Source organism: Sarcophilus harrisii, chromosome 3, assembly GCF_902635505.1.
Source record: "Sarcophilus harrisii chromosome 3, mSarHar1.11, whole genome shotgun sequence".
NCBI lineage: Eukaryota > Metazoa > Chordata > Mammalia > Dasyuromorphia > Dasyuridae > Sarcophilus > Sarcophilus harrisii.
Window position 1 is genome coordinate 522231890 of NC_045428.1, and position 144179 is coordinate 522376068.

At 34.5% G+C, this 144179-nt stretch overlaps 3 protein-coding genes and 1 long non-coding RNA gene across 9 annotated transcripts; 2 read left to right on the top strand and 2 right to left on the bottom strand.

Annotated features, from left to right (window-relative positions):
* Positions 1 to 2836: 2836 nt before the first annotated feature.
* Positions 2837 to 32840, bottom strand: SPRYD7 (SPRY domain containing 7). 2 transcript variants are annotated; one of them, XM_031961957.1, is made up of 5 exons: positions 32568 to 32840; positions 28946 to 29062; positions 23008 to 23174; positions 18504 to 18606; positions 2837 to 4282 (listed from the first exon to the last, which is right to left on the bottom strand). In XM_031961957.1, exons 1-5 carry the CDS (start codon positions 32671 to 32673, stop codon positions 4191 to 4193), a joined length of 585 nt encoding a protein of 194 aa, XP_031817817.1. In that variant the 5' UTR covers positions 32674 to 32840; the 3' UTR covers positions 2837 to 4190. The 2 variants fall into 2 exon arrangements, with proteins under 2 accessions (XP_031817817.1, XP_031817815.1); XM_031961955.1 differs by lacking the exon at positions 2837 to 4282 and adding an exon at positions 9009 to 9485 and having other exon boundaries at positions 32568 to 32836.
* Positions 32841 to 32971: 131 nt separating this feature from the next.
* On the top strand, positions 32972 to 90678 carry TRIM13 (tripartite motif containing 13). 5 transcript variants are annotated; one of them, XM_031961954.1, is made up of 2 exons: positions 32972 to 33044; positions 88299 to 90678. In XM_031961954.1, exon 2 carries the CDS (start codon positions 88302 to 88304, stop codon positions 89529 to 89531), a length of 1230 nt encoding a protein of 409 aa, XP_031817814.1. In that variant the 5' UTR covers positions 32972 to 33044; positions 88299 to 88301; the 3' UTR covers positions 89532 to 90678. The 5 variants fall into 5 exon arrangements, with proteins under 5 accessions (XP_031817814.1, XP_031817813.1, XP_031817812.1 ...); XM_031961953.1 differs by lacking the exon at positions 32972 to 33044 and adding an exon at positions 33123 to 33420; XM_031961952.1 differs by lacking the exon at positions 32972 to 33044 and adding an exon at positions 72557 to 73059.
* A 586-nt stretch (positions 90679 to 91264) lies between these two features.
* Positions 91265 to 96578, top strand: KCNRG (potassium channel regulator). The gene is made up of 2 exons (XM_031961958.1): positions 91265 to 91890; positions 94934 to 96578. The coding sequence occupies exons 1-2, from the start codon at positions 91313 to 91315 to the stop codon at positions 95184 to 95186; spliced, it is 831 nt and encodes a 276-aa protein (XP_031817818.1). The 5' UTR covers positions 91265 to 91312; the 3' UTR covers positions 95187 to 96578.
* Positions 96579 to 121188: 24610 nt separating this feature from the next.
* Positions 121189 to 129868, bottom strand: LOC100921869. The gene is made up of 2 exons (XR_004233285.1): positions 129404 to 129868; positions 121189 to 123838 (listed from the first exon to the last, which is right to left on the bottom strand). It is a non-coding gene; the product is annotated as an uncharacterized LOC100921869 (long non-coding RNA).
* Positions 129869 to 144179: the final 14311 nt, after the last annotated feature.

A 144179-nucleotide genomic window follows, 5' to 3' on the forward strand; every position in this document is an offset into this window, starting at 1 on the left:
CAAGGTTTTTGGGGCCTTTCGCTCCCATTGGTTGACCTGCACTGACATTTAGTAAAAGTGAAATCTCTGCAGTCATAGATTAATGCACCCCCTTCCCTGGTGCTCCTGAAACCTCAGGGCTATCAGTGTGCAGTGTTGCTTTTCCTCCTTCCTCCCCTCTACCTCTATTTTTTACCTTGAAGAAAATGAATCAAAAAGATTTATTGTTTTAATAACAGTTAAAGGGCTTGAAACTCAATAAAGTAAAAATCATGTTAACAGTGATGATCCTCAGTGTTGTCCATCTGCTTTATTACCTGCACAATGACACTGTACATTGACCATAATTGACAAAACTGTGATGATTCCATAGCCTCTATTCAGATTCCTTTCTCAGAGAAACATCACAAATAATGCAGCAAAAGCACCATTATCTACAAAACTAAATACTCTTCTCCAGTTGCTTTTTCCCTTGCTTTGACCTTTCCTATTTCCCTGGATGGATTAGACCATCTCACACCGGAAATACAGGCAAAGGAGATCAACTTATCAATCAATAAACAAGCATTTATTAAGTAACATGTATAATGTGTTGGGGACAGCAAGGTGACACAGTGGATAGAGTGCTGGGCCTGGAGCCAGGAAGATTCATCTTCCTGAATGCAAATCTGGCCTTGGACACTAACTGTGTGACACTGGGAAAGTCATCCCCCCCCACCCGTTTCTTCATCTGTAAAATGAGCTGGAGAAGGAAATGGCAAACCACTTCAGTATCTTTGCCAAGAAAACCCAAAGCAGGTAAAGAAAAGTAAGTCCATGATTAAAATAAACTGAACAACATGTGCAAGGTACTGTGTGAGGTGCTAGGATATAAATATAAAGAATGAAACAATCACACAATCCCTACCTGCAAGGAGTTCACATTCTATCAGGTAACAGGCTGTTTGTTTATGTGTATGTGTATGTATGCATATACATGTTTCTATGAGTATATGGACATATACATACATATACTCAGGCCTCTACAAATAGGAGCTGCCCTTCAGGTGGCTCCAAGCAATTTTCAAAGAGCCTTCTTTACACAATTTATACAACCTTATGAAGGGGGAAATGTAGGAATTATTATTCCCATTTATAGATAAAGAGACAGGGGCCTGGAGAAGGTTAGGGATTAGTAAATTGGTAAAGGCTCAAATCAAAGTCAGTTCTTTCTATAACACAACAGTGCCTCCCTATATCATCCTGTTTCTGTTTTCAAACAATGATTTCCTCCCTAGCCCAAATCTTGGCAAGTGAACTAAGTGGCCTAAAGCACCATCATAGTGTTTACGTTCTCCATATCTATCTTTTCAGTTCTTTACTTACACTATCTTTTTTTTGAGTACCCATAAAAAAGTTAGGAAATAAATTGTGTTATGTAGCACGTATCTGAAATGAAATTTGTGTTTGCTTGCTAGGAAAAATTCTCTAGATCCATAATTCACCTCATTAATATCCCCTTTTCTTTTACTGTTCACAACCCTTATAACGATCATAGCAAATCTCTGACTTGCTATGTTTGCTTAAGTCCTGTAGGGATGGAGAGGTGCTTATATTGTTCTCACTAGTTAGTGATATACTTTCACAAGATCTCAGTCAGATAAAGGGTTTGAAAGTCTAGTCTGACACTTTCTAATTATGTAACCCTATCATATTATTTTGGTTCTGTTTATTTGTAAAATGAGAGAGTTTCACCTTTTAATCTGTGATTCCAAATCACTCTACCTATCCTCATATTATACATATGAAGTCATATAAAACATTTCTACATTAGCCACATTTTTAAAAAAGCAGGAACAGTAAAAGAAAAAAATATGCTTCAATCTGTACTCTGAAACTATCCACTCTATCTGGATAGCATTTTTTATGAGTCCTTTGAAGTTTTGCTCTCCTTACTAATGATGTGGTAACCTAGAGGAGAATTTATCCCATTTATGCACAGGGATATGCTGTTATCTTATTTGCCTTGATAACTGATTAAATATATATTTAAAAAAATATTGGATCCTCTGGTTAACTTGACAAAAATAAACAGTACAAGCTTTCAAATTATGGTTGTGAGTGAATGTTTCTCCACAAAGTACATGGGGTGCCGTTGTGAAATGAGACTCTGGTGGTTACATTAAGATGGAAAGAAAACGAGGGTGAATACAAGATAATCTAGGTGGTCATAAGCAACTCTAGTCAAATGTTTAGGAAAGAAGTTATGCGAAATAAATTTTATGTTTTCTTTGAATTTCAAATACTACAGTCTCACTATCCCCATTTCCCATTATCATGGATAAACAAGAAATGACCACAGGGATATTCTTGATGCTGAAACACTTAAAAATATACCTAAGGACAGAGTTGCTGTTCTCATGGAGACAAGGAAATATAACATTCCTTGCCAAAAAAGTAGTAATATGCATCAATCATGTGGTCTTGATTGGTCTTAGTTCTCATTGGGCTTCATTCTCCCATTCAGCACATTCAGATCCATTTTAGTTTGGAGTTTATCACAGAGTGTGAACACTTTCAAACTTGGTTGAATTTAAGCTTATGCTTAGCAATATGATGGGAAGTATTGCCAATCCTTTTAAAAGGTGCATTGTATAGATACCATGTTGATAGGCTGAAAGCTGAAAGCAAATGCTTCCTCAAAGAAGGGATCAACCTGGCACTCACGGTCAAGACTTTTATTTGGATTATTTTGTCTGGCAAACAGCTCTTCTTTCATGTGGCAAGAAAATTTAGAATTCTCACTTTGTAAATTTATTGGCTCAGGAATCTGTACATATTGGAGCACACATATACACATAGGAAAAAAAAAACTCAACAAAGGACCAACTTTGTGGTAAATTTGGTTTTAATAATCATTCCAGACATTGAAATGGAGAAGGGTCTTTACATGATGGATTTGAATATATAAAGGTAAAAGACAAAAATAAATTTCCAGGCAAGAGAAGGCCATAATTTTTGCTGTCTACCAGTGGCAATGTCTCATGTAAGAGTTATGAAGCAATTTGGACATTTCTTCAAATTAGAAGCTGTCTTCTTTGCTGGATATACCTGCTTGCTGCTTATATTATGTATTTGTTCTACGGTCAAAGACTCGTTCAAATTTTTTGTTCTAGAAACTTCAAAAAATAGGCTTTCATTTTCCTGACATCATCATTTTAAAAAATTCAGAAATAGTTTTGGAATTATTTTATTTCTTCAAAAGTTTCAGGTAGGACTGCACCAGTTAGTTGATCCTTAAGACTATTTACTACATCTATCAGGCAGCTAGATGGTGAAGTGGGTGGAGCACTGGGCATGGAATCAGGACTCTTCCTCACGAGTTCAAATCTGCCTTAAGATATTTAATAGGTGTGTGATTCTGGGCACATCACTTAACCCTGTTTGCCTTCGTTTTCTCAATTGTAAAGTGAGCTGAAGAAGGAACTGGCAAACTATTGCAACCACAAAACACTTCATAGATCAACTGTTCAGGCTTTCGGATTGTGGAGGGAGTGAGGCTTTCTAAAGCCTGCCCTTCCTAGAGAAAGCCGAGGAGAGACCCTGACTCATATACTCCTAGTGGGGGTGACACTGATTCAACATGGATAGCCTTCAGGCTCAGCTGGTATCCATGCAAAGTCAAGGACCACTAGGAATCTCCCGTCTTGATGTAGAAAGTCCATAGGAGGACATGAACAAGAATCACACAGGACAGCTGAATGTGAATGAACTGTGATCTGCCTTCTCAAAGAGAATATTCACATTGATGAGAGATGTCTGGAGTATGACAAAGACCATCTGCGAGACCCATAATGGAAATAGCCAAACTTGTTTGTGATGTTGCTATTTTCAAATGATTAGCAGTTCTGCTATAAATGCCATGTCACTCCCCCGTTACGTAACTCTCCATTAGAGAAGTGCCCAATCTAGGGAAGTTTTCCCCAATATGTCCATGGTAAAGCCCATGCTCAGCAGGTGTATTAAAGTCACATTGGGTCATAATGTCCCACGAAGCCCCTGGAATGAGGACAGGCAAAACAATGGCAGACTTGGATACTAGAAACACTTCCTCATCAAAAGGTACAGAGCAGTGAAGTCACCATGGTAACCCGTTTTACTGTTTTACCACAATATGAGTGAGCAATCCTTGCAATTCCTTAGCTGTTCATCCAGCCTTTATACTCCTCCTTTCAGGTCTTTCTAGAAATCAGGGATGGGAAGAGAGTTAGAGACCAAAGTGGAGGTATTACAGTCAGGATCCCATGACCTCTGACGAAAGTATCTGAAAGAGAACAAAGGAGGGCTGAGAAGGGCCGTCATGAATGCAGCTGTGGATAGCTTTATGACACAGTGATCTCATTGCATTGCTCTTTAGAGTGCCTAAGATTACAAACGCCTCTATAACACACTCTGGCACACAGAACTATTCCTACAGAGGCACCCACCACAGCAGAACAAAACCCAGAGGGAAAGTCACTTCAATGACTAGGCCCCCTGAGGCTACAATGTCTATCCACAGAGGTCCCACTCTCTTGTCCCAAACACCAGCATGATGGGCCAGTCTAGAAAATAGCCCAGAAATTCTGGTTAGGGTTCTCCTTCCTTTATTCCTTTTCTATAGGTATCTATAGCATTGAGATACACTGGTGTCTTTGTTAGAACTGCTGCCTTTCTCACCTTACAAACCAACTGTCCTGCTTCCAAACTGTGGAAAAAACCAATATTCTATTGTTTTCTTTATTCAAAAATTTTAAGTTTAATTTTTGAGTCTTTGTTTATTAATTAATTATAAATGTAAAGCACTGGAGAAGAAACTCTTCCTTTTGGGAGTTCCTTGTAATATAGGAGCTTCTTGGGAAATATTCATAGTTTTAACATAGTTTTTGTTCAAATTTTAGAGCACATATGAAATAATATTTATATATATATATATAGCACCTGATAACATGAGGTAATCAATGTTAATAACTTAATAATCATTTATAAAGATTAAGTTACTATATTTATTTGAAATAACATTAATCCTATTTTTACCCCAGGACACTATTTTTGTTTGAATTCCATAGTTAGATTTAAACAGTAGGAAAATAGTAATTATTCAGGTAATTACCTAGTATAGAAGCTGAATTTTTATATGAAATCTCCAGCCAATTGTGCTTCAATAGAATTCTATCTTGCTGGGTTTAAATTTTGTTATATTCCAAATAATTCAGTGGCATAAAGATTTCTGGGCCATTAATTTTAAAAATATAATTCTGTAGTTGGAAAAAAATAGCCCTTCAAATTGAACCCCAACTTACCTAAAGAAGATATTGGTTATGGGGAGGCCACTGAAACCCAGATTCAAAGCTTAAAGCCTCAGAACATACCAACATCCATCTTATGTCCACATACCATCCACAATGTCATAATACAAAGCTCACTCTAAGCTTAATTCTTCAGGAATCTGACTCCACAGCCACTTAACTACTGGGCATCCATATCTGGATGTGCCCCCAAATCATTCCCATCGTCTCAGAATCATGCTATATCATCTCATCACTTATAACTCATCTTAATACACTTACCTCATAATGTTCAATCACTGACCACACCATTCACTCTCTAAATTGAGGAAACCTGTTCTCCATATACTCCAGACTCTTTTCTAATTATGTTTAATCACAAATAGAAGGGGTCAGATAGATTTCCCACTGCTATTCCACCAGTTCCAGACTTTCCTCAATGTACATATGGCCATGCTTGAGATGCAACCAGATAAAATACCATTCAACAAGCTCTGTGTACCAGAGGTGTGATTTATGCCTAAGGAGGGAAGTATTTGCTTAACAAAGGGTTTTGCCAGTGTTTTTTTTTTTTTTTTTTTTTTTTGGGGGGGGGGGGGGTGTTTTTTTTTTTTTTTTTTTTTTTTTTGGGGGGGGGGGGAGTGATTCCACCCAAAGTTTAAATGGAAGACATTCTCTATTATATCACTCCACTGAAACTATCTCCAAAATTACTGATGATCTCTTAATTGCCTGAATCACAAAGATCTGAGGCAAATTCAGATAATCACCATTTTGGGTTGTGACTGAACCCATAGATGTATGTGGCATTGAATCACACAGAGAAAAGATTTATATTACATGACTATGAATCAGGTGAGTCGGGGAGGGTGTGCTTTGGTGTGGAGCCCCAGAAATGACTGGATTTGAGGGAAAAAATGAATAACCGGGAGCTGGAAGACAGAAGGATATCTTTAGAGTAGGGGACTTGAAACTTGATTTATGAGAGCATGGAATAAGAGAGTGCTGGTTAATAAGTGCCTCAAGCCTTGAGCCTGGGTGTAGGACCCAGTATTATCCCATACATATCTTTTTCTCCAGGGAACAAAGAAGAAAAAAACCTGTCAGATATTCCACAACAAAATTGTTTTGTCCCATTGTTGTATCTGAATGGCAAGTAGCATTTGGAAAAAGATTGATAGTGGGCTGTGTGGATGCAGACTCAGTGAGTAGCTAGTGAGCATTCACAGGACTTGGAGCAAAACCGGAGTTAAAATCCAGCCTCAGATACTTATCAGCGGCATCATCCTGGAACAGTCATTTAACCACTATCTGCTTCAATTTGCCCATGAATAAAGTGGGGATAATAATAATACCTCCTTCCTTATTGTTGGGAGTCTCAATGTGAAAGCTACTTTGCAAACGTTAAACACTATAATAAATGGTATTATTAAAGAGCACAGACTTCAAGCAACTGATTCCAAGTAATGTCCTTCCCATCCCCCTTCCTAAGGTCCTTTTTTGCTCTAACATGCTATATGACTGTTTCATTTCAGATAGTACAGACAGCCACATTAGCTTGGTAAATGGATTTTTATGAAATATTCTTTATACAATATATGAGGACAGAATAATAGACAACAAAAATATATTGAACTCAACACCCATATAATTGTAACAAGCTTTTGACTTTAATTTCCTAAAATAAATGTGCACTTACATCTCCTATTACCACTAAATATTTTAGTTATGTGATTACGCCAAACTAATTTCTCTGTTCATCTAAGGGAGTGCTTCATTTTTAATCTCAAAAATGTTCCCAGATAAAGAATGAAAGTTGAGAAAGACATTGAGAAGTGTCATTTCCAGAATGGCATGGTGGAAGATAGTTTTGAGGGAGTGCATTTGTTCAAAAGGCTGCAATTTTAAAAAAAATGCTTTTTTTGTAATTGAGAGTAACATTATAACATAATAAACATTTTTAAATTGTAATATTATACAGATAGGAAGATGTAGATAAACACAAAATGGTCCAGGACAAGCCTATCTGGGGTGTCATAGTGTCTCTTTAAGAAGTGACTACTTGTGTGACCTACATCAAAAGGGCTGTGGTAGGCTCAAGTGACATGACTGCAAATGGGCTTTCTAGAGATAAAATACTATATGAGTGAAAGCTAAGACTATTTTGAAATATGATTTTACCTTGAGGTGCTTTCATTGCAGTGGCAGGGGATTATGGATTGCAAAAACTGTCAGACACAGTTGACATGTTTAGTTTTGCTGAACTGCTTTTAAAATCTTTGTTACAAGGCACAGCTTCACTGGATAAAAAAGAGGGGAGGGATGTATTGAAGAATAAACTGATATAAAAAGTATAGATTAAAAATACTTTTTTAAGAAACTGAATATTAATACAAAGTCACAAACTAATATCATGGGAACTAAAGTTCAGTTCAACTCCTTCATAAATCTTCTTAGGGCATATTTAAGATTTCAAAATCTCAAATTACTAATAGGACCATAGTATTAACTACTCGATAAACAACTTAACAAGAATAAACGTTTTGTCAGATTTTCCCATCAAATGGATGAAACCGTCTATCATAAACTTTCAGGAATGCTTCATTAGATTATATTAAATGGTGTGTGCAATTGTTTGCAGAATTCTCCCCTCTGCTTTGTTAGAGCAAAAGCACCTGCTCTTTTGGGTTCCCCAACCCTTGCTCTATCACCTGGACACTCTGCTGTAGGGTTCAAGTCTTGGGTCTACTTGGGCTATTACATGCCAGCACAAACAAACCACTTCCACCATTCTCAGTCACAATATCTTCATTTGTGAAAAAAGACAAAGGAGGTGACATATATATATATATTTTTTAACCTACTCTGCATTTAGTTTGCTAAACTACAGTGATTTTGCCTTAAAAAACAATAAGTAAAATCTAAGTGGCAGAATGAAGGGCTCACTTCCCTCTTCTATAAATGGATAAGATTAGAATTCAAGCGACAGATGAGGAAACTGTAAGCCAAAGAAATTAAATGACTTCATCAAAACCATCCAGCTCATAACTAACAGAGGCAGGATGCGAATGTAGCTCCTTTGACTTCATTCAATGCTCTTGTACCAAACTATACCAAATTCTGAGATAAATGTCTCCTAGTATACAAGGGAAAAACTGGGCTCAGCATATGTAACTTTAAATTAAATTAAAAAGAATGTTTTCAGTAGTTAGTTGTGATACTGAATTTCATCTTAACCATTATTCATTTTATTGTTCATTGCAGAAAAACAAGACATTTAAATAAAATATTCCAGAAAAGGATACTATGATTTACAGTTCAAGTGCAACGCTTCATCATAATTTTCCATTGTGTTTTGCCAGTGTATACTACGTCACTGATCAATCCATAATTACTCTGAGAGTACAATAACACAGCATGGTGGTCTTCATAAATATTTCTTGTGTTCAGTTCTGCTTTTTCACATTCAACATAATGTTTGACAATCATTAAAAATATATAATTCTATTATTCCTTACATAAAGCAAATACAAAGCAGTGAAACATACAAATTAAACATAAATTTAACATTTATGAAAAAGAGCCAACTTTTACACTGAAGACATGCTGGAAAAAACCTAGCAGTTAATTTTAAATATTTGTCACTCTTCATTCTATACACAAAAAGAATATACTATAAAAGAAGATAACAGGACTGCAGACAAGATTGTTTTGTTTTTTTTAAACATGGTACAAATTTCAGAATGAATAAAATCACAACTGACTTTATCCCTATGACATAAATCAAGTGTCTCACATAAGAAATAAACTTCCTTCCTAAACATCATAAGCATACAAATTTTCATTTAATACTGTCTGTGAGTTTCCATTTATACATATAAATTGTCCAAAAATGCAGATATTCACATCACGAAACACAACTTCGTCCTTTAAATCACAATTCTGCTGTTGTGTTTAATCGATTGATTCCTTAGATAACTTCACAAACATTTATTAAAAACAGAGAATATACTTCCTATAGATCAAGTGAAGCTTTATTAAGATGGTAGTTAACGGTTTTGGGGGGATAGCGAAGGGGAAGAACTTTTCAATGCAAGTATATTCAGAAGATTTGCTGTTCAAATAATATTTTTTCAAAACCAGTTGGAGGAATATGATAAAAGTCACTGAATTGACAATCCAAAATTGCACTGTCATCAACTAAAAGAAAGAAACAGATATTAAATTAGAACAGATTATCTTTATAGTTTATGGATAATGTAATACAAATGACTATGAAATAATCATTTCCTAAAAATGTTAACTTTAACAGAAAACAAAAGATACAAAAGCTGTTTTGATTTCTCAATTATATTTTTAGGAATAAATCTTTAGGAATACATAGGAGAACCACAAAACTTTTGCACATATCAATCTTTGAATCTATAATATCCAATAAACTTACTTTCTTAAAAGATTTTAGGCCTTTAAATTTTTTTTTTATATCACCATCATTTCCCAAAATATAATCTTACTTTCAAAAAGCAGATTTCAACTGTATTAGGGTTGTAGACAATGATGACTAAAAATTTATATATACATATAAAACTTTATGAATTGTAGCTGAATGAGTCTAATGTCTGTGGTAATGAATAGATAAGATTTGAATAAAGGTGAATCAGGAAAAGTGACATAAAAGGTGGGCAGGAAGAGTAGGCAGTACATTCAACCACATAAAAAAGCATGTGATTTGCTAACAAGAAAACTTGCCTTCAAAATAAATTAGAATTAAATGTACTGCAGAGTCATTTGCACACCAGTGGAGTTCTAAGACTCCATTACATTTCCTACTCATTTACTTGTGATATCTTCCTACACTTCTATCAATTCTACATACAATAATAAAAATGAAGAAAGCAAATTTCAGGAGCATATACATGGTTTATACCACATCTACTCAGAATGAGATACCAATGGTAATAACTGAGGTGAAATACATATACACACACACACACACGTGTGTATTCACACACATATTCAAAAGAACTTCTAAACATTCACTTGCAAACCATAAATGTTTACAAAATTTAGAGGGTATTTCTCTTTAAAAACTGAAATAATTCATAAGTATTTTTAAAGTTTCTACTATTATGAAAATTAGTCACAAGTAATAGCTGTATCATGTCTACTGAGTTGGAATGGTCTTAGAACACAAAAAGGACTTCATATATTGTCTACTTGTCATTGTCACACATTCAAGTCTAATTGGAGAAACTGAGAAAATTTAATTTCAAAAGTAAAATTCTAAGTTCTACTATAGAAAGTAGCTAGGATGAAGCAATTAAAATATTTTTTCTTTGAACAGAAAGGCACATTTCAATTTAGGTGAATGCCACATAAAGAACAGTAGCATGGTGAAGTTGCCAGAGAGATGGCCTTAGAGTCAGGCAGACCTGACTGATATATACTGACTGGATGGCTGAGTGAAAAGAGCTCTAGGCCTGGAGTTGGAAAAACCTGAATTCAAATCTTGCCTTAAGATACTCATTATCTGTATGATCCTAGGCAAGTCACTTAATCCCCGTTTTCCCTTAATCCACTGAAGAAAGAAACCGAGGACATTCCAGGATTTTTGCCAAGAAAATCCCATGGATAGCATGATATAGGGGTCATGAAGGATTGGTCATGACTGAACACAGAAATATACAGGGAATTTGTCCCTGCCCTCAAAGAATTTATATTCTAACAAAAAGAAGTGTCCTTAAAAAGACACATATGTTACATACAGAACCAATAGAGGGGAAGGCAATAATACAGGGGACCAGGAAAAGCCTCCTGAGGAAAATGACAAAGTTTGAGGGAGAGCAGATATTCTAAGGAATAGAAATGAGAAGGGAGAGGTGGGCAAACATGGAGGGCAGGCAATGCAAAAGCACAGAGGAGAGAAGGAGTACTGTGTGAGGAACAGAAAGTTCAGTAACCCAGATAGAATAAAAGAATGAACGGCTTTCTACTTTTAAGATCAAATATAAAACTCTGCAAGCAGGCCCCTCTTCCCCCTTCAGCCATCCAATGACCTTAACTTCCTTGTTTTCTTCACACAAGACATTCTGTCTCCTAACGGGGAGCACTTCTCTGATTGTTCCCCATGCCTGGAAATCTTCCCTCATCATTTCCTGACTTCTCTGACTTCCTCAAGTCCTGGCTAAAATCCTACTTTCTTACAGGAAGCTGTTCATGATCCCTGTCAAACTTAGACCACTCCCTCTGAGATGATTTCCATTTATTCTTTCTAGAGCTTGCTTACCCATCCATATGCATTTTCTCATTAAGTTCTCCTAAGACCAATGAAATTATCAGTTTAGACTCTCCTCCATTCCCCCCCCCCAAGAAAAAAGAAGAAAAAAAAAAAAAGAATATCACAAAATTTCACCTCAAAAACTCTAATTTCATTGTCACTATACCTTTAAAACCTTTGTATCTTAGTAAATGTAAATGCCTTCATGGATTTCTGTGGTCAAAAAAATCCATCACTTGGTAGCAGTGACTAACCATTTGGTGAAGAGTCCTTTGGAACAGCAATTCACACCCCATCTAATCTGTCCTGGACCCTTATTATTAAGAGTTTTTCCAAATTGGTAAAACTCTTTAGGGCTTATGCTCTTCTCACATAACTGCTAATGACATAGGGTCATCCTCCCTATGATGAAGCCTTTTGTCAGGGATAAAGGAGAATCAAATAATTATCTTTATTCCAACATAGTCAATCTAAGAGGCAAGATTCAGAACAAGAAACATACATACAGAACAAGAAAAACTGTATTCATTGTGATTTCTTATAAAATTAATTCTAAACAATATTAGATCTGATTTACCAGGTTAAAAATTCTGAGTATTAAATCACTTTCCTATTATACAAGCCTATAGAACTCTGGGATTACTTTTATGTTTCTCCAAAACACAAGAAATGTATTTCACTGAAAATCTTTATTGGTGAAAAAAAGACCAATGATAAGCTTAGCTACTGAGTAAAGTACAAATATTCATTGCTCTGACCATATTATCAAACATTTATAGGTCACTATATTTACTTCTAGTGACCTTGTCAATTAAATTCATATAACTAAAACTGATAATTTGAGAGGCACTGCTCCAAAAATCTCTGAAAATTGTTTTTAATGGCTCTAACCTAACAAACTCAAAGGAATAGAAATATATAAACTACTCTTTTTGGAATTAATAAACAATATGCCACAAAAGCCAAAAGAAAAAAGAACTCAATACAAAAACAGGGAAATCCCCATCTGAGGGAACAGGAGCTACTAAGTCCCAATGGATAAATAACTAGACAATTTATATATATATACAGTACATGGGTCATCTGTAGTTGACTGTATATGTAAAAGCTGCATGTATCCTTGGCTGGGCCACAAGTTTGTGAAATATTATAAATAAGAGGCAGAATCACCTCAATTCCAAAACATATCTATATCATTGATTTTTCCTTGATAATATTTTGTGGGCTGGCCTTAAAATTCCACAGTTCTAATCCTGTTCCTTACCACTATACATATGGACTACTTGCCTACATCCAAATCATCCCTTTAAATGTTACTAAAGATTTCTCTTAACATTACTTACACATTACTCTCCGAGTATCCTTATCTGTGCCATTTATACCAGCTATTACCTCAAATTAAAATTCTTCTTTATGAGCTTATATCATCTAACAACTGGAAACTTCTGATTTCTCCAACTTGTCAACAATTTGCCCAGCTGCAAATAAATAAATAAATAAACGAACTGTGCTCTAGACATGCTTCACTCCATTCTCCCCAGACTCTCATCTGTGCTTTTCCACCTGGGAGTGTGCATGGAGATTCTGTTATTTTTTATCAGTTATGATTCTTAGCCAGTACAAGTATACTGAATTGCCTTTCTGTAATTTCCCAGCTTGCTATACGTGGTAAACTGCAGAGAATGAATATTCAATCATTAGTTGTCATTATGGTCATTTTGGATTTAAACAACAAAACAGGATTTCAACTCTGAATTTCTAAAAGCCTATCTCTCCCTTCCCTCTCACTATTAGAGGCAAATAGGTTAACAAGGGCAAGATTGATTCAAATTTCTTTTTAACATGTTGGGAAAATGTACAAAACAGAAAAATGACAAAAGAAAAAACTTCAAGCTCATCTAAGCTTCTACACATTATGATTTATTTTCATTTCTATGTGTAAAAGTTTCTTGAAAATATCAATGATCTTTAAAAAAAACAATAAAAAACTTTGTTCTACATGTTAACAATGAAGGAAAGAATTATGACTGAAACAGGAATTTTCTTACTTTTGTAATACTGAATAAGGGCCTAAAATATTGATTGGTCTAGAATCTGGAAAAAGGATTTCAGAGGCCACTGAGTCAAACCTTTCAGATAAGGAAGTTAAGGTCCAGTGAGATTAAGTAAAATGCCATACACTAAAGACCAGCTAGAAGATGACAGCAATGGTCCAGAGGAGCACTGATAAGGTCCAAACTAAGGTTCAGGCAAATGCCAGAAAAAAGTGAGGAGGGAGCAAGAAACACCAAAGAGATGAATGCCAGGATGCAGGTTATCTGGATATAAAAATCATGATTGGGGCAGCTAGGTGGTACAGTGGATAAAGCACCAGCCCTGAAGTCAGGAGGACCTGAGTTCAAATTTGGCCTCAAAGACTTAACACTTCCTAGCTGTGTGACCCTGGGTAAATCACTTAACCCCAATTGCCTCAGCTAAAAACAAACAAAAAAATCATGATTATTAGTGAGTGAAAAACACTATGAGTTTCTGAGCCTGAGAACCAAGAAAATGTCTTGTCATTGTCACTTAAATAATATTACCCTTCATTAATCATTATTGTGATTAATAATTAATTATTATGTGGCTAAAGTAAACTATTAACCTTTCATTTTCACTGCTTCAGTTGATCCTCAAAAAAGTCCTATGAGGCAGGTTTTTTTTGGGGGGGAGGGAGATATCCCTATTTTAAAAAGAGGACAAAGTCTGGTGACTTGTCCAAGGTTATACAGCTAGTTGTGGCAGAACAGGAAGTGAATCCTGGACTCAATCTAGGCCATGCATTTTACAAACAGCACATGGAAGACATGTGATGGTACCTTTGCTGAAAAACTGTTCCACTCTTTAAAATTAAGCCAGACTCATATTAGCTTTATTCATCTTCATTGTCATGCCTTATTTTTCACAAGTAGCCATAAGAAAAGCACTTGAAATCGGGCCAACAGATTCAAAACAGCTTCCACCTTCTGAGATAACAAACAGAATGCAAAAAATGATGTGAAGCTGATGTGCTCACTGAAATTGGTTCATAGGAGAGGCCCGCATGCGGAAAGGGGAAAGAACAGTCCTGTTTTCAGAGCTGATAGAGCCCTGATGGCCCCATCTAAAGAGATAAGAAGCCATTTTATTTGAGCTAACGATGACAGACAAGTCAAATACAGAATTAGAGAAAGACAAAACTAGAAAGGATTTTAAATATCATTAAATGGAAATCCTTCATTTCACAGATCAGAAAATGAAAACCCAAAGAAATCTTGTTCAAGGTCAATAGACCAGAACCCAAGTTTCCTGGCTCTCATACATCTACCAACTACCCTGTCACCACAGGTAGTAAAACAATGACAGAAACAAAACACCCAAGTTTTACAGTTTACTCAGAGCACACTTTATTGTTTCCTCAATAGAATGGACCACTGTGAAAATTGACTTAGCTTTCACAACTAAGCAAAGAATTATGGATTCAAGATGATAGTCATCATGACTCTTTGCAACCCTAAGAAGTGGCCTTCAATGCCATAAGAAAAAACTTACTGCTAAGACCTAGTATTCTCAATCAATAGCACCAAAGGACATGTGAGAGAAGAAAAAATGAGCATGATGAATTGATGCTGTTTTATTAATGATTATAGTTCATTTAAAAAATATTACCCATTTAGAACTATTTTTTTCTAAAACAGGGCTCCATTCCAAGTGCTGAATGGAAAGGATGAGGAAGAAAGAGGCAAAGAGGCAACTTTCCTAGTTGATGTATTAAAAAAATCCTGAAGCTCATATCCAAACAGTCTACCTGTATCATCCATCAATAATACAGAAAAAGGATAGATGAGACACTGTAATATTTAAACTATAGAAGAGAAGGCATTTCAAGAGGAATGGAGACTCCTAGGAAGTTGATTTCTGAAAACTCATTAACAAATGATTTCAATAAGCTGTGGACAGCATATTTTTGAAAGGACAATTGCAAGCTAGAATGAGGAGACTGACAAGAATATATCTATCTGGTATCTTGCTAATGTAATAAAATGGCTTCAAAATGAAAAAGATAGAAGGAGAAAGCTAGGTCCAAAAGAAGAGATATGATGAAGGAAGAAGAGTAACTGGGACATCTAGAAAATTGTAAGAGATAAAGGATCCCAGTAAAAGAATTGGCCTTAAAAATCTACAAAAATGCAACCAACAGGAGAAAGCAGATCCTAAAAGGAGCCAAATTTTATTTCACAAGTTCCAGTGGAAATTCATGACTGAATTACATAGGCCTCTAAGAAAATGTACCTTATTTTAATAAAAGGGGGTGGGGCAGGAAAAAAAAAAGGCAGGGTTATTTTATATTTGAATGTATATTAAGTACATACTAAAGGTTTATTAAAGTAAACCCAGGAACCAGAAAGGAGGAAACTTGGTGGAGATCATTTAGGTGAAGCCCAATGGAGAAACAGAAGCAAATTTGTCTTCACAGTATTGTACAGACTGCCAGGACAAAAAGGAGAAATAAATTAACTGTTCAGGAAACACATCACATGCCTGACAAGAGGCATGATATGACAGTAATGGGGGGGGGGGGGGGGGAAGGAGAGGGTTTCAACTATTCACACATCTGCTGGAGTTATCTCTACTAAAAGTATTTTTATTGATATGCTTAAAGCAGAGGAAGCAATAAAAGGTAATCCCATTCTAGATCTAATTCTCACTAAAATAGAGAAACTGGATGGCTCTTTAGACTGGAAAAAGGGAAATGATACAAGGGGAAACTTAGGCAAGGTGGAAACAAAAGATATTAATTTTAGAAAGAGGAAGTGATTGCTAGTCTGTGAATAATAGGAACTTTGAGAGTAAGCATTCCATCCTAACTCAACATTTTGGGAAAATGGATTGCATAGGTTCAGAGGAAGAACAAAGACTAAATGGACTAAAATTCTATAAGAGCAATTAGTATAGGAAGGATGGGAAATTCTCAAGAATGAAACTTTGAAGACACAATGTAAAATAATTCTGAGGAGGAAAAATGGAAGCTGTCTGAAGATATGAAGTGAACCTGGTAGGGAAAGTTTTTAAGCTATAATGAGGTAAAGAGGAATACTACAGAGGGATAAGCCTGAATCTTGGTGTGCTGATACCAAGAGAGAAAAAGAGAAAAAACAAAGTTGTTCAATTCCTTCTTTCCCTGATGTTTCCAGAGGTGGCAGCCAGAATTGATGAGTTAATGGCAGATGGAAGACTAGAAAGAAATGGGCATATTTCACTTGGAGAAAAAGACTGGGATACACCCAAAATAGCTGAACTCAAATATTTAAAGTTATCTTGTAGTAGAGAAATTACAATTTACCTGTGTGGTGGTGGTCTCAGAGGGCAGTTCTAGGAAATGCATGGAAATTTCAAAGAGGCAAAGTTAGGCTTGAGGTCTACCAATTTCCTAATGATTAGAGTTGTTCAAAATTAAAATGGGCTGCCTTGGGAAGTGGCAAGTTGCCTCAAACAAAGACTGAATTTGTTTAATTATAGTGGGGATTCCTTTTACGGATAAAGGATCAATTATAGGAATTTGGGAATACTTGAAAGCCTGCCCAAAGAAAAGAAATTTAAATATTTAAAATCAATATGGGATGTCTCAGCAACAATGTGCACCTTAAAGCTGGATGACCCTTTATGAGTGGTCGGGACCATGCTTCAGGAAAAGGGTTATGATTCTAAAGCAAAATAGCTTTATAGTATCCTTAGGTGCCTTTTTTCTTACTTCTTTCTCCCTCCTCCAGTATAGATAAGAAGAAGGGGAAAAAAAAGGAGCAGGAAGGGGTGAGGAGTGAATAAGGGGGGAAAAGGGAAAGGCAAGAAAAGAAGGAGAGGCAAAGGGAAAGGAGAAAATAAAAGAATCCTTTACTCTGAGCACACTCTGAGGTTAATGGAGTGCTGATAATGTTCCTGCATACATAAAGTTTAGAAAAATAAGAAAGCCACATGCAGTACAGGGATAATCACACTTGCAGAAACAGTGAATTCTATCTCCTAAATTCATTAGTACCTGCTGGCTCATGGTCTACTGAAATGAACCAAGAATCCAACAAGCCTCAGCACAAAAACCAATCTCCCTTTACTATCAAATACAAAATAACCAATGTAACCCCCAACATTCAATTTCTTAATTTCTTCAATAAAGATTTCTATATAGAATATCCCAAGAGTCTTGGTGATGTTAAAACACCAATACTTTTGGAACTCCCTGTAATTACTCTCAGGGAGACAATTTGGCTATTATTGCTTTGTCCATGTGTTGTGAAAGTCCTACTCCAACTTCCAAAAAAAAAAAATGTTCAGAACTTGCCCCAAGTTACTATGCAAATGTTCTTTTGCTAGGTGCTGTTAAAATAGCTGTTATATTCTTTCTAATAATTTTTTAAAATGGTTTTACACTTTAAAAAGTAAAAAAATGAGGTATTAAAAATGAGGATCTGATTATAATAAATTGAAGCACAATTATTGTACTTGGCAAGCACTGAGGGGGATTATTTATTTTTAAATACAGAGAAAAACATTTAGAAAACTTAATTCTTCAAATGCTTATCAAAATGTTTTACTGAAGAATACTCTATATATTAAACTGAAACTTGTAAATATTAAATACAACTATTATTGAACCAAAGAGCACCAGGCCTGGAGTCAGGGAGACCTGCGTTCAAATTAGGTCTCAGGTATTTACTGTAATCCCAGCCAGATCACTTAATGCTCTCTGCCTCAGTTTGACCTCATCTATAAAATAAGCTAAAGAAAGAATGGCAAACCACTCCAGTATCTTTTGACAAGAAAACTCCAAATAGGCTCACAAAGAGCATGTGACATTTACATGATGAAAATGACTGAAAAATAACAACAACAAAAAGCTGAATGAAAATTTAAGACTCTTAGCTTACCATATACAACAGGATACACTGTCCCTCGTATCCCTGATGCTGGACAGTGCATATTCTTTCCATTCAAATAAACATTTAATTCTACATGGTCATATGTAATACCCTAGGGAACAAAGTAGAAAATGTTAGTCTTTTAATACACAATTAATTTAATAAGTATATTCTTTATAAATAAGCTGAAAATGATAGGATGTATACTTCCATCATCAAGAAAAATGCATCTTCCAGAAAACACACTAGATCCTTTGTTGGAAGAATACAAAAAACTAGATAAGAATCACATGATCACTAATCATTTCTACTCTAGAAAGAATGCTTTCATTAAGGATTTAAAAGTACGAGAAGAATAAATTTACTTGAATAAAACAATTTGGTTACATTACAATTGATTAAAGACATAAAACAACTATTCACAGTTTAAACTGAAGCAAAGGAGCTATGTAATATGAATTTTTAGCACTTTCTACTCTTAAAAATTACATATAAATTATAAACAAGTAGAGGGATCTTTTTAATTCAAGCTGAAAATTATTGCTTTCCATGCATAAAAACTGACTCCCAGCGGATAATGTTCATTGTGCCTGTCCCCATTGTAGCTTATCACCTTTTAATGTTTTCAAATTGTTTAAAAAATGTTTCTATACTCCTCAACTTGTTATACTAGCTTACAGAATGATTTTTTTTTTTTTTTTTTTTTGCTTAGAGGCAACATGATGTAGTGGAAAGTGAAGGGCATTAAGAGCCAGGGGGAAATAGGAGCTAAAATTTAACTACAAACAATTTCTGCCTGTGTATCCCTAAGCAAATCACTGACACAATTTCTTTATCTATAAAATTTGGTTAATAATAACTGTATAGTTTTCTTCATAAGGTTACCATGAAGAAAATACTCTGTTAAAGTTTAAAAGCTCACATAAAAATGAATTAAAATTATAAACATAGGATCACAGTTTTATAACAGGAAGGAACCTCAGAATCATCTAGCCCAAAGTTTTATGGACAAGGAAACTGAGGCCAAGAGAGCTGCCCAGAGTCACAGAGATCAGGAGTATCAGACCTGGGATATGAACATCTTTTGAAATAGTATGTTTCAAAAAGGTAAGATATATTACAAAATTACGTGGGTCCAAAATAAGCTGGGAACATTCTAAAACTATAAAGAGAAAATCAGGAATAGCCCAGAAAATGAAAGGAAAAAAATTAAACTTTATCTTAAATCTTGTTTCTAGAAAAACACAATCATGGGAATAACTAAAAAGCATTTTCTTCTAAGTAAATTCATTTCAAATGATGCACATAAAAAGGATGTTTTTGGTGAATACTTGATAAATGTAGATATATTTGTGAGAAAACATATTTTTTCAAAATTCTCATGCTTCCTTTAAATGTTTCTTTTATTAAAAGTTTTATAAGTTGTATTTTTATAGGCATGAATTACTTGTATTTGGAAAAGGGTACTGGGCCCTTTAAAAGCAAGTCATTTATCTCCTCCAGAGAAAAGAACTAACTGATAAAAGATGAACTCCCTTCAGAACACAAATACCAGATGGGACTCGGGGCAGAAATGGAAATCTGCATGGCAAACCAAGAGAATGAACATGCCTCTTTGGGACTTCCTGGCCTTTCTCTCCAAATTATACATTGACAATTGTCTTGTTGGGATGCCTAAGGGCAAGCCTATGGACAGCATCTTACAGCACCAGAAATTGATGCTATGGTCCTACACTCCTTTGGCCTAATCCAGGCCTATATAACACATCCTGGAACTACCCCTTCTCTCTTCCTCACCACCTCTCCCCCTCCTACCCCTGCCCTGGAATTTGCTTTTGAAATCTAAGTTCAAGTGCAGGAACTCAAAGTATAGTAGAAAGAATTATTATTATTCAAATCTTAAAAGTAAGCAGTGACTGCTTTGGGGAAAATATACTTATTTGTATCTCAGTACTATCTGACGTTGTACATTTTATGTACAACTATGTACATATGGTACATATGTATATAACTTCCTATGATATAACTTATTTAAATGTAAAGTTACTTAGTAGTAGTGCCTAGGGAAACCCAGTGACATAGAATTCTACTTTTATATAAAAAGCATAATTGAGTAGAAAATTATACTATTCTTTTTATATCTATAAGAAGTTTAGAATGTTTAGAATGAAGTTATAACAAAACCATCACTGCCCACATGGTGGCAGCACGGCCTAACTGTAAGCAAAGAGTCTGCCAGGCAAGTCTCACAAACCCAAATTTATAATGTGAGAACAAACATTACACCACCAAGGGAAAAAAAAGGGATAAGGATGTGAGAAACATATTTATGGGTCTAAGCCAATTCTTTCTTAAAATTATTATTTTTCAATTAACAAGCTTTTATTTACTCCCTCTCCCTTCCCCCATGTAAAAATAAAACCTCTATTTCTCTAATCATTCTCTCGGTCTATAAGCATTATATTTATGAAATCACTGACAAAAAACAGCTCCACTACATATGGTTCAGATTCATCACTAACTACACAGAAATCTTTGGTGAAATTTTCACATAAATACACGTTATAAATAAAATTTTCCCAAATTGAAATTGAATAGAGCTTAAACTCTTGAAAAACTATACATAAGTATCAGATTGCTTGCTGTCTTGGGGAAACGGAGGAAGAGAGGGAGAAAAATTTGGAATGCAAGGTTTTGCAAAGGTGAATGCTGAAAACTGTCCTTCCATGTATTTGGGAAAATAAAATATTAAAAAAAAACAACACAAGACAGAAAACAATGAGCCTAAGGAATTTTGTCTTGAATGCCTGAATGTAAAGTTCTTTAGGACTAAATACTAGAGAAATAAATTTGCAAAATGCATTTGGCCAGATTCAGAATGCTCAGTTTTCTTGTACTTCATGCATAACAAAGTATATAAGCTAAAACATTCTCCACATATGAAAATGTTTTTCTGGCCCTGCAATCCATTCTACTTTACTTATGCTACTGTTGGCAATTTGGTAAAATTTGTTCTAAACTATTACAAACGTTTAGACTATGAAGATGAAGTTACCATAACATGGAAGGATAACAAGTAACAAATGTTTTCCTCTTCTAATTCCTTGACCCTTCAGATACTTCATCTTCATTGGTTCTACTTTATCCAACTGGCACAAAAGCTCAAGGTCTGATTTGATCATGTTGACTGGCTCCCTAATGGCTGGTTAAACCTGGCAATCTGTGATGTCAGTCAGCACAACTTCAGAATTTGACTTTCATGGCAAGGGAGCAAAGACAGGAGGGCAAGACCCACGTTAAAGATGAGGTTCAATGAGTCAACAAAGAAAAACATTTGTTACTTATTATCCTTTCTTATGTTTTAACTTCATCTTTGTAGTCTAAACAGGTTGACAGTATCCATTTAACTTCAAAATTGTCTCTTTAAAAAATAACCAATTGAGAAAGGATGTTCCATGCTGCAGACATCTGGCAATGATTTAAATAAATGAAACCCAAACACAGAACCAATTACTATATAACATTTAAATGGGGAAACTGGGGAAAGTAGATGGTTAAAACCTTCCATCTCTTAAAAAAATTTTTTTTCCATAAAAAAATAATTTCAACAAGACTAGAAGGCTTAAAAACAGCTTTTAATTAACTGCAAAATGCATCTACTCTAAACTGGTTTCCATACTTTGTTCTTTTTTTGATACTTTGATTATAGATTTACTATACCCGTTTATTTACTATACTTTGTTTACTAAATGTTTCTATCAAGCTAATGTTTATGACTTTATAAAAGCACAAAATACAAAGGTGGTCTTCAATTCTTACTAAATACAGGTGTCCCTATTCTAGGAAGTCTGCTCCTAATAGTTCCAAACTATCAAACAATCTATGCCAAGTATTAGTAAGAAATAGTTGTAAAGAAAACAGTAACAATGGTAAATAGTTTGAATTTATAGTTGCAACATACCAGCTGCAAACACAGCCAAGTATTTTATGCAATTCTGAAAATTTGATAAAGGCAATTTTAATCCTATAAGACCAATTTCTCTGGCAAACTAGTATGATTCTCTAAAAGATCCTAAGCAAATTAAGTAAAAAACATAGATGCATATTAAGCAAAATCATATGTTTTTCTTAAACAAGTTCTCAGTCTCAGAAGTACTTATGGTGACACCCTAACACAAGTCACAACTTTGGTAAAATCTTATGGCAGGGTTCTGTTCCTTTGCTTCACGAATGCCAGAGAGAGAAGGAATATGTCAGAATCTGCCACTGATCCTCCCCAAGAGGGAGTAAGTCTGTGCCAATGACCCATGGTCAGGACCAGGGAGGCACCAAGGAGCTTAGCATGGTAACAGCAAACAGTACAGTTACTATTTTTGGCACAGTGCCATAGGTCGCTAAGCCCTATCACAGAGCACTGGCATTCAAATATAATCTTCTCAGACAAAAATATGAACTATTGTAAAAGTAATCCAAATATAGTTATTCTGAAAACAAATTTCATAAGGAAACTCACCACTACATCTCCCTCCTGTGGAAGATTGTTTGCTGGCAACCTATTCTTTTCCTCATTGTTATGGTAGAGGGCTCCGTCATTCCTCATCACAAGGCTGTGCACATCTCGGCCAAGTGGAATCTGATTCAAATTAACTTTTTGAGTTGCAACTCCAATGCCCCAGATCCCTAAGAACATAATATTGGGAATAACTCAATGAACTGACAAGTAAAGATAGGAAAATGGGTTAAATTTTCAGGTATGCTCATTTTGAAGAAAATAACATTTTGAAAAATTAAAGCATTATCTCACTAAATCTCAAGTATAAATAAACCTATTTGCTATATATTTAAAAAAAGGATCCTTGTTTTGTAGTTGAAGACAATAGTTTCAATCTTTCAGTTTAAAATAATTTTGTAGATTTCCATGATAATACCTGCACCTACACTATATATGTTAAAGCTGTATAAAGATCAAAATGATGATGCTTAACTTTTTATAATAGTAAAGAACTAGAAACAATGGATGTCCAAGGAATGAGAAATGGTTAAAAAGTTTTGTAGCATAGTTATGATAGAATAATAATGAACTGCAAGAAATTATGAAAAACACAGAGAAGCATGGAGATTTATATTAAGTGAAATGAAGACAGCAGAGAAACAACGTATTCAATGATTCAATGAATATAACTGCAAAGACTAACAAAATATTTAAAATAAATGTTGTGAATTTATAATGACCAAGAAGAAGCTTAACTCTAAAGCAGGGGTCCCCAAACTTTTAAAAAAGGGGGCCGGTTCACTGTCCCTCAGACTGTTAGAGGGCCCGACTATAGTTTTGTGTGCCTTTAAATAAAGAAATTTCATAGCCCTGGGTGAGGGGAATAATCATCCTCAGCTGGCGCATCTGGTCCACGGGCCATAGTTTGAAGACCCCTGCTCTAAAGAATGTATGGGTCTTCTTTTTTTGTAAAGACAGGGAACTATGAGTGTCGAATACTGCATACAATGTAGACAATTTTGCTCAACTTTTCCCCCCCTTTTCTTCTTCTTTTTAAACCAGGGACAGTTTTCTGGGATATGGGAAGAGATGCCTTGGGAAATGAAGCAAATGTAAAAACAAACTATCACTGAAAATTTAAGTTAAAACAAAAGATACAGATTTGAAAACTCTTCAATAATTAAGGCTGCAACCAAGCTCTATAGCTAGAAAATTCAGAACCAATGGTCCAGCAAATATAAAAAACCAAATACTTAGACCAGCCAAAAAAACCTCCCAACAACCTGGAATTGTTTCAACTGAGCTCTGCCCCTCTGATCCTTAGCTCCCCTGTGTCTCAGCTTTTACCGAATACAGTAACAGATGATATTTGCTATCAATTATTACCTCACCACTGAAATCTAACCCGAAAGCTTTACTACGTCAAATAGCTGAATTCTTGAACACTAAGCACAAGCTCTCTTTAGCAAGACGTACCAAATTGGCAAGGGCTAGCAAAGGATCCTCTGTTTACAATCTATAAATCAATCTCAATTTGGAGAGGCCTGACAGGCCAGAAGGTTGGAGACAATATTTTTATAGCTATAGCAATCCACAAAGAGCATCTCCTGCAATGTTGTGGGCAGTTACACTTGTGTCAGAGCAGAGCACTCAGTGAATTAAAACCAAATGCTTAGAAATTTTAAATGAAGTATTAATATACTAGAAAGAAAATGAATGATAAAGTTTATATGGTACTGAATTGCAACACTAACATGTTGAATATAACAGAGTTATCAGTTATATTATTATCTGAATACATATTGAATGTCTTCAAAATATGTTTTGGCTTCAAGTCAATAATAAAAGGCATTTTAAAACTAGATGGAGTAAAGGAAGAGACTAGCCTTAAGCTCCCCCAGATTTCCTAAACAACTTTACAATAACAGCTCAAAACAAATTATAGTGTGGCAGAACCAACAAAAGAACTACATAAAACAATTTTCCAGATGAAGACAACTTCAAAAGTCAGCAGGAAAAGTCTTCTTGATGCGGTTTGAGTGGTCTCAATTCCTGGTGGTCAAGAGGTTAGTGGCAATAAGAGTTAAGAATCCCCTTTAAATCGGCCATTGTGAAATTCACTTATTCCTGAATTATTAGTTGCAAAATGAAAGTTTATTGTTGGATAGAAATCAATTTACTAAGAGACTGCCTTCTATAGTGGGAGATCTATGGGAAAATGGAGTTTTGGCACCAAGAATGCTTTCTCAGTGGGCAGAAGGATCCTGGCAGCTGAGTGACAGAGATCCCAAGCTAACCAGGGCCATCTGCAAAGACTTTGGTTGAAGGAAGCTGTTATATTGGGTATCTCAGTGGGGACTGGGACAGCCCAAGCAGATCAGACTAGGTGGGGGGGCTGGGATAGCCCAAGTTGGTCAGAGCAGGTGGGGCTGAGACAGCCCAGATCTCCTATTGGAATTAACAACACTTCAAAGGGGTGCTTTTTGACCAGGATTTCTAATTGAATCCTGGAAAGATAACTTGTCTGGGGAGGACATGCCTTCCCCAGGAGGGTCTGAGAATCTGAAAGGGATCACAGATGAAAAGCAAATACAGTTTCTTGAAGGGACCACAACCTGCTTCAAAAACAACTACATGCAAAACCTCAAAGAAAACTGTGAATTGGTCATGGACCCAAAAAAGAATTTCTGAAAGAGCTCAAAAAAGATTTAAAATATCAAATAAAAGAGACAGAAGAAAAACTAGGAAAAGAAATAAAAGTGATGCAGCTTGGAAGAAAAAAAATTAAAGAAAACAATTCCTTAAAAGACAGAAATGGACAAATAATGAGTACAAAAATTCACTGAAGAAAAGAATTCCTTAAAAAGCAGGATTGGAGGGGCAGCTAGTTGGTGCCATGGATAGAGCACCAGGACTGAAGTCAGGAGGACCTGAATTCAAATTTGACCTCAGGCACTTAATACTTCCTGGCCGTGTGACCCTGGGCAAGTCACTTAACCTCAACTGCCTCCAAGATGGGGGGGGGGGGGGAGGGGGAGAGGAAGAGGGGAGTAGAATTGGCCAAACAGAAAAGGAGGTACTAAAGCTCAAAGCAGAAAACAATTCCTTAAAAATTAGAATTGGGTAAATGGAAACTAATGACTCCAAGAAGACAACAAAAAACAATAAAACAAAATGAAAAATAGAAGAAAATGTGAACTCTTCTATTGGAAAAACAACTGACCTGAAAAACAGACTGAGGATAAAATTTAAGAATTATCAGATTATCTGAAAGTCATGATCAAAAAAGTATCCAGATTACCTTTTAAAAAACCATCAAGGAAAATCACACTGATATCTTAGAACCAGAGAGTAAAATAGAATTTGAAAAAAACAAAACACCAATCACCTCCTGAAAGAGATCTCAAAAGGAAAATTCCCATGAACTTTTATAGCCAATTCCAAATGTGAAAGGTCAGGGAAAAAAATATTGCAAGTGGCCTGACAGAAATAATTCAAATACTGTGGAACCAGTCAGGACAACACAAGATTTAGCTGCTCCTACATTAAAGGATCAGAAAGCTTAGTATATGATATTCTGGAAGAAAAAAGAGAAAGGATTACAACCAAGAATCATCTACCCCAGTAAAAGATTAAAATGTTTACAATTCTTTTATAGGAAGATGATACTCTAAACTCCAAAGAACTTTATTGTATTAGGGCAGTTAGAAGGATTACACTGACTAGGATAGGAGAATATGCAGCAAAAAAAAAAAAAAGAAAATAAATTAAAGGGTGAAAAAAAGGGATGCACTCGGAAAAGAGAGAAGAGAGGTATAATAGGGTAAATTACTGTACATAATGGAGACATGAAAGAACTTTTACAGTAGAGAGGAAGATAGGAGAGACAACTTGATCTTTACTGTCATTAAAATTATCTGGAAAAGGAAATACACACACACACACACACACAACTCTCAAATTTGTAAATCTATCTTACCCTGAAAGAAGTAGAAGGGATGGGGAAAAAAAGAAAAGAGGCTGATAAAAGAGAAGATGAATTGGAAGAAGCGGTAATCAGAAGCAAAACACTTTTGAGGAGAGAAAGGTAAAAGAAGAAAGATGCATAAATGGAGGAAAACAAGCTGTAACTGTGAATATAGATGAGAAGAACACTCAAAATGAAAATTGATAACAGTGAGGATTAAAAACCAGAATGCTGCCAATATACTGCTAATAAAAAGCTCACAAATAGACACAGAGTTTTAAAATAAGGGGGGTTACAGCAGATTGTGTTTTGCTTCCGCTAAAGTAAAAAAATGCAGGGGTAGCAATCATGATCTCAAACAAACCAAAGGCAATAGATCTAATTAAAAGAGACAAAGAGAGTAAAAATCATTTTAGCAGAAGTAGCCAAAAAAAAGCTTAAATAAGAAATGCTTAGATTTACATTTATTTTATAAACTCTAAGAATTGCATATTTTTATTGCAACACATGCACTCTGGGTAGAATTTTAAACTGATACAATCATTCTGGAGAACAATTTAGAACTAAGCACAAAGGGCTATAAAACTTTTTTATTTTTAGTAAAACTTGATTTTTAAAAAGAAAAGGACCTATTTATATTTATATAATATTTATAGCAGCTCTTTTCATGATGGCAAAGAACTGGAAATTGAAGGGATGCCCATCAATTGGGAAATGGCTGAACAAGTTCTGACATGATTGTAAGGGAATACTATTTTGATAGTAGAACTAATGAACAGGATGCTTTTAGAAAAAGCTGGAAAGACTCAATAGTTACTACTACAACGTGAAGTGAACAGAATCAGGAAAACAGTCTACACAGTAACAGCAATATTGTACAAAGATCAACCATGAAAGACTTAGCTATTTTCAGCAACACAAAGATTCAAGATAATTCCAAGGGACTTATGATGAAAAATGACATCTACTTCTGGAGAAGGTTTGAATTCAGTTTGAATTCAGATTAAAGCAAAAATATCTTGTGTCATTTGTTTGTCTTTTCTTTCACAGCATGACTAATAGGGAAAAATGTGTTGCATGACTGCACATATATACCCTATATCAAACTTTTCAATGAGGCAAGATGAGAAAGAGGGAGGGTTTGGAACACAAAATTAAAAATAAATTTTAGGGGCAGTTGGATAGAGCACCAACCTTGGAATCAGAAGGACTTGAATTCAAATCCAGCCTCAGATAATTAACACTTCCTATCTGTATGACCCTAGGCAACTCACTTAACCACAACTGCCTCCCAACAAGAAACAAACAAAAAGAATGATAGTATCTTACTTTCCAGCACTTTACAATGTTTGCCATTTAGTTAAAAAATAAAGTTAACAATTGTTTTTTCATGTAATTGGAAAAAATAAAATATTACATATACATATATACACACACACATATATATATATATATATTCTGTGAATGGGAATAGAATTATGCAGCAGGTCATCAAAGATCTAATTTAAATGTATGAGAGGTTGAAGAGACTTAAAAATTGATAGAAAAATGTTAATCATGCTGCCCTTCTCCAAGTGCAATACTGTTATAAGTAACTGTAGCCATAATGAAAGTTATTAGTACAGTAGCTTGAAATTTAAAATAACACACCTTAGATTGAGGAATGAAGTGAAATTTTTCCAAATTTTGTCATAAGCCTAACTATTTTTAGGGATTTTAATGCAATTAAGTTCCACTTGGATCCATGAGTCATTTTATTCAATGACAAAACTATGACATTATCTTATCAGTAAAATGAAAATATGGTTGTAAAGAAAACATTATGTAAATATGATATCCCTTTCCTTTAACCATGTGCTTGATCAAAGAAAACGAATTTATATATTCATCCTACAGCCAAAAAAAAAAAAAAAAAAAAAATCCTCTACTGCCTATATTGATAATTATGCTCAATAATTAGGGCTTTTCATAGAATACAATTTAACAACCAACCTGTGGACTGAATTTTGAACTCGAAGTAGCTTTTGTTCTGATGCAAAGGTGCATTGGCTAAACAACCTCCTGTCCCACATATCCTTCTTCCATTTTTGACAATGACAACATCTGTTCCTAAATAAAAATGCAAACAAAAAATACAAAAACATTTGAAACATTTTCCATTTCAACATCCATTAGAAAAATAATTGTTTTGATAAGACAGAATATCCCTTGAATTTTATACATAAGTCACTAAAAACCAAAATATTTTAGAGATTCTCTCTAAGTTATATTTAATATATATAAAATCTTCAGGAGTAACAGTAACCTATATAAACCCAACTGTCTATATATATATATACATATATATATGACATATATAATTTAACTTAACTTAATTAACTTAAATAATTTTATTTAACTTAATAATTATAACTTAAATAATTTAATTTTAACTAATATGTGTAGCTTTTAAAAATTCAAGCCAATAGTTATATTGGATAGTTTAGAGACAAATATGCTTTAGACATCTGTGCTTGTAAAACACTAAACATTCAAAGAAAGATAATCATAGAACTTAGCAAATTTTCATTAAGCCATCTGTTAATTACAGAGTATTCCAAATGAGCAGCTGAACATCCCAGCAATTCCATTAAATGTACTCTGCTCTTTAAAATACATACTTTAGTTTAAATTATATTTTGCAGAAGTCTGATTTGGGATATATTAAATTTTGGTAATGAAACTTGCTCATTGTAAAACTATGTAAATTTGTTAAATCTTGGTTAAGAAAAAGCATTTGTATCTGGAGATAAGAATAGATGAAACTAGATAGTATACTTTTAAAAATATGATGATGTAATGTAAGAAGAAAATGGTTGCCACTTAATGTCTATGGAATGTTGTCACAATTTGGACTTGGTAATATCATTACATTATCACTAGCTTAGCAGGATTTAGACATGTCAGTTCTTGATGTGACTCCTCCAGAAAAAATACTAGGGCAAGGTAGGGAACAGTGCTAATGACAAATAGAATCTGCTCTCTGAGTCATTACAGACAGTATGGTACAGGGGAAATAGATTGGGAGACAGAGGATCTGGGTTCAAATGCTGTTTTTATAACTGTTATCTTGTTTTACTATGGATATGTCATGTAACTTGTGGTAGGCCCCAGTTTCCTTATCACTAAAATTTTAAGTGGGACAGGGTGATTAATGTACTATTAGAAAATTTTTGTCAAGGATATTGAGATTGTATCATTTTTATTAGAAACAATAGCTGCGGATTTTTGTCTAGTTAGCAACATTCTTAGTTATAAAACTAAATTATATATATAAATGACTAGATTGATAAGATCACTTCTATCTCTCACATCAACGAACCTATTTGGGAAATTTCCCCTTCAATAACACAGATCCAAACTTCTGCATGTCTTCTCACTCTGAATTTGTATCCATCTCTCCTAAAGATCCTCTGCAGATCTCAGGAGACTCATTGGGCTGGAACCCTTCCCCCAGTTCTTGATATTATATGAACATCAATGGATACACAAAGGCAAGTCATATAATATCTCAACAAAAATGTATGAGATAGTGATGATATAGGTAGTACTTTCTTTTGTTTACCAGAAATTCATTAGCATCTATTGTCTCCGATAAAAATTTCCATAATACGAATATCATTGATAAATTATTTCTCCATTAATATTATACTAAATGCTTCTTTATTTTAGATGATTATCTTGACTTTAGCCCTCCTTTTCTCCTCTTACCCCCACATAAGATGCTATACTGGTACTTTCAAGAATATTTGGAAAGAAATGGCCTAATGTGGATCCAATATGGACTCCATTTTATGGAACTTCATTCCCTGCAGTAACAAAATGACCATATTACAACATGATCTCCTCTATATATTCCAAAGAATAAGCTCTGGGAATAGTGTTAATATTGATGTCCTAGTGGTGAACATCATCAAACATTTAAGATTATCTATTGTGTGACAGGAGATAGCAGGAGTAACTGAGAAGAATATCATTAAGACTGAGGAAAAAAAGCAGAAAATTAGTAATGACTGCTAAAAGTATCAAACAAGATTTGTTGGAAATTAATAATTTTGTCTGTAAAATTGTGTAATTTTGTCACTTAATTTCAGGTAACTGGACACATCATGTATTTACTATTGTTAATGAGATATAAAAGATGGAATAAATCCAGAACACACAAATATATTGGATTAAATCCACATAAAGATTGTATTTGAATTCTTGATAGTGGAGATAAACTACTTAAGGGATTAAGTAGATTTATAAGAGAACTGAACAAGGATGGAGTCTTAAGAGATACAACCACCACAGCAGCTATGAGTTAGCTTCCACTGGCAAAGATCCAATCAATGGTGTGACATTTCAAAAAGTGGATTAAACAAAAGATGAAGTGGGGTTTCGGGGCTAGAACATGTGGACAACTTTAAGAGTGGGAAAACTACGTTCAAAAGGTATGGAAAGAAAGGTTACGTTAAGACAATACATACAGGAGCAGCTAAGTGGCGCAGTGGATAGAACGCCAGCCCTTAAGTCAGGACTCAAGTTCAAATTTGACCTCAGACACTTAACACTTCCTATCAATGTGACTCTTAGGCAAGTCACTTAACCCCAAATGCCTCAGCAAAACAACAACAACAAAAACACACACACACACACACACACACACACACAAAACACATAAAGAGGAAGCTAAAAGAATGAGCAAGATAGAAAATAAATGGAGAGCTCTGAAGAAAAGCCAATAGAAAAAAATAATAACTTTTGGCTTCTATTACGAATAAATCATTCTTCTTTTCAACTTCCTCATTAAATTCTTAAAAAGGAAGAACACCATCTTTTTGAGCGATTGCTAATTTGTGCTCTCTCTCTTATCTGTAGATAAAAAATAACTTTTGGCTTCTATTATGAATAAATCATTTTTCTTTTCAACTTCCTCATTAAATTCTTAAAAAGGAAGAACACCATCTTTTTGAGCGATTGCTAATTTGTGCTCTCTCTCTTATCTGTAGGTAGTCATTTGTAGGTCGCCTTCCCCTTGGGACAGTGAGCTCCTTTCTAGGTGTGGTTTACAAGCGCTCTCTCTCTTCGGAATCTCTCCCATTTATCCGGTATATATCCTCCTATCTGTGCGGAACTTGTCGCTCTCCTCTCTCAGCTACACCAGGACTCCAGAAAAGCAGGGACGGGCCTTGTAACTTCTTTCTCTAGCGCTTAGTCCGGTGTTCGGCACGCAGTAGGTACTTGGTAGATGCTACTGACTCGGCTGACTTTGGGGGCGCACCAGCACGCCCATCCCATAGAGGCCAGCCTCCCAGACTACCGGAGCAGAGATTATTAGTGCTTTGAATACAAGCCCCTAGGCTTCGGTTTGAGGCTCCGGGCAGCTGGTCCCCGACCTCTGACCCGCTTCACCTGGCGCGCGCCAGACCCCCCGGAAGAGGCAATCTCCCGGGCAATAGACGCCCAGCCGCGGGAGGGGGCGCGCCCCAGCCCGGAACGCCGAGTACCTGGGGCGGAGGAGGGGTACAGGGCCGGCCCCTTTTCCCCCCAAAAGGATATGGGGATAAGGGCGCAAGTTGACCTTCCTTACCCATGTGCTGCGTGTCCAGTTGCACGGCCGGCATTTCTTTTAGCTGGATGTGGCCGGTGCCGGCGTCGCCGCAGCAGCGCAGGCAGCAGAAGACCGAGGCCGCCATTGCGCAGGGGCCGCCTCAGTCGGAGACCCGGGACGGCGCTGCCCTGCCGCCGGGGCCGCCGCCGAGGCCGCGGTGCGGGCGCAGGCGCAGGCGCAGCTTCAAGCTCGGGGCTCTAGCTCAGAATCCGGCACAGGCCCCGGCGGCGATACCGCCTCCCCGCTCCCCGCCGAGGCCTCCCTTCTCGTTCCGTGGCACAGCGACCCCACGGGCTCGGAGGAAGCAGCGCAGGCGACGCTAGGGTCCGTCGCTCTCCCAGCGATCGTCCCCCGACAGGCTCGGCCGCGTCGGAATGAGTTGAAGCAAGCCAATGCGCGAAGGGGCGGGGCCGCGGAGTGATCTGTGTCCCTGCAGCCAGACACGCAAAGCGTTGGGTAGGTCAGGGCGGAATGTTTCCGCGCAGTGCCGAGTCCCTGCGCGCCCTCGTGCATTAATTGTTATGAATTCATACACCGGGGCGCGCGCTCGTTAGGGGTTGGGCGGCGCGGCCGTGAGTCACGCTCCCCTGGTCCCCTCCCCCCTGAGGCGTGCGGGTGTGTCTCTCCTCCCGGAGGGTTGTACCTCTCGGTGGAATTATTGTGATAGCGCCAAAATCTCTTTAAAAATGATTCGCCGGGAAAGGCTGAGGATAAGGACACACTGACGGGAGCGGGGTCTCTCTTAAAACCCGTCTTCCCCTTCCCACTCCTCTTTCCAGGGAGGCAGAGCTGGGGAGTCCTCCACAGCATAGGCGCGTCCCCACTCCTAAAGGTGAGAGAGCCCTACCAAGTGTCGCCCCCTCCTAAGGAAAGGTGCCCTTCCCCCCGCTTCTCCTCACTCGCCCCCGGGCAGTGAGGGATGGAGACCTGAGGAGGCAGTCTTAGAAGGAAAGGACCAAAACCAAACACTTCTCCAACTCCTCCTGGTACCCAGCACCGCCCTTCACCAACTATCTCTGATCCTCGTACAAAGCCGGCCTCTCTCCTCGCCGTATCACGCCGCAGCAAAGCACAGAGGCTCGTAGAAAAATTGCTAATTAATCGTCGGCAGAGCGTAAGCAAAATGAGCATCCGTAGATGGGCGAGCGACTGAACAAATTGTAGGATGCAGTTGTTGTAGTAGGATATTATTGCGCTTTATGAAAGAGGCCTGTGTGAACGGATGAAACGGGGCAAAGCAACAGGGAGAACAATTTCCTGTGGGGTTCTGGACTCCGCAGTTTCGAGGCGACTGGGTGATCTTGAAGCAGCCTTGCTTAGTTAGTCAGGAGAACCAAGCAGTCTTTGCTTATCTGGAAAGGCAATGTGGTGAAGCCCATAAGAAGGGGATATTTGGAGTGGAGACGGGAATTTGCATCCTCACTCCACTCTACTTTCCAGTGTCACCTTGGGCAAATTACTTAATCTTTATAAATCTCGGAGTCCTCCTCTTCTGTCAAATGGACGCCTTGGTCTAGATGATATCTTCCCTTTCACTCTGAATACCCAGAAGCGATGCCCAGATTCTTATCTCAGAGCTGTCAGAACCCCTGCTAACTGACAAGTCTGGCTCAGCCCTTAGGAGACCAGGACACAGCAGGAATACACAATAAACCAACAATTTCCACATTTAGGTTAAAGGTAAATTTTCAGTGAAGGGCAACGACTTCCCTTGGTAACCTGAGGCATTTTTTGGAGAGTTACTTTTTCCTTCGTTGCGACCCCTCCGTATGTTGCTTCTAGGTTTGTTCTTTGGGATCAAGAAGACTAGGAAGAAGTTGTCCCATTTTGGAAAAAAGTTCCCTCTTTTAGCTCGAGACCCATCGTCTATAGAAAAAATTACTGCTAGTTGATCAAAGAGTGTTTGGATATCTGTCTTGAATTTTACTCTTTTGCATTTGCTGGAAAGGATGAACCTGAAAGTTTAAGCTGGTCTCTGAGAAAGTGTGGAGACCTTGACCTGGGAAAGCAGCCAGCTGATATTACTAAAGCATCCCAAGCTAATTGTGGGGGGAGAGATACTTGAATTTGTCTTTTTTTTTTTTTTTATTGCTTTTTATTTTTCCCGAAAGAGATGTTCCCCTGTCCTTCCATCTGTCGGTTTTCCAGGATGTCTGCAAGAGTGAGATAAGTAGCAGACCTCTCCTATTAGCACACCTGGGAGCTGACAGTTTCTGACTGTTGGGTCTGTCTGGCTTGGCAACATAGTAGTAGCAGCCGCCAAATGAAAACTCAGTTTCCTATCTCCCAACCCCCATATCTAGGGTGTTGGTTCAGGCTAGGGGATGTACATGAATCTCCTGGGTTCCTGGGTTCAGAGGTCTCTTGGCTATTTGCTAGAATCAAAATGAATTTTTTTTTTTTAACTTTTTATTGACACAGCCTATGCCTGGGTAGTTTTTTTTAACAACATTATCCCTTGCACTCACTCCTGTTCCGACTTCTCTCCTCCCTCCCTTCACCTCCTCCCCCAGATGGCAAGCAGTCCTATACAAGTTAAATATGTCACAGTGTATCCTAGATACAATATATGTGTGCAGAACCAAATAGTTCACTTGTTGCACAGGAAGAATTGGATTCAGAAGGTAAAAATAACCTGGGAAGAACAAAAATGCAAGCAGTTTACATTCATTTCCCAGTGTTCTTTCTTTGGGTGTAGCTGCTTCTGTTCACTTTTGATCAGTTGAAACTAAGTTAGATCTTGTCTTTATTGAAGAAATCCATTTCCATCAGAATACATCCTCATACAGTATCGTTGTTGAGGTATATAATGATCTCCTGGTTCTGCTCATTTCACTCAGCATCAGTTCATGTGAGTCTCTTCAGGCCTCTCTGTATTTATCCTGCTGGTCATTTCTTACAGAACAATAATATTCCATACCATTCATATACCACAATTTACTCAACCATTCTCCAATTGCTGGCCATCTATTCAGTTTCCAGTTTCTGACCGCTACAAAGAGGGCTGCCACAAACATTTTGGCACATACAGCTCCCTTTCCCTTCTTCTTTAGTATCTCTTTGGGATATAAGCCCAGTAGAAACATTACTGGATCAAAGGGTATACACAGTTTGATAACTTTTTGAGCATAGTTCCAAATTGCTCTCCAAAATGGCTGGATGTGTTCACAGTTCCACCAATAATGTATCAGTGCCCCTGTTTTCCCACATCCCCCTCCAACACTCTGCATTATCTTTCCCTGTCATTCTAGCTAGTCTGACAGGTGTGTAGTAGTATCTCCAGATTAATCAGGCCTACAACCTGAACCTTGGTAAAATTGACTTAGGTTAAATAACAACCAAACTAGTCAACTAAAGGGGAGGAGGGGGCAAGGAAGCAGCTTTTCTTTCCAAGGACCTAGTTGCTCATATTTATGGTTACTGAAATAATTTTCTTGAGAGTAGGAGAATTTTTTCTTAAGAGTTAAACTTATTCTGCTTAGACCCTAGCCTATTATTCTCTTTTCATGCATATGGTGTGATCCTGAAAATGATTGAAGAAAGTTCTGGCTCTTATTGGTTTTTAGAGCTGTAATGATTTGTTTTATAAACTTAGTAATGGAGACCAGTGGTCTAAGGAAAATTGAGTCAGCCGCAAACAAAATTCATTGAGTCATCAGTGCTCTTGTGTTAGAGAGGTTGATGTTAGAGAAAACCTTAGAATTACCATTTTATTCTGATTAAAGTAATTGTTCTGAATGTTTTCACCAGATAACCTAATTGCAAGGATTTTACTTTTCCAATCATTAGTGTCTTGTCTTAAAATTCCTTCCTTCCTTCCTTCCTTCCTTCTTTCCATCCCTCCCTCCTTCCTTCCCTCTTTCCCTCTCTCTCTCTCTCTCTCTCTCTCTCTCTCCCTCCCTCTCTCCCTCCCTCCTTCCTTCCTTCCTTCCTTCTTTCCTTCAGCTTTTTATTTTTTAGAACATATGCATGGCCAATTCTTCAACATTAGACCTTGCAAAACCTTGTGTTCCAGTTTTCCCCTCCTTCCTCCATGCCCTGCCCTAGATGGCAAGTACATGTTAAACAATCTCAATTGTTTCTATCTTCATAACATCTCTAAGTCACTGTCTCTTAAAGGGTCACTCCTTTCTCTAGTCCAAGCTGCTCTTGATTCTAACTAGTCCCCCATCTACCGACCCACCCCCATCTTAAGTATCTCATCTGCACCAAGCCATTCTTTACTGGATGCCAATGTGATTTTTCTAAAATATATATTTATCCGTGTAACCCTTTAATGAGCACCAGTGTTTCCCTATGGCCTCCAAGACCAACTACAAATTTTTTTGGCATTTTAAACTCTTTATAACCTGGGACTCTTTCCAACATTTTTTCACACTTTACTCTTCCCTCATTTTCCAGCAACACTGGCTTTCACTTGCTCAAATAAGGCATACTTCATCTTGAATCTCCAAATCTTTTTAATAAGTAGCACTAATTTACCCAATTAGTAAGTAAACTAATTTACCCAGTGCATCAAAGATGACCCAATTTAAAGAGTAATAAGATAAAACAAATCATTACAGCTACCAATATTTGTTATGAACAAAACACATTCCCACATGGACTGTATCTGAAAATTTATTGCTTTGGCCCAAGAGGCAGAGTGTATGGATCCTGGAAGAAGAGATAAAGGCAAGACAGAGGGGACACACAGGAGGAGGCAAGACAAAACCATCTGATCAAGCCTCATTTTAATGAGTCCAATAGTATAGGTATATATAGCAGCAGGGTTGCAAGAACTTAGTACAGGGTGGGGGTCCTAGACAAAGGATTAGTTTCCCGCCCAAGGATGAGCTGATCAGGTGTCTTTGGTTGTAGGAGGCTTCATGATGTGATTAGGGGATGCCTAGATATCTGCCTATTCAAGGTTAAGGCAGTCCTTGGTCATGTAGGAAATTCCATGATGTGATTAGGAGATTCCTATTCAAGGTTAGGGCAGTCTTTTGGAATGTGGCCTTATCACCTGTAGATTAGTGCCGGCTCCCCACAATTCATGTCTGTTTTTGCCTTTTGAATTTATTCCTTCTCTATCCATAGCAAATCTCAGTCCTCTAAAACCAAAGTTGATCATTATTTTGATAAGTTTTCAAGTCTTTTAATTTTGTTATTATTATATAACTCATTCTCTTGGTTCTAATTACTTTATGGTGCATAATATCAAAAAAGTCTTCCTACATTTCTCTGAAAATACTTATTTTGTGATTTATTGTAACACATTTAATTAATATATCAAATTTGTTAGCCATTCTTCAATAGATGGATATCCATTAGTTTCCAGTTATCTGTTACTACAAAAAGAGCCTCTATAATCACTTTTTACATAAAGGTCCTTTTCTTGTTTCTTTGATTTCTGGAGGTAAAAACCTTATAGTGTTATTGTGGGATCAAATAAAATGTAAGTTTAGTGACTTTGGGACTGTATGGAATGGAGAAATGAAGAACTTACAATAATGTGTGAATTCTTTTTCTTTATTTTCATTATTTCTGTGTTTCCCTATGACCTGCATAAGTACAATATGTGCAGGCCTATATTTACTTAAACCTTAGTTAGTTACAGGAATATTTATTTAACCTAAGTTGGTGACATTTATCAGTGTTTGACTTTTATAGATATTTACTCTATTAGCTTCACCACTGTTGGCTCCATTATCTAAAACCTGAAGGCCTAAGTCAGAAACCTTATATTCCAATCTCTCAGGATAATAACAACCAATTAGATGCCCTCCCCCCGCCATGCTCTCTTACTTGTGATGTAATCTGTTGTAACAAAATCTATAAAAGCTGTGTATATTCACTGACTCTTTGGCCCTCCTGCTTTGAGTACTTTCATTTTCCTTATCTTGCAGCTGGATTGTCTGTCTGCCTCTCATGAGTTGCTTTAATAAACAATCTTTCTGCTTTCTACTTTGAGTGATCTCTGAGTAGTCATTTTGGGTAGAGGTCTTCCACGTCCCACACAGGATCATAGTTCCAAATAGCTTTCCAGAAATGGCTGTACCAATTCATACTTCCAGCGTATTCTTGTTTTCACACAGTCCTTCAATATTTGTCAATCTCTATGATACAGATATGGCCTGTCAGAATTTTATAAATTTAGACTGACGGAACCTCAAAAATAACTTAGTCCAATCACTTTATTTTACAGATGTGGAAAATGTGGTCAGGGAGATTAAGTGACTTTGCCTATTATCAAACAAGTAATAAATTGAAGAACTGAGATGGAACTTGCATCCTCTGATTCCTAAGCCAACTGTCGTTTCCACTGTACCATGTTATAGGGAAGTGACATAGTCTCCCTTGGTTAGGAAAAAATAACTGGCAAACTTTTTTAGTGGCAAAGTCCCATAAGCAAAATGAGTATCCAAAGACTGGGGAATGACTGAATAAACTGTAGAATCCAATTATGATACAATGTTATTACTCTATATGAAATGACAAATAAGAATTCAAAGAAAGGTGAGATTAGTTTGAAATGATGCTGAACAAAGTAAACAAAATCAGAAAAACAATATGCTACTATAATATCAATAACAACAACAAATGACAACTGAATGAGGAATAAATTAAGTAATAAAAAAATGAATCCAGGAGAAAAAAAATTAATCCAGTATCAGACTGTTAATATGCTGCATGTGGCAGATGTGAACAGACAGCTATGGAATTGGTATGTTTTATTTATTTTTCTTTATTATAAGGGAGGACAGAAATGAGAGGTATATAGGAAAATTTTTGTTGTAGTAGTTTAAAAAAAGAACATTAGCAAAATTTTTAAAAATAATCATCAAGATGTTACTTTTCTAAGCCTTGTCCTCACCATACTAACTAAAGTATACTCTAAGAGTATATAGCAAATAAAAAAGAATTAACTTTTGATAATAGTTCCCTGATTTTTAGTAGGCATATAGTCAAAGATCTCATAACTTAAATATATTCATAATGTTATTTTCTAACCCCTTTATTGTTATTGTCAGACGAACTGTCTTCTCTCATAAAAGTGTAGTTAAATTCAATCTATCATAACTATAACCTTCCATAAAAATAAAAAGTAGTCACTAAAAACTTGTTCTCTAATAGCCAAGTAAGCCACTCTTTACACTGCTCATTTTTGTTAAATGCAATAGCAGCCTGTGACTATTAAAATAAAAAATAAAATCTTGCTTGCTTTTGTGACATGTTCTAGAAATCTGAGAATGGATCAAGCAACGTAGAGCATGCATTTCAAATGTTAATATCTTAATTCAATATTTTTCTATTGCCTTTTCTATTATATTTTATATCATTTATATATTATATTATTTTCATATTCATTTTTTATTACTTTATTCTGACTTTGGATGACAAATATCTCCTGTTGATGAACTTTTAACAATAGTACACTTTGAATCATCCAAAAAAAGGATTCTTTTTTTTAGAAATTCACTGTCAGATTATTAAACCAGAATAATCAGAAGCAAAATTTTGATCCCATCAGAAGAAATCCTGAAAATATTAATGCAGTTGTGCTTTGTAGTATGGACATCAAAAATGGCACATGATAAGAAGAAAATTAATTCATAATTTTAACTGCTTTGAAATAATTATTATATTGTTAAGAGTTGCCATATCTTGTAGTTTCTACCACTTTGATATCTTTTGCTTCTAATCACTCTACTCACACAATTGTTACCCTAGTTCAGGTCTTTATCACCTGTCATCTGAACTATTGCTATGTATGGCCTCATAATTGTACTCCTTGCCTCAAGCATTTCTCCTGGCCAAACCATCCTCTACAAAGATGCCAAATTAATTTTTCTTAAATATAAAACATTTCTCCCTAGTCACTTCCATTCTTTTTCTCCTCTAATAAACTCTAATATGAATCTCATTACCTCTAGAATCAAATATGAACTCCTCTGTTTGGCATATAAAGCCTTTCACAATCTGACACCAAGGTACCATTCCAAACTTATTAATATTACTCTTTTTCAGTTACTCCATAATATAGCCAAACTGTTCTTCCTACTGTTGTTTTTATTGCTGTGAAAAATTTCATCTCTTATCTCTGTGCCTTTCCACCATCTGTCCTCTGCACTGCTTTTTTACCTTTATATCTTGGAATCTTATTTTCTCTAAGACTCTGCTCCTTTGCCACTTTTGACATGAGGACTTTCTTGATTATCCCAGCTGCTAATATCTTTTTCTCAAATTACCTTGTATTTATTTTGAGTATTTTCATATATGTATACCAACTTTGGGGCTACACCCAAAAGCCCCTCGAGCTAAGTCCCCTAAAAGGGGTTCCTCTTTGCAGAGATTTGCAGAGATGGTAGCCATGTGAGGACTCTCTGTCCACTGGACCCTCTGTCCGGTGCCCTCCTTATCTCTACCTTCACCTATCTCCTACTTCTAAACTCAGTAATAAACCTGTTTTATCAATCTAGCTCTCGGACTAATAGACCTCATTTACTCTGTATCCTTGCACTGAATCCAAGGGGATTGCAGGGGAGCTCTGTTTGACTCCCTGTACCCTAAACCTGCCACTAGACCTCAACTAAATCCTAATTTCATTTAGGTACCCCAAATCTAGACCTCAACATTTGGTCTAGACCTCAACATTATGTGTAATATATATTTTCATGCATGTGTGTCTGTGTATGTATATGCATGATCTCCCCTTATAGTATATAAGCTCTTTGAGATGGGCTTTCATTTTTGTCTTTGTATCTCACAATAAAAATGTAACATCCTTTTTAGGATTATTTTCCTTATGTACTTGAATTGGCCAATTTGGTCCCCGAAGGCAGCTGCTACTAAAATTAGTCTTTTAAGGATAACCTTGAAGATGTGGGTTTCTAGAACTGTGGCTCATGAACCTGACAACCATGCTTGCCACTAATAATCAGGCAGACTTTACCGAAAGTAGTAAGTATAAAAACATTCCTCACAAAAGCCTGAGCACATTCATCCACAAATATACATAGAGTCCAAGGGGAGGATAAGAATAACCAAACGACAGAAGTTGTAAGGAAAATGTCTAAAGAACAGATGTAACAAAGGACTGATTGATAATTTTTTGTTATAGAAGTTCTTTTCTCTTTTCACAGTTTCTTTTATATGTAGCTCTCTGTCAGCTTCTGGATATTGGTACCTTTGAACTAATCAATTTGGCAACTCAGGCCTTTCTTTGTCTCTCTTTCTACTTAGGGTATCATAACCCTTACCTACCAGTGCTCTGCCTAATAGAATGTATTTTTTTTTTTTAATTGCTGAAAGCTTCCAAGATATCTTGGGGTTTACCTGCTATATTTAGTTCTTAAGGACCAAGCTTAAATCCAAATCACTCTCACTTTCATCCATTAGCTAATAATGGCCCCAGTCCCAATTGGTCATTGTTTGTGTACTGATTGACTCAGGGGGAATGTAAATAACAATCCTTTCTGTTTTGAAGAAAAACTCTGAGGGTCTTCCTCTCTCAGATGAGATATGTTTTTGTGGTTGAGATTAGGTAAAAGAGGCCATTTTTTGCCTCAATTCTTACCTAGCCTTAATCACTGAATGGCTATTCCTCAGGCATTGACTGTTAAAGATCTCATTCTGATCTATATCTGGCCACTGGACTCAGATGGCTCTGGAGGAGAAAGTGAAGCTGGTGACCTTGAACAGTCCTTCTCTTCACTTATATCCGACTCGCTTGCATGTTATGTCATTGACTCCTTGATGTCATGGTTCTCCTCAAGAATGGAGAAACAAGGCAAAATTAATTACAGGGACTTCTATTTGCCACAATGGGTCATTCTTCTTGAAACTGCCTGTCTTGATTATCTTTCACTCCTAGATGGATTAGTAGTCTCATACTGGTCTCATCTCTCAGATGAAGTGGTCAGTAAGAGGGAGATGAAGAGGAGTTTCAGACTTCAGAAGAGGAGTTTTCTGTCTTTCTGTCTCTCTCAGCTGTCAGTTTCTTTCTGTGTAGGAGGAGTAATTGAGCTAAGAGGCAACCTGAGATTTACATTTCTAATTATTGCTTCTTAAACCTAATTACTTTTTTTGAGTATAATGAAGCCTAGATTAACTAGAGTTCAAGAGAGAAAGAGACACTTTAGTGAATTAAAATTTTGATTGAATTCTGTGTGGGATGGGTGCAAGACCCCCTTTCCCAAGTAATTAATCAGAGACATCATCAGGTACAAAGAGAAAGCCTTTATTTAGTCCATGCAGGGAGAAGCCCAGACACAGCTGGGAGCTACCCCAACTCCCACCATGTGCTCCTGGAAACTGACCAACTTCCGACTTGTTGGGGATTTAAAAAGCAAAAGACCCAAGCCTTCTCATTGGATAGACTAAAAGGATGTAACCATCCTTGCCCAATGGTCACCAATGTTGGCTGTTACTTTCTTCAATGTCACCAATTTCCTGTATCCTAGGTTCAAAGTTCATCTCTCCAGAGATCATGTGACCCCCCAGGGTCCCAGCTCTGGGAATAAGGATCATGTGACTTCCTGAAGCCCAGGCCTCAACTGGGTATAGGGATCATGTAACTTAAGCCTAGTCTCATAAACTTGTGAAAACTTCATCCGATTAGTCCCATTCAATTCCATTTAACAAGAACATCCTTTTTTTTTTGTATCAATACTTACAATTGGAAACCTTTATAAAATATATTATTGTATTTTCCTGGCCTATTAAGTAAATAATTTCATTGCTTTGGGGGTAATCATGCTATAGACAATAATTCTTATTTCCCTATGCTGAAGCATAGTGCAGGTATCCAGGAGTACTGAATATTAGCTTTGTAGATTAGTCTAACAAAAACACTGGTTTCTTATCATTTACCTCTTTCTACTTAATATGAATATAGTTAGTCGAACCTTAGATTTTGACCTGAATTTGACTTTAAAGGTGATCTATCCTAATACCCTCAGTTTATGGATGAAGAAACTAAGGCTCTGGAAAGTTAAAATACTTGCTCAGAGTCACATGGATTAGTAACTAACAGATCTAGCATTCTAATATTGCTTCTCTGATTCCAGATTCAACATTCTGTCTTCTGTTCAATATTGTACTTTTGTTGCATTTTCCAATTCAACCATCAAACAATTATTGAAAGTCTGCTGTATACAAGGCATTATATTGGGTTCAAGGGAATATATATTATATATAATATGTGTATAGTATACAATATATACTCAAGGGAGTATATATTATATATACTTTCTTATATGCCACTTTATGTCCTAAAGGGCAAGGAACACACTTTTCAATGTGCTATATATTTCATAAATTTATCTAAAAATTTGGGACTAGCAAAGCAATTGTGTCAAAAGGTATCTGAACATAAACTTTCTCCACAGCCAAGCTCTTGATCTTCTGCTCTTTCAACTAACACTTCAACTTTCAATTCTTAAGGCTCTGTATATGTGTATATATAAAATTATTATGCATAGCTTGATCTGGGTAATTTCGCTACTGAAATGGACTAACTTTATTAACTGAAAATTTTACATATTGCTAATTTACGAATACATAACTGTTGTGGGAAAGTTTTAGTGCCCTTCTGGGTGAAAACTATTGGTTAAGTAATACAAGGATTCCCAAAAGTTTTAGTACAATTTTAAATTAGCAAATCTTTCTACTTGTAATGGACTGGTAATGCCTAAAATTGCACTAAGGTTTTTGGGACATCCCATATTATTCACCAGAGATGAGATCTAAAATTTGGCTTATAGGCCACCTGGTGGCACACTGCATAGAGTACTGAACTTGGAGTCAGGAAGAATCCACATTCTGTCACAGACACTTACTGTCTTATTGTGTCTTATTGTGTGCAGTTTCCTCATCTGCAAAATCAAGATAATAATGATGATGATGAACATATCACCTATCTCAAAAAGTATTGTGAAGATCAAATGAGATAATATTATCATAAGGCACTTCTTAAAATTTTAGAGCCTTTATGAATGCTGCTGGGACTTATAATATGCAGTCTAATGGTGTTTGTGCTATACTTCAAGGAGGCAGCAACATCCAACTTACAGAGATAGGAAACTTCAGGTATCTGTGCCACACGGAGATTGATCTCCCAGTGTTCCCTGAGGTTTTCAAGCAAAGGGTGGATGATCTTTTGTCCGGATGTTATGGAGAATGAAGGAGGAACCCTCAAATGGTTTTTTTATATCCCTTCCAAATCTGAGATGCTATGATTCACATGGGAGAAGCTCCATAACAAAGTAATGCAGAAACATAGTAAAACTCAACATAAGAAAAAACTTCTTAACAACTAGAGCTGCAATAAGTGGAATGAGCTTCCTGTGTGCTTCCTTGATTGAGGTCTTTGAGCAAAGGCTAGGTAACAAGTCTGAACCAACGACATATTGTGACAGACTAGATGTTAGATGTTCAATAAAATATGTATCTCCTTGAATATCTTCTAAGTCTGAGACTGCATGAGCATGTGTGAAATTATTCTGTGAGAATACTGTCAGGACTTAGACTTGGGTAAATTTGCAATATATCAGATAGAAAATAGATGAGATATAGGCATTAAAATAGAGTTGCAAAGTCAGGGCAGATGATCAGGGAAGGTTCCAGAAATAGACACTAGGAGAAGTTATCTAAGATAGGCAGGTAGAGTACAGCATTGGAGTCTGGGAGGGGGTAATGATCAGGAAGGTAATAGGTCAATTTCAGGGAGTTCTAGCCACGAGTAACGGGAAATGTCACAGTAAACAGGTGGAACAGGGCCAGAAAAGACAGAGAAGAGGATCCAGCCATTGACACTATAATTCCAGGATAATTCCCAATGGATTATTATTCCCCAAATCACCATAATATGTCCTTTACCCCAGAAGAACAAGAAAACTAAGCTTACTATAAGTAAGCAATAAGGGAATTTGTTCATAAGGAACAAAGCAAAAACTTGGTTCCTGGAATAGGGATCAGAGGAGGACCAACAATTAGGTAGATTTGAGACTGAATTATCTCCTGCTATGGATCCCAGAATTCTTATACCTCTTTCTGCTTAAAGTTATATTGGTTCCAAAATTTATGGTAGTTTTTGATCCTGGGGAAATTAAGCACCTGAAATTATGACTAGAGGTTGAGAGAAAAAGCCAGAAACCAGACTAATCATTACATTTCTGTTAACTACCATATTACTGTAGCTTAGAAATGAGGGCCCATTTAGTCATATCTTCCAGAACATGAGAGCTTGATTCATTTTCTTCATAGAAAGAGTTTTAAAGCAGTATGGGTGGAAGACAGATTCTGTTGATCATTTAAATAGTTATATTTGTGAGAGTTTTTGACCAGCCTAACTCCTAGCCTCTTCTCAAATCTGGGATTCATATTTTGCTCAGACTTTTACCAATTTACATAAAAAAATCCTAGATGACTGGTAAAAAGAAGGAAGATCTACTAGAAGATAGTTCTTCTCTACTGCTGGCTAGCTATATTATCTCAAGGCAAGTTACTTCACAACAGCAGGCCTGTATCCGCATCTATAAAATAAAAGGATTGTTTCATAGCATCGCGTAAGTATCTCTCTAATTTGAAATTCCATGAAAATTATAGTTTGTATCTAAAAATGGCTGCTTAGTTGAGAAGATGCATTAAATCAGCGTTCTACAGCTTTTTTATATAGCGACTATATGAGAAACTCAGGCAGATGCTATGTTCTAGCATACAATACAACAGTTTGATAATGTTTTTGAAATTTGAATATAGGATTGGTTTTCTGGGACTATTTTAAAAGGCTCCTTGGAGAGAGAAATTGGATTGCTCATCTTCTGGGTCATACACAGAAAACAAAATTGATGGACAAGATTTAGGGATTTTTGGATATCTGTTGCTCAGCTACCATTTTTTTCTGATACTCATGCCGAGAAAGGTACTAAGTTTAGGAGTGATTGGCAAAGCCTAGCCAAGTATTTTATTTCCATTAAGCTGATATCCAATTTCTACTTCGTCCCTCTTCTCTTTGGGAGAGGTGGTGCTTACTTAGGAGAAAATGGATCTATTCCCATTGCAGATAGTTGTTTTCTTGTAAAGAACCTGTTCTTTAATTAATTGCTCATCATTATTGTTATTTTTTAATAAATGTTCCATTATGCCATTGTCTGGTATGATTAATAATAGCAGATGTTTCAGAAGAGGTTAGATTCCCCCTGGAAAGATCACTCTAGTTAGAATTCTTTAGTTCGTTCTACTTAGATCTTTCATGAAAGCCAGAAAATATATCCCTGTTTCAACACACATGAGACTTCAGGGTGAAGAAAGAAGAGCAAACACAGGTGCCATGGAAATGGGCATGGAAAAGGGATATCAAACCCCTAGACAAGACTCATTTTCCATAAACAGAGCAGTCTAAACCAGAGACTGAATAAAATAGATATTTATCCTTAGATTTAACAAACCCTTGAGGCAAAAGGAATTTAAGACTGGGCAAGACCAGCCCACCTAAAAGAGTGATTGTGCTACACATGGGGATAACCCACTACTTAAATCTGCTATTAGAGACACAAAATCCTACAAAAGGAAGCAACCAATATATTTATAAACATTAAAAGGAGTGATATCTGTGATTCAGCCTACAATTATTTCTTTTAGTTAAATTTGGTTCTGGCTGTATGTTCTTTTGGAAATTGCACACTTAAAGAAGGTCTTTAAAGCTATGCTAAACAGTTTATAGCAAACAGATTTTGAATAGAGAATTTGAAAACTGTTTCTTCAAAATCCTCTTTATTTCAAAAATCAGTTTTATGGGAGTTTTTCATGATTTTCAATTAACATATCATGTTATGACACATAATGTTGTGTCTGTCTCATTTTGTTAACTAAGGTGACTAATATATTCCATGTGAGGTACCACAGTGTTACACACTGATCTTAAAAACAAAACAAAAAAAAAAAAAAAACTGAATAATTTTCCAAACTCTGACTGAAACAACACTGCATAACAGTGACACAGGCATTCTAAGACAGTCTGTCTGTTACATATAGCACTAACTAAAACTGGCAGAAATGTTTCAAGCACTTCAGTTAAAACTATTCATTTTTTTTTGTTAACTGTCATAGATGCATTTAGGAGCCTGTCTGCTCAGCTATTCTTGACATCATAATTAACAGCCAACAACTTCTAGCTGTTTAAAATGGAAGAATGGGAATAGAATATTTCATTTCCCCCTTTCCCTTGGTTCAACCTATAAAATGGCTCTCCAGAAAGAGTAGTTCCTAACAGGTTATGTTGATTGGATTAAGAAAGTGGCTTTCTATTGTGAATAGGGTAAGACTCCCTTGCTAGCTTAGCTTGTTCTTTGGAAGCTGAGAGACTTCTACTGACTTTCGGATCTGGGAAGAGCTTGGAATGTCAAAAATAAGGTTTATTTCCTTACCTCAGTAGGGAGGAGCTTAGAATCTGAATTCTGACATGAGAACTGAGTTGATTGAAAGTAGTATGTGGAGATTTAAGATACTGATCTTCTGGAATTAACGCAACTCTTTCTTCTTGGATGGTCACAGGTATCTCTTGACTTAGCTCTCATTCTCTTTCTTACTGTGTAGTTAGAAGAATAGAAACTTTTGGGCTCATTTTTTTCTCTTCTGGTAGACCAGAGTTTTGTCTTGCCTGGCCTTTTCTTTTCTTCTGGTGGACCAAAAAGTACTCCTAGCTCTTTCATATTTCTCAGGTGGCTGCCTTGGCAGGCTACTCTGGCTATTGAACAAATGGATAAATTTATCAATTTACCATCTTGCAGAAATAATTGTTTTATGTTTTTTTGATTATTGTTAAGATTCTTTTCTCCTTATTCAAGAGCCATTTCTGTTTACATGTTTACATTTACATGTTTATACATCAAGCAGGAAATTTGAACATTTTGAGTTTTCCACTAATTGTTTTCAGGAATATGTATTGAAAGTAATATCATACTTCCCCTTCCCCTTCCCCTTCCCCTAAAGAGTTCCCTATTTATATATTTTAATTGAATGTAAGTTCTTTAAGTATTTGCATTGTTTTGTTTTTATATCCTTGGTACATGGTGTTCAATACAGTAAGCACTTAACTAATGCAAAATTCAAAGTAGTATTACCTATCATTGTAAACTGAATGAGAGAACAATTGAAATTTCCAATTGTGGGGAAAATAATTGAGTAAATTGTAGTTCATTAATATAATAAAATACTAATGTCATAGGGCATTGGAAAACAATGACTGTGGATAGATGTAAAGCCCCTAAATGCCCATGTCTGTATAAGTCTTTTGGAGCTATGGGAACTCTCTATACCTGAAAAGACAGAGATCTCTTCCTTTCATTTTAGAATCAATATATCAACAAACTTTTAATGATTTTATGTGCCAGATACTATGCTAGATGTTAGAGATATTGTATATATGTATATAGATATGTATTGAGATATAAATACAAAGATATGTATTAGAGATACAAATACAAAGAATGAAATAAGCTCTACTCTCAAGAAGCTTACATTCTCCTTTAGTGGAGATAAGTTCATATATACATCCATAGGTACCCCCGACACATACACACAAATAATAGTTAGTTAAACCCAAGCTAATTAGATAGGGAAGACAACACAGATGAAAACATAAGGAAAGATTTCATGTAAAAGGGGATGTATATGTTAAGTCTTGAATGAAAAGAGGGAATATATATGAAGTGGAGGTTAGAAATACATACCAAGCATGGAATGTTCCTATTACAAAGGCATGGAATGGGGAGATGGAGTGTCATGTGTGAGGAACATAAAGAATGCCAGTTTGACTGGATCACATAGTGGCAAGCCTGGGTGACTAAAATTTTAATGGTGTCCTTAATAGGGAAAACTGAAAACAAGCCATTTTGGGGTTGAAAAATGATGATTTTTTTTTTTTTAACAAAAGCTGATTCCAGAAGCTTTTGAGACACCTAACTTGAAATGTCTAATAGGCTATTGGTGATTTAGGAGCTCAGGAGAGAGACTGGAGTTGACTGTATAGACTTGAGTCTCATTTATGTTGTTATGACAAATAAACCCATGGGAACTGATGAGTCATTAACTGAAATCATATTGAAAGAGGAAAGGTCCCAGGACAGAACCCCAATTTGGGGACTTGATATGGATGATGACTGAGGAAAAGTCAGATGGATAGAAGGAGGAAACAAGAGTAGTGTCATAACAACCCAGAGAGGAAGGAGTATCCTGGAAGAGAAAGTGATTGACATTGACAGATGCAATGAAGAGGTCAAGAAGGATGAGGACTGAAAAAAATACAATCAGATCTGATAATTAAGAGATTATTGGAGATTTGGAGAGAACAGTGGACTTGGGTGATGAGGTCAGAAACCAGAATGTAAACAGTTGAGGAGGTGAGAGGAGGAAAAAAAGGCAACATGTATAGATTGCTTTTTCCTGGGAGTTTGACCAAAATGGAAAGGAAACTTAGATGATGGTGGCTTGAGGGGAAAGTAGACTCTATTGAGAGTTTTTTTTTTTTTTTTTTTTTTTTTTTAAAGTGGAGGAGTCTTGGCCTTGTTTATAGGCAGCAGAAAAGGAGTCAGTAGAAATGGAGAGAATAGCAATATGAATCTGAGCTAAAAGGGTCTTCACAGATCTTTCTTACACATCCTTTCCTTTACAGATGAAATTGAAACAGAAATTAAATGATTTGCCCACAGATAGGCAGATAGAATGGAAACCCAGGTCTTTTGATTCCAAATCCATATCTCTTTCCATGTTGCTTCTGAGATCTGGAAACCTTGAGAATACCAGGACTATATATAAAAGGAATTATTTTATTTCCAGTAGCTACAAGTGAGCCTTCCTCAACAGTTTTTGAACTAACTCTTAAGAGAGGCTCATTCTTCTTTGGTTCAATGAAGAGAATTCCCAAATGCTGAATTTCACATGTTACAAAGTATTTTCAAATTATAATAATTCCTATCAACTTTTTACCATTATCTCAAATTTTAGCTCTTTGAAATTAGGGCTGCTAAATACTGGACCTGGTGTCAGGAAGATTCATGTTCCTAGTTTCAATCCAATCACACTTACTTAAGCTGAGTGACCCCTTGGGCAAGTCACTTAATTTTGCCTCAGTTTCCTTATCTGGAAATAAGTTGGAGAAGGAAATGACAAATCATTCCAATATTCTTGCCAAGAGAACTCTGAATGGAGTCACAGAGAGTTGGACATGACTGAAACTGCCCCCCTCCCAAAAAAGACTCAACAATACAGAACTTAACCAAGAGGCCTTTTTATTTCAACTCTATGTCTAGATCACACTACAAATTTTGCTTGTTCAAAAGTCTACCTTCCCATGACTAATTCTTTCTGGCTATGTTAGAATATTCCCAGGACTGGTGAATGTGAGGTAAACCCAGAAATTGGTTGCATCTGCAGGTCTCATCTTGTTCTGTCCAAAATCAACATCTTCATCTGCTCACACACAGCAAGGGAGCATAAAATCAGAGCAGAGGACAAAGCTTTTAGAGTTGAGGTTATAAAAATGTTGACTAGCACTGGACTTCTTCAGTCTTGTACTTTCTGATGTGTGAGCCTGGAATACTTTCCCTTATCCCTATGGCTAAGTTTCCCTAACTTTCTTCAAGTCACGGAAAAAAATCACTACCAACAACAACCCTTTCCTGATCTCCCTTAATACTAGTGCCACCCTCTGTTACCACCCCCAATTTACCCAGTATATATCTTGTTTGTACATAGTTATTTGCAAATCATCTCCCCCATTAGTCTGTAAGCAATTTGGGAAGAGGGATTATCTTCTGCCCTTCCTTGTAAATCCAGTGCTTGCCAAATAATTGATAATTGATAAATGCTTGCTGACTGTTCTCCAAGCCTCTGAAATATGCTTTCTCTCCTGGACCTGTTTATTTATTTTGACCGAACACTTATAGTCCCTTGTCTTTCCACATCATTGCTATCAACTAGACACCTCTAGATCAACTAATTTTTCTACCCGAGATCCTATCTTTTTAAGTCTCAGAATACAGTGGGAAGTTGATCTTTTTACAAAAATTTTTGCACCACTTTTACTCAACTTTTGGCAGGCAAATAATCATTTGTTGACTTACTGCAACTTGCTTGTCATTTTTGTGTTATTTGTAATTTTGAATCTTCTTGTTTTGAATTCTATGATTTACAGTCATATAATATCACTTGGTGAATATTGGCATTTTAAAAAATGGGTTTTCATTAGTCATTTGGTAATTTCTTAAATGTGATCTAATCACACATCTCTTCTTACTCAATTTTGGGCTTTCTTATTATCCATGTAAAGGACTTGTCCAAGTCATATTTATTGATGTGACAGGTTATCTGTCTAGCTCTGCTCTAGATCATTTTAAAAAATTACTGTAGGTTCTAGTTGAGAAAACTGAGGCAGATAGAGTTTAGCAACTTCCTTTAGTTTCTTCAACTGTAAAATAGGGATAACAATAGTACTTACCTTTCTGGGTTGTTATGAGAATAAAATTTCCAAAAAGAATTTATAAAGCACATAGTAGAGTGCCTAGTACATAGTAGGTATTAACAAACGCTTATTTTCCTCTTTCCCTTTTTTCCATTCTCCCTTCTTCCTTTATTTTTTTCCTTTCTTCTGGTCATTACTCAGTAGATTGCTGAACAAAATTATTTCCATGATCACACATATTCTCATGAAGATTTTTATGTATTTAATATATATATCGGCAGTAGCTTATCTGAGGAAAGCCTTTAAGTCTTCATTTTCTCTATATTCAGCTTAGTAGTCAAATGTTACCTTATTTTGTTTCTAAATTTCATCTCTATCTTATTTTAGCAAGTGTAGTCCATACTTCCTCCCTCTATTTTCTACCCATCTCTCTACTGAAATAGTTTTCTTCAAAGTCAGTATTTTCTTCCTTATCAGGAAATTCAGTGTCCATTTTTCCCTTACTCACCCTCTTTGACCTGTCTCCTATTTTCTTAGATATTTTTCCCTTCTTCAGAGACTGTAAAGTTATACTCTTATGATTCTGTTTCTCTTTTCTATTTATTGACTAATTATCTTTCTCTCACCCTTTAAATTTATATGAGCCTATAATTTATATCATTTTTCTATAATGTTCCTGTTTGTTTTCTGGAGGTCTTGGAGCAGCCTTCTTTTCAGTTCAGTAATCACCATGAGAATAGCCAGGTGTTAAAGTTAAAATAATAAAGTTATTATCTCCTTCACAATCTAGTTTTTTTTCCTGGGGCTCAGCTAGCTTTCTTGAGAGTCTTCAGACAGCTTTGGTCTCAATGGGCGGAGCAGGAGGACAGGCCAGCCTCCGATGAGGCTGATGAAGATGGAATGAATGAATCTGGCTCTGAATCCAAAGGAGTAATTCTTTTCTTTTTTGTAATTTAAATTTAAATACAAAATGAGAAAAAAACCAAACAAAAATCACTGCCATGTATACAGCAGACCATAAGAGAGGATTCAATATAAAACAAGTGTCCATTTCAAGAAACCTGTATAAGAAATATTACATATTATTTTCAAAGCTGCTCAGCTTTTCTCTGCTTCTTTGTTGGTTTTCTTTTATTCTCTGCTATGCATTTTTTACTTGATTTTTTCCCCCTTCCTTCCCTATACCCTAAGAAAGGCTACAATTAAACATGGATATATATGCATATATCTATATCTATAAACATATATATATATATATATATATATATATACTTATATCTGTAAGAGACCATAGTATGCTTATATTCACTTATCATCTGTTTCTCTGAAGGTGGATAGTACTGCCTTGATAGATCCAAGTCTTTTAACGTTTTTCTAAGTCAACTAGTTCATCATTTCTTATGCCCCAGCAATACTGCAACCCAATATCCTGTCTGAGAGATTGTCTATGACAGTTTCCCTCCCTAAATTTTTGCATTTCTTCTAGTCTTGGCTCCATAGTTTTATTTGTATAAGAAAATTTTAATTTAAAATAATTGAAATTATTCTTTTTTTATTTCAACATTGCTCTCCCTTATAACATAATTTAAAGTCTGACTGCTGATTCTACTTTCTTTTTTTCTTGGTTTCTTTGAAGTCTCTGATCTTTTGTTCTTCCAAATGAACTTTGTTATTATTTGTACTCAGTAAATTTTTTTTAATAATTTAACTGGGGTAACATTGAATAGATTGGTTATGTAAATTGTCATTTTAAAAATTATATTGCCTTTACCGACCCATGAACAATAAATATTACTTCAATAATTTAGATCTGAGTTCATTTGCATAAAAATATTTTATGTCTAAGTCATATAGTTCCTGTGTTTGCTTTGGCAGGTAGATACTTAAGTATTTTATACTGTCTAGATATTTTAAATGGTTTAAAACAGTACTGAATGATATTGTTTCATACTTAGTTTGTCTATTTTTCTTTTTTAATTTTGATTGTATCTATTTTAACTTTGCCTGAAATCATGACTATTTCTGCTTTTCTTACATAATAAATTCTGTTCCTGTTCTTTATTTTATCCTTGTGTGTATTCCTCATTTTTATATTATTTCCTGAAAGCAACATATTGTTGAATTCAAATTTTTAATCTGCTGTTCATTTCCATTTTTTGAGTAAATTAGTTCTATTCATATTCTAAGTTACAATTACTTGTTATGTATTTTCCTCCTTCCTATCCCTCCTCCCAATTCTTTTCACCCTATTTACTCTCTCTCTCCTCACTCCCTTACTTTACTTCTATTAGCTACTTTGCCCTCCTCTTTCTTACTCTATTCTGTGGGGATTAAAATGATTTCATTTACAATAAGAGAGACTGAGGCAGAGCTCTAAGCCAATGGCATTTTATCAAAGGATCCATGATCCCTCTAATGAAGTGGACCTCCAGATCTTCCTCATGATCTGAGATGCCACTTCCTTCCAGGACCCTATTTTTTAAATTATTATTATAGCTTTTTATTTACAAGATATATGCATGGGTAATTTTTCAGCACTGATAATTGCAAAACCTTTTGTTCCAATTTTTCCCTCTTCCCCTCCCACCCCCCCAGATGTCAGGTTGACCAATACATGTCCAAACAGTTATTTTGCTGTACAAAAAGAATTGGACTTTGAAATAGTGTACAATTAGCCTGTAAAGGAAATCAAAAATGAAGGCGGGCAAAAATAGAGGGATTGGGAATTCTGTGTAGTGGTTCATAGTCGTCTCCCAGAATTCTTTCTCTGGGTGTAGCTGGTTCAATTCATTACTGCTCTATTGGAACTGATTTGGTTCATCTCATTGTTGAAGAGGGCCACGTCCATCAGAATTGATCATTATACAATATTATTGAAGTATATAATGATCTCCTGTCCTGCCCATTTCACTCAGCATCAGTTCATGTAAGTTTCTCCAGCCTTTCTGAAATCATCCTGCTGGTCATTTCTTAACGAACAATAATATTCCATAACATTCATATGCCACAATTTATTCAGCCATTCTCCAATTGATGGGTATCCACTCTGTTTCCAGTTTCTGGAAGTTTCTTGCCCCACAAGTTGGGGCAAGGCATATCTCCACATAAGATGGACAGGCTTCTCCTTAATGTGGGTGGGAGGGAGTGGTACAAACTGACATAGTCAATAACCTAAGTGGTCTTAAGATGGTCATCTGCTCCTATTGGACAAGTCTGGAGGCACAAAAATATTTTGGGGGACTTTCCATGTAGTTGTCACCTCTGCCACATTGGGCTTGGTCATCATCAAGGTAAAACAAGGGTGGAGAGCCTCTAGTTAACTTTCTGTAATTAAGCAAGGGAATTTAGAATCTGAAAATCACAGCTCTGAGGCCTTTGAAATGATTCTTTGATATGATTCTGTCAAATTGGTTATTACTAAGTGGAATAGGGTAAGGGTCCAAATGAATTATTTCTCTCAACTGATCCCTCTAAAGGTCTCTCCCTTATCCTTTCCCCACCCTATCTCCTTTCCCTGTTTTTCTTAAATTTAGAAGACTTTTTTTTACATGCATATAACACACACACACACACACACACACACACACACACACACTTCCCTCTTTAACCCATTTCCAATGAAAGTAGAGTTCCAGCGCTATCCACTTTCTCCTTACTAGTTCTTCTCTATCAGCTTTTCCTTTTATGCCTCACTGTATGAGATAATGACTCCTTTTTATTTTTCTCTACAGCTTTATTTTTTTTTAGAATCACCCCATCATATTCACTTGGTTCATGCTTTCTTTCAAACTACCCAAATGACCATCATAATAAGAGTACTGTTAGTATTTTCACATATATGAAATAAACAACTTGAATTTATTGAAGTCCCTTATAATTAGTTTTTAATGTTTAACTTTTTCTTGCATGTTTTATGTCAGATTTCCCTTTAAGTTCTAGTGGTTTTTATCACAAATACTTGAAAGTCTTTCATTTTGTTAAATGTCCATTTTTTAATTCAGAATTATACTTAACTTTATAGGGTAAAAAAAATTATCCTTAGTCATAACAAGGAGAGGCTCTTGAGAAGGAATCTGGCTAATTATGTTTTCTGAGATATTATTTACTTTCAAACTTAAGGACTGAGGTAGTTTCTGAAATCATCTGTATATTCCCAGCTCTCTTACTCTTGCCTATCATAACACATCTACATTCAGTTCTTATTCTGCAAGTAACTGGAATTCTTAGATTCATCTGTAAGCCCAGACATACCCACAGCAAATACTAATTTGATGCCAAAGAAAATGCTCCCAGAATTGTCTTTATATTTAAATGGCTGGTGCTATTGTCTTGTCACAGAAGCTAACAGTTACAGTGTTAGAAAGGACCTTAGAAACCTTCATCCAACCTGTAACTGATTAGTCGTCTACTCTATAATATTCAGTCATTCAGACCAATGAGGAAGAAGCTTCTTTTTCTCAAGGCAGCCCATTTCCCTTTTATTTTCAGTGAAAATAAATTTAAAAGCATTTATTAAAAACCTATTATGTATTAGGCACTAAGTATAAAAATATAAAAGTGAGAGAGTTACTTAAGAAGCTTATGTTTTAATGAAGGATAGAGGGCTGTTCAGGGAAGAAAATTTTGTTTTGGGAAATCACGTGGATTTTGAGGAGAGCTATAAAACAGATAATCATGTCTTTTTGAGTGGCAGGTGTAGTACTAATAGGGTTAGTTATTCAGAGCAGGAAGTAAAAGAGAAGAGAAGGGAAGATTGACAGAGCAGATACAAGATGACCAAGTTGATCCCAGTTTCATGGTAGGGGGATGGATGACACTTAAATCATGGCCTGAGACTGTCTAGGTTAATAGATTTGGTGAATTTTCACCCAACTATTAATCAGAACAGCTTAACCCCAAATAGGTCACAGTCCTGAAAATGAACATATTAAGGAAGTGACAAATATAATCTCTAGGCAAGGTTCCAGATGGAGAATGTTCCAATTAAAGAGATGAGAATTAGAAACATTTTGGGGAGTTGCACATTATAATAATAAAAGCTGACATTTATATTGCACTTAAGTTTTTTTTTTTAAAGCACATTACATGCATTATTACCTCACTTGACTTTATTACAGAATTACAGATTTAAAGTTGGAAAGAACCTCAGACAAAACATAATCCAACCTTTTCATTTTAAAGATGAGGAAACTAGGACTTAATGATTTGTCCAAAGTCACTTTGTTAATCAAGTTAAGTCAGCACTCTTTCAAGTGCTTGTTGCTATATGTTAGGTCCTGTGTGCTAAATGCTCAGGATCCAAATAAAAGAGCAAAACTAGCTCTTGCTCTCAAGGAACTCACAGGCTGATAGGAAAGACAACATATAAATAACTATGTACCAGTAAACTATAGAGAAAATAAATGAGAATAATCTTAGAGGGAAGCATTAAAAGGGGGTCAGGAGAAACTTCCTGAAGAAGGTGGTATTTTAACTGAGATTAATGGAATCTAGAGAGGAAAGAGGCAGAAATGAGGAGGGAGTATTCTTGATTGAGAAACAAGAGGGCCAGTGTCTCTGAATCACAGAATACATAGTGGGAAGGGTGGTGATAGAGGAGGTTTGAGAATAAGTTGTAGTATATAAATATTTAATATATGTGAATATATACACATACATAGACATATATGTATATATACATATACACATACACATATGGAAGGATCCAGGTTATGATGGGCTTTGAATGATAGAGGATTTATTTACTAGAGAATAGAGAGAGGATCATGGGAGTGATATGGAACCACTGGAATTTATGGAATTGAGGTGACATGTTCAGACCTGTGTTTTAAAGAGAGTAACTGAAGCTGACTGGAGTTGGGAGAGACTTGAGGCAAGAAGATCAATCAGAAATCTATTTTAATCTAAGAATAAGATGATGAGGACGTGGCCCGGGATGGTGACAAGACTAGAGGAGAGAAGACAACACATACAAGAGATAATACTAAGGCAGAATTAACAAGAATTGGCAATAGATTGGATATGGAGGTTGAGAGGAAGGAAACCAATTTGGTTGACTATGTGGATGTCTCTCTTTTCTCTGTTGACAGTAACAGGAATATTGCCATAAGAGGAGAGACTGAAAGGAAGGATACTGAGTTTAGTTTTGGATATGTTTAGTTTAAAATGCCTACAGGAAATCCTGCTCAAGAATTCCAACAGATAGTTGAAGATGTAAATCTGGAGATTAGGCCTAAATGACTAGATCTGGGAATCATAAGCACAAAGAGCATAATGAGCGGAAGAATTTAAACTTAAAGGGTCTGATTCCAAACCTAAACTCTTTCCACTGTATTGTGCTGCTTCCCTGAAATGAGACTATAAGAAGAAGATCCTTTAGGGCAAGGAGATTGTCCAGAGCTTCTCTGTCCTCCTTAACTGCTGGTTTTGGACCACTGACTAGTGAAACTTGGTTTTACTCCATTGTCTTTATTATAACTTCTTGCTCCTCGGACTTGCTTACTTTTGGCAAGGATCTACCTTGCCTTTCTAGTTCTTAGGCCAGACCTTATCTGAGTATGGGTTATGAATTTCCTAGTTTCAGCTTTGACTTCCTTTCAGCACTTGTAGTTTTCTTCTTGATCTTTGACTAGTAGTAAACTCTTGAGGAACAACCCCTAAATAACTGGTCTTATACTTGAATTTCTGCCCAAATTCTCCTGTCATTTTGATTCTCATCCTTTATCCAATTTCCCATCACCATGGACTAAGCTGATGACCTTCTTGGCATTTACCTCCCAGTGTGACATAGGCAGAATTCTAGTGTTGATGTAAGGATGCGACAATAGTACAGGAAAGAAGGATTTAGATTTTTAGGAAATTGGGCAACTTTGGGGTCAGTGTTGAAACTATATAAATATTGTGGGTTTCATTTGAATTAAAATATTGATTGGAATGAATAGTTTCAAAGGTGACTTCAATTTGAAAAAAAAAAAAAAGAAATTAGGGAAGAACTGATAAATCTCAAATGCCAAACTCCTTGGGGGGAAAATGGTCAGAACAGAATTTACAGATATGCTTAAGGAAAATGGGGATGATAAAGCAACATGTTCACCAAACTGCATATGTAAAAAGTTTGTGGAAAGTAGCAGAGAAACAAATCAGAATACAAGGTGTTTATAGATAGATAATAGCATATCTATATATAACTGTATTTATTTGTTGAGAGAATAACCAATCAAGAGACAGATATAGAAACAAAGAAAATCAGATAGAAATCTGGTAACTAAATGAGAGAAGGTGGGGAGAGAGAGAGAGAGAGAGAGAGAGAGAGAGTGTGAGTGTGTGAGTGAGTTTCAGGCATGGAAAATGTAGGAATTGATTTTGTCAACACATTGCATATTTATGATGAGATTCAAAAATTAGTGGTGGACAATTAAAAAAAAAACAGGTTATTAAGTGCATTAAAAATTTTTTTTAAAGGAAAGGGGCCCTTCAAACTAGGAAATCCTTGGTTAAAGTCCTGTCTCTGACATATTGTCCCTGGGCAATTTTTTTAAGTTCTTAGTGCGCTAGGGTAATTCTTTTAGATAAATTATTTATAGAAGAGGCTAACCTGCATGGTAGAGGAAGTTTCTCACCAAGGGTTCCCTGCACTAATGAAATCACAGATTCTTTCTCTCACTCCTTCCCTCTTTCCTTCCCTCCCCCTTTTTTCCTGTCTCTCTCCTCTATCTCTCTTTCTCTGTCTCTCTATATCTCTTTCTATCTCTGTCTCGCCCTCTCTCTGTCTCTATCACTGTCTCTCCATCTATCTCTCTGTCTCTCTCTCTGTCTCTGTCTCTCTCTCTCTCTCTCTCTCTCTCTTTTACTCACACACACAATGGATGAATAAGTTATGCCTGAACCTGAAATACTTTATGCATTTATAGTATACTTTGAGGAACAATTAGGTGGCACAGTGGATAGATAGTTGTCAAGACTTGCATTCAAATCTTGTTTCAGGCACTGTGTGACCCTGGACAAGTCACTTAACCTTGTTTGCCTCAGTTTTATCATCTATAAAATGAGCTGGTGAGGGAAATGGCAAACCATTCCAATATCTCTGCCAAGAATACTCCAAATGAGCTTTTGAAAAGTCTGATATGACTAGAGTGACTGAACAACCACAAACATCTGGAGGAAGAAACAGAACGAAAGAAGTTTCAGAGTTTATTTTAAAAAAAAAAAAGTTAAACCTCTTCAGTCCAGAGTATTAAAGTGTATAAAATTACAAATAGGATTATTCACTAAAAATCCTTAGAATATTCCTAGGAAGCACATTAGATAGCTCAAAGATGTAATTTGAGGATATGAAGTGAAGAAAATATTTCCATCCTTGCCTGAGATACAGTAAACAAGAAGAGACTGTTGCTCTGCTTTTCTATTTAATATAATGTAGTAGATAGTGTCAGAATAGCTGGGGTCAAATTCTAACTCTGAAAATGGCCCGGCACGTGATTATAGGAAAGTGATTTAATATATTTGAGCTTCAGGAAACTATTGAGTTGTTTGTGAAAGGGAATTTGAATACCAACAAAGTTTTTTTTTTTAGTATTACCATTAAAATATAGTTGCCACAGATTAGTCTCTTTTATATAGATTATCAGTTAATAAAACTATCATCACATTCAAAGTTAACAATAGAAAGATTTCTAGAAATCAAATTGCAGAAAAAATTATTGAAATCATAATAAAATATTTAATTTCCAGTGATTATGCCTCTAGTAGCTCAAAACATTATTATGTCATTCTAGGTTTTTGTTTATTACTCTCCCAAGAAATCTTTTTCCCCTTTCACTTTATTATATTTTAACTAATGCACTGGTGCTCTCTATTCCACACCCCATTATGCAATTACAACACTGTAAAATTAATAATAGCTAAAGCAATTTATTATTTTAACTGTATTGATTTCCAAGAAAGAAGAGTGTATGTTTTCTCTTTCTCATTGAGAAGCCAAAATAAATAAATGATGTTCTGTGAAGGAGTTGGTTTTGGTTACTGTAGCTTCCCCAGTTAGTCTTCATATCTTTTCTATTTTGCTTTGTTTACTGAATAACTCTAAAACAAAGTTTCAAAATAATTTTACTCCTCATTGATCAGTGTGCATATAGATTTTTTGTATTGAAACACCACAGAAAGCACACTGCGTGATCTACTCCCATTCCAGATCTCAAATGACAGATAAATAAATGGCTTTTCTTTGTCCAAGTGAGGATGTCTATCGGTCTCATGTCTTTGTTTTTCTCTCCTATTGGATAAATATTGTGAAAGTGTATTTCACACACATTATGATTAGAATCCTCCAATTTTCTAGTATCACATCAGAAACTGTCTGGAAAGCAATTGTTGAATCTTTAATCATTTACTAGGTAGTTACAAATGTTATTATTTCTATGGACAGTGAGACCAAACAATTGTCAAAAATCCTGTTGCCAAATCTTTTATCTAGTTATTTCAGTTCTACATAATTGTTTTTAGCAATTTTGAATTATATATGTTTAGTATGATTCAAATATGTTCCTTTAAGACTGCAGCCATGATTCTTTCACAACATGACTAATATGGAAATATACTTAATATAAATATACATGTATAAGCTATATCATATTACTCATTGTCTTAAAGAGTGGGAAGGAAGAAAAAAATTTACAACTCAAAAATCTTACAAAAAGAATGTTGAAAACAATCTTTACATGTAATTAGAAGAAATAAAGTGCTAATAAGTGTAAAATAAATAAAGGAGAATTTTAAAAATAAAGATTGTAGCCACTAACATTACAAACACACGTTTTCTATACACATATTATAACTAAAGAGCAAACTGTGGGGAATGTCCCCAGCAAGATCCATGAGCAAAGTCATACATTAGAATGCAGCTGAAAATTATATTCTGAAGCTAAGTTGCTAAAAACAAAAGTTGTTAGTTTTTTCTGTGTGCCTTGGACCCCTTTAGCAATCTGGTAAAGCCTATGGACTTTTTCTCAAAATAGCAGTGGGTTGTGTTTTGTTTTGTTTTGTTTTTGTTTTTGTTTTTCTTTGGAGATAATTAGGGTCAAGTGACTTAGCCAGGGTCACACAGCTGTGTCTGAGGCCATATTTGAACTCAGGTTCTCATGACTTCCAGCACATACTCCATCTACTGAACCACCTTGCTGCCCCAGAATAATATTTTAAGTGAATACAGCAGAAACCAAAGGTTGATAAAAATAAAGATGTAACTTTTTCATTTCCAATTTCACAGATCTCTTGAAATCCATCCATAGACCCTCAAATTGAGAACTTCCGCCTTAAATCGGGATGTAAATATACTATCTAAGCTTCTTGTAATATGAGACATTCTAGTACACATATGGAAATTCTTTAGTAATTTTTATTTGGAACCGGAAGGGTTCCATATTCTACCCTCTCTACCCCTTTTCATTTTCAGACTTTCATTGACAGGCATGGGTTTTAGCTTTTTAAAAACCAAGAATTGTCAGAAGTGTAAATTAGATGCCAATTGATAAATTGACCAAGAGGTCTTCCCTGATCCTCATTAGTGAAGCTGTGTTAAGTGACTAATGAAAGGTCAAATAAAAAAAACAATAAAGGCAGAATTTGAATCTGGATCTTCTGATTTAGTACCCTTTCCACAATACTACACTATCACACTTATGGGCCAGTCTTCCCCTTTGGGCATCATCTCATTTTGTTCTTGTCTAAATATACTTATTCTGTATAAGTGCATTTTGTGCTTTTCTAGGCTGATTTCATTCTCTTGGACTTTAAACTCCATAAGATTTGTGTCTTAGTGCTGAATGTTAACACTTAGGACAATGCTCTACATAAAAACACTAAGTGATTTATTGAATTGAATCTAATCTGGTCTCCTGATCTTTATGATCAGAAAACTGAACCACTTTGAGCTTAAAGTGACTTTCTGAGGGTTTCATGGCAAGCTGGTGGCTGAGCAGGCCTGGCTGACTCAAGCTGGTGTTCTTTCTAATTTTTGTTAATTTGGGGGGGATATCTTCTAAGATTTTCCCCCACATAAATTATTTCCTTCTCTCTTATGTTTTGCCTCATCTTATGTTTGAAATCAAGAGAATATTTTCTATGTAAAATCCAACCTCCAAGTACTTTTTTTTTTCTTTTTTTCTTGCCAGATAGCAACTAGATAACTAGTTGGAACTGGAGCTGGAAATGGAAAGGATTTTATCTCCACTGGAGCAGACAAAGGGTTAATTTAAACTGCCACTGTCTAATATAAGAGTAGAGGCAGAAAGAATCTGACTGGAACTGTGAACTGATCCAATCATTTTGGAGAGCAATCTGGAATTATGCCCAGTATGCCAATTATACTAAAACTGTGTATACTCGATGACCCAGAAATACCATTATTAGGTACATTTTCCATTGTAATTGGGGAAAAGGAAAATCACTTATATATTTTAAAACATTTATATCTGTTCTTTTTGTGGTGGCAAAGAAAACTAGGAATTGAGGGGATAGCCATCAATTGGGGGGATGGCTAAACAAGTAGTGGTATATAATTGCGATGGAATACTACTATGTTAGAAGAAATAATGAACTGGTCGATTTTAGAAAAAAATGAAAAGACTTGAATGAAATAATGAAGAGTGAAGTGAGCAGAACCAAGAGAATGTTGTATACAGTAACAGCAATATTGTTCCAAGAATAATTGTGAACCACCAAGTTATTCTGAGTTCTTTACTCAAATCAACTATAAAGAACCTATGAAGGAAGATGCTATCTACCTCTAAAGAAGAGAACTGATAAATAGAAATATACATAATATGGTTTTGCATATATTTGTAAATCTGTATCAAATAATGGCCTTCTCTAGTGTGGGGTTAAGAGGGATACAGTTCAGAATATAAAATGTAATAAAATTGATTTTAAAAAAAGAATGAATTTATGTTTCAAAATGAAGAGATCTGGCTTAATATGAAAATCATTTGATGGATAAATTCAATTAGGAAATCTTAATAAGAGCTGGTTGACAGTCAAATTGTAGTTAGTTTTATTGCTGAAAGTACCAAAGGTCATGAATATACATTCATTCATTTATCTATTTTGAATAAATAGTATCATAGAATATTTGAATTGTAAGAGATTTTGGATAACATCCAGTCTAGTACTATGATTTTATAAATTAAGAAAGTGACTAACAGAGTAGTGAAATAATTGATATAAAAGAAGAGCTATCACTATAACCCAGGTATCCTGACTCTTAGTTCATCATTTTTTTTCAGTGCGGAGAGAGGAGATTTTAACAATGTGCAAATGTAGATGTTATCTAAGCCATTTTTTCTTTGCTAATTCCCCAATTCTTGATAGCTTTTCTCAATGTTTCTGTGATTTTTTTTGTATCTATATTGGAAAATGTATTCTTCCTTGGTACATTGAGACCTCAATTACAACTTGACAGTCATATATTGATAATTTATAAACTACTATTAATACTGGTAGTTGTTTGTCTTTAGTTCTTCACAAGAACCATGACATCAGAGAGGTGATGGCCTGACATGCCAGTGAATTGGATTTAAGTGTGGGGAGGGTTGTGCAAGGTCACCTGTCTCACTTTCTCCTCTAGAATCATAAGTCCAGTGGCTGGATATAGTTCAGGATGACTGGAGATTTCCCGAGATGCAGTAGAGAGCTCTTGGTCTTTTAAAGCTAAGGCCTTTATCTGGTCTTAATTTGAGGCAATGCCCATTCAGTGATTAAGGCTAGGTAAGAATTGAGGGAAAGAATAGCCTCTTTACCTGGTCACACACAGAGAAAAATCCAATCTGATAGAAGAAGATCCTCCAGTTTTATGGCCAGAAAAGAAGCAATTTCTATTTACATTCACTCTTGAGTCAATCAGTGCCCAAATAATGATCGAGTTGGTCTTTGGCTGGGGATCTATTATTGGCCAATCAATGAGAGCCAGAGTGATTTGGGTTTAAAGCAGAGTCCTTAAGAAAGAAATGTAGCTGCTAAACCCCAAGATACCTTGGAAGATTTTAGCAATAAAAAAAAATGTACATTTGTTTAGACAGGACCCCTACAGCCAAGGATATGAGGCTCCAAGGAGAAAAAGAGAGGGAGAAGGTGAGGGAGAGAGACGGAGAGAGACAGAGAGAGAGGGAGAGAGAAAGAAAGAGGAAAAGAGAGAGGAGGAGAGGGAGAGGGAGGGGGAAGGGAAGGGAGGGAGGAAGCAAGAGAAGGAGGGAAGGGGACAGAGACAGAGTAGAGAGCTATTTCCCATCTGACCAGTTCAATTGAAAGAAAAAGTTAAGTTTTCCAACTGACCTCAGTGCCACAGTCTATTCACAGAGATTACTGCTTGTTTTTTGTTCTTGGAAAGGGCCATGACATAAGGGAGGTCATACCATGACATGTAAGTAAGTTGGATTTAAGTGAAGATGGATTATGCAAAGTTACCAGCCTCAGTTTCTCCTCAGAAACCCTGAGGTATTCCCTCCCAGATTCTCCTTCTCTTTTCTCTTTCTCCTCCTTCTCTTTCTTCTTGTTAGGCACACCATAAAATGAGATTAGTGTAGGCACCGAATATTAGAGTTGGGTCTAGTGATTAATCCACAATGACCTTTCTTTCTCTTTGAAAAAAGGTATTTTTATTGATGAGAAGAGGTTACAGACAAAATGAAGAGACACAATAAACACCAAGAATGGTAAATATGAAATATATTTGAAAGAGCATTAGCAAGGAAAGATTTGTTTTTTTTTGTTTTTTAAACAATAATGGAAAAGCCAAGTTCCCCAGCGGAACTCACAATTAACCAGGAAAAAGGGAATATGCCTTTGGAATTGACTTTGAGGTTAAATCCACAGAAGAGTTTAGTGCCCTAAAAGAATTAGTTAGCTATAAGAAGGAGAAAGATACCATGAGGCATGAGGGAGGGATAGAGTAAGAAGACAGACCTCATAAAGCACAGTGTAAGAGGGATGGGAAGGAAGATACCATGAGGGCTAACCCAAAAGGGATTCGGCAAAGATGGCACAGATCATGGACAGATTTTTAAAGGGAATTTAACTTTGGGGGTTTGACATTTGATTGGATACAATAAAATAGGGTTAGTCAATACCTCCCCATCAGTACCCTTCCCTATTTGCCTCAGGGAGTAATATCATTACTTCTGGTTTTTCTCTGCCAACCTCCCCCAGTGGCCCAGAATCTCATTACTACTACTATTACCACCACCACTACTACTACTACTACCACCACCACCACCATCACCAGCCAACCACCACCAACACCAGCACCAGTACCACTAGCACCACCATCACGACTACTAATACTTATACTACTGAATACTCAAACATCTAGAGTGAGTTAAAATTCAGTTTCTTACCAAAAATCCTTTCAGGTTAGTAAACTGCAGCTCAATTTCTGCCTCTTCTGCTGACCAAGCCCTCAGAGAAACTAGTGGAGATGACAGTGAAAGAAGGAAAAAGATAATTGCATGTGAATGAGAACCATTCAGAAGCCAACACTAAACTCAAATGACCAGCAGAGGCCACTCTTGTATCAGCAGAAATAAGTTTTTTCTCCCGTGTTTTTCTTGGTCTTTGCTCTTTGCCAGGAGATATAAGTAGGTTTAAACCCAGACTTGGATAAACCAAATGGGAACTATAAATTGTACAGGGAGGACACTGATTTAAAAGAGATTTACCAGTAATTTACTTAAGAATAATCATTGACCACTCTAATTAAATCAAAGTCTTAACTGGCCTTTTAGACAGTCAAATAGACTCTCAAGAAGGTAGAATTCATGGAAATTATTTCTTTTTGAAGAAATGGATTAATATGGTTTGATAGTTATTATGGAAATTTACCTTTGTTCAATCAGATCTTGATCTTTAAGCTTCTATGATTTTCCTTTAAAAAACAAAAAAATTAGTAATGAATGTGCATCATTCAGAATTTACTAGGAAAAAAACCTCAACCTAACACTCGGTGTAGTTTTTAAATGTATGAATTTTTGTAAAATAAATGAATAAGTCTTTTAGTTGTAAGCAACTGTAAAACTGTAAAACTGTAAAATTCTTTTAGTTGTTTACAGGGATTTTAACAAAATGAAAAGTTTTCTTAATATACAATGTACAATTGTACAATGCAATGCTAAATCATAGGAAAGCCAGGACAATCAACAAGTATTTATTAAGTGTTTATTAAATGCTAGGCATTGTATTAAGCACAGGGGTTGCAACTAAAAGAATAAAAACAGTTCTTGTCAAAGGAGCTCATATTCTAATGGGTGAGAGAAACATGAAAATAACCAGGAACATATACATCAAATTTATACCAAGTTAATCTCAGACAGCATAGGTCTTAACAATTGGGTGGAGGGTAGAACTGAAAAATGCCTCTTGCAGGAAGTGGAATTTGATTTTTGAAGGAAATCTGGGAAATTAAGAGGTATAAATGAGGAAAGAGACTCTTTGGACACAAGTGTAGAGTATAGGCTAGCTCCCTGGAGGGCTTCAGGGTCAGCCAGAGTCAGGATGAATTAAAGTCCTTGGTCTTTAGGGGGAGAAGTGAAGAAGGCAGGCAAGCTGCTCACCAATGATGTATCCTGGACTCTGGAGTCCAAAGTCACCAGCCTCTCTCCTCTGGCAAAGTGACTCTCTGGCCCCTCTCTCATCCTACCCTCTAATCCTTGTTTAGCATTATTTTAACACCAAACATTCAGCAAGCACCAACAGTGAGAAGAGTCATTTATCCAAACGAACATATGCTAATAGAGTCATTGTCTCACATCAAAAAGGTAATTAGCCTTAAGTGCTAGGTTGTCTGATTCAAGCACACCTTGTTGGAATTTCAGCCCTTTACACATCAGGGATCACTAATGTAAACGCACAGAGAAGAAAGATGGTGGGTGCAACAATGATAAATCTGTACAGTTCAGCTGGATCATACAATTCATGAAGAGTACTGGAAAGAGAAGGGGCCAAGTGGTTAAAATGCCAAAAACAGGATTTGATATTTAATAGTAGAACCAAAAGAGAAATGCTGGAGCTTACTGAAGGCTGGATGACAGTCAGACCTGCACTTCAAAAAAATGACTTTAGCAGCTAAGAGGAAGATGGAGGTGGCAACAGGGGGCCAAGTAGGAGGCTATTGCAATAATCTATTTAAGAGGCAATGAAGGCCTGCACTGGAGTGATTGGCTATGTGACTGAACTAGAAGGGATGTTAGAACTTATCCACTATGATTTTTACTTTATTTAGAAATTCTCTCTAAAAATTCCAGACAAATGCTCTCCTGAGCACTTATCGTCACAGTAAGTTTCCTAATTCACAATTCCATTTCTAGATATATTTAATTTGTAGATGTGTTTAAAACTCTCATAAGAGAAAGAGATAGATCAAAGCAATGCCCACAATTCAATGTAAAAATAGTACCTGAATATCTGGGTATTAGCAAAATCTTCGGATTTTGAGTTGAAACTTCCTGTAATTTCAGTCTGTAGTCCTATTTGATTTTATCCTCTAGTAATACAACAAATGCTTAATCTCTCTTTTAGGTGACATCTTGAAATACTCAAAAATTGCCTTTGTATCTCCCCTAAGCTTTCTCTATTACCACTTTTTCAAAGGATACTTAAGCAAAACATTCAACTTTTGATATGAATTTAATTTATAAATGTGCCTAGACTAAAGACTTTTCAACTCTGTAGAAAAAATTTTTAAATAAAGAATTTTGGCACACACATATATAAATTGCAGAATTTCCAAAATTCTCTTTGCATCTTTAACATTTGTCTCATTAAAATAGTTTAAGGAAGCTCAATTTCAAATGTTTTAAGCCCCACTGCATATTGGTAAACAACAGTTGATTAAACAGAGGCTTAAAATGATAGGGAACACAAGATGAACTGTTCTGAATCTAGGATTCTTAAAAGACAGAACTCTGAGTCCCCAGAGATTGCTTAAGTTCCAATATCACAGTAATACTAAAAAAATCTGTATGGCTGCTCTGTTCTCTGTTCTCCTCAGTGTTCCACTAATAGAACACACAACACAAAATCTCTCAGGTCAAGTTTCTGTACAGTCCATTTCCTCTAACTCTTTCCAGGGGAAGTGAAACAAAAGGAGAAAATTAGCTGGCCCTTTTTACTTTATACATTTAATAATTTTATCTGAATATTTAGATGTAATGGTAAATAATTCTAAAACCAAATTTTTTTACCTGGTTGGTACACTATAAATCTTTAACACTGTATATATCTCCTACTTCTAGGCCTATTCTCCAAAGAGATAAAAAAAAAAAAAAAAGAGAGGAAAAGGACCCATGTGCAAAAATATTTTTAGCAGCTCTTTTTGTAGTAGTAAAATATTTGGAAATTAAGGGTTTTGTTGTTGTCGTTTTTTCAGTTGTGGCTGACACTCTGCGATTCCATTTGGAACAAAGACATTAGAGTAGATTGCTCTTTTCTTTTCTAGCTCATGTTACAAATGAGGAAACTGAGGTAAACAGGATTAAGTGATTTATTTGTCCAGGATCAGAGAGCTACTAAGTATCTGACACCATATTTAAACACTGGAAAGGGAAATCATCCTTACTCTAGGCTTGACATTCTATTTACCTAGCTGTCCTGGAACTAAGGGAGTGCTTATTTTTTTGGGAAATGGCTAAACAAATTATAATACATAAATATGCTGGCTGGCAGGCCATTGGAAGTGAAAAAAATGATAGTTTTATAGGAGACTTGGAGTGATCAGAATGAAGAAAACAAATTATACAATGACAATAATATTACAAATAAAAACAACTTTGGGCAGTTAGGTGGCTCAGTAGATAGAGCACCAGCCCTGAAGTCAGAAAGATGGGAGTTCAAATCTGATCTCAGACACTTAAGACTTACTATGTGTGAGATCCTGGGCAAGTCACTTAGCCCCAATTGCCTCAGCAAAAATAATAATAATAAAAAATAAAAACAACTTTGAAAGACTTGAGAACTTTGATCATTGTAGTGATAAACTTTGATTTCAGAGGATCAGAGATAAAGCAACCTGTCCATCTCCAGCCAAAGTGGTAATGGATTCACAATTCACAATGAGATACATTTTTGGAGATAGCCAATATAGGATTTGTTTTGTTTGACTATATTATGAGAGTTTTCTTTTTCTTTTTTCTTTAATTGTTCATGGTGGAGGGAGTGAAGGGAGGAGGAAGAAATAGAAAAATATTAAATATTGGGGGAAACATCAGCATATATATCAGCTTGTGGACTGCTTTATAGGGTAAACTTCTAAAAGACTGGGACCAATGCTGTTTAAAATACTTTGTTCAGCACTTAGAAAACATAAATAAGAGCTCATGTTTGATGGCTATGGTGGTGGTGGTGGTGGTGGTGAGAGGAATAACAGTGATCAAAGCCAGCTCTTGAAGAACTACAGAATAAACAATGTTAGTTTTTAGCATTTGTTTCTACCTGTATCATATTAGTAGAACATTCTCAATTTTTTGCAGCAAGTTTGTTAGATACCCTTTATCCCATGGCTGTTGTATATAGTGTCCCGCCAGATTTGCACTTTACTGACAATCTCCCAACTTTATCTAGTCCCATTGACTCATCCCTTAAAGGCTTTTTCCTAGAAGGTGAGTGCTCCATTGGATAAACTGACAAACTATAATCAATAAACTAATATATGTAAACAAGGATGATTTTAGGGTAAAAGTTTCAGAAGTATGGGGAAGGCAAATTTTATTTGAGTTTTTGGTCTCTTAAAATTCATCTATTCACTTTAAACTATAGATTCTGGTCATGTTTTAGATGTTGATATGAAACAGGTTTTTAAAATTTTGTTAATATTTTATTTTTCTGAATGAATGCAAAGATAATTTTCAACATTTACTTTTGCAAAACCTTGTGTTCCAAATTTTTTTTCCTCTCTTCTCCCTCCCCAAAGTAGTAAGCTATCCAACATGGGTTAAACATGTGCAACTCTTCTAAACATTTCCATATTCATCATGCTGTTCACACACAAAAAAAGTGAAAGTTTTGATTTTTGTCTCAAATTAGATTTTACTAGAAGAAAAACGAGAGACCCTGATCCTTTCTGAAAGCCTCTGGGGAGTCCAGAGTTGGAGGATCAGGGAAGAATGATGAACAGGGAGACAAATTATCATCTCATAGTTTTATCCTGGGGCAAAGCAAGCCAGTTCAAAATAAAACTAATTTGTGCATATTATAAATAAATATATATTATTCTTATTCAAGGATTTATACTTGATTAAAATTTTCTTGCCTCTATGCTCTGTGCTTGACATTTGGATCTAAATCAAAAGGTCAGAGGCCTTCTTAATGCCCATTTTAATTAATCCCCTCAGATTATTACTATTTATCTGAAAAATTTTTGATGTGTTTTGACCTCATACTCATTTCCAGATATCCTTTCATTAGCCACAGTGAGTTTCCATTTTTTTTTTTTAAAGGAAACCAGTTAAGCAAAACAAACACAGCAAGCAAGTCTGACATTATTCCTCCCTCTTTCTAGTCAAAAAGCAGCGTTATATTTTCTTATTTCTTCTTCAAGGTCAGGATTGGTCATTAAAATTTTGGATCAGTCTAATCTCATTATACAAATGAGGCCCAGAGAAGTTAAATTATTCACATAAGGCCACACAAGTAACAACTAATAGAAGTGAGATTTTTAATCACATTCTCTTAATTCTTTTCACCACTCCTCCTGATAATTTTCTTTGCTTCTATTTTCTTGAGCTACGATACAGTATTTCTTCTCTATTGACACAGGTACAGTAATATATGACTTATAAGAGTTGAGCATATTTCTTCTCTAGTGAACATAGTTTATTTATGTTGGTTCAGTACAAAGCATTGGTGTGCAATTTTATGTGCAAAAGCACATAAGACAGTTGCTGAATCAATAGAACATAAATTATATTATAAAGTGTCATATGTCTTAACAGAGCCAATGAAACAAAAAAACCCCACATCTTTCTTTGTAGGATATAGATATCTATAATATCTAGTCATTCAGAATCAAATATCTATAAGAAAATGCTACTATATTTTATGTAAATTAATGCTTTTCCACTAAAAGAGAGTGTTCAACATTTCAGGGTTTCCCAGTCACTAAGAACTGTAGAAAATCTTGAAGACTCAATTAATTTAAATAAGATGCACAAAGTAGGGACAATTTAAAAAAATATTTTATTTACATAAATGAGATTCTGAACACATGCAAAAGAGCAAGATAAAAGTATTTTTTCTAAACTGTGGAATTATTTATGAGTTCATTAAAATTACTATCTTCTAAGATCAAAGAGAAGCAAACAATAATTAGTGAACTCAAAAATAGAAAGATTGGAAAAGAAATTATATAGTCTTCCCTTTTTAAACCATTTCAGCTATGTAGTGTTTATTCTTTTGTATCTGATTATTAGTCTGTCAGCCTGTCAACAAGTATTACATTTAAGTAACTACTATGTGCTAGGCATTGTACTAGGCCCTGGAGATACAAAGTAAGACAAAAGGCATTTAGTTAGTCCTTACTCTCAAGGAGCTCACAGTCTAGAGAAGACAACACATACAACTACAATCAGACAAGATGTATAGAGATCAAAAATCATCAATACATCAATATAAAGGCACTATCGTTACAGGGACTGGGGAAAAGTCCTTTTTAGAAGGTCCTTTTTCACCTTAAAACAAATTTGGTATGGTATATAAAACTAGCATTGGCTTAGGAATCAGAAGACATGAGTTTAAGTTTGGGCTATAACATTTAATAGCTGTTCTACCGGAGGTGGATCCTTTAATCCCTCTGTGCCTGATTTTCCTTATCTATAAAATCAGTCTAATAATACCTGCATTAGGAATCTTATATGTTTTTGTGAGGAAAGTGCTTTGTAAACTTTAAAGCTCTATGTAAATATAAGTAATTGTTGATGTTGCTGGGAAACCCACAAAGCTCTATCAATGGAAGTGTTCAGTAGCTGGCTGAAGGAAGTTTCATTCCCCAAAGTAAGAAGTTTAATCACTGTCAGTAACTTTATCTAGATCATTTGAAATGCAATTTCCAGAAGACTCATGTAATAGACATTGTTGAATATTCTAAAAAATGTAATTAATCACTATTAAAAGGACTAAAAAGTTGAGTTTTACAGCTCTAGAGGCATATACTTTAAGACATAGTTAATGATATTTGATGGTTGTACAGTGATATATAACTGATGAAAAGCTTTATTTAGCACAGGTCATCTAAATCTTATATTTGAATTGCAGGTAAGTAAGTCAAATGGTACTTCACAAGTAAGGGAACTAAGGTTCAAGTTGATTGAGTGGCCTATGCAGTTACACAATAAGTGGAGCCAGGACTAAAGCCCGTCTTCTGACTCCTAGTTTAGTATTTTTTTTTCCAGAACACATTAACTCACATCTAGCATAAACACTAATGTTATACAAATATTTAGGTTTTCTATAAATTAAGTTTTCCATCATAATGTAAAATCTATACACATTTTCTACCAGAGAAATTTAAGGACATACAATGTTGAATTTCTTTCATTAAAGTTTTTGTACAAATTCATAATTTTTGAACAACATCCTTAAGGTGCTAAACAATTGAATATAATTTAGCAGGTATTTTAGAAATCAAGTTAAAGTTTCTTCATTTTAGTACAATTCACTATCACCAGGCTTATTTTCCCAAAAAGTGACTTTTCATCATGCTACTACCATGTCTAATGAAGTCAGGAAGCATTTGTTAAGTTCCTGCTATGGGTCAGGAACTGTTTTAAATACTGAGTATTCAAAGCAAAGCAAAAATAGTCTCTACTCTCTAGGAACTCAAAATCAGAAACCAATGTACAAAAACCAAACAAAATATATACAGGATAAATGAAAAATAATCCATAGGGGGAAGGCACTATGTTTAAGGAAAACTGGGAAAGACTTCTTGCAAAAGGGAATATTCTAGCTAAGATTTGAAGGAAGCCAGGAAATCTAGGAGGTGAGTGACATATCACCTAAATGAACAGATTCAACTTCTTAGTCAAATCATTCAAATCATTCTATGATTTGGCTTCAATCCAATTTTCCCAATTAAGAATTTTCATCTATAACTAGAGTTAGGGCTAAATCAAACTTCCTCATTTTCCAAAACATGCTGAGCTCACTTTCACCTCTGGGCCTTTATTCCTGCTACGCTCCCAGCTGGTGAACACTCCATTCTCCCATTCTGAGGTAGCAGAACAGAAAATTCAGGTTTCCCCTGTGCAGAAATGCTGCACATTTCTTAATATGTCTTTTTAAGTCTTAATAAAAATGACCAGGAGACACCAATTTTCTAGTGGTTTCAGTGCTTTCTGGAGTCAGGAGAATTTTGTGACTTTTAGTTTCTACTTTGTAACAATATAAAAATTGATTCAAAGTCAGGACAGTATTTCCTAGCAATGTAGCCAATCAAACTCTGGGTCAAATCTTCATTCTGGTGCCCCATGTTCCAGGAAAGGGATCAGATATAACTTGTTCTATAAATTTCCATTTCTAGTGTTCTTTCATTCACATTATCCTATCTGTGTGTCTCTCTACAACCTTGTAAGCTGCAGGTTTTACAAGTATCTCCATTTAATAAGAATAATTGAGGCTCAGAGAAGTTAAGAAACTAGCCCGTGAATACACATACACACACACACACACAAAGGATCACAGGTAGGATTCAAGTCTTCCTAGTTCTAAATTCAGTTTGCTAGGTCCTACACCATATCTGCTGACAGGTTTTCTGCCTCAACTGTGGGACTGGGAAAGTAGGCTGCACATGCAAACTTTAAATGTATGTAGTCAGGCCACTTTCCTACTCATCCTTCATATGAAAATCCTCTCTGTTCAAATTCTCCTGTGCATTGGGTAGGAGTCAGAGAACAGGAAAGAGTCCTTCTTTCTACCTATTCCTAGGCTTCCTAAGAAGTCCCCAACCAATAGCATATGTATTCTCAGATTCAGTTTCTAGTAAAAGCAATCTATTTTGTTTATTGGTTTTCTAGGAATTTTTAACAGAGTTCATATTTCCATAGGGGAAAAAAATCTGAACATCTAGTCTTCAGAATACAATTTAGTTTTCCCATCTGAATCCAGTACCTAGCCATTATTGGTAATAGCTGCTGATTTGACCAAGAAAAAAAAATCACTTAGCAATTTGGAACCAGGGAGATGCATTCAAAACCATTCTCAGACTTCCTACTTGTGTGATTGTGGGGAAAATAATGGAACTAGGAGAAGGCTATGTGTAGGAGACAATAAGTAGAGGCCAACTTTGGTTGGATCAAAGTATTTAATGTATAACAAATCTGAATGGATAGGCTGGGGAGATGTGTTCAAAGCTAGTCTCAGACTTCCTACCTGTGTGATTGTGGGCAAGTCACTCTGTCTCAGTTTCCTTATCTATAAATAACATCTATATCTCAGGGTTGTTGTAAGAATCAAATTAGTATTTGCAAAGTACTTTGCAAACCTTAAAGTGCTTTATATAGTATTATATAGCTATATAAAGGTTAGTAGGAGGGACAGATATACCATTGTGGAAGAGCAACGTTAAAGATACACTCTGACTGTATGATCTTGGTCCAGTCTCTTAACTTCTCAATGCCAGAGAATTAGTTCTCTGTAACTCTTAAGTTACAGAGCTGATGTGGCTGGTAGAGGGAGATTCTAAATCTTATGGGAGAAATATCTCCTCTCTGAATTGATGTTTGCAAATATTTGTTTACCACAATGCAGAAATAATGAAGATAAAAATTTAAGTTTTAATATTATGCTCAAACATAGGGTCAGATCTCAGAGAAAACATGAACAATTGTAAGAGTTCTGATAGAGGCAAAATTACATAATAATGACAAATAATTCTCTGACATATTGTAATCTTGTACATTTCTCTTAGGCTATAAAAGTTAAAGAGAAGATAAAATTCAACTTTTATAACATTGAAAGAAGGATTATGGCTTTATAATCCTTCTTTCAATGTTATAAAAGTTGAACAAACTAAAAATAGAGTCATAATTCATTCCTAAGGAAACAAATGCCAGCAAAGAAATTCCATAAGTAAATTCAGTCAGTTTACAAATTAAATGAAATTTAGAGGATTCATAAATAGGTTAATTGAGAAGGAGGATATACATGTTATCACCTAGTCAGAGACAGTTGAAATAATTCTTTGATTTCTTATCTAAAGAATGTTTAAGGTTCTTATTTTCTACATCCCATGGGACAACTTTTGTTCAAGTGAGGTTAATATCAAAACAGACTTTTAGTTAACCAAAAATTGCCAGATTGATCTTAAGCCCCAAATAATAAAGGGAAATAAATTTCCATGACATAATTTGTTTAATTCTAGTTCATCTTTCCTAGTTCTTTATATCAATACAACCACAGATTTGATTCCCAAATTTCATTTTAAACTTAAAAGTATTTTAAAATGTTTCTTTTGGTTTTTACTTTCTATGATTGATATTTATTTTAAGGTTAATACTTAGAAATTAATTCATTTCAATGAGCCTTTATTAAGCATTACATATATAAAGTGAAAGGCTAGAAGTTAAGACTAGATAAAGAAGATAAGATACAGGATCAATTTATAATGTAATGGAGGAAAATATAAGCATCCAAATGATTTTGATTAAAGGGAAATTTCAAAAAATGCAAAAGGAGAAGTATAGGCCAAGTACAATGAGATATTTGAAGAGAAAAGATCATTTTTACCTAGGAAAGTTCTTATAGAGAGTAACAGTGAAAGTGGGGTTTGAAAGCAAAGATTGGAACCATCAGATTTAGAGTTGTGGACAGGGAAGAGGAGATGCTGTGTGGGGAAGGGGGCGTGTGAACAAAAGAAAGCTTGGAGAGAGGGGAGAGCTGGATAAGAATGAAGAATGAAGAGGCATCCATTTTGGTTGGAACATGGTGTACATGCGGGGGCTGTAGCTGGAGATAAGGCTGTTATTAGACTGGAACCAGACTGTCCTACCCTGAAAGCTTTGGAGCAGAGGAATGACTTGATTTTCTGAGTGTTAGAAATATTACTCTGGCATCAGCATGCAGGAGGAATTGGAAAGGGGACATATTGAAGATAGGAAGACTATCTGGAAAACTATTCAGGTCAATTCTTTGTTACAAGAGAGAGGGTTCTAATGGGAGAAGGAGAGGAGTCACTGGAACAGTGTCTGAAAAACAAGACAAAGAGGATCAGATTCAAGAGCTAATCCTCTGATGGGATTAGGTATGGTTATCAATCAGTAGCATTTATTAAACACTAAAATATTAAAATCATTAAATCATTAAACACTGAATTGTGCCAGGTATTACCCTAAACAAAAAAAGCCAAAAAACATTTCCTGCTTCCAAGGAGCTTACAGTCTATGTGGAGAGAAAACACACACACACACACAATTACATACAAGTAAGCTACATTCAAGATAAATTAGGGATGGTCTCAGAGGTAAGTCACTAAAATTGAGGAGGACTAGGAAAATGTATTGCAGAAATTGAAAACCCAGAGAAGCTAGAAAGCAGATGATGGAGAGAGTTTCAGGAATGTGAGACAAGACTATGAAAACATGGAAGGAGTAGCAAGGACGTTAGTCTCTTTGGATGTCAGAATATATGTAGAAAAGTAAAGTGTAATGGAATTTAGGAAGGACTATAAAAGCCAAACAGAGAATTTTATATTTGATCTTAGAGGTAATAAGGAGCCACTAGGATTAATTGAATAGAGGATGCTTGTGTTTTAGGAAGATCAATCTGATAGTTGGGTGGAAGACAGATTCGAGTGGTGGAGAGCCTTGAGAAAAGAGACTGATCAAGAGATTATTTCAATAGTCCAAATGTGATATAATGAAGGTCTGCATCAAGGTGGTGGCAGAGAAGGGGGCATATATGAGAGCTGTTATGAAAGCAGAAATGATAGGACTTAATGATTATGTATTAAGGATAAGAGAGTGGGAAGTCAAAGATAACATCTAGATCATAAGCCTGTATGTATGGGAGAGTGATGTCTAGTTAGTTAGGAAGACAAAAGAGTTGAAAGGGAAAAGATAATGGGCTCACTTTTGGAAATGTTGAATTTATATTCTCTAAGGGACTTTTAGTTTGTGATATACAATAGGCAATTTGAGAGGTGAGACTATGGGCCACTACAAAAGGAAGGGTTACACAAATCTGAGTCATCTGCATAGAGATAATAATTGAAATCATGGGAATTTATGAAACTACCAAGTAAAATACTATGGCTGGTGAAGAGGGCCCAAGGCAAAGCTCATGGTTAGTTGGTGTGATATGAAGATCCAATAAAAGAGACCAAAAAGGAGTGGTGATATAGGTAGGAGGAGAACTAGGAAGTTTCACAAAAACCTGTCACAAAGGTGGCAGAGAGGTTAAGAAGGATGAGGATTGAGAAAAAGTAATTAGATTTGACAACTAAGAGATTATTAGTAATTTTGGAGGGAACAATTTTAGTTGAATTTAGGTTAAGAAATCAAACTTCAAAGAGTTAAGAAAAGAAAAAGAGGGGGGGAAATGGAGATTTTGTAGCTGACCTCAAGGAATTTGGCCACAAAAAGGAGGAGAGATATAGAATGATAATTAGTGGAGATGGAAGAATCAAGAAAAGTTGTTTTTTTTTTTTTAATAGCCTTTTATTTACAGGATAACATGGGTAACTTTACAGCATTAACAATTGCCAAACCTCTTGTTCCAATTTTTCACCTCTTACCCCCCTACCCCCTCCCCTAGATGGCAGGATGACCAGCTTTTGGGATAAGAACTTACTGTTTGATAAAAATTGCTGGGAAAATTGGAAACTAATATGGCAGAAACTAGGCATTGATCCATACTTAACGCCGTACACCAAGATAAGGTCAAAATGGGTTCATGACCTAGGCATAAAGAATGAAATTATTAATAAATTAGAGAAACACAGGATAGTTTACCTCTCAGACCTGTGGAAGGGGAAGGTCTTTATGACCAAAGCAGAACTAGAGATCATTACTGAACACAAAATAGAAAATTTCGATTATACCAAACTGAAAAGTTTTTGTACAAACAAAACTAATGCAGACAAGATTAGAAGGGAAGCAATAAACTGGGAAAATATTTTTACAGTCAAAGGTTCTGATAAAGGCCTCATTTCCAAAATATATAGAGAATTAACTCTAATTTATAAAAAATCAAGCCATTCTCCAATTGAAAAATGGTCAAAGGATATGAACAGACAATTCTCAGATGAAGAAATTGAAACTATTTCTAGTCATATGAAAAGATGCTCCAAGTCATTATTAATCAGAGAAATGCAAATTAAGACAACTCTAAGATACCACTACACACCTGTCAGATTGGTTAAGATGACAGGAAAAAATAATAAGAAAAGGTTTTTTTGAAGATAGGGAGATATGAGCATTTTTATGGGCAATAGAGAAGCAACCAAAAGACAGAGATTGAAGATTTATGAGAGAAGGGATAATAGAGGGGCAATCTGCTGGAAAATGAGAAACAATCAAGATATATATAGTTGCTATTGGGGAGAGAAGAATCTTGAGAACACAATGTTACTGAAGTCAAGGGCAGAAAATTTCCCAAAGGAGGGAGTGGCACACAATATCAGCAGCCAAAAGAACACTGGATGTGGATTCTCATCATTTTCTATGGTAGATTCCCCCCCTCCCCTTCTTCCTGATACTCTATTCTCTCTAGGTTTTTGAAACACTACTCTCTCCTGGTTCTATGTATAAATCCTTTCTGCAATCTCCTTTGCTAGATCTTCGTCCAGATCAGACTGTTTAACTATAGGTTGGGAGGAATTCACTTCAAACTACCGGGTTCTATCCTCAATTCTCTTCTCCCTCTCTGTTGCTTCACTTGACAGTCATCAGCTCCTATTACCACCTCTATGATGATGGGGCATCTAGGTGGCCAGGAGATAAGAGAATTGATCAGAGTATTGTGGTACTCTGTCCAGGCCTGAAGTCAGGAAAATTCATCTTCCTGATTTCAAATCTGGCCTCAAACTCTTAGTAGCTGTGTGACTCTGGCCAAGTCATTTAACCCTGTTCAGAGTAGTGTTGTCACCTGGAAAATGATCTGGAGAAGGAAATGGCAAACCACTCCAATATCTTTGCCAAGAACTTCCCATGTGGGGTGATGAAGAGTTGGGCTTGATGAAACAACAATGATGGTCACTCAGACCTATCCTGATTTAACTAATTTGCTGTCCTCCAATTTTGTATTTCCAATTCAATATTTCCATACGAGATATTCAGTAGACATCTTAAATTCACCCAAACTCAAGCATAATGCTTTCCCCTAAATCTCCTTCCAATGTGTCAGATTTACAATTTAGATGTCATTCTCCACTCATCATGTCTCAAGCCTCATATCCAATCTTTTGAGATTTATCCTTTTACCTTTATAATCTCTCTAGACCACATCCCCTTCTTTTTGACATTGCCCACCACCCTGGCACATAAACTCATGACAGCCTGCAATGAGTCTTAACTAGTTTGTGAATTAATAGTTCCTGTCTTGGAGGTCAGATGTTAGAATCAAGAGGATACAAGTCGGATGTTTTACGAATAGTTAAGGCTGGGGTTTATATAGCTAATTTCTTGCTCCCTCTGTCCTTTTCCTCCCATTTCAAGAATATCAGTTCATTATCAAGAAAGAATTTTAATAGTCCTCCTACTCGGGTCAAATTCAGCGCCCGAGAGTAAGAGGTTTTAGCCCTAGTTAACGTTAGCCTCGCGTTAGCCCACGGCGGACCTCTCCTTTGGAGTTCAGCGGCTTCGGTCTCGCCCCGTGTTCCTTCTCCTCCTATGGGAGGATCCCGCAGGAGTGACGGCGGGCGCCGCCTCCCTGCTCTCCGGTCCCGGGCAGGCACTCCTTGAGAGACGCAGGTGAAGCGGTGTGAAGGGTTGGGCTTTTTTTTTTGTTCCTAAAAATAAAACGAACAAAAAAAAAAGTACAACAATCCAAACCCAACCGTCTCGAAGCCCGCCGGTTTGACTGGGATACCCTTCTTTTCCTCTCCGTTGAGCAATCTCCAAGCGCCGCCTCTTCATGCCGGGCCTCGGTGTTCTGGGTGTTTCCTCCCGCCCAGGAGGCCCCAGGAGTAGCCCCGCCCAGGAGGCCGCAGGTACCTCCCGACTCCCAGCACTGCCCGACCGACTCGGGGACGGCGTGGGGAAGGAAGGCGGGAGAGAGTTGGGGAGGGGGAGGCCCGAGAAAGCCACCTCCCCCTGCCCCCCGCGGCCCTCCCACCTTCGGGACGGGCGAGGGAGGCTTAACAAAGGCGAGCAACCTCGGCTGCGGCTGCAGCGGCTGCGGCATCGGAAGAGGGAGGTCGGAGGGCGGGCCGGCCGGCCACCAGGGCCAACCTCCCCGCGAGTCCATTTTGTGACCCAAGCAGCCTCACGCCTGGAGAGCGCAGCTGCGCCACTTGGGCAGCTCGAGCCTCGGCTGCTGCTGCTGCTTCTGCCGCCGCAGGCGCGCGCCCCTCACCAGCAGCTGCAGGTCGGTCTGTCGGTCTGGGCGTGGGCTAGCCCTCACACTGCCCCGCGTGCCTGTGGGGCCGGGGGAGAAGAAAGCAAGGGGGAATTTGACCGGAGCCCGTGAGGTTAGGGGGCGAGCAGCGTGCTCAGATCCAGAAACGTTTCTTTTTGCCCCAAATTCTAGCTTGGACTGGCTCCCGGCCGTGCTCGGAAACTGGATCTGCCGTATGCCCGAGTAGGGCCGGGCAGGGCCGAGCCCGGCCAGGGCATGGGGCAGTCGGTAGGTTACCGAAGGAAGGGCTGGACAGCCGGTAAAAGCGGCGTAAAGCCCGGCGTCCGGCGTTGCCTCTGTCCCCGCTCCAAGCCGGGCTTTCTTTATGGAGTAGACCGAAAAGCCACCGGGGACTTATGTAGGGGCCTAGGCGTCCCTTCCTCGCCGGAAACCCCTCGTGCGGATAGTTGAGTGGCAGCGGGGAAATAAAACCAGGCTGCTGAGTTGTGTGCCGGCTTTATAAGCCTTTAAGCAGAGGGGACTAAAACAAAACTATACTTTCTCCATAGCCAAGGCCCATCTTTGGCTACATACCCTTTTCAGCCTAGATTCTTACTGCTGAATTCTAGGTTTTTTCTGCTTTAATCCAGGTTTTATGATTTGAGCAGTGGAGTGATTGTATTTTTTGCAGTTTGGAAGCAGAGGAAGCCTTTGGCTAATGGTAACCGCGATTATAGATTTTTAAAAGTTTAAAGGCCATCTAACCCAACCCCTTCATTTTACAGATGAGGAAACTGAGGCACAGGTAAGTTAATTAACTGCTCAAGATTTTATAGAAAGCTGAGATGTGAATCTGGATCTCTTACTACAAATTCAGTGCTTTTTGAGATCTGTCCTGATAAGATTTTCTGGATAGCTTGTCTGGGCTTTCTTGTCCAGTAGATTTTTCAAAACCTCCTTTACTGCAGTGTCTGTGAAATAAGATTGGCTTTATGGCTGTTTTTTTTTTTACTTTCTCCACCTTCCAGATTTACCTTATTTCTTTTCGTTCTGTAGCTATCACAATAATATTAGCTTACCCTCAACCTGGAATAATTTATTACTCTCCTTTCTCGAATTTTGCAGCACTTTACCAATAGTGGCTTCTCTCCTTCCTCTATCCCCATTGTATTTCCTTCCGCCTTTGTGTATATACATATGTCTATATAAATTTATGTGTCTTTGAATAAAATTCATTTAGAAATGCTTAAGGATTTATGAAATGCTTTCCTCATAGATATGAGGCTGTTATTACCATTATATTTGAAGGATGATTTAATTGAGGCTACAGAAGATTAAGTAACTTCCAATGTCATCTGGCAATAGAGTTGAGACCTAAAAAGAAATCTGCTCATGGCAATACTATCTTGCCACTACACCATAATGCTGTCCCCATATACTGTTTGGTATTTTACAAAGATCTTAAACACATTTGCTTATCATCTCATAGTCACCTCAAATGTTAGGCATAGTTTTAGTGGTTAATACTTCTTTCATAAAATATTTATTAAGCATTTATTTACAGTAGGGTCAAGATGGTAACAAAGGAAACTATTAACTGTAAAAATAACTTTTAATTATAAGAATTTTTTGAAAACTATCTGCTCCACATTTGAATTTATAGTATTCCAACCATCTTATGTACTTGTAATTTATTTGTATTTTATTTATCTGTGTTCTTGTCTTATCTTTTCTTAGCAAATTATAATCTCACTGCAAGAGACTGTTTCTTATTTGTCTTTATATTTCTTTCCTGGCATCTATCACTCTATGTTAGTTAGTCTTTAATATGTGTTTGTGAAAAGAATAAACGAATGCTTGCTTAAAATGCAAAACAAGACTATAGTTATGTGGGTTCCTCTTTTAACCAGAAAAGTTATAGATAGTCTTGGGAAATTGCCTATTTCATCTTAATCCATTTAAACTTTAATTGGGAGGAAAAAGTACCTGGAAAACATAGAACTCTATTCATAAAACCTTAATATAAACCCATAATTTTAACCTGAGCTCTTATAGTAAACAAGCTAAAACTTTCAATAGATATTCTCTATGAGCAGGTTAGGATAAAGATCTAGTGGTTAGTGATAAATGTGTGTATATGTGGGGGAAGAGAACTGAAAATATCCTTGTTAATCTCTACCATTTTGTCTATGTGTGTTTCATAGACCTAATTATTTCTTCAGACTTTCTTGACAGAAAGGCAAAATCATTCCCTCTTTCCCCCCAATTTCATAACTATGTAAATTATTGAAATAGAGACATCTGATATATTTGATTCCCTTACTCTGACTTTACCCTGAGCCTCCTCTTCCATATTCATAGGGTAACATTCTGAATGAGTTTTATCAAGTTACACTGGAAAAGGAAAAGAAAAGAAATAAAAGATCAAGAAGCAAACTAGAAGAAGAGCAGAAATAGGAAAGTTAAAAAAAAAAAAGTGAATGAAGCTGCCCTGAGGGGGTGAGATAATAGGATTGTAAAGAGGAAAAAAAGGAGAATGGGGGGATAAAAAATGATAAAGAGAAGAAAGGGGAGGAGTAAAAGGGCAAATCCTATTGGATGAGACCTATCAGTTTAGTGTTTACATAGTCAGCATAAATTAGTTTTTGTTATTTTAGCTCCAAAATAATTTTTCCTCTCCAAGCTTACCAATTACTGACTACATTCTTAATTATTTCACTAAACTAATCCTATTTAGGGAGGTCTTTTTAGGTATCCTAGATATTAATATTCACATTGTGAATGCAGAAGTGGTAATTGGGTGTTAAACTGATTACTTTGTAAAGTAACTAATAATCTACATTATTTGGAGTAGGATCAAAGTTTTAGAATTGGAAGGCTCCCTTATTCTATGGAGTAGTTATGACTTGCTAAGATTATTGAGGGATTAAGTGCTAGAGTTAGATTTGAATCAAAGTCCTCAGTCTCTTGTAAAATACATCCAGAATCCTCCAGCCCAGCCATGTTGTATCTGTGGAATTTCAGAGCAGTTGATCCTTCCATCTTACCTTTTCTTCAGCCCTCTGTATCTAAATTATGCCAGAAATGTATTGTTAGTATTGCCTAGTATTCATTCTAGGAGAGGCAGTATCCTATCTCTGACATCCTGGCTGGTAGCTGGGTCAAACCACTTAATCTCTTAGTGCTTAGTTACCTATCAATGATTATTAAATGCAGAGAAGATGATAAAGTACAGAAGCAGAAGAATTTTTTTTCACTGGAAGTTCCCTATACCAATGGAGTCCTAAGTTTGGTTTCTATTTTTATTTTCCATCATTTCATTCTAAAACTATACCAGATTAAAAAATGAAATGAGCTTCTATCAAACATGGATACTTGAAGAATTTTTAGCAATTATTTGCCCTGGATATTTAAAAACCAGCTGAACTCTAATATCGTATTTTAAATTCCTTTTAATGAAATGAACATTGAGGCATGACCTCCTCTGACACTTGATAACTCACTTTTCAGTTTTTGTTTGTATTTGAACCTACCTTCTCAATTTCATCAAACATTCAACAAACTCTTTTCTCCAGGGACCTTTAATCAAAAGCAAGCCAAAATGCTGGTTTTGTCTGAACTAGTAATATTCTTGAAGGTAGTTGGGGAGGTAGAGGAGGCCATACCTTCCCAAAATAAAAAGGCTATGTGAAGGCATGGGGCTATAGCATAGCAACTAGATGGTGAATAGGATAGAGGACTAGTTTGGAGTCAGGAAGACTTGAATTCAAATATGACCTCAGATTTTATGAGCCGCGATGTCTGCAACTCACTTAATCTCTGCCTGCTTCACTTTTCTCATCTGTAAAATGGAGATAATAGCATCTACCTCATAGAATTGTTGTGAGGATGAAATGAGATGGTAATCATAACACACTTAGCATGGTATCTGGCATATACAAGCCCTTTATAAAAGTAAGCAAATTATTGTTAGCTGTTAACCTAAAATGTTTTAAATAATCATTATGAGTAGATCTGATCCTAAAGTAGGGTAAGATAATTGTGCTTCCAGATAAGATTGATTAGTGTGCCTAGAAATACCTTTACATAAAAAGAGATGTAGAAATTTAAAATTACACTAAAAAATGCCAGAATTCTCCTTCATGGCCCCTCTATCTCTCTCTGCTCCTCCCTCTCCCACTGTCCTCTATGAGGGTGTTACTTCTCATTTTAATTCATGATGTTTTCAAGTCCAAAAAAATATATATAAACCATTATTTCTTTTTATGGGAATTATAATGCATCTATAATCCCGTTTAGTATAAAAGGCACTTATTTATTACATAAACACTTCTTGAGTGCTAACAATTTTCTACTTGAGAATAATACTATCAAGTAACTGAGATTAAATTGTTTTTTCTTTTTTTGCCAAGGCAATGGGAGTTAAGTGACTTGCCCAGGGTCACACAGCTAGGAAGTTAAGTGTTTTGAGACCATATTTGAACTCGGGTCTTCCTGATTTCAGGGTGAGATTAAAACTTTTTAAAGGGAGGTAATAGGCACTAGCTTTCTGAAGTACTGATACAAAGAAGGTTAAGAAATTAATAAGGTTAAATATTACATATGTAAATGTTAAATGTAAATATGTAAAAGGTTAAATATTACATTTATACATATATGTACTGAATGGGATTAAATTATTTTCCCTGTAGTAATTATAAAGCTATGGGTTTATTAGGGCTTCTTAACTTGTTTCTCATTCTTAAATTTCTTTCTGGTGGCTTTCTCACTAGTAAACACCAGATTTTCTTCAGTTTTCTTTGTTTACATTGTAACTTTTAACAACAACAAAAAAAAATCCCTTTCTATCTTAGTTGTCTACTAGGAGTAACTCTCCTTCCAATTCCTTGGCAGAGTCCTTTTATTCTGCATACCTCATTTAATTTATAACCCTCAGGAAATACTGGCCTGGCCAGTGGGAATGATGAACAAAGAAAGATTCTTTTTCATCTATGACAGTTCTCATTCTGTTATTCCTCACACCAATATAGCCATCATTTTAGTGCCATGTTTGGAGGCTGTCTTATCACAGTAAAGGAACAGAAGCCAGACTGTGCCAGAACAGTGGACAAATAACACGGCCTGTAGTGGCTGGGAGAAATGTGGTGGAAGGACAAGGCTTGGGTCCTACCTAATCTTTACCCACTTGATTAGAAGAGAGCTGTATCTCAGAGTTGCTTTGCTCCATTTCTAGAGAACATATTGACCATTGTCCTAAGCTACATATTCACAATTCTATTCAGAATACTTTTCTTTTCCAGTTAAAGCCCATTTCTCTATATGGTGGCCTAATATATTTTTAAATCAGTTGATCAGAGTTTTGGGCAGTATAGGGTGGTGAAATGGAAGAAGCAATCTTTTCTTCACGTGATCTATGTTGTATTTTATAACTTATGAACTACATGAAAGTAGTTAGGTCTGCAAATCTACCTTTTACAATTATCTATTTTTTTATTTTTAAAATAATTGACACTCATTTTATTTTCAGCTTTTACTTTGTTACTTTGTATTTTGTGATACAAATTTAATTGTAGCTGTCTTCAAATGATTTCATTTAAAAATAATATTTATTTTTTCCCTTTCTTTCCTTTCTTTACTTCCATAGCTTTTTTAAAAGGTCCAATAGTTGTTGGATTTGATTGATATTTGCTTTGGTTCATATTTCTGAAGCCTACTGAATTTAGAAAAGTTATTTGTTTAAAATGATTATTAATTTAATACAGACTATCCACAAATCTTTTGAGCAAGTGGCAGAATTTGAAATGTGTTGTTCTCACGATGGGGAAAGATAAGGAAATCTTGAAAATTTACTTTGTGACTGGATGATGGAGGGGAGATAGAAATGTTTATTTGCCCACGTAAGTCTAATGAAGAAGCAGCAAATAGAAATAAACTTTAAGGTTAAGTAATTTGCCATTTATCAGGGTCAGTTTTATCTATAATTCCTAAAAATGATTATTCTTTTTTTTTTTAACCACCTAAGAAAACAAGATGTTGTGGAGGTCTGACTTGAATTTTTGTATTACTGTACTCCTTATTTCTAAAGTAGCCTTACAGTGCTTTTTTTTATAAGAGTCTACAGTTCAGTTTTGTTCTTTGGGCTCAGAGTAAAGAGCTTGTTCAATTCAAACACTGAATAGCTTTGTTCCTGACAGCTAGTGGTCAGCTCCCTGTTTTAAAACAATCAATTGGGTGCCACAAGCTTAATTTTGCAATTGTCTCCTAGTCCTTAGTCAGCCTCAGCCAACCAGCACTTCTGTTGGGGAGCCCACAGAGAGGCCTTGTGTCCTGGGCCTTTAACAAGGGGTGGTTAATAATCCCAGGGAGATGCCTATATAGGTTTGCCTACCAGTGGATTTGATAGTACATGGAAGGAAGACTAATATCGTGTTCTCTTGATTGCTCATTGCTGTTCTAGCCTTTTATTCTGGTATGCAGAATCTGGATCAGTAGTATAATCAAAGCATGGGATGGGACAGAAAAGAGAAACTTTGAGACATGGCAATACTGAATCATGATGATTTTCACCTAAGAGTTTTCAAAGACTTAGTAGCTTGTGTATAGGAATTTGTGTCATTCAGACCATTGTTTCATTATTTTAGATTAATGAGCATATAATTCTCCTATTATTATTATTCACCTCTAGTGAAGACTACTAATTAAGTAGAATCAATAAAGTGTTTTTTCCCTCTCTTTGACAGGATATGATGGAGCTGCTGGAGGAAGACCTCACATGCCCTATTTGTTGCAGCTTGTTTGATGATCCCCGGGTTTTGCCCTGCTCTCACAATTTCTGCAAAAAATGCCTGGAAGGTATCTTGGAGGGCAATGTTCGTAATATGCTGTGGAGACAATCCCCTTTCAAGTGCCCCACTTGCCGGAAGGAAACTTCAGCTACTGGAGTCAATAGCCTGCAGGTCAATTACTCCCTGAAGGGAATCGTGGAAAAATACAACAAGATCAAAGTCTCTCCCAAAATGCCTGTTTGTAAGGGTCATGTAGGACAGCCCCTCAACATCTTCTGCTTGACAGACATGCAACTAATCTGTGGGATTTGTGCCACTCGTGGCAGCCATACCAAGCATGTCTTCTGCTCTATTGAAGATGCCTATGCTCAGGAAAGGAGTGCCTTTGAGTCATTGTTCCAAGGTTTTGAGACCTGGCGTAGGGGAGATGCTCTTTCTCGCCTGGACACCTTAGAGTCAAGCAAGAGGAAATCTCTTCAACTTTTGACTAAGGATTCAGATAAGGTGAAGGAGTTCTTTGAGAAACTGCAGCACACTTTAGAGCAGAAGAAGAATGAGATCCTGTCTGACTTTGAGACCATGAAGTTAGCAGTCATGCAGACCTATGACCCAGAGATCAATAAGCTCAATACAATCTTGCAAGAGCAACGGATGGCTTTTAACATTGCAGAAGCCTTCAAGGATGTATCAGAACCCGTTGTATTCCTACAGCAGATGCAGGAATTTAGGGAAAAAATCAAAGTCATCAAAGAGACCCCTTTACCTTCCTCTAATTTGCCTGTTAACCCTATATTTAAGAACTTTGATACTAGTCAATGGGAGAGAATAAAACTAGTAGATGTGGACAAAATGTCATTGCCTCAAGAAAATATCCCATTCACCAGCAAGATTCCTTGGAGCTTTTATCAGATATTTGTGGTGCTCTGTCTTGTTGGCCTTCTTGTTTACTTCACTCCTACAATGTCCCTGGATGGGACCTTATTTGATGATTTCTCAGTTTGGAAAGCCCATCTTTCCAGCTTCAGTTCCTGTTATCTAACAGAATCAGCAGAAATTGCAGATCAAGCAATTTTGTATTGGGAACAGGTGGTGGATGGGGTTTTTGTTTTCAGTGAAAGGTTCAAGAATTACACTTTGGTGTTGCTGAATGGTATGGCAGAATTTGTTTGCAAATATAAGCTATTATAAAAATCTGTTGCAAGTACACAATCCTATTTCTGTCTTTTGTATCTAGCTGACAGAACTAACCTATAAACCTGTGAAAAACAAATTAAAAGACATACTTGCTAAGAATACATTCTTTAAACTAGTGAGTGGCTTGGTTGGATAGCTTCTGGTAGAGATATCTTTGTACAGAAGCATTCCCATGGAACCAATATTCTGTGCATGTGTATACTGTTCAATATGATGGAATCTTGAAGTATCATTTTTCCTCAGTGTTTTTTTAAGCAAGCTTCTCCCTCTCCCAACTTGGTTTTTGTTCAGGCTGTGACAAAAATGGAAAACACAATGGAAAAAAAAATGTGATCTATAACACTTTGTACAAATTGACTACATTAGTATAAATTATTTCACAATCATACAATAGAGATTGTGCTTGGAAAGTGGTATTTTTTTCTATTGATATCTCCCAGAATAAGACATTTAGAAACGCTAAACTCAGTTGATTTTCCTTTAAAAAAAAAAAAAAAAAATCTAATGATGGTCCAATATTGAATCTTTATATTAACTAAAATAATTGGGTTACATTTTTTGGATGGGATATAGTAGTATTTTCAGCTTACTTCCTTCCCTCTTCTCCCCCACCTTAATAATGTTATCCTTGAGGTATTCTGCTCTATTCTTAATGATCTCTAAATATCAGAGGCCATATGGTTTAGAAATATACTTGAAAATGTTAGATTTGTGATATATTAATTTTAGATTATTTTTTAAAAATAGCCTTTTTACCTTTGCAATGACCCACAGTACTTAAAAAAAGTTGCAAGTTTCTGTAGTTAAATATGGGAAATTGTTTTTACTTGTTTCCGTTGGATCAGAACTCTGCAGGTATAGATGAAAGTAAGAAATAACCCTAACATATGGCAGGAAGAACTCTCTCTGTCTCTCTCTCTCTCTCTTTCTGTCTGTCTCTCTCTCATTTGTGTTCTAATTGGAGCTAAAATATAAAGGCAGCTGAACTACTAAGTGAACCCTTATACTTAAGGGAATAGCTTTATTCTTGAAGGACTCTTCAAATCTAAAATTTTGTGATTCTGGACAGGAGAGTAAGAGAAGGGAAGTCAAATTAAGAAGCTGGTGGAATTGCAGACTTTTATTTAGACATAGCTTAAAGTTTGGAGAATTAAAATATGGGTAAAGTATTGGCTGCAATACACCTAAATATCATGGTCTAACACTGTGGCTTTAATGAGAAGGCATTGGGGCATTTTATACTGAATGGCTTACAAACATAGAGTTCTTACTCCCTTATCTTTATTATTCTCCATTGCATTTATGAGAATATTTCTTTATACCCAGAAATTTGAATTTATCTTTTAGAAAAGTGGTTTAGAATTTTATTTTAGGATTGTTAATTCTTTGAAACAAATCATTTCCTTAAGTCATATTTTTAATATTTCATATTGCTTTGAAGATAATCTTTGATCAACATTTTAAAATAAAGGACAAAGGGTTACTTCAGGTTGAAATTTCTTTTCTAAAGTACCTGTCTTGACAGCATTCCAAAAGTACTCAGCCGTTCCACCTTTCATTTCCTATACTGGCAGTTTCCAAGCAACCCGACCCTGCAAACAAAGCTGCTGGATACAGTATTTACTTTACTACTGTTACCTGGGAATCCAATCTTGTTTCTATTGCTTTCTCCCCTCTCTCACTTAGATACAACCAACATCTCTGATTATAGATTTGTTTTTTAGTTTAGAAAATCAAGCTCATGCTTTTCAGCCCGTGGTTGGAAGCTAAGGAGAATGAGTGGTCAGGAACTGGTCACTTTGAATGTAGGAGGAAAGACATTCACAACACGGCTTTCTACCATACGACAGTTCCCTATGTCTCGGCTGGCACGAATATTAGATGGTCGGGACCAAGAATTCAAGTTGGTAAATGGCCAAATTTTTGTGGACAGAGATGGTTTGCTGTTCAGTTATATCCTGGATTTCCTGAGAACTCGACTGCTTTCCTTACCCACTGACTTTTCAGATTACCCAAGACTTCGAAGGGAGGCTAATTTCTATGAACTTGATCCTCTGGTTGAGCTTCTTGACCAAGAACTGCTAAAGCCTAAGCCAGAAATTTTAGAGGTACGTTTTACATGTCAGGACACTCGAGCCTTTTTCCGGGTCTTTGGCTCCTGTAGCAGCACAGTTGAGATGTTAACTGGAAGGATTACAGTGTTTATAGAACAGTCCTCTACCCAGAGCTGGAGCAGTAGCTCTTTCCCTGCTCAGACGACTTTACTTCCATTCCCACCACAAAGACCTTCATACCACGATCTGGTTTTCCAGTGTGGCTCTGATAATTCTACTGGTAACCAGGCCGAAGCCAGGTATACTGTTCTGTTTCAATATGGCTCCTTGCCTCTTCCCCTGCCTTCCTTTTGTCCAAATCTTTGATGTTTTTATCAAAACAAAATTTCTGATGCCTAAGATAATTATTTTCCTAGACAATTTTTGTTCTTCAAAATGGTGCTTTGAATCTACCAGTGGAATGTGAAACAAAGGATTTTTAAAGATCAGTTGTTTCAGTGCCAATGAAATTGACTTTTTTTCATTGAAAAATTTTTACTTTCTTTATAGAAATTATTTTAATTTGACATCTCTTTATGGTTTATTTTCACCTTAGGAGGTTCTTTTTTTCTTTCTTTCTTTCTTTTTTTTTTTTTTTAATTTTCAAGGGAAGATGTTTTTATCCCACTGGCCATTTTCCCATATTTCATCTTTGGCATTTTGCTTCTTAGTCACCCAAGAAGTATGTCTTTGTATTAAAGGTGGTTTTATTACAATATTTTTTTAACACCCAGTTCTTGACAGGATCCTAAAGCTGGCTTCCAATAAGTTGCTACATGGAAGTTTTTTTATTTCTAGTACTTTTCATTCCCTTGTGTTACTGAATGTGTAAGATGGCATTTCTTTTTGGGAAACTGACCAAGTTTGGTTAAGTTTAAAATGTGTGAATAAAAAGACATTAGTTGTTGTGGGTTATTGTCCTAATCTTTAAAAGTTACTATCAAGGACACCCATACTATGTATAAATTGGTGATACTGTCTTAATTGTGAGTGGATGGCTAATAAATAGATGAGAAAGGGATATGTTAAGCTTTTTTTACTTTAATGGGGAATTAGTAGCTATTTGAAACTTTTTTCAAAAATTAAAGAAATGAGGATAAAGTTAAAGAATATGTTAACAGAAATATTCCAGGAGGATAAAAGAATTTTAACAAACTAGGTTTTGGGTACACATATGCTCAACACAGTTTGGAATAAAATAAAAGTTTTGAAAAAGCTGATAGGCAAAATAAGAAAACTTAAGATAGGAACCAGGGATGATAAGGCATTGCTAAGTGACATACTTTGGTTATATTTTTTAGGGCCATACTAATTTTAAAATCTTAGTGTGAGAATACCATCAATATTTTAAAATCTTGTGATTTTAATAGTTAAATCACCAGCATCTGCTGATTAAAAGTTTTGATTGAGTTTATGAGTTTCTTCTTAGCTTGAGTGATAGAAGTTCTTTTCAGTAGTATTTGTTATCCTGTTCTAAGCAACAAGTAGAAGGCAAGATGGTAGAAATGAAAAGACTGCAAGATTGGTAGTAAGAGACCAGATTTTAAAAAGTCACTTAATGACTCTGGATCACAATTTCCTTAGCTGTAAAATGAAAGTATTGGTCTTTCAGAGGTCCCTCCTAGTAAAAAATGTATGAGCCTATCATACCATATAAGTGTTTTTTGATCTACATATGAGTGCTGCGTTCAGAGAAGGCAGATAATCTGATTAAATGATCTTTGATGCTAGAATGAAATAAATGACATGCTCGAGAATCTATTCTTAAACTGTACTTTCTGCAGGTTAGAGAGGGAATGCTTATGGGCCTGGGTCTTTCCTTTGTCATCCTGAATCAAAATGCCTGATAAAGGGCAGGGAAGAAAAGGGTCAGTTTTGGACTGACTTTTCTGGCTTTAAAAGAAGCACTGAAAGAAAACCCATTGTGTTGGGTAGCCATCAGTCTAGCTAGCATATAATCTAGATGTATAAATTATCATCCATTATTCCAATGAGCAATAATCATGTCCAAATCATTTATTAGATTAAGCTCTTAAAAGCATGAATACTTTCATCAGCATCAGAAATATTTGGATTTGCTGTTTTCTCGCAGCTACAACTCATTTGATTAAGTCCAACCTAATTTCACAGATCTTAGATATTTTCTTCTGTAGATATTCACTATTGCATCTGGTTCCATGAATTTTTGTTTTAATTCTGGGTCAATTAAAAAATGTGTAAACCTTTTAAATGTAAAAAAAAATTTGCAAATTGTTTTTTAGTTTTTCCTTCATAGACTATACCTCTTTATTTTTCTTATGGTGCCTTGGAATCTTTGTACCTCTGACTTGGGGGTTGGGGAAATGGTAGGGAGGGGGTCTTACATGGAAACTTGTTCTTTGATTCAACTTTTCCTGATAATGCATACTATGTAATGGTTTACTCTGTATTGTATATATTATATAGAATCTAGTTCTTTCAGATGTCTAGTAAATTGTTTTTTCCCCAATGTGTTTTTTATATTTTAAATGTGCACTTGGTTATATTTTCTACTTTGGGAGTAGAGAGAAATACTTTTATTAACATTAAACAAAGTTGTAACAGTCATTTTTTCAATATACAGCTTTCTTTTTGGGGGTAGAGAAATGTGTTTTGTAATTTTCAGAATACTGTTTTATTTTTTGGATATTTGGATATTAATAAATTTGAGAAATGGCTGCATAGCATTGAGCACAATGTTTAGTTAAACTCTTGTTTTAGAAAAAAGTTGGTCTTTTTACTCTACAGATCTACAAAAAGTTCAGGTTTTCAATGGAACTAGTGAAGATTAGTTTCTTATCAAAATGGCTTCCTTGAACGTTACAAGCCAATTACCTTTATAGTAGGGGTTGGTACATCTGATGTAAGGTAGTAAAGAGGGTATACATATAAAGATAAAATGTTCTTGATGTTGTACATAGGAGGAGGAAACACATAGCTACTTATTACTATGTCACATTATACATTCACCATGTCAACAGAACAAATCTGAATGGTTTAAGGCAGGCAGAGGCTTTATTTTCCCTGTCTTATGTGGTCTGGTTTTATGAATTTTGCTGAATTCACCAGATGACTGTGAACCTCTCCCTACCTCTTATTTTGGCTATGTAAATAAAAAAATTATTTCAAAAGCTTTGCTTCTTTGGAAAATTGTATTTAAAAGTACTTATTATTTAGTCAATATCAAATCATATCTTAAGTTTAAATCTGTAGAAACCTGTAATGCTAGTTGTATATATAGTTTGGGGAGGGCTTAAAAAACATTAATCATTTATTCTGCTTTAGGTATGTTTCTATAAAGCCTGATAACCGAAAACTGGCCAATGGAACTAATGTACTAGGACTACTTCTGGATACTTTGCTAAAAGAGGGCTTCCACCTGGTGAGCACTAGGACTGTGTCCTCTGAAGATAATGTTGAATGCTACAGCTTTGAAAGGATGAATAGGCCTGAAGAGTTTACCACAAGTGAAAGAGTGACACCAGAGCTCACTGCTGCAGCCCAGCTGTTGCCAATACAGCCTCAGAAAAAGAAATGAAGTGCCTCATCCTCATATTAAAAGGAGATAATTCCTTTTAAAACAACAACATTTCAGAGGGAAAAAAAATATGTGCATGTACATATATAGACACACATATTTTGGAAGGGGTGTGGGAATTTCGTGCTTTGGGTGGAGTGTGCTGATGTGCTAAATTCTGAAATAAAAATACTACATCTCCTGCAATCATTCCACAAGCAGTGAGAGCTGCCTATGAGCAAGAATGTCCAGAACAAAGTATATTACACTGCTTTAGGAATCAGAAATTGAATTTATGGAAGGACGATGAGGTGGGCAGGAGTGGCAGTTACAGTGTTTGTTTTTTTTCTGTTTGGTGTGAGCATTATTTTAAAAATTTGGGTTTTTTTTTTGGTTTTTCTTCCACTTTTTCTTCTAAAAAAAATACTGCAGCAAAACCTGGAGTATTTTTTCAGCTAGATCTTTAAAGGATCTTGGAGATCTATTTCTGAAAACACTACAAACCTTTCTTTAGAAATTCTTAAACACATAAAAAGGAAAGATATTAATATGCTCTACAGACATCATAGTCATTATAAATCAGTGGGATAGGTAACAAAACTACTATTTCTCTTTTGCCCACTTAATCGGGAGTGGAAGTAAGCCCACTGTTATCAGTGGGCTGATAGTGTTGAGAAATAGTAAAGGAAGAAGAAGGAGTGCTAAAAATATGAACATCACATTCTACAAATTAACTAGTAGTTTCCCCAACCCTTCCCCCCTGGATAGAGGATTGGGGTATTTTTGTTTTCCCTTCAGTCTTGGAGAGTCGAGAGGGCACTAACCATTTCATTACCTCTGCATTTGTCTTAGAGGAGGTCTTGAGTCAGACCTTTCTTTTTGACATCTGGAAGACTAGGAAGATTTTTCTAAGAGTTTCAATTAACTACAACAAAAGTAGTCAAATGAGAGTTTGGAAAAGGTGTCTTGGGCATTCAGTTCTAAAATTTTCAAGGTACTTTCTCTGCAAGTAGCAGCCTTTACAGTCATCCTCAGTTTTCTACATATATGGTTCCATGAGTTTTCTTATAAATGTGTATCTGGCTTCCTTTCATAAGTGGAGTAAGTTTTAGGGCTAATTCCCCCATATGAAATAATTATCTAATTTGAGATTTCCCACTTTGGTGAATAATGATTTGCATACTTGCCTTTGGGCTAAAGATTCCTAGAATGATAAATGTATAATTTTGTACACTCAATAAATTCCATTTTTGTTTTCAAAGAAGGAACTGAGAATGTGACTATTTGGATATAGCCATTTACTATCTGTGGGACCTTGAGCAAGTGATTTTCTCCCTGTGACTCGGTCTCCTCTTATGTTAAAAGAGAGAGTTGGATTAGATGGCTTCTAAAGTCACTTCCAGCTGATATCAATGACAGAAAAAGATTCTCCAGCATCTATTACATTTAGAAGATTATTAGAATATGCTTTAAGAAAAAAAAGGTTACAGAAGGAGGCCCCTTCTGTAGTTCTGTAGGGGAATATAACAGAATATGGTTTAGGATCTGTGAATTTTTGGGCATGGGAAACCCCTTCTGGCTGAGGCAGCATGGCACAGGACTTAGATTCAGGAGATTTATGTTCAAATCCTGGGTACAGCTAGGTGGCACAGTCGATAGAGCACTAGCCCTGGAACAAGGAGAACACGAGTGCAAATTAAGCCTCAGACACTTAACTAGTTGTGTATTCCTGGGCAATTCATTCAACCCCATAGGCAATATGGATTTCTGTATCATCATTTGTAAACTGACAAGAGGATCTTAGAAACTTCTTAGGTATCTTTAAATAAAAAATCTATGTTCCTAAAAAATAGGTACCAATGCAGGTTAGCTCCTTCTTTGTAACTTAAAAGTTGCCGAGATCAAAGATGTCAATCTGATTTTGGTGGCTCCTGCTCCTACCTGAGTTGGTCACCATTTGCCTAGAGCACTGAGAGGGGTTAGGTGATGTAGTAGTTTAGGTCCAAGGGATGGCTAAAATTCATTCTCTCCTCAAATTTGCTATTAAAATTTTTCACTTCCTCCAAGAGTGAATTAAGGCACTACTTGTTCTGTGTGGCCTTTCCAGATTATTCTTCACAAAAGTGTTCCCTCCCTTCTCAAACATTCCTAGAGTACTTTGGATTTTTTTTCTTTCCCCTTATAAAACATACTATTCTTTTAGTAAATAGTAAGTTCTTTAAAAACTGAAAGCCTTGCTTTCATCATTTTTAACTCTTATTTACCACAAATATCAATTTTAATAACCTATTATACTATACTGTGATATTCTGAGTGTTATTTTATTACTAAAAATGGACATGGTAAAAAAAAAAATGTAGATGAAGGTTGCCAAAGAAGATACTCAATTCGGGAAATGTTTGGACTCCTATAGGTATGTTTTTATTCTATGTTTATAGGACAATTGAAGGAATGGGAATAATGCTTGGTGAGCTGGAATGTATAAACTGCCACTAAGATGTCCCATGAAACCGAAGATGTCCCATGAAATGCAACAATTATACTTTACAAAAATAAAACTGGGTTTTGAACTTTGAAGAATACCTAGAGATATGATCTTATTAACCCTCTCAAAGATCTAACTAAGCATAGAAAGTCGATATTGAAATTGAGATTCTAGGAAGCAGCAATAAAACTAAGTTGTGCCTTGAAAAGAAAGTGATATTTTCAAAGGAAGCAGGAGTAAGTAAATGGTAAAATAATTGAACATTTGCACAGAATCAAGGGGCTTTTGGTTTCTTGGCTAAATTGGTTCGTTTGTCTTTTATTTAAAATCATAACAAAACAATGACAAAAGTTCATGCTATAGACTTATGTAGCTTTTGCAAACTGCCTGCTACCACTGTTTCCTTTGCAAAAGAGAAGCAGACTTATTTCAGTTCACTAGATTAAAAGGAACTGTTGGGATTGGTGTTTTCTATGGTTCAAGAGGATTAGAGTTTCGAATCAGTTCCAGGGTTTTACCTTTGTTTTGTAAGGATCTGCAGCTTGTGTTTCTATATGCCTGGAAGATTTCTTTCTGGGTTAAGATTTTTCTGAAAAGCAGCACAAACCTAGTGTTGAGTTGAGCTTTTGTGTGTGATTGTAATTTGCTGATTACAGTTGTTCCCAGGTCATGGTAAAATTATCACAGGTTTGGGTTCCTGCTAAATTATGGTTGACCAAAAAGTCTTGAGATGTGGTAACAGTGAAAAGCAACTTGGGAACTATATATTACAGACTAATGTCTTCCTTCTCTGTGTTTCTCACATGTGCATTGTGGTTGCATTTTCCAAAATCTAGTATCACTTTATAATCTTTATTTTTATTAATTTTAAATAATGAACTATAAAAGTGTTCATATTAAAATAAATGAATATTACAAGAGACTTTCCTAAAAAGAAATAGAAGCAGCCAAGAGAGGGCTAATGACTCAGTCATATATTTTATTCTGTGGTTCCTTATGAGTGCAAATGAAGGCAAATCTGTAAAAGCCAGTGCAAGAAAGGTTTAAAGGTTTAGAGGGGGGAAAAAGGTTGTAAAATGTGCTCGAAACAATAAGGAAAGAGGAAAGGATGCTGCTAAAGCATTTTTGACATTCTGGAGCTTCAATGATTCAGTCAAAACAAAATTTCCTCCCATGAATTGACCCATCAAGAACTATTAGGCTTTCTATTAGGCCTAGAGGGCCCCTGACTATAGTGAAAATGAGAAACTGCATTGTTACTATAATGTTATCTTTTCTTCTAGAATAGAGACCTAGAAAATAAGTGAGCCTACCAATAAAAATCTTGAGGATTGATAGGAAAAGCAAAAACTTTGTGAGTGGGTGGGAAAGGAATCAGCGAACAAGATAACTTCATAAATTCAAATACTAAAGGGATGAAATATATGGGATTTTTGCTTACAGAGCTAAAATGTCACTTGTCCAGTATTGGCTCTTTTATTATCAAACCTAGTCTTTAGGCTAGCTGTATGACCTTTTATGTCTCACCTTAACACAGGTCACTTGGCAGTCCCTAAAGTAGGCTACTCTTGAGATTCCATATGTACACTGATTAGTTTACCAGTTTTATAGTGTTTTTTTTTTTTAATGCATTTTAGCTGCTGCTTCTTATGTGGATTTCTTTTAGTACCCAAATGGAAATTTAAACCATCACAGGTCCATTACCCAAGTTCTTATCTCAACAGATTCCAACAGAAACATTAGCTGAACTAGAATTGAACACTCAAGGTTTAGACTATGCTGGGCATGGTTTTTGTGTCCTCCATAATGCCTTGCAGAATTCTGGTACATAAAAGTCTATTCCCATCTGGTGAACTGAACAAAAAGGAGAAGTCTTATTTTCACTATGTTCAGGATCTGGGGGAAACCAGATTCTTTTCTATAGACCTAATTGCATATGAATTAGGGTCATAATAATCTGCCAACCTAAATTTCCTCATCTGTAAAATGGGGATAATGATAAAACCAACTTACTAGGGTTGTTGCAAGGATCAAATGAATTAATTTTTGTAAAGCATTTTGCAAAATTTGAAGCACTATAAAAATGCCAGTTTTGATCCTCCCCTTCATCATTTATTTCTAGGACTAGTACTAATACAGTATACTGCTCCATAAAATAGAATCAGGATAGGTACTGGAACTGTGATTCATTGGTAGAGGGAACTCCTAGATGAGTTTATTGCAGGTCAGCATGGTCTTTCCATTTTATTATCTCAAGTTATCCAGGGCAACTGGTGGACTTCTTCAGGATGGGTCACAGCCTACATGTGTTAAAAGCATTTTTTTCCACTTAAGATCTTCATAGCTTTAGACCTGCCTACCACCACACTGTGGTGCCTCTTCCAGTTAAATTCTTTCAAACACTGCAGGTAGAAGTTATGTAACATGACCCAAAGCCTAGGTTTAAATGGTGGCCCATGGCAATTACTAGTTCTATGTCCCTAGGCAAATCATGTAACCTCAGTATTCCTCAGGTAATATTAAATCATAAAAGGATTTTAATCTGCCACTTGGGTAGAGGAAGTTACTGTACTAGGAGTACTATAACCTAGGGAATAATACATTCTTCATGTATTCATAAAACATCTCATACAGATTTTTTTTTTACCAGTCAAAACAGTATAGTTCTTAGAATAAAAGAGAGGTAATACCAAATCTTAAAAGTAAAGAACAAAAGAGGCATCATGGCATATTTGGAAAAGATTCCTGCATCTACAGAAGACCTGAATCTGAATTCTGGCATTGCCAGTTTCTATGTCCTTGAGCAAGTCTAAACTGATCTGTAAAATGAAGGGTTAGAGGATGGAAGGATTCTATTTGAGATGGAGACATTACTGGGAAGTCCTTGGGGTATAAAAACAAAAACACTGAAAAAATTAACAAGTAAATCTTATGATCCTATAAACTTTTAGAGATTACAAATTCAATAAAGATTACTTCTATAAAATACATATCCTGAAGATAGAAAATTTCACTTACCTACCCCAATATGAATGCAGTGGACAGCTGGTCAAGTCTGTGGGACAGTTATACTAGGCTGGAAACATCAGTGGTTAAGTATTTCCCTGCTGTAGATAACTGAATTTGGAGTTCATAGGAACAGAATGAAAAGGCTCATGGCTTAGAACATTCAGGGATACCTTGAAGATACAAACTACTGAGGTTTTTAGAAGGCTTTAAAAGCATATGTTCAGCTTCAAGATTCTTCATATTACAATATAAATTTAACTTTAATAAATATACAGCATAAAATGAGATCTCTCTGGAAATGGATGACCACTTTGCTCAGCACTTAGCAACAACTTGAGATAGTCTTTCAAATGATCTTAATGGGTAAAGTCTGGTTCTAGGATTCTACCTTCAGTAAGGAAAAACTAATTTTTACTTTGCTTTCCTTGAAGCTCAGAACTCCCTATCATCTTTGTAGCAGTTGACAGTTTCATAAAGTAATTTCCTTTTAAATTATGTTACATTTCTCTGACATTGTTTTGCTTTAATACTTCCTTTTAGAAGTCTGAATAATTGGAGGATGAATGGTTGGAGAAAGTCCACTAAGTTAGACTTGAGATAAAATCTTCATCTGCTGTCTCTTCATACCTCCAGCCCCATCTCTAAACATAAAGAAATCTTGTCCAACTTTTTTTGAATTTCCTCTTGTATCACTTAAAAATTTGTTTTTATTCAGCATAAGAAAATTCTTCTTCACAATGTCAGTTTCACTCTAGGGAAGTTTGATCTGATGTTTTCAATTATGTTTATTTTTCCTACAATTCAGTTTAGCATGCTATGTATTTTTGCCTTTCTATTTTCTGTAGTGGAACTGGAATCTTACATATTTTCCCCAATTCAGTTACATGCTTCTCACTTCAGAATTAAGGCTATGACATTTGCAGTTTTAACTAATGGAACCATCTGAGCTTTCTATCCTCTATCCCATCCCTTCAATTTAGTTCTGGCAAGGATCTTTCTTCCAGTAACAATGAGGAAGAATCATGTATATTGTTGAATACAACATTTTCCAGTTGGTGGATAGCATGCCTAGTATCTGTGAGTCTAACTGTATAAATGATATTATTGTAGAAATTTTTTAGAAGGCACAGTCTATGAAATATGATAGTCTAAGAAAAAAAGGGAAATTTTAAAATTCAATTTTGGATTGCTTATGTGGTATTCTCAATTGGCCTTTTATATTTTAGTGACTAAATTCCTTCTCTTTCCTCTCTCTTTGGAGAAAGGAAGTAATTATCTCTACTGGTAGTCCTCAATGAAGCTTTTAACATCTAGGGGAGTAATTTCCAAATCAATGTCTATAAGTTCCCCTTTTAGATGTGCTCTACCTTTTCTAATATCTATAAGATAATTCTTCTGGTATGTTCTACCATTACTTAACATTTAAAATTGGATTCCTTCTTAAAGATATATTCTTTTGCTAATTGTGACATTTCTTTCAGGAGTACTGGTTCTTCTCCTGATCTTCAAGTCTAGATACCTGGGAATTCTTCTCCTATATTTAGTCTATTACTGAGTCTTCTTAGATAATTTTCTTGAATCTTTGTCATTTCTTCTCTTGGATTTATGCTTCCATTTTTAAGATCATTTATCCTCAAAACTTCATTCTAGCCTTACTGCAACAGACTTCTACTGGTCTGTATGTCTCCATCTTTTCTCCTATCTAATCAGTCTTGTATTACCCTTGAAACAGAAATAATTGTGGCATTGATGATCCAACTTTTGAGAATTGTTTCCCTTAACTTATATACCCAGGAACCTAAGAAATCCACCTTTTTGGAAAAATTTGGTGTTAATCTAGTTACACACATGCTGGCCATAAGGCACCAAGCAAATTTTTATTAGAACAGACGTATGCAGGTGATACAGGCAGCATCAGCAGTCTAGTCCCCCACTCAAAGTCCCCAAAGTCACTTACTGTTCCAGGATCAGGAATCTTTTCACAAGGTGGCCTACTATCCTCCGAGGACAAGAATCTGCTGCAGATGCACCTTCCACTGGCTTGGGCTACCTCACACCTTTTACTGGTGTGAGATGCTCTCATAAATTTTGCTGGATGCTGTTGCCTTCTCCAGGTTTCCCCAGCCACATTGGGGAGTGTGAGCAGTCCTCACTTTCGAAGAACTGTGTTCCTAGAAACCGCGTTGTAAAGTGGATCATCATAATTGTAAATGGTATTTTCTCATAAGAAAAATATAAATAATTAGGAGTTATAATTGAAAGTCTGGCATAAAATAAATAATGGCTAAGATTAATAATATAATAAAACAAGGATACAAGTATAAGGATTTAAAATCATGTAAAAAGCTAAGTGGTGGTCTGGATTCTATAAAATGAAACTCAATGTCCTGTTTACATTGTGTATACAAAAAAAAAAATCTCAATATATACAACCCAAAAGATGATATGACTTGCTATATTATTGACATTAGAAATGCTTATTTTAAATGATTAAATGTTTAATTTGCAATATATTGTTAAGCTTCTTCTTTTAACAAATTTCTATATGAAGCAAAATAAAAATCATTCCATAGGCTTTAGAAGAAGGGTTCTTTAACCTTTTTTTTTCACAAACCCCTTCTTCAAATATTATTTAAATATTGAAAATGCTAAATTTCAATTACAGGTAAGTAAAAACAAAGATGTAGTTTTTTAACCCTGAAAATCTATTCACAAACCTAAAGTAAGAACTCCAAGACTAAGAACTCTTACTTTAGAGCTACCCTTAAGGACTATAATATTTGTAGAAGGTATAGTATAACAATATCTTTCAAATTTCCTTAGAACGCAATATTTCTTTCTCATTATGGTGTTTCCCCCATTGAAAAAAACATTTTTAGTAATAAGGGATGACCTAATATATTTTTTTTATCTGTTATACTTTCTTAGCTTATTGAAAGTATATTCTCATCAAAGTAGCTAAAGATCACTAAGAAGCAATTAGTAATGTGCTAAAGAACTTTATACTTTGTTGGAAATTTAAATAGAAATTAGATTATTGGGGATTACGTTCATATAGTATTTAAAAAGCTGTAGTACATTTTCTATAAAATAGGCAAGTTGCAAGTTTTATCACCATTTTATAGATAAGGAAACTGAAGCTGAGAAAGTTTATATGACTTGTTCAAAGTCATCCAGCTAATAAGTGGTAGACAGAAATTCAAACCCAGACCTTTTGACTCCAAGTTCAGGCCATTTTTTACCAATTACACTGAATTTAAAAACAAAAATTCTAATTAAAAAAAAAAATTTTTTTTTGCCCTAGTAAACTGCCAGTTGGGGATTAAATGAAGTAGTTAAAATATATATGTTGCACTTCTCATATATATATGCAAATGTATATATATGTGTGTATGTATAATAAACATCTACTCTCTGTCCCATTCAGGCCAGTCTTCTCCCTGGCACATGTTGCATTTATTTCTCTATGTTACACTTACTTCTCATATACATACATACATATACATACATATATATATAATAAACATGTACTCTCTGTCCCATTCAGGCCAGTCTCCTCCCCAGCATATGTTGTATATATATTTTTCATATATATATATATATATAGAGAGAGAGAGAATATATATAAATAAAAATATACATTGTCCATATATATTAAATATTTTATCCCCCATTATATACAAACATGCACTCTCTGTCTATATAGATTAAATATGTACTTTCTCTCCCATTCAGGCTAATTTCCTCCCTGGCATTATGTTGCACCTATTTCTCTCTCCCTCTCTCTATATATTCTAGTTGACCAATATTTTCCAGCAATAATGAAATTGGTTTTGTAATTATATTTATGCATATGCTATATATATTTATAATTTTATATTTGTAATCATATGTTATCTTTTTCATTTGTGGGAACATTCTCTCTCTCTATATATATAAAATAAAATAAACATGTACTCTCTCTCCCATTCAAGCCAGTCTCCTCCCTGGCTTATGTTGTATTATTTCTCTCTCTCTCTCTATATATATATATATATACACGTATGTTGCACTTATTTCTCACATACACACACTTTTATAAATATGCATTCTAGGGAATTTCTAGGGAAATGTTAGGGATTCCCATCTCCTATGATATGTGTGTGTGTGTGTGTGTGTGTGTGTATAAAAACATGTAGTGTCTGTCCATATATATATTAAACATGTACTCTGTCCCATTCAGGCCAATCTCCTCCCTGATATATCCCCAAACTCTGCTCACTTCCACTCTCGCCTTTTGTTCATGCAGTTTCCCCATCCCTCCTATCTTTTCAATCTTTTCATTCTTCAAAGTCCAGATAAGTCCAACCTTCTCTGGTACTCTAGCCCATGTGGTTTTTTTCCCCCTAGTACCTTACATATTGTTTATCACTTCAGTATTCTCTGTTTTAAAGGGTTTGAGTTTTATTTTCCCAAGTGCTAACATTTTTGGTAACCTACATAATTTTAGCATTTGGGCACTGGCCATACTCAATGATGATTTGTTGATTGTCTCATTTCCACTAAAAAAATGCAGTCTTTTAAAAGGCATTTCAGAATACAATTTTAAAAAATGTGTACATGTAAATTTTCACCATGTCTAATTAAAATTAATTTCAAAACTTCAAGTCCACTTACTAAATAAAACCACATAACTTACAAGTGACTGAAATAAATCTAAATATGAGCAAGACTCGATTATCTAATTGCTACTGGCATATTCTAAAGCCAAAAGTATTATCATTCTTGGCATAGCATAACAGGGTTAACAGTAGCAGCAGTTTTCAGAAGCAGGAAATTTACAAAAACCTCAATTTCATGGCTTTGTTTACAGCAAACAATGTATTTGAGAAGTCACATTTAGTTTATTTGTGGGGTTTAAAGTGTGTTACTAAGTAATGAAATGATCACATGATATGACTTATCCAATGAAACTTTGGTTAACAAAGAATGTTATTTGATTGATCCAGATGAGAAATGGACAAAAAATCTGAATTTTTTTTTTCTTATATTATATAATGCTTTTAGTCGAAAAAATAATCCTAAGAAAAATTAAGGATTTTGTAGAAACAAAAAAATGGCCTAACAGACACCCCAAAAGGCACAATTTTTAGGGAAATGTTAGGGATGGTTTCCTGATTCCCATCTCCTAAATCTTCTACAAATATTAGTACATTTCAAAGTAACAATGTAGAATGAGAGTTGATGCTTAGATCTTTAGTCACTGAAGACCTCAATTATATTCACTATATACACTATACTGAAGCAAGAATATATATATCTTCATATCTTATTGGTTTTATAATTATATTTATGCATATGCTATATACATTTATAACTCTTTTATATTTGTAATTACACTTGTACTTTTCTTTTGTGGGACCATTTTCTCTCCAGACCCCAGATGCTGGCTGATTTTCCTATACTTATATCCAGCACTAACACATATCAAAAGAATCTTTAATGAAACAACAAGAGTAGGAGAAATTGAGGCTTTTTTTCAAAATAAAATACATTATTTCTAGCGACTCTAAGTACAATTTTGTTTTCTACATTGGTACTGTGGATTATTTAAAAATTAAAACAAAAAATCAAACTACTCTTCTCTTTTTATAAATACTATGCTAGTTTAAACAATAATTTAGAATCCAAAACAAGTACTTTAGTACTTGTATGTGAGGAAGTAGAAAGAGCATCTAAGGTGGTGGGAAGAATTGGAAATGTTCAATCTGAAATTAAAAATGGAAGATGCTGGTTTAAAAAGAACATATTTGATAACCATAACCTGCTTGGGGGTAGTGGGCATAATGAAAGGGGAAAAAAAAAATAAAGTAAAAAAGGTACACAGTAGAAAACAAAAGAATAATTTACAAGTAAGTAAATAAAAAATGGATACTCATGAATATAATTTCTTCTAGTATGTATATATATTTTCTTGAACTGACAATTTGTTTTTATATATTTTTAATCCTTCCTTATATTCTGCTGGGCACATGACAAAATGGAATATATAAAAAATAAAATGAACAATTTGTCAAGCTTTTTTTTTTTTTAAATGATACAAGCTATTTCACCAGCATAAGAACAGCATATCCTTCAGTGTAAATCTTCCTTATGTACTAATGAGCTTCCTCAGTACATGAGCCACAACTATGAATTTGAGAGTGCAGCAGTACCTCTCGATTTTATTCTGCCTCATTCCATGGCCTTTTCTAACTCAGTGGGAAGGTTTCATCTTCTCATTTATACCTGATTGTTGTCTTAATAAATTACATTTTGATGACAATAGAGATTCTTTATCAAAGCCATTTGCTTTAGAACAAAGTGAATTGAGAGCTGGATGAATGGCTGTTTGATGAGGGTTAAATCACAGCAATTTCATCCCATGAGACAAAGGTTACTAGACAAAGCAGGAGAAGATAAATCATAGGCCCCACTCTCCAGAATCTTCAAGTTGATGTGATTTAACTGCCTTATTTGGCAATTACATTGAACGGTATCTTACAAGTTTCCAATTTCTGACTAATATTATTAATTTCAAACAGAGGCAGCTTTACCCAGTGCATAAGATGATTAAGTAGCTGTGATCTAGTCAGTGATCCTGGGAAAGTCAATTAACCTACCTATAGCTCAGGTAATTCCCTAAAATTCACTTAAGAAATTGTAACCAAAGGTCAAGAATTTCAAGGGAACTAATGAAAAAAAAAAAAAGGAAATGAAGGTGGCCTAGCTGTACCTGATCTAAAACTATATTATAAATCAGCAGTCACCAAAACCATTTGGTATTGGCTAAGAAATAGAGCAGTTGATCAGTGGAATAGGTTAGGTTCACAGGACAAAACAGTCAATAACTATAGCAATCTAGTGTTTGACAAACCCAAAGACCCCAACTTTGGGGATAAGAATTCATTATCTGAAAAAAACTGCTAGGAAAATTGGAAATTAGTATAGTAGAAACTAGTCATGGACCCATACTTAACACCCCTAAGATAAGGTCAAAATGGATTCATTATCTAGGCATAAAGAATGAGATTATAAATAAATTAGAGGAACACAGGATAGTTTACCTCTCAGACTGTGGAAGAGGAAGGAATTTGTGACCAAAGAAGAACTAGAGACCATTATTGATCACAAAATAGAAAATTTTGATTATATCAAATTAAAAGGCTTTCATACAAACAAAACTAATGCAAAGAAGATTAGAAGGGAAGCAATAAAGTGGGAAAACATTTTTACAGTCAAAAGTTCTGATAAAGGCCTCATTTCCAAAATATAGAGAATTGACTCTAATTTATAAGAAATCAAGCCATTCTCCAATTGATAAATGGTCAAAGGATATGAACAATTTTCATATGATAAAATTGAAACTATTTCCACTCATATGAAAAGGTGCTCAAATCATTATTGATCAGAGAAATGCAAATTAAGACAACTCTGAGATACTACTACACACCTGTCAGATTGGCTAAGATGACAGGAAAAGATAATAACTAATGTTGGAGGGGATGTGGGAAAACAGGGACACATACATTTTTGGTGGAGTTGTGAATGGATCTAACTATTCTGGAGAACAATCTAGAACTATGCTCAAAAAGTTACCACACTGTGCATACCCTTTGATCCAGCAGTGTTAGTACTGGGTTTATACCCCAAAGAGATTTTAAAGAAGGGAAAGGGGCCTGAATGTGCAAGACTGTTTGTGGCAGCCCTTTTTGGGGTGACTAGAAACTGGAAAATGAATGGATGCCCATCAATTGGAGAATGGCTGAGTAAATTATGTCATATGAATATTGTGGAATATTATTGTTCTGTAAGAAATGACCAGCAGGATGATTTCAGAGAGGGTTGGAGAAATTTACATGAACTGATGCTGAGTGAAGTGAGCAGAACTAGGAGATCATTATACATGTCAACAATAATACTATATGAGGATCAATTCTGATGGAAGTGGCTCTCTTTGGCAATGAGGGGATCCAATTCATTCCAATTGATCAGTGATAAACAGAATCAGCTATACCCAGTGAAAGAACACTGGGAAATGAGTAGTAAATGAGAAAGCATTTACACTTTTTGTTATTGTTTGCTAGCATTTTTGTTTTTCTTCTCAGGTTATTTTTAGCCTTTCTAAATCTGATTTTGCTTGTGCAACAAGAGAACTATATAAATATCATATATCTTGTATTTAAGATATACTTTAACATATTTAACATGTATGGGACTACCTGCCATCTAGGGGAGGAGGTGGAGGAAAGGATGGGAAAAGTTGGAACAGAAGTGTTTGCAACGGTCAATGTTGAAAAATTAACCATGCATATGTTCTGTCAATAAAAAGCTATAATAATAATAATAAAAAAAAAGAAGTTGTAACCTGGTTGTGATCTCTGCTGGTGTTAGAAGTTTTCCACAATAGAAATCAAAGTTCTTCCAAGTAGCTGCATAATGATACTAAACACAACTTTATTAAAGCCAATCACTGAAGTTCTAACTCTGTTGCCTCATCATGGAGAGATGGCTTTGGGGTCTCAGAGGCTGTACCAGTAAAGTACAAGCTGTGATAATCCTTACCAATGTAAAATAGTTTTACGTGTGGGTTAAATGATGGACTGTATGTATGTTTGTCACTTAAGAGTTAGTTTGGCTAAGTTTACAGAGTATCTTCCCTAGATGGTTTAACTACCATGTGATGAATATTTGAGGGCACAGCAACTCATTAACACTGTATTCTGAAGTGTGGAAGGGTTATGATGATGAAGGGAATACTCATAATTAATGAAAAAATCAATTACTTAATTATATGACAGCCATTTTTCCAGGAACTTAGAATAAAAAGTACTATGTAAAGCAAAATTATTCACTATATAAAACCAGGCCATTAGCTTCATATTTTCAATTATAAGGGACTAAATATAGATACTAAAAATAAGTATCAGTAACTCACCTTTTAAATTAAATTAACAATGTTAAATAACAGGTTAATTCTAAAGCTTCCCTTTTATAAAGAAATTAATCTTAACTTAAAAAATAAATTATAGGGGGCAACTAGGTGGTATAGCCCTGAAATCAGGAGGACCTGAGTTCAAATCTGGCCCCAGACACTTACCACTTCATACTTGTGTGATTTTGGGCAAGTCACTTAACCCCAATTGCCTCAGCAAAATAAATTATAACATTAGAACAAACACACAATAAGTATTTATTAAAAACTTACAGTAATTCAAGGCACTGTGCTAGGCAAAAGGGATACAAACGTTAACTAACACACAGTCCCTTACCTCAAATAAAGTACAATAATAAATTGACATAAAATTTTATGAAGACAAATTATGTGATAAATATGGAAACCAAAGTACATGAGTAAATAAAAATTCATCATGATTGTCATACAGAAACATTTCACATTACATTTTCATCAAAGGGCATGGTGGTATTAAAGGCATAATAGGAAATAAAATAATAGGAAAAGGCTTGAATAGTAAAGGTTTGAACAAAAAAGGCAGTTCCAGACAAGATTTAAAGATGAGATTAGAGTACAATTTATCACCTAATCCTTATATATCCTCGAATAGGTCTCTATTTCAAATTCATTTAACTTAACCTTACTTATAAGAATATAGATTGTATTCAAATAAAAACTTTATTCCTAAAATACTTTTTAAAATAATTGGCAAAAACTGAAAAACAACAAAATTATTGTATTAAAATATTTACTATTAAAATTTTTTTTCAACATTTCTTTCCAGTCAAATATATTTATTTTTATCATTTTTTTCCATCTTTGTCACTTTTACTGAATTTCTTACTAACAACAATTTGTTATAGTGTATAGTGAGCAAGCTGTCCTTGAAGCCAGGAAAAGTCCTGTCCCCCATCATGGGGACTCTGGGAAAGAATGGTCACACACTTACTTAATCCCTTAGTCAGAGGCCAACCTGCATTTGATAAATGGGAGTTCCCTTACCTGAGAGCCCCCAATACCAACGAAATGATAGAACCAGTTTAGATTTCTTACTAATATTTTCTCACTAAGATATAAATCACATGCCTGATTTTAGGCAAAAAGTATAACATACTAAAAAACAATGTGGTATGTATTGAAAATGTGCTAACATTATGCATTGAAGATTATATAAAGTATAAGATATGAACTTTGATTCTCTTTAAATCATCATGGCTTTCTGGGTATTATAGAATTCTGTTCAAAACGTATGGTATACATCTGATTACAAACTGGGGAGGAGAGGGCAGCTAAAACTTACATTAGGACGTCTAATAAATTTTAGGGAGATTTAAAGACAACAAATTTAAGCTTTAAAAAGAAAACAAAACTTACAATGCTGGGCACTTTTCTTAAATTTTTTTTTTTAAATGACAAATTCCCACTGTCATGCAGTGAGATGAGTATTACAGAATGTGGTAGAGAAAAGGGCAGGGAAAAGTATTCAGTTAATCCACAGGTATTTGCTAGGTACCAAATAGTATAGGCAGGCAAGGGATTAAGAATAGAACAGGATCATTAATATAGAAAGAAGCAAATCAGTTCCAGCAGAAAAACAAAAGTCCAGAATCCAGGAGATCAGCAAAGGCAGGGAGGAACAAGCAGGTACCATGGCTCCATGTAGGTTGGCAAAGTCCAGGAGATCAGCAAAGGCAGGTAAAATCAAGCAGGTACTGTGTATGTAGATCCAGGCAAGCAGAGCTCAGGTTCCAGAAGATCAGCAAAAGTGAGGAAGAACATCAACAAGCCCAATAAAAATGAATAAAGTCTGATCCTAGGACATGGATTGTTTTATACTAATTTTATATCTCTTGCTGAGCTTGAACAAATATTAATTTGGGCCAGAAGGTTAGATGCTTATAGGTGAAACCTACTTCTGGGCCTATTTCATATTAAACAATTCGGTATGTTAGAATGTGTCTTTGCATGATTGATTTGGGATTTGGGGTATATTGATAGAATTTATTAAACAATTTTAGAGTGATCTAAACCAGCCACAAAACAAGTGAAATTACAGGTCTATTTTGGTTAAGTTTAGATACTTACTTGAGACTTAAAGCTTGGAATGGTGGCAATGCCAACAGGAACTTTTTTAATTCTCTGAAATGTTTCCTTGTAATATCGTCAGATTCGGCATCCAGGAATTCTTTGCAGTGAGGCAAAGTGGAACCAAGCTCTCTTAAGAGTTACTTCAGAAATATTGTGAAATTTCACTTGTAGCCCTAGGAGGCAAAGTGAGAATCACTTCATACATGACAATGTGATAAACAAAGGTTTCTAAATCCTTTTGTGGCATTCTCTTCCCAGAAACCAGGCCTACATCTCAACTATGACAAAATAAAGAAAACTCGTGCAGAACAGCATCATATGGAAAGACTATTACCTTAAAGGATTATTTTAGTGGACACATTTTGGTCCACACCAAAGCCTAAGCATTCTGTGAACTATTAAACTTTGTGCATTACACATTTCTTAAATTTTACCTCCAAGTCATTTTTTTTTTGCTGAGGCAGTTGGGATTAAGTGACTTGCCCAGGGTCACACAACTAGGAAATGTTAAGTGCCTGACTTCAGGGCTGGGTGCTCTATCCACTGCGCCACCTAGCTGAACTGGAATTTCAGTCCACACACCAAGTTATGTGATCTTAGCCAAATCACTTGACTTCTCTAGGCTTCAATCTGAGCAAATATCTGTCCCATATGTATTTGTGAACTATAAAAAAATTAGGGATTATCATCATTGCATTTAGTATTTGCACTTTTCATATTTATCAACCTTATTTCTCTAACTGAATCACGAATTCTCTGAAGATTAAATTCTTTTATAATCTTCCCTAGGGATACCTAGTACAAAGCTGTGAATATATGTGTAGGTACTCAAGAAAAATACTTTGAATGAAGAATTTCACAATTAAAGTTCACTTATTACTAGAATACTTGTTTCTATCCCAGATAATCAAACCTGCATTACTAAAGTTATCCAAAGCTATTATATTTTACTTAACCAAGTCATGGAATGATAACTTGTCAAGAGCTAATATTGATGACAGTAAAAATTTCTGAGTCTCTAAAGATTATTCAAAGTCCTATGCTGTACTTATGAGCCATTTTTGACATGAAATCAAGCAGGGGCTAAGCACATGGTACTCAACCAAAAAAATAAAATGTCTAATAGCTATTCCTCCTTACCAAGATGGATGAGACAGTCAAGAATATTGTCTCTAGGCTGGAATAAGAGCCTCAAAAGTTCCCGAACTTTGAAAACCCCCAACACTGAATGGTAAAATTAAATGTTTCATTTTATCATGAGAAATCAGTCAAGTCCAAGGCTTAGTGTTCAATAATTTTGATTCTGGATCTGAACGCTGGGGACTGGCAAAAGGGGTCAAATGAAATTGAGATTATCTGCACAGTGGAATAAATTATGCAGAGTTTATTCATTGCAGTTTGGTGTTGCCTCTGGGAAAAAAAAATCAGTTGAATTTGTAAGGCTCTTGAGGGCAGTGTCAGCTTTATTTTTATCTTTGTATTGTTTTTGTATTGTCTTGCATGGCACCTGGCAAAAACCTTGGTAAAGGTGCACTCCTGTTAATTATGTCTAGGCCCCCAAAATGGTTGTATAGTTTGAATGATAAACTTTCAAAAATTCTGATTTTATTATTTTTGGTCTTTATGATTAAGGCTATGGACTTTGTAGAGTTGTATAATTGTTGTAGCCTTTCCATTCCACTCTGAGCTTAAATCTTCTAAATGTCAGATTTAAAGGTTTATAAGCAACTAAGGCTCCTTTAGTCACAAATTTCACTGTTATAATTTGTTTAGATAGTCTACCTTTTCACTTCTATGCTTGATTTAAAATACAAATGCTTTCTAAACCTTAAAGTACAATAGAAATATGAACTATTACTGTATTTGATATGGGTCATAATCTTTATAGGCATCAGCAGCTCCTTTCTAGAAGATACATTTCAAACAACATTAGCGTTTTAAAGTTAATCTGTACATCATTAGTGCTGCATAAATAAGTTTCAAACAAATGTCACATTATCCTGGAAACATACTATATACTTCACTTTCTTAAGCTGCCTGTAACATCTTTCTTAGAGACTGCTGTTAAATCTGTAGTCCAATTTCCAGTAAAAAGAACACTATGGATGGAAATTTTCCTATAATGTATTTGAATATGTGGCAAAGAATGAATTTCAATTCAAGATTTTGCCACTTTGTTGTTTCTTGATGGCACACAAGGATGTTAATTTTGCTTATCTTAATATTTAAAAAACTGATTATCTTACTCCAAGTTTTCTACTCGATTTTATAACTTCCAATATTTAGTCACAATTTCTTGCTCTTGAACTAATTTAAATTGTTGGTTAGAATGAATTTTTCAAAAGATATTTCAAAATTTAGGAATTTTAGGAAAATTAAGAATCACTTTTCTTATCTCTTCTCAATTTTAAAAGAATGTTAGAGTTAGTAGGGGCCTATAGATCACCTAATCTAGGTTCGCTATTTCAAAGAAGAAATTGAGATTTAGGTTATATGACTCTTCCCAAGATTTCATAACTGGCATATGTCAGAACCAAAGTCTTCTCTTATACTAGTTTCTTTGATTTTTGACTTAAAATAAAATAAATGATAATACAGCTGATTTCATGGATATTGGATTTTTTCACTTTTGATATTAATTTCCAAATAGCCTTACATACTTGCTCTTCCTTTTAATGCATCCTTCATTAAAGTCACATCCTTATGTCTTAAGAACTTTTAAAGCCTGGGTTGTAAAAGGCTATGACAGCAAAGCAAAAGGCCACCAAAAGGTCTAATGATGGGCTGCACATCTGTAATCTGAGGACCAATTTCTAAATTTCAAAAAGATTATTTGTAGTAGTGATTAGTTTTTTTCAATAAGCATTAGTAAAATTGTCAAAATTCTGTTAGAAGTAAACCTGAAACCTACAAGATTACTAAAAATATTCCAGCTGAATCAACAAGCACCAAATTATTTTATACTTTCTTCTTCTTTGGAAGTACCTTAGGCTGCTGGGTCCACTATTCAATAAGTTTCAGTATGGTTCCAGATTTCCTCCTGCACCAATTATCATGTCCTTCAAATACCTTTACAAACTCAACCCTTCCTCACTTTCCAATCTTTCATACACATCTTATACTTGATCCTCACATGTCCCAGAATCTCTCTATAGTCTTATTAAATCCTTGAATATGTCATATTCTAACTCTATGCTTTTGTAAAAAAAAAAAAAAAAATTTTTTTTTGTGTGTGTGTGTGTGTGTAAATATTTAAAATATTCTTCTTCTCTGGCTTCCTTCAAATCTCAGCCAAATCCTGTTTTCTGGAAAAATCACCTTAAAATTTTTTCCTTGCCTTTCTCCCATATTCTTGGAGAGGTAAGACAGGAACTGGGATCAGGAGGAAAGCAATCTAAATTAAGCTAATGTACAATGGGATTACTCTCAGCCTCCAAGAAACACCTTCATTTAAAATCCTTCCAAAAGAGAAAAACTTTAGTACAAGACTGAAAACTTTCAATGCAAGGTTAAAGGGTCCTCCTAATAAAGAAATTGACCCATTAGACATTTTTTAACAGCTCTGCTCTATACCTACTAAATATTATTCCTGGTCAGTAACTTACAATTTATCTATAAATCAAGTAGTATTAATTTTTGCAATTTTTTAAGACGGAAAAATAATCAACTTTATGAGTTTTAAAAATTTTCAAAATGGTACTTAGTTGTATGGTCTGTTCAATGAAGAGTAAAATGGTCAAACAGATTACTAAGTCACTTGTGATTTCTTTTCATTGAAGACACAAGACATCTAAACTTCATGGGGTAAACTTATCAATGGGCTGACAATTTTATTATTTGAACTTGATGCTTTTACATTATTTATGCTTTTTAATATTTCAAAGAATGTAATATTTAACAAATATTCACAGATGAAAGTTGAAATTTATAATCAAAAGCATGACAATTGGTCTATGTTGCCTGATTTCAGAATCATCTTGTCTCAAAATCTTCACTGCACATTTTTATTTACTTGATGGGACTGAGGTCGAATATAACCCAGATTTTGGCCTTTAAAAAAACTATGACCATGTTACTCCTATTCTTTTCACTGTAAAATCTGTTCTTTCAAGTTGACCTGAATTAACTTTAGATTTTTAGCTACTTTGAAAATTTGGGGGATTTGCGGCAATGTAATGTAATGCCATGGGAAATCCTTAATCTACAATCTGTGCTGTATTTCTTATACCAGCCAACTTTTGGCAAGCATGTTTTATGCCTTTTTCGGTGTTTGGGGCAGCTAGATAGCTCAGCAGAGAGCTGAGCCATGAATAAGTAAGACCTGATACCAAATCCAGCCTTAGACTTACTGTTCTACCTTGGATAAGTCACTTAACCTCTTATTTGCCTTGATCCATTTAGGGAAATAGAAAACCACATTGACAGCATGGTCCACAGGGTCATAAAAAATTAGCCACAACTAAATGTTTATGACCAGAGAGGCACTGAATACGATTATTTGGAAGGAATCTTGAATATTCTTGTTATTAGAGGCTTGAGAGCTACTTTGTAGTAAAAGAGCCTGTAAGGTGTTTTGTTCTATTCAGCAATATTTTTCTATAATCAAAAGTTACAATGGCATTTAACATTCTCAACATCTGGCTAGTTGTGAGATAGCAAAGATGAGTTCATTTATTAAAAACTTGTAAAAATCTTAATATTCTTACTAAATAGTATAATTTGTGTCTATATAACCCTCAAAAGATTTTGCAAAAGTAGCAGAGTAAGCATAGATTGGTAGCTTTTTTTTTGATCATTTATTTTTGAGGAGGGGGAAATCAGTAAGGGCTAAGATATATTTTCTCTAGTATTGGTTCTCTTTCTATGCAATTCATCTTTTCTTATTTTTGTTATAAATTCTGATCTTAGCTCTGAAGTGCCTGGTTTAACTATTCTGAGATAAACAACTCAGGATTAATTCCCACTTCCCTAAATCATTTCTTGTCTGCTAAGTCAAATTAATTCTTTGTAATATTGTTTGTTGCTTGCCATATCTAGTCTATCAATTTTTTTAAAGTGTTTATGATACACAAGTAGGAAGCTTCTTTGTAATCTAGTTATCTCTCTTCTTTCTCCTGAATCACTTTCTCATAAATTTGTCCCTTCTGATCTTGTTACTTACCAATATGATAGCTTTAAAAAGGAATCCAGATCATCCTTACTTGGGAATAACTATAAATAAGATATAATTTTTGTTTTAATGAATTATAACTTTAAAGTGATGTAATCATAACCCACATCATTTTTACTACTAATCAATATAATTTAAGATATATATATATGATAATATAATTTTACAAGTATATATGAATTATATATTTGCATTTATAGCAAAGCTCAGCTTAAATCAGTGGTGTCTGCTTCCATTTTCTTCTGACATAGCTTTCAACAGAATCTTACTAAGTCATGTGTGTTACCATTTTCTTAAAAAACCTTCAATAGTTCCCCTCTCTTATCATTGAGGCAAAGTGCAAACTTCTTAAAGAGTGGAATTTAAGACTTTTCTGGTTTGGTTCTACTCTTAATTTTCCAGATTCATATTATTTTATTTCTAATATTTTAAGTTTTCCCTCTAACTCAACTACTTGCCATATTTTAACATTTCATTTTACAACAGGCTCAAACATTTTTATTCTTCAAACCTCAATTCTTATGACACCTCTCTGATTCTGCCATGTCAACACTCCCTTTCTCAATTTTCACTTGCACTGTCTAATTCACCGAGTTAGATGGTTGGTAAACATACTATGACAATATGACAAAATTATTTGCTCCTGTGGTTAAAAAAAAAAAAAAAAACAACAACAACAACAAAAAAAAACAAAGCCTTTCCTTTACCATGTCCCACTCAAGAGTAGTTACTCTCTCCTTAATAGGCTCCCCTAGTTCCAGGTTTTCTATTAAATGATTCAGATGCTTTTACTATAAAATTAGGTAAAGTTGTACTCATTTTATTTCTTGCCAGGATTATTAGCACCTTTCGCATATACAAAATAATTAATATAAAAGCACCCAAACAGGAGATGAAACTGTCAGGAAGAGAGGTGTTTGTCTAGACTGCAGAATGGGAGAATATACATTTAGGAGCTAAAAAGGTTTGTGCTTTTTCCTAACAACAGGAAACTTATTGGGATTGCTTTCAAAGTGTAGTCACACAAATCTGTGTTTAAGGAAACTGAGACAAATTAGCAACTTATTCCAATAATCCTGATTCTTAAGGTGGCAGCTGTGTTATATGTGAACATGTATTACTTTTTCTTTTGGATTTTATGTTCAAGGACAGAGACCAAGTAGCCATCTTTGAGTTGTTCTTTGTAATGGGTATGATTAATAAATGTTAATTTATTAAGCTGAAGTTCTTAGGGCATTTTTACCTTTCATTAAATGTTTACTTTACTTTCGACAAATATTCATGAGGTTTTTGTTTATACAATAACTTAATAGAGACAAGAATAAAAAAAATAAAAAGGACTACCTTTCATTCTTTGTAACTTTCATTAACACGTTTTAGTTGTATATGAGGGTAACAAATTTGCTTAAAATTCAAATAGGTACTTGAAGGATATCTTCAATATCTGATTAAGTTAAAAAACAAAAATCTCAAGTGAAACTGTTGGTGGTTAAAAGAGATAGTTTAGATAAGATATAATCCCTTACCAAGGAGCTTGGTTTGCAAACAATAATCATTTAATATACATTTGCTGAATTGGACTTGTTTGGACCCCAGAAATCAAAACTATAAGCAATGGATAGAAGCTAAAGAGAAACAGGTTTGTGCTGTGAAAAGAACTTCCTAAAACTTAAGTGTTACTTAATTTCCATTTATGGACTAAAATGGATTACCTCTTAAGTACATTTGAACACTAAACTTTTTATCACTGGAGTACATAATCATTTTTTACTCACAATAGCACCTTGAGGTTCAGAAGCCAAGAGGAAGGTTAAGTGTTTCCTTGAACTTTCTATTTTGTCAACCTTTCTTCCCATACTTTTTTTTCCCTCCCAAGAAAATTACAACTAAAAGTTTCAGAGATTCAAATCAAGCACAAAAGCTAGTCTAATCCCGTTTTTAATAGTTTACTCATTCAGGTTGCTATAATGGATAACATTTTCCAGAGCATTTCCAGAGCAATGAAGTCTATGCATTCTTCAGATGCTCAGAGAATTCACCACTTGATCATCTTTCAACAACTGTGAACTGTTTTAGAATCTATATTATATAACTGATGGTTTCTATGGTTAGTCTGAACCTACTTTTTAATGGCTCTTTGAAAAAGTTAACTAATCTTACTCTAAAGAAAAATAGTAATTTTATCACATTCAATTTTTGTGTTAAAATCTTCATTTCCAGTATGTGTGCTAAAAGGAATACATTTAATCGTGGAGGGAAAATGGTAATATATGGCTGAAGATCAGTCATTTAACACATGGAAATCGACTCTACCAAGTATGAAATTCATATGTACTGTTTAGGACTTTTCACCTAAGGCTTTTTTTAAGTTCATATAAAGCTTCCTCATGTTTTGATCTATCATGCTTTCTGACATTCCTATGCAAAAGCAATTTACTAAAAACATAATAGGATAAGCCAGACATCAGTAAATTTTGTTCGAAGCCTTTCATTGTGAAATTCTTTATCAGTTAAGTTAAAATTTTTTATCAGTTAAGACTAAGTGGATATAGATGAGATTGTAACTTTTCTGGTAAATACTATTACAGTGGAATAATGGTTTTTAATCTCAAAAAAGCTATACATGCATACCCATACACACCCAACTTCAGGGCCAGTTCTCTAATCTCTGAGTCATTTGGCTGCCCCTATATTGAAAATATTTTTATAAGAAGGTATTCCCTGTCCTTTCTATTTTTAAATAGATGTAATAAAAATGCTATTCCTTATGGCTTTCTACATATACATAATATAAATTCATAAGGGTAAAATGCTTTGATATATGTTTATGCAAGAATAAACACTGTCTAGGAAAAACCTGACTCTAGCTAAAATCAGCTTTTCATATTTTAATAAAAACACTATACAAGTTATCTTTTCAGAAGGCTGTCAGCTAACATGTTGTATGCTTCCTCCAACAATAAAGATAATCCAAACCAAATCTATTCTATTACAGCTAACTCTTGTTCAAGTTTACAGCTGAGGGTTCACCGAATATGCTAGAAATACTAGGATACCAGTAGAGTGCCTTAACTATTGCCTTCTGATATCTCAGCCTGGACATCAGAACAGTCAATTATTTTTAGCATACATTCCCAAAGAATTTATGACATTCTTTCAGTTCTTCAATGCCTTATTTATGTTAAGACTTAAAAGACACCACGGATTTTTCAATATTCTTAAAAATGTTATCTCTAGCATGCAAATATAATGTGCATGTCAGCCAATTATGTTGCTTTTTGCCACTTCTGATGCATCTGGTAGGATGCAGATATAGTTATGATAGATCAAAATTTGAACATAAGCTTCAGACACTTAATACCTCTCTGACTTATAGTTCCCTTCCCCCTACCCCCATAAAAATTGCAGATTATGACAAGTGAAATATTTGTAAAAGCACCAGCACAATGCTTGGCACATATAAGGAGCTATATACATGCTTATTCCTTTCCTTACTCCTTTATGATTTTTTGTGATATTTCCACCTTCTTATAAAAAAAAAAGTTCTACTGCCCTTGATAGTGAAGAAAGGCTTCTAATAAAACTTTTTGGATTTCTATTTTTCTTCTGTTCATTATCCTCTTTCCAAGTTTAGTCCCACAATGCCATCAGGGTAAACTGTTCAATTGCTTCTTTCACTCAAGCTTTCGCTTCAATTAGTTTAAATCTCCATTCTTTTCTGCTTTATGAGGTGATTTAGTTTATAATCTTCCATTATCTTTCCATATGATTTCTTAGAACAAGCCTGAAGTTCTAAAATGGTGCTGTGGGCTACCTTTTACATCAAACGTTTTCTGATGAAGTTGCTTTTTAGGCTTTATTCTCTGCTATGGCAATTTAGAAATTATTATATTTATTATGACACTGGTCTTTCAAATTTATCTTCACAATATTGCTGTTCTGGAATAAATTGTTCTGATTCTATGAACTTTCCTTTGCCATTAATTCATACAAGTTTTGGTTTTTCTTATCAATAAATTGTTGAAATTCAATAGAAATGAGTTTCACTAAAACTTTTAAATTTTAGTTTTTCTAGCTTTGTAACGATTTTGATTTTTTCTCCAAGTCATTGATATGACCATATGGACAGATGATTTAAGAATCACTATAATGCCAGCTGTGAGTCATCTTTTTCAGCTAAAATATAATCAATTTTATTTCTTTGTGGGGTTATTTAGGTGCTTGCAATGTCCAAAATCTATCAATTATTTTTCAAAGATGTTTAGATAGGCATGAGGCTTCTGTGTCATCTGTGGCACTTATTCTCATTTTTTTTTTTTTAATCACTAATTGCTTTCTTAATCCTCTTTTCTCACTTTTGCTTGTCAGTAATGAACTTCCATTATTTCTCTATTTTATCTTCAAAAGAATACTGGTATACATACCAGTATTGCATTGGGAGACTTTTTACAAATACTTATCATAAGCACTACAGTGCCAGAGGACTAAATATTCTATGAATTGCTTCTTCTTACCTTATAATATAACTAATGCTACCAATAATTCCTTCATTTCCTTCTTCATTGAGAACCTGCTGAATTCTTCCATTTAGCATCAACTTCCTTCTTCTGGTTTAAATTATAGTAGGAATATCAAGATTGACATGAATAATTTCTGTCAGTGGAAGATTATCTATTGGTAACTGGACCAAGATATGACCTTAAGAATACCAGGAGCTACATTAGTTTATAGAGGCTCTCAAAAAAAAAAAATTCTTTTTTAGCGCCTTCTGTTCTTTGTTCAGACAATACCATTATCGGTAGAGGAAGAGTAGGGGGACTGAGTGACTTTTTTTTTTTTTTAATTTCCTGGGTTACCATAGCAGAGGAATTCATTCTCAAATGACAAGGTAGTGTGTACCTCTTTATTCAGCTAGTAGTAGAATATAATTAAGTCTATTCCCCCAAAAAACTAATGCTGCCATACAGATTGAATTGTGTACTATATATTTAAAATATAATTAGCTAATAAATAACACATTTCATGTTTCTTTTGGGATATGAAAACTTGTCTTCCTTTCAATAAAACTGACTTTATTCTTTAAGTTGTATAAACTATCACCAATGCTACTGAAAATGTAAGAAAATTATCAATTAAAAATTCTGATACAAAATATCCTTTGAATTTGCTTAATTTCAGTTAAAGCACAAAATGTTAGTAAAAAAAGAAATCTATCAATTGTGACCTTAAGGTTATACAAAGTTAGCTTTTTAAATAATCAAAGAACTTTAGATCTGGAAGGCTTCACTTTGAGATTATCTAGCTTAATGTCCTAAGTTTATAAAGAACTGATTTGTCTTTCCATATTTTATCTCTAATTCAAGTGAATGTTAGATTGTTAATCAAATGCCTATTGAATAAAGACAGTGTGATAAAGAGTAGGAAGAATACTGGATATAGGATTAGAGAATCTCTGTTTAAATTTAAGCTGTCACTCATTGAATATGTTACTTTAGGCATTCTGTCTCTGCAATTAGCTAAATGACTATTACCTATTTTTCTTGAGAATCTCTGATGTTCTGGTGATGCTAATGACCAAGCATTACACACTGCAATATAAAATTAAAAAGACAATTTTCTCCTATGTACAATATTAAAAGCCAGAATTGTTTCCAATTTTCAATTCAATTGTTATGTAGCTATTTACTGGCTTATATCCTGCCCTTGGCACATTTTAAGCAGACACTGACAAACTGAAATACATCCAGGAATAAGAAGCAGAAAAAGACACTGGATTTGGAGTCAGAGAATCTCATTCTGAAGCTATAGTCAGTCTCTGGCCAAGTCATTTCACCTCTCCTGGCTCTACTTTCTTCCTCATTTATTAAAATTCAAAACAAGGTAAAAAGTAACTAGTAATAAAAGATAAGGGGAAAAGAACTGTATAGGAAAAAATGATATGGAAGATGTATTATAACAAGTAACATGTGCTAGTGACTTTACAATTATTCCATTTGATCCTTACAACTACTTTTGGCGATAGATGCTATTATTACCCCCACTTTATAGATGAGGAAACCAAAGCAAACAGGTTAAGTGATTGCTTGGTGTAACACAACCAGTAAATATTGAAGCCAAATTTGAGCTCAAGTTTTTGGGGACTCTAAATCTAACACTATTCATCGGACCATTTAGCTGCTTTCGAAAATTCTTTTCTGTAAAGCAAGTTAGTTTCATTCAATGTAAAAATAAGTAATGAGTATTATAAAAGCATGAAATTACAAGGAAACAAGTTTTATTTCTGGTCAATGTAAGAACTTCCTAACAACAAAAAATGTCTCAATAAATTGCTTTGAATTATAATTATCTTCCCATTCCTGGACATATTTAAATTAATGCTGTCACTTGGTAGAGATGCTATACATGTTGATTCTCGCATGAAGTAATTTTCGTAGAACTTCTGTGTTACAGAAACTGGGATTTTATAGTTTATATGGCTTGTCCCAGGACAGTTAAATACTAGAAGAGATTTAAAACTCTTGACTTCTGACTCCAGATCCATGCTACCTCTCCCAAATGTTTTAGTCTCTAATTGTGCATTGGGCAAATTTAACCAATGTGTAAGCCACTTAATTGGCAGAAGAGCTTTTTAAAAAATACAACTTTTGAAGTAGTCATTTATTGTAAATGAAATCAAATGCTTGTAATAGTTTATTTGTACTAACAATGATTATTTTCTTATCATTCAAATGTGTTTTTGTTTTTTTTTTAAAGTAACATGAAAAACGTGCATGCTGTTACTCAACTAGAAGTACCTGGATAAAAAACTCCTACCAAGTCTTTCCCACCCATGAATAGTGGTGGCATGTATTCAGAACGGTAAAGTCCTTTTCTTTCTTTGAATAACCAGTCATACAACCTTCTCTTAATAATCATTCTCCAGCCCATTTTTCCATTCTTCAGGGGATCTGAAAAAAAAAGATAATCAGAAAATGGCATATCTAATTTTGTGCTAAGAATATAGTTAACAGTTCATGTGAGCAATGTGTATTGAACAAATCATTTAATCTTTGTATGCCTCCTTTTCTTCATGTATGAAATGAAACATTAGTTTCAAATCTTCTAGATCACAAATTCTAAGATTTTACAAGATTGTTATATATTAGAAAAGTACACAGTGGTTTTGTGAAAACCTAACAAGATATATGTTGATTTTTTCACCACTGTTTAGGATTTGGTTAGGTTAACTAATTTCTTTTTAGGTTTAAAATGCTATCCCTGCCTCTCAGTGTCAGGACTCACCTAAGCAATAAAGTAATAAAAATTAGAATTCAAAATTTTAGTTTAATATGAAATTGCTTTCTAGCTTAATTTCTGGATGCGTGTAGCACCCAATCTCTAACAGCTATTTTTCCAAAAATGTCTTTGTATAAATCAACATTGGAGAAACATCTAGCAACAGAAAATGTTATAAAATGGTAGCTTTTTAAAAATAGCCTTACAAATCATTCTACTTAAAATATATCTGAATAACTAGTCTGAATTCAAGGTCCTAGAAGAGGGACATAGAAAAGAAAGAGAAGAAAAGCTAAAATAGGTGACCACCTTTGTCATTCTGGTCTCCATTTTTAAATCCTCTCACACTTTCTAATTCTCTAGGACCCCAGGATACACATATCCTGATTATCCCTAAAGTAGCTATCCTTTTTCTTAATTCCAATTGAGTCAATGCAGCTTATGCAAGCTATAGAACTATTTCATAATAAAGTTCTTTAACAGCAAGTATTTAATATGTGTTAATTCATTCTAAACTTTTACTGCAATTAGTTTATGTTCTTTATTCTTTTAAGAAGTCTTTGAAATTACTATGTACCTTTCTTAAAATTCATTCATTAGTTGCTATAGCATACTACCCTGGGTCCTGATCAACAATATAATCATTGTAACTTCTATCATATTTTTTATACCTTGGGCATTCACAGCCTGTAACAATCATTTAATTATGTAGTTACTTGGGCTGTTAGCCAAAATTTACCAAGGAATAAAATTAAAATACAAGACAGAAAATATAATTCAATAAACATTAATAGCAAAGTCCTAGGAATATAAATAGAAAAAGAAAAGTCGTCACCTTCAAAGAACTTATATTCTAATAGGCAGAATGAATTAAACTGATTTATTTAATGTAAAAAAAAAATTAAAGAGTATCAGGGAAACTTTCTTGTAGATAGTAACACTTCAGTTTACATTTGGAAGGAAGTTAAAATTTTTAAGAGGCAGAAACTGAAAACAATGTATTTTGGGCAGAGGGTGCAGCCTACACAAAATAAAAAATCAAGATGGACACTACATGGGTAGTAAAACAATTTAACTACACTGATGGAAAGTTTGACTGAAATCACACTGAAAGATCTTACAAGTTAGCGAAATGGATGTTCCACTTGCTCTCTTGATTTATTTCCAATTTACAAAAAGAGTTGTTATATAACTAGACTAGTTCCTTCATGACTATCAGTGATCCCCTATAGGCTTTCCTCATTCCTGCTGTACGTTTCTATCATTCATTAGTTGCTATTATGATAGGTTAAATCTTATTTCTCAAAATCAAAACTAGATTCTTTTAGTCTCTCCAGTGAGTTGTCTTGTGCCAAAATGGTTTATGGATATCAGCATGACAACACTGTGAAAAGAGATCTGGATTCAATTTTGAGCTGTACTCCCTGTGTGCCCATGAGCAAATCACTGTATAGATGAACCTATAAATTCACTGTCTCCAAAAGCAGCCCACTTTATTTTTTGGCTAATATAAACAAAAGGAAATTTTTTTCTTATATTTTTTAATATTAATTTAAAAGTTCTCCCTAAAACATAAGGAAATCTCACATTAAGGGAACACTACTTTAGTTTCACTATAATGTAGACTACATGATCAGTATAAAAGGGAAGAACTTATTTTATTCAATTAATATTTAAGCATTTATTATGTGTAAAGTACTATACTAAATGGCAAGAAAACAAATGTGTATATAAGACATTTCCCCCTACTGTTAAGGAGCTCAAAATCTAAAAAGGAATACATCATAGAAATAGGTTAAATATAACAAAAAGTATTTGCTTCAGCTCTTTGAAAGTAGGGGTTGTTTCATTCAGTAGGTATTAAATGAATTTTGTTAATAGCCATAGGGCATAGAAGTTTGAGTAGAAAGCCCTCTCAGATGTCATTGAACGAAAATTCCCATTTTAGGTCCGATTTATAACTTGCTCCAAATCATAAAGGCAGAGTAAATATGAGCCAGAGTTCTCATATAGTTTTTCTGACTCAAAATCCAGTCTTCTGTCCCCAGTGCACATACACTGTTCTGAGTACAAATAGCCTTGTCATAGTAGATAGAGATCATGCAACAGAATCATCATCAACAATGTCAGGAAGGAGATATTTTGAGTATGGGTACAATTTCCCACAATGTTCATATTATGCATGAGTTGTTGATCTGCTTTTGAATGGCATAAAACACTATTCACTGTATACAATTAGTTCTGGGCTAGTTTGATTTTAGTTCTATTAAGTTTGTGCCAGGTGGCAACAGTAGGGTATACATGAGGGAACAGTTAGGGGGTTAACTGAGCAGCAATGCCCCAAAAAGACTGCATTAAGTCTAGAGAGTTCCAAGTTCTTGCAGAGTTACTATTTGCTAAATACCTTCTCATACTTATTTTTGTTTCTTCTTGATTTTGAATAATCCTAAATAATTTTCTAAATTTATAGTATTTGTAAATGGAACTCCTAACACCCATAAAATGACAGGATTCCAAAAATGGGTTAGTGTCAAAGCACTAAACTTTTCCTGAGAAAAATTAAACTAGCCAATTATAAGGTTAGTTTCCACTGAAAGAGATTCCATGTTTTTAATGTTGTATAGTAACCACACATGTATATATTATAGACATATCAGTTGGAAGTTATGTTCTTGAAAACAAGATTTTTTTCTTTTATGCACACTTTTAATAGTAAGGATATTTCTTAATAAAACCTAATATATTTTAGGGAAATCTTCAAAGTGATTGATAGGTTATGATGTTTCACCATCAGTGGAAATGTGACTCCATCAAGGTTGGAAAACTAAGTTTTCACTGTGAAAACATTTTTAAAAATCCATAATCCAGTTAAGAGATATCTAAAAAAAGTCCAATTCCCCATGCCAAATTCAAATTGACATGAGGAATTTCCCATGTGGTCTTACTGCCTTTAATTTATCAAAAATAGCAAAGGAAAAATGTATAATATATTACAAAGGCAGAAGAAAATTTGTGCAACAACATACATAATCCTGTTCAAACACAGTTTTTAAAAATACATGAGTTAGAAAAATTGGAACAAGAGGTTTGGCAATTGTTAATGCTGTAAAGTTACCCATGCATATATCCTGTAAATAAAAGGCTATTAAATAAAAAAAAAATACATGAGTTAGAAACAGTTTTCAATATGAAAACTTCTGTACAAAAACTTTCAGTACAAAAGCTTCTGGATCTATTCCCATCTTCCTCCCGCACCCTACCCATCATATATTAATGTGGCTGAAACATTAAATTTCACAACAACAAATTAGACAACAAACTTATCTATAGTAAGAAAATTTATGGCCAAGTATGAGACAAAAAATAGTCCAGTAATTTGAAGTTAATGCCAGATGCAAAATAATTTACATATTACTTTAATTTTTTACATCCAGGAGAATTGACAGTTAAGACTGTAGTTTATGAAATGATTTTGTTAATAAATATGTTAAGTGTTTAATTTTTTAAAAAAACTGACAAGAATAGAAATGCCAGAATAGTAATACAGATAAAAAATATATTTTAATACTTTAAAAAATACATTCAGAGATGAGCCTAGACATGAAAAAGTTGAGTTCTTCTTTAGTTCAAAGAATCATGAATTAAGAGTCATCTAGAAGTATATTCTACAAGATACATTAAAACAAATCTAATTCTATACAAAATTATCTTTACTAGTAAAAAATGTCAGAGAAAAGTATTCAAAGAAAATGAAAAAATTTGAGTAACAAATGACAACAATGTTTCTAAATAACATATCTTATTCTAAAAGAAAATTTCTCTCTTGAAACCAGCACCATACTTTTGCAAGTGAATTCATAAAATTACAAAGTGCTCAGGTATGACTGAATCTAGACTACAATTTAAGGAGGCAATTAAAACTATTCTGAATAGCATGCTGGGTTATTTACTGACTGTGATTCTAAGTCACTTTATCCTGCTTGCTACCGTTCCTTATCTGTAAAATGAGCTGGAGAAGGAAATGGCAATATCTTTAATAAGAAAACCCAAAATGAGTCATGAAAAGTTGGGCATGACTAAACTCAACGAATAACAAAATTTTCTAATTTTAAAATGATTGATATGCTTTAGCCATTTCCAATCTACAAAATTTGAGTGTTTAGCTTCCCAAATGGAAACAACTAAGTTTTTAAAAATAAGCAAACAACTACAGAATTAAATAACAGCAGCAAAAAAAAAAAAAAAAAAAAAGACTAAATAAAAAAGGGCATATATGGTTTCTAAATAAATATAAAATTCTGTTGTAAGAGAACAAAATTTGTGGATTATTTCAGTAAATTCTTTATCCCATTGTCTTAGATACTAAAACAAACATTTTTATACAATCTAAAATTAATTTTTTGGTAGTCTATGTAAAGTCATTTGTTTGTCCCTTGTTATCTTATAAGTTGGAAGATGAAAATAGTTGAGTATAATTTTGATTCTGATACAATAACATTTTAAAAAGTACAAATTCATAATAAATCTTAATACACTGAAAATTCCCCTATTCGTGTCCACTATTTTCTCTGTCAAAGGATGGGTTATTATAGTACTAGGTAGTAGTCTAGCTATATTAATTACAAATTAAGGGGCCAGATAGATGATGCAATGGACAGAATACCAGCCCTGGAGCAGGAGGATCTGAGATCACATCCAACCTCAAACCCTTCCTCGCTGTGTGACCCTGTGAAGGTCACAACCCCAACTGCCTCACCAAAAATTGAAGAAATTATTTAGACTATGCAGCCAAGATTATTTACAATGAGTAATACCTGTTGCCTTTTTTATTCATTTCATTCAATACATTAACCTAAAGATCTATTAGTCATTTCAAACTAAGTTTCTTTGATACATAAGATAATTTTTGAATGAATTACAAAGTTTTCAATTTAATTTCATAATTATTTTTTCAGTAGAATTACAAATAAATAAGCAAAAGTCAATAAGGATAACTTATTTTGCTGATGCCTTGGATTAAACAAAATAAAAACATAGTATTAAAAAAAAAAAAAGCAAACGTCATGGGCTATTATGTCATTTTTTTAACAGGACAATAAGAACTAATTGAATATATGCTTATCTAATCAGAACTCCTCTTAATAAGCATAAATAATATAAGGAGCCTCTATAAAAATAGTAGATAAGACTAACTCAACATAACCTTTACTTCATTTCCAATAAGTACATTAATCTACCTAAATGTTTCAAAGAGCCAAAGCTCTCTCAAAACAGTGAGACACTAATTTTTACTTTCTTTAAATCAATGAGATACTGAAACACGCGAGACAAGGCTTTTTTTCCCATCAGGACGATAATATCCACCTGCAAAAGGCAAGAAATGTAATTAAGAGATTTAGAATGCAGGTTTAAGTGAAGATAATTAATGTATAGAGAGGTCATGATTTATAAAAAATAATCCAAGTATCCCAAATGTTGACAGTTCTGAGTAAGAAATATTGAGTAGGAAATAGTATATATTCTCTTAGGAATGGACTCAAGAAAAGCTCTTTCAATTAAGTTGTGTTATGTATAAAATGCAAAACAATATGAAACATGTCTTTTAGTTTATAAGAAATTTCCCTATTTTGTTCATTTTTAACTAGCTTTTAATCTCTGCAAAAAATGAACCTAAACTGAAATTCCCCCCCCTCCCCCCCTCCTCTCCCATTCTCTATGTACTTGCCTGAATTGTTTTGGTTAAGTTCCATACTCCAAGTAGGAGAGATTGTCAACAATTGCAATTATTCAGCAACAACTTAAAAAAACCTGAAAGACATTAGGATTTTATCTAAGGAAGAAACAAAAATGTTGAATTTACACTAATAAGCCTCCATACTACCTTTCTAAGTGAAATTTTGCAAGCAATTGAATTAAGTTCCAAAAAGATTTCACACAGAAAGATGACTACGAAATGAGATACGTTTCCATTCTTATTCTGCCAAGCTACTATTAGTCTATATTCAAGAATATATACTTACTATATGCTATCTTTAGAAGCTTCTAAAAGAGATGGCTGCAAATTCAAGTTTTTGATTCTTACTCTCCATAAACTTCATGGTTTATTTTCCCCAAGTTTTATCTTCTCTCTCTCTCAATTGAGAGAATTTATAGTAATCTTTAAAACGAGAAGCTATGATTTAGCTATAAGTAGCAACATAAATTGATCTTCATTTACATTTGAAGCTCGAATATTAAATATGAGATTTCTTCAGAGAGATAAAAGTGCATCAATATTTAAAAAACAAATTATTAATACTAATTCGAAATAATCTGATATGTTAAAAAACAAAACAAAAAACCATGCCCCACAATAAACACAATCCCCCCAATACAAATTGGAAAACAAACATCCCCTCCTCCCCAAATTCCCCAAACCCATTAAATACTCAGGAAACAAACTATCAATTGAATTGACTATAATGTTACATAAAGTTTAGAATAATACAATTTGAAAATAAATTGTATATTTAGAAGACTACTATAAATATTGAACTGAATATATAATTAGCATTAAAAATTATATGGCAACTGCTAGAAAATATCAAAGAAAATTAGATTATCTCCTCCTCTTGATGAGTTATTTCAAAATAAGGACCATCTTCTGAACATTACCTGGATCACAGAAAGTTCAGTCAGCATTTCATTTCTTTATAAGACTTGTTATGCAACTGTTGCAGATAAGATTTCCTTAGAGAAAGTTTTTTAAAGGCCCAATTACCCATATATGATTACTTTGAATAGTCTTCTCTTTAGTTTCTCAACTTTAATATTAATTATTTAACATACATTTAAAGTAGAACTTAGAATCCTAAGTTCCCCAAATGAATAATTTTAATTACTAGAAATGATTTGTTATGCTTTCTCTTTATACTTTTAATGAGTCAAGAACTGTTTTACTTTACTCAAAATATACACACAGAGAAACTCATTATCATCCATTTTAATTCAATCATTTGATAACTAGTAGGTCTAGACAAGAAGAGAAACTAAAGGAGATACTTTTTCTAATCATCACTGCATATAAAAGTAGTAATTTTAAAATGGATACTGTTATCTTAAAATTCACTCTCTCTAAGGAGCAAATGCTTACATTAAAAAAAAAAAAAATTTGTTAAGATTTAATGCATAAACTACCCAAGACTTTTATGGGGGGCGTGGAGAAATCCCCTAAACATTTTATGGCTAGCAATTTCACATCATTTTAAAAGTCCAAATGCTCATCTTTCCATGCCTACCGTTTATACTGGAGAACTATTTAAAATTAAAAAAAAAAAAAAAAATTAGTTGTTTTTCTAACTTCTGAAATGGTGGATAAATATTGATAGATTAAATGCCTTCAGTTTATTACTTTACAAAACAGAAAATCACTAAGAAATTTAACACAGCTATTTTTAAAAATAAAGTTAAATAATATTGAAATATATACAAACACGAATTCTCCAAATGTTTTTACAAAATGCTTTAGTATCTTAAAGTAAAAAAACAAAACATAACAAAACAAACAAACAACCCCCCCCCCTTTTTTTTTTTGCAGAGAGGGGCCAACCTTACTTCAGCAGCACAGTTAATACTGGAGATACTTTTAAAATCTTAACGCCAATATTTACGTGCTGCTAAGGCACTGTTGACATTGATATCACACAATGTAGCTTTGGCTATCAAGCAATAATAGTTTCTTCAGAAGATCAGATCCTTGTATTTTTGAGGCAGCACAATATGGCCTGCACCTTTTCAAAACCAACAAACCATTATGTGCTGCTACTTTACCCCAAGGTGTCTACACACTAGCTCCTAAAGAAGAATGTAAAATAACAGTTTTTAGAAAAAGAATTAGACATTAACCAATTTTTATTTTAAAAAATAGTTTATAGTTACTTTTACATAGTATATATAGCAACGCAAGAATAAGCTAGGCCTTTTCTTAACGTTTTTTTGGGGAAAAAAAAAATCAATGCTGTCTTGAAAATAAACTGAAATTAACCTGAAACAAAAAAATAATGAACATAATTTTATTTTTACCTTAGACAGAAGTTAACAAATAGTCCTCCAAAAGTAATCTTGTTATTTTAGTCATATATTTATTAAAAGATCATGTAATTGATACAAAGTGATCAAACAAGTAGGAAAATAAAATATTACAAATTAATTAAAACTGGATGCTGTGAAAAGGATCTCCCCAAGAGAGTAGGAAAGGAGAGAATGTGTTACAGATGTGAAATACTGCAGAGATTTCTTCAATACATTAATTTTAGTAAACGTCCTCCCCATTCCCTCATTACCTGATTTTCAATATTAGTGCTCACTGATAAGAGATAGTATTTATATGACACTTTGCTATATATGTTATCTCATTTGAGTCTCACAACAATTCTGCTATACAAGTGCTATTTCACCAATTTTGAAGATAAGAAAACTGATTATGAAAGCACTGAGTTTTAACTGATCAGTTCAGGATCTGAATTTGGGTCTTCCTGATTATAACTGTAATACTCTATAATAGCAAGTCATCTTAAAAAATGATATTTAAAAATATTAAAAAAAGATTTAAAGAGCCAATTGAGGGAGAATTTAAAGTGAGGTAATTTGAACATATATTCAATCAGTGATAAAGGCCATGGGCTTACTCAGGAAAGTTAAAATAACTAAATCTTATATTGCTCAAAAAAAAAAAAAAAAAAAAAAAAAAAAAGAAAAAAGAAAAAGAAAAACAAAACACATTTTGTCTCAAAATCTGACTACATTATCACTAATACTTTATAACTTCAAGTTTTTGAATTGGAAGGCAGAAAAATCTCAAGTCTATGGTCTCTTAGGAAAAAAATACAGTTATAGAGGGCACATTGCCTTTTAACAACTAAACAGCAACTGCTCAATCCTGGGCAAATCAACTTAATGCCTTTACCTTCATTATTTAGTGAGTTCCAAAAGAGCTGACTTGATCAGAAATGAAATTACATTTTCAAAAAATAAAAATATGCTCTTACCCCTGACAACTTCTTTAAGTCCCTTTTATCAAATTTTGGAAAAGCTGCCCTAGCTATCTTATAGGACTCTGTTATAAGCAGAAAATGAGGTCAGGGTTATCAATCTCATCAAACATAGTAAACAAAATTCACCACTGTCACTGCTAAATATGTATTACATATATAATAGGTGCTTAATTAACATGATGATTTCAAAAGGCTTCACAAATTCTTTTGTTCCCTCTGCTTCACTTGTGTACCCAATTATAATTCATAATAAATGTTATTAAGTCATCAAATATTCCTTTGTATATGAAAGTGGGTTTTTTGAATTTCTATTTTATTGAGAATACAAACAAAATCACCACACACAGTCCCCCCATCCTGAGAAATCCATATTTCCCTCATATTATTTATTCTACTACATCTTTTCTTTTAATATTTAAGTATCTTGCCACATAAAATTTAAGTCAATCTGTTTATCAATAACCTAAAAAAAAAATCTGATTTTGCAAAAAAGTATTTAATTTGCATTTATAAAATATACTCATAGTCATAAATTACACTTCACCTTCTATCTTTTAAAGCAAAGAAAGGCAAAAAAGAAAAAAGCATCATGTTTTCAAATATATGTTTAGATTGATGTAAATTATGCTGTATAAAAAGCATTTTTAAAAGAGGTATTTTTATACCTGAATTTAAAACTCCGTATAATCGTAGATGTATTTTTCTTCCTAATAAAGTCTGGTTTATAATCAGCTGAAGCAGTTCTTTGATGAAGACACTCCATGAAATTTTTTTTTTGGGGTAGATTTCTATCACCTACTTTATGAAATCCAATCATTCATACCAGTTGTTAATTAATGATTTAAGGAAACACTGGACAAGTGATTTCAGTACCAAAAAGATATAAATAAATTTTAAGTCTTAACAAATACAGAGTAAAATCTACCTTATTATTCTATCTATACTACTGCTTTATCTTTTGACATGCAATAAAGTTTAGATATGTTAGCAATTCTGTGTGATGCCTTTCAAACATCTCATCATTTCATTAAAAATGTAGTAAACACTTTCTAAAAATTCTGCTTATTTTCTCCTTAAATTTACAATCTGACCAAAATTCTGAGAAATGCTAAGTTTAGAAACTATGAAGATTTTGAGAACTTTGGATAAATCTTGTTCTTGTCTATAAAAAATTTCCCCAGACCTAGCAGCTTTGAAACATTACCTTTCCCAAAGTCACTCTACAGAGCACAATAAATTGCCTAGCTGACTTGGAGGTCACCATCCAATTCTTCAATTTGATTTTGAAATTTTTTAGGGATCCAGTGTAAGCATGCAAATAACGTGGTTTAAAAAAATTTTTTTCTACAACGATTTCAAGGTATAATTTTTTGATCTTTGTGATTTAACCTGCTAAACTGCTTCAGTAAAATATCCAAAATTCAAGGAATGTTACAAAATCTTAAAAGTTTTCAACAATCTAATCAACTCCAATTGCTATAAAATTGTCTGCTTAGTCATTTATTTGTTTTTACCAACATTAAAGCTTCTTTTATAATATATTTGAATATATTCATATATATATAAATATATATAGGCACATATATAATTTATATATTTGAATGCCAGACTCTTAAAGGCCTATACTCACAGTATAAATGTGAAACTAATTAAACAAACAATACCAACTGAAGTTTGTCTTCTCTATTATACTCTGCTGTGCTTAAGAAATGATTGCAGAAGTTATTATTAGAGTTCATATGTATCTTGCAGCCTACAAGGACATAACTTTGGAAAAAACCCACTGAATCACATTGGAAAAAAAAATCCCAGAGTAGGATTTTCTCCATATACATTAGATTCCATATCACACCTCATGATAAAGTAAAAGTTATCAAATTTCAGGTTGTCTGAAAAAACTGTTAAATACTGTATTTGTTAAATATTATATTCTTCTCCCCCCTAGTTGTTTAGTGGTAAGACTTGGTATGCAATTAAGATCTGGAAGAAAATTAAAGAATAAATGTATTTTTAAAGCCCTTTGGCAAAGGACTATAATAAAAGGGACAAGACTATTATTTATTATTATTTTTAGAATTTATTTTTTATTTATTTTTTTTGCTGAGTCAATTGGGGTTAAGTGACTTGCCCAGGATCACATAGCTAGCAAGTGTTAAAGTGTCTGAGGTCACATTTGAACTCAGGCTCTTCTGACTTCAGGGCTGGTGCTCTATCCACTGAACCATTTATCTGCTGCAGGGTAATCATTAATACTGTTGACCCTGGCATTTAATGCAAATAAAGGTTATGTGAAATTTGATGTAAAATTTAAATATACATTTATATTGATTATTGAACAACCTAGAAATTTGGTAATATTTGATCAGTTTTGGTTGCACAATGTTGAAATGAACAATTAAATATAAGACCTCAAAAGTTTAACCACAAGTTTAAAAAAATTTTCAGTTAACTGCATTATCAGTACCGAGGAAAAATAGATAAATACAATACACATAAATATAACCCAAAAGATTATTTTAGAGGGCAGTTTCATACTTTTCTTTCAAAGTCTTGACAGTTGCCAAATTGACTAATCTGGGTTTTGCTTCCCCTACTTTCCATTGAATTCCTCAGATAGAAAAGCTAATGAATAATTAAGTGATTCAAAAGCTGACAGCATGAGGGAAAGAAGCAGTGAGGGGCCTAAATAATCCTCTCTTATAATAATCAAAATCTGATTATAATCATAAAAGATGAGTAGCAAAATAAAACTTTTTTTCATCACTTAAAATTTAACAAATTTTCTTATATTAATTTAATACTTTACTTTGTGGAAGATTTCTTTGAAATAGTTGGAATTACAAATCTAATAATTTCCATTAGAAAAAAATTTCCCACCATCCATGTACAAACTCAAGAGCATGAATATCTTTAGTCCAAAATATTCCTCAGTGAATTACAGAGTAAAAACTAAATCACATTCAATCACAAATACATTAATTCAAACGAGTAGTTCTAAAAACTAAAATGCAGCCTTTAAAAAGTTTTTTTTGCTAATTTAAAATTTCATTTTCCAATTGTTTTGATAGAATAATTTTTTGGAAATATATCATATAATTTTAAAATAATAACAAAAATTATGCAGGCTCATTTTAAGTACAAATATTATTTCAAAACCAATGATACATTCCACTTTGCAAAATGACTTTCACTCTAAATCACAGTGCAATTAATCTTTGGAAAACTTTGTATCAACATTTACCCCATGGATTCAACAAGACAAATGTTAATCAGATATAAAAAATACTATTGACTTAAAATTAGTATTCACAAATCGTACAAGGCTAAAAAGACTCCACCTCATTTTATATCCTACCATGTCATCTTGACAATGTTAATTAAAAACAAAAACAACAACAAAAACCAAAAAACACCCTGCTTGCTGTAACTTACCCTCTCCATTAGAAATACTTTTGGCAACAGCCCCACTCTCATCCCTTTCCCTTTGACTTAAAAAAGGTTTTGATGTTTTTCCCCACCCTAAAGACTTTCCTGACTTTTGTTCTTTTTTTTCCTTCTCTTTTTTCCCCCTATCCACTAAATTCAGCTTTACTTTACATCTTTTAACAATTGCACTTAGAATAAATCTTTAACCTTTCTTGTTTGTCATAGATCTCTTCACCTAAAGATATTTTTAATATATAAAATATTGTTATCTATATTCATAGTCATGAAAGATTAATAGTAACTCATTATGGTACTTTGCGGCTTAAGAAGTTACTTTCCTAACAATCACACAAATTTGTTAGTATAAATAGTATACATTTTGCAAATAAAGAAACTTGGGTCACAATAGAGTCCAGGGTTACAAAGTCCTTGCCCAGATTTACAAAGCTACAAGTGTAAAAGTCTAGGTCTTCTAAAATCTAATCCTTTCCCTCTATGTTATCACAATTAAAAAAAAACATTTCACTGGTCCTAAGGTAATCATCCTTATCAGAGAAACTGTCTTTTTACCTTATTTTAGCCAAGGATATTTCATGGACCCTATTTGATGTAGAATTCTATGATTTCTAAATATTACCAAGAGATATAAGAAATTAAAAAGGAATAAGGAATAGATTAAAAAATACACAGGATCAAAGACAGTAATTTTATGTTCCAATTAACTTGAGTACTTTTATGGCTTTTACAATCAGATGTATCCTAAACCATTATCTAGGGTTTAGTGCACACTATCAATAAGGGGACTCCAGTAAAGCACTGCAATCCAAAAATTGACAAACATCCTTTGTTTAAAAAAAAAAAAAAAAAAAGTCAGAGAACATCCAGAAAGTTTGCCTAGAAATATATCAAATAGTTAGAAAGAGTTTAAGAATACAGTAACCTTTCTCATACAAGAGTCTGATATGAACAGATATACTCAAGTCTACATGAAAATGGATAACCTTCCACTCATGGGAATCTACAATTGCTACCAAAAAGATCCTTTTTTTGACCACAAGATTGAAGAATGAAAGTTAAGCTGGCTTCCAGGAACTAATTAAGAAACCCAAGTGTGGATTATACATGTGCTATTTAGGTTACTAAATATTTCAATAAAATGGAATAAAGGAGGAAAAAAAAAAAAAAAAAAGAAAATTAAGATGACTTGGGGTTTCCAGCTATCAGTCTGAAAAAAAAATTAAGGTAAACGCTTAAAACTCTTTCTACTATACCAAATGCTGAATTTAATATGCTTTGGTCAAGGGCTCGACCTTTTACGGGTAGAATAGTCATTTAATATTACTTAGTATACTAGTCATCAAAACAAGAGTATGTTGAGAAAATGTACCTAGGTAATGGACAAATATCTGAAGCATTAAGTTTTCTTAAAACAATACAAAACAAACAACACCACCATCCACTCACCCTACCTCTCACAGTGCAACATCATTAAAAAAAGAATAATTTGACAATTTGGGTTTTCTTTAAAGGTTTACAATCCACTCCATCAAAGGTTATGTGAAAATGAGATAATTTTGAGATCAATTTGAAAAGTAGTTAGCAAAAATCTATTCTATATGGGGTAGCATTGATATTTAACAAACTTTTATCTGGAATGATTCTAGCATAATTTACAAGTTTCTTAAAACCAAGGGAACTGGAAGAGATGTCTGTTTCTTATCCTGTAGGAGGATGTGTGCATATATGGGGAAGGAAAAGGGACAGATTCTTCCTGTTTTTCCACCTCTTGGTGCTTACCAAGAAATCTAGTCTCCACTGACATGCATATAATAGTGGCTATGCCACTCTTTTAAAAAATGAAGGAAGCATTAAGACAACTATCAAATTTATGTTACTAAATATTTCAATAAAATGGAATAAAACAAAGCTACAAAACCAAATTTTCCTTTAAAATCACTACCATTTCTGTATTTGAGGAAAAGGGGGAAAGAAGTCAAAAGTATGTTAAATAATTTTAAAAGAAGAAATATCCTTCAAAATCAATAACACTTACCAAGTACTGATTTGGTTCCTCCTCCCCCCCCCCTTTTTTTAAAAATAGTGAGTATTTATCACCTAATTTTTAAAATGTCAGAGAGAAAAAGGAAGGCTGATAGTCTAAGACCCAGGTTCTTAAGAGTATATTTCACAAATCAGAAGTTGAAATATAATAAACATCATTTTAAAAAGATAAAGGACTGAGAGGATCACAGAATACTTACGTGTCAAGAATGCTTCTTCAAATGAAGCTAACAAATTGTTATCACATAATACCAGTACAGCCTATCTTAACTTGTTAGAACCTAGGAAAAAACAGAAAAGATTAAAAAAAAAAAAAAAAAAAAACTTGTTAGAAAATAGATCATTTAAAATCTTATTTATGCAATATTCTTTATGTTGAAAGACAAATCTATTTTCTAGTCCTCATATATCAAATATGATTAGTAAAAAAAATTTTTTTCTTCCCTTACTTCAAATCATTTATATTAAGTTGAATCGGATTACATATTGAACACATTTTGGTAAAAGTTACTTGTGGGCAACATATCTGAAACCTACAAATTCTTAAGCTCCTTTTCCCCACTTATTATGTGGTGTTAAAGTTATGAACTAAAGTATTAGAAAAAACTTATAATTTTAAATCAAAAGATATTACACATGAGGGGTAATAACAAAAAAAATTGTTTCATTGTTGATTTTCTACCTACAATAAATAAATGAAGGATTGGTCATTATATCAAGACAGGAAATTTTATTGGCCCTTCAGGATCAAAAAAATAAAAAGCACAACATAACAACAAAAAACTTTTCAATTAGCAAGTCAATGAGAACAAGATTATATATAGTTGGGAGGACTCTTACAGTCCAGATAGTCTTTACTTTTTTCTAGTGCTAACCTTTAACACTCTTTACAATTTATCCCATAAAGACATGCAACAGGATAAAATGTGGATGAATCAGATTAGGTTCATTCACTTCCCAAGTATGTTATTTCATTTTGAGAGGACCTTAGTTTTCGTTATGCTATTTAGCACTGCCTAGGCATAGGCACAATCTACTAAAATGTTCCAAATAACAAAGGATGGCAGGGAATTTGGCCAAAGAAATATTCAGTCTTGCAAGCAATAAAATGATTTATTTACAAAAACCACCACTTTTTCAAAATATATCCAATGACCTACAAAATGTCTGAATTTTTACAAGTGGCTTATGGCATAATATAACATTTAAATCTGTTTAGGCATTAGGGAGAAAAAAAACCAAAACAAGCAAAAAAATGTTACTGAACTTTTATAGAAAATTCTTCCTTTTTAATTGAAGTAAATATGGAAACAAAGCAATTTCATTTAAAGAAAAATGACTTAATTTTATGGTAAGATTATTAAATCTGGAGCCAAAAGTCACTTCAGAAACCATCTACTTTAATTTCCTCATTCTACAGATAGGGGATAACAAAGGAAATACAAATACTGCATCTCTGAATTTAATATTTTTATTTTCCTGTTCTAGTTTTAAGGCAGTTTTGGGTGTACAAATGCAAAGTTATAGTCTCAAGAATTTGTGGTCCAACTTTTTATTCTTACAACTCTACAAATATTAAGGTTATCAGAAAAGAGTTTTTGTATTATTTGCAAGCAACTTTATGATTTGAATTCATCTTGTAAATAATTAAAGTAGTAGTAATAAAGAAAATGAAATCACTGCAACTTTTTGAGAAATAGAGATTATTTCAAACACCAAGATTTTAAATTATGTCATAGAGGATATGGTTTTTTGTAATTTGTCCACAATTATTTTTTACCTTAAATTAAGCAATATATATGCTTTTCAAAAATTTCACTCAATTTAGCATTATGGAAATTTCTATAATTTAGTGAGAAAAAATTATGAAGCTATTTCTTGGGAAATAAATTATTTATATAAATTCTAAGTGTAACAAATTATTAGTCTAGAAAGATGAAGAATTCTGAAACTTTTACACCAAAAATTTAGAGAAAAGTTCTTAGATATTAAAATTTATCTTGTTCTAACCCTCCAACAAATCTGGGTAATAACTCCTTGTATGAGAATAGATTCTGGACTCAGACTCCCCTCCCCACTACAATTCTTACCCATGTTTTTAGATAAATAACTTCATAAAAGTCCATCTATTGTAGTGATGACTTTTTCTTTTAGATGTTATCATCAATGTTAGTTATTAGGAAAGGAGGTGGGCTTGTTATAAAGCAAAGAAGAAAAAGAGAAAGTCCTAATTTAAGTAGCACTTTATAAGTTGTATCACTATTGAGGCAATATGAGGTATTCAAAAATCAAATTTACAGTTTCTACTTGTAAAATTATTCTTCTCTATTTGGTTTATTATATCACTTAATTTTATTTAGCTCCCTTAGTTTTGTGATGCTGGCACACATGCTAGCAAGTATATGAATATTGGGCACTGCTTCTGTAGTTAAGGAGATGGTAGAAAAAAATCAAGGAAGATATATCAGAATTCGAAATGAGATGCAGTGTGTTGGCCACTATGGGACTTATAGAAATTGGCACATAGAAATTTTCCTCCCTTTCTCTTCTGACAGTTGAAATCTACATTTAGTATCAATATATATTAAGTATTTTTTCTCTAAGAACTTCTTCCTGTCTAACATCAACACTTATTTCTTCTAGGTAGTTCTAAAAAGGAATAAAAGAAATTAAAAATCACACAAAGAAAGCAACTAATTACTAAAGTCTTCTTATTATTAATAGTTAAGTTGAAAAATAACTTTTACATGGAGATTTTTTGTATGGTAATGAATAATCTACCAATAGTATCACCACAGTGTATAATAGTACTTTTTGTGAAGAATAATTCCCCCTAAATTAGTATGATTTGCATATACTTATTGGTATTTGATTTTCTCTAAGGTTATCAGCAGCTAATGGGTACAACTTCTAAACGCTAATGTTCTTAAATATTTAGCAGCTGACAAAAGCAGAGATTCCCCAGCTCTTGTTTCCAGCTTCAAGGGAACAGAAACAAGGACTGGGAAGATGAGCCCATCAGCAGCTGCTTAAGCAGTGGGCTGGGGTATACTGAGGTATATTGCTGTGAGCAAAGCATCTGCTCACTGAAGGGGGAAAATTTGGTTATATTTTTCTGAGTTTTCGTTTCCTTTTAATAGTATAACATGATTTTGAATTCTCAAGTTTATACTCAATTACTCATTCAACTACTTAAACTCCATCCAACTTTGCTTACACAAGTATGAGATGGAGAACTGATATGAACCAAACTGAAGATTTTACCAAGTCTTTCTGAATAAACTTAAATAAAACAAGTTCAGGTATCTCATCTATATTCACCTATAATAATAAAGAGGGCCATCCAAAAAGAAAAACAGCAGACCCCTGGCACTACAATTTCAAACTCTGATATAGAAAGAAAAAACAAATTTTGGTCTGCTCTTTCTCTTGAAAAATACCTAGCCGTTTTTAAAAAATAAGCTTCAAAGTGACACTTCCACTTTTTAATAAGATAGGAACTTAGCTAATAACTCGATAGACATTTATCGAGATAGGAAAATTAAAGTATCATTTAACAGCCACAAATATTATTTGTCCCAAAAGGTTTTATGGTATTAGAAGAAAAATGTGCAATGTTAAATTTTATTGAATCATTTACATAAAGTTATTCTTAAGAGAATAATGAATATAATTTTGGCCAAAACTAAGCAATTTCTCTGCTCCAACATTTAAAAAGCAAATAATGTCAAAGTTCACTACAAAATAAGTGTAAAGAACATTAGAAGATAGATAACAATCTAATTTTGACTAGTTCCCAAGAAATTATGCTCATGTTTATTTCACAAGAGTCCAAGCATCTCAAAACCACACACAAAAACACATCAAATTAAAACAAAACCCTAGTTGCTCAAAGAAAAAAATTCTATTGTAAACATTAAAGTATGATTTTTAAAATCTCTAAAAACATATTTCAAAACACTAATAGATTACCCAAATTTTAAACCAATGGATTAACTAGCTATCTCAGCAATCCCATTATGAAACATTCTGTTTCTTCTCCAAATGATGGTCTAGTCATAAAAAAAGCAAAACCAATTCTCAGTAATATACACATTAATAAAATATTAATGGTAGTAAATATTTTAGTTCATAGCCTAGATTTTATATTGATTTATAAGCACCTAAAATATTTCCAGCTATTTTGCATCTATCTTTTCTAAAAAACAAAAACAAAATTTACCCAAAGTATCACTTCATTGTAATTCTATTGCATTAGGTGTCAAACTATTAAATATTTGTTCCTTTAAAAACCACATATTATAATTAATTTTATAATATTTGCCACTAAAGTAAAAAAATAAAATAAAAACAAAGTTGATGCTTAACAACATAATAAATTCTCCACCAAAAGCTGCCTAGGAGAAAAAATATCATTTAACACAAGTTTTACAATAGACAAACTATCTAAAATTAAAGCAATGCTGCTAATACATTACATAAACAGCATTATTCATCACGTGATTTCTTTGTATTTCTAGTTTGTTACTGAAATGTTCAGAAAAAGCAATAGTTTTGAAAATTGTAAAAATCTGAATAAAGTGCAAGCATTTTGATAGAGTAAGACACAACATAAACAGCATTATTCATCACGTGATTTCTTTGTATTTCTAGTTTGTTACTGAAATGTTCAGAAAAAGCAATAGTTTTGGAAATTATAAAAATTTGAATAAAGTGCAAACATTTTGATAGGGTAAATACTTTGTAAGCAGTTATGATTTTCTCTGCAAAAAGCATATATATGTTGAAAATTTGGAAAACATGGAATATAAGTGATGAACAAAACCCCAAAACACTGACAAAGTATTAAACTGGAAAGAGAAACTTAGCTAGTTAAGCAATTTCTAAACTAAAACAGACACAATTTTATAAAATATCTCTTCCTCACCCTCTTTAAACCACCTATACCCTTCTAATAACTTTAGTACCTGTCTCCAAATAAGAAGCATTATCTATTTAAGTTTTTGAGTCAGGAAAATTCTCTACATTTAAAAAAAAAAAGAAAGGAAAATGTAAATACATCTGGTCAGTTAAAAAAAAAAAAAAGACTTAGATAAATTACTAAACTTGAAAAAGCAATTCTATGAAGTAACCCTTGAAGAATAAATCACTAAAATATAGCAACCAACATAACTTATTTACAAATCCTGGATAAAAATGTATTCTTGTGAACATTAGATACAGAAGTCACTTAAAGTCTAAAAATTGTGAATTTAAAAGTGAAATGTATTAATTCTGGTAGGTTCTAAGTATTTAGATGATTATATGAAATTTCATCTTTGTTTTGGATATTCTTATCTGATAAAATAGAAAATATTTATCCGTCTTAAGCTTATCACTTGGGGGAAATAAATAAAACAGCTAATTGCAACTATGCCTTTATAGTTTAAAAAAAAAAGTATGGGATGCTAATGTTTAATTATGTTTTATAATTGTATGAAAGACAGGAGAAAAA

Bases quoted from the DNA above. Each gene is read 5' to 3' on its own strand.
- SPRYD7 (XM_031961955.1), bottom strand. From the start codon at position 32,673: ATGGCGGCCTCGGTCTTCTGCTGCCTGCGCTGCTGCGGCGACGCCGGC. The intron at 18,607-23,007 runs GTGAGTTTCCTT...TTTGTTCCCTAG, and splicing joins CACAGGAGGGAGATGTAGTG to GGTATTACATATGACCATGT. The intron at 9,486-18,503 runs GTAAGCTAAGAG...TCTTTCTTTTAG, and splicing joins AGTGTATCCTGTTGTATATG to TTGATGACAGTGCAATTTTG.
- TRIM13 (XM_031961952.1), top strand. From the start codon at position 73,015: ATGGAAGTGTTCAGTAGCTGGCTGAAGGAAGTTTCATTCCCCAAA. The intron at 73,060-88,298 runs GTAAGAAGTTTA...TCTCTTTGACAG, and splicing joins AGGAAGTTTCATTCCCCAAA to GATATGATGGAGCTGCTGGA.
- KCNRG (XM_031961958.1), top strand. From the start codon at position 91,313: ATGAGTGGTCAGGAACTGGTCACTTTGAATGTAGGAGGAAAGACATTC. The intron at 91,891-94,933 runs GTATACTGTTCT...ATTCTGCTTTAG, and splicing joins GGTAACCAGGCCGAAGCCAG to GTATGTTTCTATAAAGCCTG.